At 42.0% G+C, this 144,179-nt stretch overlaps 1 protein-coding gene across 4 annotated transcripts; it reads right to left on the minus strand.

Annotated features, from left to right (window-relative positions):
• Positions 1-317: 317 nt before the first annotated feature.
• LOC148032499 (uncharacterized) lies at positions 318-72,614 on the minus strand. 4 transcript variants are annotated; one of them, XM_087683180.1, is made up of 5 exons: positions 72,347-72,614; positions 56,822-56,973; positions 37,980-38,341; positions 36,525-37,877; positions 318-506 (listed from the first exon to the last, which is right to left on the minus strand). In XM_087683180.1, exons 3-5 carry the CDS (start codon positions 38,298-38,300, stop codon positions 333-335), a joined length of 1,848 nt encoding a protein of 615 aa, XP_087539306.1. In that variant the 5' UTR covers positions 38,301-38,341; positions 56,822-56,973; positions 72,347-72,614; the 3' UTR covers positions 318-332. The 4 variants fall into 4 exon arrangements, with proteins under 4 accessions (XP_087539306.1, XP_087539305.1, XP_087539303.1 ...); XM_087683179.1 differs by adding an exon at positions 71,703-71,873 and having other exon boundaries at positions 36,525-38,341; positions 72,347-72,613; XM_087683177.1 differs by having other exon boundaries at positions 36,525-38,341; positions 72,347-72,613.
• Positions 72,615-144,179: the final 71,565 nt, after the last annotated feature.

Genomic DNA, 144,179 nt, shown 5'->3' on the forward strand with positions numbered 1-144,179 from the left:
CTTCAGTCAAGAATGATGTATCCAACATTAAAGACCATAATATAAGATGTACATAACCAGGCTCCACCTCGTATAACAGCCCAAAGAAAAAAGGGGACTAACTAATCCTGCACTAACACAAGAAATTCACCATCAAATTAGAAGAAACACACCAATAGACACTTTGAAACATTAGCATTGGCAAGGATTGTATTCCAAACATGTACAGATTAAGATGAAAAGACAGTAAAAAAGAATTCCCCAGCAAACTCATGCAATAAACTTGCCAGAGAAGTGGTAAATCCAAGAGCATAGAATGCAGTTCACCCTTCCAAAACATGTACAGGTGCAAATTACATAGTTTTCACCTGGTATTCTTGCTTGTATCCCAATGGTCTAACATGGATGGCATCCCTGTATATTATTGAAGGCCGCCTCTCCAATAATCCTGGAACCCTCAAAATAAAGCTTCCTGACCTGTCTAGCTGCATTGTCACATTCTGCATATCATATGCAGATATATCAACCTGCATCAACAGAAAATTTGTTTGAATTTTCCACATACTGCAACAGCCTATAAGGAAAAGAATCTAAACAAAAACTACGCCTCATAAAGAGCAACAAGCAGAATTCCAACTACATACTCAAAGTTCTAATTTAATAGTAAAGAAACTTGTCAACACAAAAACTACCTGTTCAAAGACTGCATCATAAAGAGCAACAAGCAGAATTCAAACTACATACTCCATTTCTTTAAATCCCAGACAGCAGTATCATCACTGAAAATTAAAGTGGAACCAATGCAAATGTACAGTAATGAGCCTCTACAAGTTCATATGAACCTTCTGCTGCTTTTTTCTGAGAACAAATGCAAAGAACAGAAACAGACTTGCATTCCACCACAGCTTTGTCACTACAAATTCGGGTAAACTGCTGCATGTTAACTCTAAGCATCAGGATTGTCCTTACAAGCTAAAGTGAAAGACTTGAAAGTCATGCAAAATTAACAGAATTAAGTCCAAATTCAGCTTTTGAGAACCAGTATAGTGCACCTGTGATGTGGCAGCATTTTCCCCAACAAAACAAACAATCTCTAGCCCAGAATGAGCCAGAACCTTCTCAAAATTGTTGGACACATGATGGACCAAAGCTATGGACATTTTCATTGTTTTCCGGGCTGTGATCATCAGTGGACACCTTCTTCATCAAAGATCGTGCCCTTAATGACGGGCAACTAAGTCTTACTAGCGAACAGGAGAGTTCTTGATCAAAGTGAACTAGAACACTTGTGGCTTGTATGAGAGAGTGCAGCAGAAGAGAAACACATACAGAGAGAGCAAGAGAGGGAGAGACTGCAAGAAGAGAAGATGAAGAAATACACTGCACTGAATCTGAAATGAATGCTGAATACAAAAGGGAGACAAGAGATTGGACTAATCAGTCCATGCATGCAGCCCACAGCATCAATGAGGACACTAGATCAGGCTGAGAATGATGATGACAGCAGCAGAGTCAACGGAGTATGCCGGAGACAGTGTGTGCTGAAGATTTGCAAAACAGAATGTGCTGCCACCTATCTGACAATGCTATAAACAGCAATAAATGCCAAAAACTGGCCGATTGCTGCCAAAAAAACTGGCCAAGTGCAATAAATGCAGTCCAACTACATTTATTGTAGTCGTAATGCTGATATGGCATGTGGAGCAGCCAATTGGCATAGATAGCTCAGACAAACACTCGCATAGGCAGCAAAACCCTAGGAAACGCACACTGATTAGTGCAAAGACAAAGGAAATGCAGACACAAGTGTCAAAGCTCCTCTATCTCCATCAGACTGTGGTAGGTTCTCACAACCAAGAGATGACAAACTAACATACAAGGAAATAGGCAAGTTAACACCCCCTCTCAAAAACTGGGACAATCTGAAGGCCCAACAACCTCATATGATGAAGCATGGAAGCCTTGGGCAAAGGCTTCATGAAGAGATCCGCTGCATTGTCTACCATGGGATAGTAAGTCACCACTAACTTGGAATCCACAATCCACTCTCATATATAGCGGTATTGAACCTCAATGTACTTCGTGCAAGCATGAAACACCAAGTTCTTCGCCAGAGCAAGGGCACTCTAGTTGTCCACATGCAGCTCTGTGGTTCTTGTCTGGGGAAAGCCAATCTCCACCAATATCCAACAAAGCCAAACCGAGTCCATAGCTGTAGAACAAAGTGCATGATACTCTGCCTTTGTGGAAGAAAGGGCCACAGTAGGCTACTTCTTAATGCTCCAAGAGATAGCTCCCGCAATTCAAGCAAGAAGGTATAACCTGTAGTGGATTGTCACATATCCACATCACATGCCCAATCAAAGTCACTCCATCCAAAAACAGTGGCCCCTCCCGTGAATCGTGTCCCCTATAAGTAGCGCAGTACCCACAAGGTATCCCTCCGATGAGCCTATGTAAGAGCCTTCATGAAAGAAGACAACAAAGCCACCACAAAAGATATGTCTGGCCGAGTGTGGATCAATCAAATCAATGAGCCAACAAGGCACCTGTAGTGGATAGTATCAGGAAGGGGATCAAATGCTATCAACACCTTAGACTCTAGGCCCATGAGGCAAGAAATAGACTAACACTCGGCCTTCGAGTCTTTGGGTCATAGAGCTGATAGCCCTTCATAGTCATATTGTCACCAACGAAGATAGGCTTCTTAGACTTAGGATCAAGTTTGCTCTCTCTTTTTTTCTTGTCCACATGGATATATACCTCGCACCCAAAGATGCGAAAGTGGAAAATTGAAGGCTTCTTCCCAAAGAAAGCCAAGTAGGGAGTCATCCTCCAATGCCAAAGTAGATGACCTGTTACAGATATGTACTGCAATAGCCGCCGTTACAAGGACATGAGATTTTTGGATGCTTTGCTTTTGCTAGAAACATTTAATTAATTTAATAATCAAATGTGCAATATTAAGATATACATGTGATGCACATGGCACATATCTCACTGTAACAAGTCAAGGACTCCAAGGAAACAATGGGTGTCAAAGGAAAAAGTTGTAACAAGTTATGCCAGTTGGATTCTAGGTGACACTTGGTGCTAGTTTGGACCTAGACAATTTATTAGCTACTAATATCAGTGATAACATTAGAGACTAGGCATTAATTATTTAGTTAATTAATGCAAGTCTAAGAGTCAATAACTACTCAGGGATACTTGGAATACAAATTGACTTAGCCAATTTAATTATTGGCTGGTGAAATTATTTTTTTGGGTTCTAAAATAATTATTAACTTAATTTTTAAAAGTAATATTCTAAAGATTAATTTAATAAGCTAAATAATGCTAGAAAATGAGATTAGAAGGCCACCACTTGGCAAAACTTACCCATACAAGTGGAAAAAACGTTTTTAGGGTCTAGTGACAAACTATTCCAACCATTGTGAGAGAGGAGAAGGCTATTAGAGAGCAAGGAGATGTTGCTGATGTGATTCGCAGCCACCAAGAACCAATCCTACAGTAGGTGACAGTAGTTTAAAGCCCTCAAGCTATAGGTGACAACAACCCAAGGTCCCTTTGGTGTAGGTGACAACATACAGGAGTGGGCAACAACCTTTCAAGTGGTCCTAAGCTATAGGTGGCATCTTCCATGGCTACTTAAGCAAGGCAGTACTAGTTTTTCAACCTTTCTGGCAATGAAACTCTAAAATTTATCTCTACAACATTCTCTCTCATCCTCCAATCATCTCTCAAGTTATCTCAACATCTTAAAATGAGCTTACAACACAGATAACAAACTGACAATGTTGGTTTAGACCCAAATGTGGATCCTTCTAGGTCTTTTAAGTTAATGACCAACAAGAAAGAGGAATTTAATAACCAATTTATTAGATGAGAACAATAGCTGAAATGTTTATGCAATTGGCAAATGATCCTCAATTCATGGGCTTTTTTAATCTCTTAAAACAAGGTAGCAAAGGCAATAAGAGAAAATCATCTTCAAGAGCTTCGGAACAGCAAGACGCACTAAAAAAAGAGCCAATACAACAGCATGGCGTTCCAAATGTAGGTAATGAGCATAAGCAAATGATGCCAATGGGGCAATTGATGCAGATGCAAGGCCAACTTGAAAGTGCTAATCCAATGTTTTTTTTGGACAATAGGGTATGTGTGCAATGATGGGGTAGCTAGGGTACTTTGGTGATGGCACTAGTTTCCATGCTATGGTGGGTTAAGAACCACATAAGGGAATGTGTGGCACAACTCCTTATGGTATGCAACAACCAATGGGTGGCGTATGAGGCCCAATGCAACAAACCATATCAATTGTTACCAAGACATATTGGATCAACAATTCCAAATTAATTTAATACTCATGTACTTTGAAAGATGATTTGTATTGTTTAAGTGTGTGAAAATATGATTAAATGTCCATCTTTCTATTTAAGGATTGCCATTTGCCACAACGCTCTATAATTATACTTAGATTGTCACTAATGAGATGCCTAAAAGAAATTAAAAGTTTGGTCGGGTGGTCAAATTGACCAAAAAGCTCAGATGACTAAGACTTTTACACTTAGTCACATTGACTAAAAACCTATATAATGAGTGATTTCAGAAAGTCAAATCAAATGCTCATGATCGAAGAAACAAACCATGAAACGATGAACTTATATAATAAGCTCTCTAGAATATAACGACTCCTAAAAACTTACTATTTTTGAAGGATGCTCAAATGGAGATTCTATTCGCGTTAAAAGACTGAAATTTCGCAAAGAACAATTTTTTCTTCAACAACTATCTCAAATTCTTAACCATTTAAGAGATTTTTAGAGTAGAAGGTTTGGAAGCTTCCTTCTCTAGAAAAGTGGCATATGACATTTACAAGAGAACATGTGTTATTTTGAAGAGACAAGTATCCTTACATTTATCATTTTCAATAAACACTTGTCATTTGTAACCTCTACTTTCCACTTTTGAGCACCCAAGCCCTGCACCTACATATTGGATATCTCTCTCTTCATTTCAAAAAAACTCTCATGCTAAAATTTCAACCGCATGCTTTGTATTCTCCTATCTGCCTCTCGTCCAAGAAGCACTTTCTATTTAGCTTGATCTAATCCAAGTACTAAAAAAGAGAACCAATTTGCTGCTTGGAGATTACAGAAATTAGGATTTCAAAACCCTAATTTTAAAAATTGCTGCAAATTAACATTTTTGTATATGATTCAAATACTTGGTGTCCGTGGTTTTGTTTCAATATATTCCTATCGAGGGGAAGGGGCCGGTTCCCCTCTCAACGTGGTGTCAAAATCTCTCTCTCTCTCTCTCTCTCTCTCTCTCTCTCTCTCTCTCTCTCTCTCTCTCTCTCTCACACATTTTTATGGTGACAATTGGTTGAGTTGGTTAAGTTTAAAGTATTGTCATTCTTATGTTCTTCCTCATGCTTACATCGGTATCAAAGCAAGGACTTCTTTTTCCAATAACTTTTTTGGGTGACGATCTTTAGGTCCAACTTTCTCACCATGTCAAAAGACAAAGAGGAGAATTTTAGCGAACAACCGGAAAACTCTTGACACTCCATATTTATATGCTTCTCTGATTATGAGAAGATACAAAGATACAAGGAGTTGGAAGCCAATCCAAAAATTCAAGCTTTGATAGAGAGAAGGACTAAAGCACGAGCTAAAGCGAAGGTCTTTGAAGATTTCCTTATCAATAAGACTCTTGAGACAAATGGTATTATGACTACAAAGGCCTATCTCAACATGAAAGTTATCGATGTTATTGATGCAACTAAGTCTATAAAACATATCAATGTTATTGATGAAACTAAGTCTATGAAAGGTAATATATCACCCATCATTCAAGGATCCACCCAAGCAGTGACTTCAAAGTCTCATCATACACAACCTGCCTCCTCTTGTCTTGAGAATCCCTCCATGGAGAAGGGCACGGAAAAGCTCAAAGAACCGGCTATTTCCATCGTAGCTGAATCTCTAAATATGCTTTTAGCAAAAGAAAACGATGCTAAAAGAGACTTTAAGCCTAGAGAGAAGAGCGTCAAGCTTTGGTAAGAGAGATTCTCAAAAAGACATGTCTTTTACTAGATAGTTTTATGCTACTTTTGGTGGTGGAGATTATACAAAAAAACCAAAAATTAGAATGGTTAAAATGCATCCAAAGGATGTCTCTTTGAATTGGTGGCTCAAAGTTGTCCAAGAGGAAAAGGAACCCCAAGTCTTGGAAAGAGTTTCAGGAGATGTTCAACAAAAAGTTTCTACCTTCATTCTTTGAAGCCGATGTGCAACAAGAATGGGATGAGCTTAAGTAAAGCCATGGAGACAATGTTGAAACATATATCAAGAGTACAGCAAGCTATTAAGATGGCAAAACCTGACACTTTGAAAGCAGCCCAATATACGGCCTTAGAAGCTGAAGGACTACATATGCCATGGATGCTTAGTAAAGCCTCAAAAGAAAAACCACGAAGAAAGAAAACCAAGATGTTTAACCAAAATAAGTCAAATAAACAAGAACCAAAGCATAAGGATAGAGGTAGACCACCTTTGCCATCCAAAAAGAAGCTAGCATATCAACAGTTAGCTGAATATAAAAGAGAATAACCATATTTCTATTGTGGAGAAAAATGACACATGGTTAATCAATGTCCTAACAGGGCAAAGAAAAAAAACCAATCCCAAAAGACACCTCAAGCAAATATTGTATCTAAGGAATCCTTGCAACAGGATGAAACTGCAACAGAGAAAAAGAAGCTTTTTATGGCTTGGGGTAAGATTGCTAATCAACTTGTTCTCATTCATTTTGATATAGGGGCTACATATCATTATATCCATCCTCGGGATGTTGAAGCTTTACATCTATCAAAGAAGAGGTTTGGAATACTAGAAATGTCAAGTGTTGCTTTTCAACGAATGGAGTCTAAAGTTATCCATTCTTCGGAAACTATGAATTGAGATAGGAGATTATGTAGATCATGAGAGTTTTCTCATGGGAGATCTTGGGCATTGTGATGTTGTACTAGTAATACCTTGACATAGAAGAATAGATCCAACCATTGATTAGAATTTAAAAACCTCTAGATTCCCTTTCAAGAATAAAGATATCTTTTAATGTGAAAATGAAAGGAAACTCTATCCCTATCTTATCCCATGTATTTGTCAAAGATTCTAACAAAGAGTTTAGAATTGATCTTCCTTCCTTCCTTCTCCCACCCTCTCCCTCTCTCTCTCTCTTTCTCTCAATGCATCTCATTACAAAAAAAGAAACAAAAGAACAAAAGAAAACACAAGAACAAAGTAAGGAGAGGCAATGTACCTACCACAAAGGCCCGAGGAAAGATCCTTCACCTCCTCTTTGCAACGTCCCTTCTTTCTCCCTTGCCCACTTCTCTCCCTTTTCCGCATATAGCAGCAGTGACAATGAGAAGCTCTCATTCTCTCTCTTCCTCTCGCTCTCCCTCTCAAGGCAACAATCTCTCTCGCTCTCTCTTGAAAATGCAATATGAAGATTGTTTTGCAGACACTTTACCTAATGATTTATCATCAGAGAGGTCAGAAAGCCATCACATTAATCTCATTCCTAAAAGCTCACCTCCAAATAGGCCACCCTATCGTGTAAATCCAACACAACAAGAGGAGATCATGAAGCAAGTGAATGAGCTCTTGGAGAAGGGTCTAATAAGTCTCAGTTCCTGACCTTTTTGCTCTCCAATCCTCTTAATACAAAAGAAAGATGGATCTTTGTGCATATTTGTGGACTATAGGACCCTCAACAAAATTATAATTTGGAATAGCTTTTCCATTTCAAGAATTCATGATATCTTGGATAGATTGGATGGATCCAAAGAATTCAGTTGGATTGACTTGAAAAGTGGCTACCATCAAATAAGGATTGCTCCTCAAGATATTCATAAACAACATTTAGAACAACTTTTGGTTTGTAAGAGTTTCTTGTGCTACCATTTAGTCTCACCAATACTCCTGCAACCTTTAATAGAATGATGGAAAGAATCTTTAGTGTACATCGGAAGTTTACAAATACTTTCTTTGATGATATTTTGGTTCAATTCAAAAGATGAAAAATAGCATAAGAAACGCTTGAAAATAGCATTGCAAGAACTCCGTAAACACAAACTTTATGTGAATGTCAAATAGAGTGAACTTTTCCTAGAAGAGATTCACTACTTGAGTCATATTGTATCCAAAGATGAGATTTTGATGGATCGAAAAAAAGTCAAGGCTATTGTAGAATGACTAGAATTGACTAGTGTTTATGAAGTTAAAAGTTTCTTGAATAGCCAATCTCACAATATTAGATATGCTAAAGTTCTATTACCATGAAGCCAACCAACAATGGAAAAAGTATTTGCCTTTGGTGGAATATGCTTATAACAACACAGTTCATATTTCTACAAGTAAAGCATCATTTAAGATCGTATATGAAAAACCACTCTTATTACCTATTCTCAAAACCAAGGAGGAAATATTTCATTCCAATGAGTTTGTGCATGATACGAATACAGCTTTCGCCCAAGTTATAATATACCAAATATTGGAGACTCAACCAACTATGGAGGAGAGAGAAACGAGAGTGAGAGTAGATAATGGAGTAGACAATGTGAGCTGAAACGATGAAGTGTACTTGCTAAACTGAAAGTGATAGAATGAAAGCACAACCTTAGGTCTAGGATAGATCAAAGCCCTAACTCAACTGAAGTTAGCTAACTCTAAAACTAACTCTAAATGTGGTGACACAACTCATTAACTTAGTTGTATTCACAATACAAACTAACTAACTAAAACATTGGACAATGCCTCGTTGAATTGGCAAATTCTAAGATCCTTGCGGTCTCCATTGGCCTTGCCTACCATCTTGAAGGAGATGGACTAACACGTGGCCACCACCTTGCCTCCACTAAAAGACATTATGCCTAGCAAGAGGAACTAAGGTCTAAGTAGGGAAGGATTTGGGCTGAATACTGCCTTTGGCCTTAGAATAACATTCATCGTTAAAATGACCTGCAATTTTGGCAAAAACAATTCTTCTTGCGTGCACTCTATGACCCTAGTTTTACGTTCAATTCCAGCTTTGATCCTCACTAGTCTTTTAGTTTTTTTTTTATTCTTCTCACTCCCTTGCTCCCCTTTTGATAGTGGAAACAATGGCCACCTCCAATGATAGCAAAGTAGCTTCCTTATAAAATTAGTCAAATAATTATGCAAAACACAACAATTGACACTCCAACTTATAGAAAAAAGGTAATTGAGACTTGAGATCATCTACAACAAGAAATTGAAATATTTAGGTGGCAACTTACTAAGAAACGAAGTCATTTGGTTATTCCCTGACTTAGGTAACCCAATCATAGGTAAATAACCAATCGCTAATATTCCAGGAGTTTGACCCTTACATCATCCCACTCAGAGATCTTGAACTCTTGGAGCTCATGGTGTAAATTAGTATACAAACCACATAGCGATCCATCAAGTTTGCCCATTAATCAAAAGCAAGGTCAAAATATTATAATTGTCACTAAAACTCAAGCACAAAACCTTGCATGAGCTCAATAATAGGTGTGACATTTTTTTAAATTCCAAGAGTGAACAACCTCATATGGAGACATCAAGCCCTTGGATGAGGTCCCATAAATCCTAGGAGTGAAAGGCATGACACATTAGATTGCACCACGTTTAATTCGATCCATTGAAAGGACTCTTTATTACTAAATGTGTTCTTAGATATAGCCAATGAATGGGAAGAAGAATGAGTCATTGTGCAACTAGGTGGATATGGATAGCTAAGTGGTTGGCCCTATGCTACATGTGGCACAAGTGCTTGGTATGGTGATTCATGGCAACTGACCCATAGAAAATGGTTAAGTCCAATAGAAGATGGATGGTTCACTAAGCATTAATGTGTGAAAATTGCATGGACACCTAGGTTATATTTGGAAATTCATACGCGTGGATGAAAATCCTTGCATTTGAGCTTCCAAGGATTCCTGGTTTAGGGGTGGAACTCCCATCACCGATCATCTCCAACACTTGGTTGAGGCATTGGGATGGAACCTAAAGAATAAGTGCCTAAGGCATAACTATCCCAGGATGCCATGAGAGTGTATGTGGTAGCAAAATAAGTAGAATTCTGTGGGATAGGTGGGTTTTGACTATTTGAGAAACATTACTAATCCTTTTATCATTTGACCCACCACTTCATTTACTAATATATTGGTATAGATTTGGATCTCCATAGTAACTTACACCAATGTCCTATACTTTGGTTGGATTAACAAAAGTGGAATCAATGGAATTTAAATCAAGCGTACCTTTGCATTGATTCTGTCAAGAGTGGATACAAAGGGCTTACCATTAAGCTCATGTTGGTACAACCCTTTTGTGCTAGGAGTTATGGATTCTCACTAGCCGTGAACAAAGACCATTGTGCAACTCCCTCTAAAATATAGACTTGGTCATTTGGATAATACGCCAAAGATATTTGTGAGAGGGGACGGCAAGATCAAAGCTCAGCACAGAAAACAATAGAAATTGCCATGAGTGGAGTGACGTGAATCATAATCACCAGCCCAATCAGAATCACAGTAAGCATGTAGCTCCAGTGGTCCCCCCTTGGCATAAAGCAATCCAAGAGATCTAGTACCCTGCAAGTAACGGAAGACACGCTTAATAGCTTGCCAATGTGACATGCGTGGCTAACGCATATATCTGCTCAAGGCTGAAACTACAAACTGCATGTCCAGCCTAGTGTTGCCTAAGTAAATAAGACATCCAACTGCTGGAGCATATGTGTATATATCAAACAAATCATTGTCATCATGTAATGACAGCTTTAGTCCAGGTTTCATTGGTGTACAGACTGGCTTGCAATCCTGTAAGTCAAACTTCTCAAGAAGTTTACCAACGTATCTTGACTGTGATAACCTAATACCTCTAGCATCATGTATGAACTGAATGCCAAGTAATAATGCAAAGACCCTAAATCTGACATGTCAAAAGTTTGCTGCAAATTTTGTTTGAATGCTGAAATCTGATCAGCATGTGTCCTTGTAAGTAAGAGATCATCAACATAAAGACAAATGATCAGCATGGATCCCCCCTCTTTACATACGTAAAGGGTAGACTCAGATGAGTTGTTTATGAATCCTTGGCTAAGTAAGAAAGCATCTATCTTTGCATACCAAGCTCTAGGAGCTTGTTTCAAACCATATAAATCTTTTTTCAGCTTGCAAACTAAGTGTTCCAAGCCCTCAACTGCAAAACCAATGGACTGCTGTACATATACTTCCTCATGAAGTTCCCCATGTAAAAATGTAGTTTTAATATCTAACGGATGCACAGTCCATCCATAATGAGCAACCAAAGCAACCATAGACCTGATGGTCGTCATGCGAAAAGTAGGAGCAAATGTCTCCTCATAGTCAATGTCTTTTTTCTATGCATAGCCTTTAGCTACAAGCCTTGCCTTGTATTTGTCAATGGATCCATATGCATTCTGTTTCAGCTTGTAGACCCATTTTGTTCCAATGGCTTTCTTCCCAAATGGCAAAGACCCATGTTTGATTCTTAGTGATAGAATCCAATTCAGCTTGCATTGCTGCCATCCAATGCACACTCTGCTGTGCATCCTCAAAAAATTCAGGCTCCTCATCATCAAGGGTGCTTGCTGCCATAACAAACTCCATGGTATGTGCAGTATCATGCATAGGAGTTTGCCTTCTAGTACAACCAGCCATGGGTGCATCCAGATGACTATCTTTCATAGTCTGTAAATACCATCCAGGCATTTGTCTTGCCTCCTGACTATGCATAAGCTCTTGCTGAATTTCAGTTTCAGCACTTTGCTGAATATTCAGATCAGCCAATGACTGCTTTTCTACATTTTCCAAAGGAGCAACTGGCTGAACATTGAGTTCACTTGCTGAAATTCCAGCTGAATCACCAAATGTAATGGGCAGCAGCCCTTCAAATACATCACGGGTAGCCTGATATGTGTCTAAACTAGCCAAGGACAATTCTGATTTTTCATCAAATAGTGCATCCCTACTGACAAACACCTTTTTAGAAACAAGATCATAGAGTCTATAGCCTTTGCCCTCACTACTATATCGCACCCAAAGGTACGAAAGTGTCCAACAGAAGGTTTCCGACTGTTCCAAGCCTCAAAAGGTGTAATTTTCTTCAAAGCTTTGGTGGGGCATTTGTTCAAAACATGGCAAGCACACATGACGGCTTTCATCCAAAAACTGTGAGGCAAGCTCTTTGTTTTCAGCATACATCTAGCCATCTCCATGAGTGACCGATTCTTCCTCTCTGCAACCCCATTCTGCTGTGGAGTATAAGCAGTAGTGTACTAATGGACAATGCCCTTTTGCTTCAAAAAAGAATTCAACATAGAAGACATGTATTCCCCCCCTCAATCCGAACAAAGAGTTTTAATTTTACAACCAGACTGGTTTTCAACAAGTGCAATAAAAGCCAAGAATGCATCATACACTACTGACTTTTTGACCAAAGAGTAGACCCAGCAAAATCGAGTAAAGTCATCAATAAAAGTCACAAAATAGTAACATCCTCCCAATGACTTTGCTTACATAGGCACACATACATCTAAATGCACTAACTGCAATTTGGCTGTTGCTCTAAAAGCAACATCACGAGGAAACGAAAAACAATGCATTTTCCCCAAAATACATCCTTCGCACAAGTACTCAGGAGCTCTCTCCAGTAGAGGTAATCCATCTAGCATCTACGTATGCTGCAAGAGCATTAGGCTGCCAAAGTTCACATGCCCCATCCTAGTATACCATAGCTCTGTCTGTATCATAGCAAGAGTAAGAGTGGATGTCAAATATGACTGATCAACTGAAAGAGCATCCAACTCGTAAAACCCATGACATAAAGTGCCTGTCAGACCAAAGTCATGTGTTCTTTGTCTCTCACCATGCATTTTTCATCATCAAATGTGACCTGGAATCCGCAACGTGCCAAAGAAGAAATAGAGAGCAAATTCTTCTTTATGCCTCACACAAGTAAAGCATCTTGTAGATGGAGAATAGAGTCATCAATGGCTGTGAGCACAATCTCCCCCATACCTCGAACAGGGTATGATATATTGTTGGCACATTGTACAGACTTGCCAACTGGAGCTGCACCAACAAAACCAAATAAATCTTTGCGAGATAAATATGCCTCGAAGTACCACTGCCAAAAAACCAAGTGCATGCATCCTCAATAGAGCTAAATGCTCGATCAGCCTAAGAAGTGTCATAACTGCATATGTAAAAGCAATAGTCTCTATCTACAACAAAGGACGCGGACTCAGTAGCAGTGAAAGGAGCATCAAAAAGAGACATTCTTGACTCTTCCTTCTTCTCCTTGGCAATGTGCTTTCTGCACTCATTGATGTAATGGCCTGGATTTTTGCAATAATGGCATTTACCCTTTTTGGCTTGCGTGCCCCCTTGTTTTTTATTTGTCTGTGATGTGCCAGAAGTCCCAAAACTCTGCGGAGCATTCTTCACTTGGCTGCCTTTGCCCTTTTGTCTAGCCATAAAAGCCTATTCAGAGGCTATAGCATCCACACCACTATTTCTTCTTGTTTGCTCCTTCTCTAGGAGCAAATTGACTAACTAAAGAAAAGTGATTGGCTGCGCAGCACTCCTCATAGAGAGGTTTAAGGCCGTATGAAAAGCCAAGTACGAAGGAGGTAATGAGTTTAAAGTGGTAGATATCATCTGTGTATCCGAATAGTACTTATCAACATTCACGAGTTGCTCTCGCAAGTCCTGAATTTTGTTCAAGTGATCCTGAATAGAATCACCTTCATCCATTTTCAAAGTCTCGAGCTCTTTCTTTAAAAAATAGATACAAGTCTCATTCTTGCCTGCAAACATCTGCTCCAAAGTTAGCCAAACTTCTCATGAAGAAGCTGTTGAACAAAAATGGGGAATGATTGACCGCCGCTTATTACCAATGCAATTAGTGACAAAGCCTGTGCATCCCGTGTATCCCATGCTTTTTAAGTTGTTGTTCTTTGGGAAAGTGACTGAAGTGGAGCAGGCTGAGGTGCTCGCTATGCACGTCCTCCTAGAGAAGGAGTAGCTGAAGCCACAACTCTAGGTCTAGCTTCTCCTCCAATGACATAATCCCAAAGATTTTTTGCCACAAGTACATTCTTCATCATGAAGGACCAAAGTGAATAGTGATTTCCATCCAATCTATCCTCCTTGGATACATCATAGTTGCCTCTGTACGTAGTACAAACGGTCCGTACGGTACAGTCCGTATAGTACGGTCCGTACAGTACTATACGGTACGGTTTCGTACAATAAAATTGGCCTATTTTGGCCACCTGGCATGTGCATGCTCTTTCCACGTTTCCTGCGCCCCCGCGTCTCACATTTCCTGCATCCCAGCGTCTCACATTTCGCGCTTTTCCTACAGGTCGTACTTTGCACTTTTTGGGGGGGTGGAAAGCCGTGGATACCTCACCCCATCCCCCTTTTCCATTTCCAGCCATCATCCATGCAAAACTTAATGCTCCTCTTTGGATTTCTTCCAGGCTCTAGCTTGCAGCTCTCTCTTTAGAGTCTAGACTTTGGATTGCTTCTCTCTTTAGACTTTGACTGTTTGAACTTTGAACTTTGACCCTTCTCTCATCTACAAAAGATGCTCCTCTCCTCCATGCTTCCACACCAATTCAGCAAGCACTTACAAGTTACCATTCTCATCTTCCTCTTTCCCGCACCCTATCGAAGCATTTGCCATTCTCAAAGAGTCAAATCTCATCTCCCATTCCCTCTATCCCATACCCTACCAAAGCATTTGCCATTCTCATTTCTCATTCCCTCTCTCTCACTCTTGCTCTTTCAACTTTACCCCAACTCTCGGGCCTCTCGAGTCTCCCTCCCTTTCAACTTTCAAGACTCAAGTTTCAACTTTCAAGAGTCGAGGGTCGAGACTCTCTCTCTCTCTCTCTCTCTTTATTCGTCATTGGCACCATGACTCATGAGAAGCACGAGGCCTTCAATTTGCATGCGATCCATGTGAAGAGGGACACAAAGAAGTCCAACTCCCACCACTGGGCATGCAAGTATTGCGGGAAGCACTATACAAGTGGTGCAACTCGGCTTCTCCAACATCTTTCCAAGACAGGGGGCAAGTTGCTCCATGCAAGGAGATCCCTCCAAACATTGTGGAGGAGATTCTCTCCAAGATGAGAGGGGGATCCACAAGAGAAGCAGGAAGTGGCTCATCTGCACCAACTCCTATACCTACTAATGAGGAAGAATCCAATGTGGGCGTATCTTCAACCGATGCAGGAGATGCCTCTACCATTGGTGGTGGGGGACTCCACATCCGCATCCGGCTCCAATAAAAGACAAAGAGTGGAGGCTCATGTGGTGCTGGAGAGACAATCGTCTCTCTCTCAAGCACCCAGTCATGTGCGTGGATCGGTTGCCTTTCTTAGAGAAAGGCAACAACTTGCGGACATTGAAATTGCACGCACGGTGATTGAGTGCAATCTTGCATTCAATGTCCTAAAGCAAGAGCAATGGAAGAAGATGGTAAAAGCCATTGCCAATGTGGGTCCATGTGAAGGATGAACCGGTGTCACATACAACGACATAAGGATGAGAAAGATTGATGAAGAGAAAGAGAGGATTGATAGAGCCCTTGATCCTATTCGGGCCGCATGGATAAAATATAGTTGCTCCATTCTCACCGACGGATGGAGTGATCGTAAGAAACGGGGCATCATCAACATACCCGTCTCATGTCCACTCGGCACTTACTTTTTGCAAGCTGTAGATACCGGCAAGAGGGGGAGAAAAATGATGGGTGCATTCATCTACCGCTACATTCGATAAGCTATCATTGAGGTATACATTGCAATTTGAGTTTTAAATTTGTTTTACTTTCTTTCATTATGATAATATCATAATTCATAATTGAAATTTGATTTATACATAACTTGTAATTTGTAAATTGTAGTTGTAGATGGGCCCCTAAAATGTAGTGCAAGTTGTTACCGACAATGCATCGAATTGTCGGTGCATATGGGCCGTTTGCTTGAGGCCGAGTTCCCTACCATTGTGTGGACTCCATGTGCAAGTCATTGTTTGGACTTGCTCATGGAGGACATTGAGAAGCTCAAGTGGGTGAAGAGGGTGGTCCGCAAAGCTATATCAATGTCACATTCTTCACGATAAAGGTAAAGGTGCTTGCGATGTATCGTGAGCATAGCACACTTGAGTTGAAGGAGCCTTCTTCAACTCGCTTTGCTTACATGTGGTTATTGCAGAAGCACCTTTATGAGGTGCGGTCCGCCTTGCGCAAACAGTGGTATCCACTCTATGGAATGAGTGGGATGAGCATGAGATAAAGGAGGCCAAAGCCATTCAGCGCTTGTACCTTAATGAGCAATTTTGGCAAAAAGTCCATACCATTGTCATTGTCGTAACTCCCTTTTATAGGGTGTTACGTATGAGTGATTGCGAGGGGTCCACCATGGGCCTTCTCATTCACTTCTTTAGAGCGGCATTGGTGGAAACACATGCTTGTACAGTGATCACAGAGACACAGTGTGCACATGCTTTAGAGATAGCAGAGAGAAGATGGGCGTGGATGCATAAGCCCATCCATGGTTTTGCCGCATTGGTACATCCAACCTACAAGTCACCGGCCGCCATGGATAATAGAGAGTTCCGTTCAAACTAGCTTGCTTGTTTGACTCGTGTGGTCCCTGTTGATGACCACAATGCAGTGCTAGAGGAGCTAGAATGCTATGCAGATCTGAGAGGGCATGTGGCTTTTGCTTCTCCCACTTGTTGGAGAAGAGAGTCACTTGTGAAGCCTTTATTTTGGTGGCAAAACTTTGGATATACACTAGAGACCCTTCAACCCTTAGCCATGAGGATCCTTGCCCAAGATTGCTCTTTGGGTGCATGTGAGAGAAACTGGAGTGCCTATTCTCTCATTCACACAAAGATTCTCAATCGGCTTAGCACACGACAATTAGAGCGGCTAGTCTATTGCCGCACTAACTTACGCATGATGAGGGCTATGATGAGCATGGATAGTCCGAAGCAAGTTTAAACACTTAACGATAACATTTAAAATTTGTTGTTTTAACTTTTAAACTTTGAACTTTGAAGTTTAAACTTTATGCTTTACAATTTAGACTTTAGCATTTAGTATTTACAATGAATCATGATCAATCTTACGTGCATCACTGCATTGATGACTGTGTAGGTGAATGTTGATACATTCAAGTTGACGGGCGACACTCTTCCGAGTGTACATAAGGAGGTGGACGAGGAGGAGATGATTTTTGCAAAGCTCTATAGAGAGCTTATAGCAACAAATACTCGTGACACTCGCGGTCAGTGTGCTCGTGGGCGAGGAGTTCAAGTAGATGGTAGCAAGGGCATGGTCATTCGACGCCCTCCATCATCGAGGAGGGGTGGTTCGAGTGGCTTGCAGACATATGTAAGGCGGGGCTCTAGTAGCTCACATCCTGTGCCTCATAATGACATCCCCCCCTTGCCTACACAACCACCATCTAGGGAGCCATCATTTGATGATGATGGTAACCTCATCAATGAGGATAAGTACGAGTCTGTCTCATCATTGGATGCCAAGGAGTCATCTTCAGACTCTCTTGATGAGCACTCAGATGGTTCTGATGATGATGATGATGATAGTGATGCCTCATCATAGATTCATCATTCATATAGCATGTCACATAGGTCTCTCTTTTTTTTTGTATCAAATGTACTAGACTATATATGTATCGCATGTTTTGCATAGCCCATGCGACTGCGATCGTCACCCTCATGTATTCATCTTATTCTGTAATGAAATGGCTATTTCCACTTTAAACATGTATTCTATGATCTATCATTTAATGATTTATGGTTTTTGTTATTTAAAATATCATCTTATTTTTTTTTCGTACTAGTATTGTACCATACCTTATAAAATCATAAGGTACCAATTAGTATCGTATTTTATCATACCGTACCATATCGTATCTTTCATACCTGACAACTATGGGATACATAGGTGAAGACATCTCCTTCCTGATTTGCCATAATTATCAATTACCAAGAAAAAGCAAAAGCGCAATGTCAAAGCAAGACCACACTGGAAATCTGAAAATTTCCAAAATTTGCAGGAAATAACTTTGTGCAATTAGTATACATAGGTGCACTCTGTCAAAACTGTCTTTTAATGCACACAATTCAATGCGCAGTTAAGTGTTCAACAATATTGTACCAAAAAAATCCCCAAAATTTCTTTACTCTACTTTGTTCAAAACAGTCTTTTTGTGACTGTAACTGCAATGTGTATGCCAATTTCCTCAGAAAACACGAAAGCCCCAAAAAATTTTATGAATATGCCCAAAAAATTTGCATCCAATGTGTCCCATACACGTTTCTGAATTTTGTGCTTGTTGCATAGGAACCCCTGCCTCCAAAATTTTGATATTGGAATTAAAAATATTTAAAAAACAAACATTTTCCAGAAAAGGTACGGGTTGATTGGCACTAAGTCGTCAGGCAGGGTACTATGGGCGCTCAAACGGGCTGTCTACGACTGACGTGGCAAGACAGTTCTAACGGGCAGCCATCTCAGGCACAAGCAGCATGACTAACGGGCGGAGCGTGCAAGAATTTGCGGGAAGTTTGAAGATTGGACATGGACGGTGCAGCAAGTGAGGGCCCAAGCGGGTTGGCAACTGTTTGACGAGACGTCTAGCGGTTGTTTAACGGCTGACGTTAACGGGCGGGGCAGATTGGACTAGCGTGGCAAATGGCGAACGGGTGGCTCGGGGCTGCGTTTGCCACAGATGCAAGTAGCTGAAGACTAGTGGGGCACTGGTGCTGGGCGTGACGAGCAAGGTACTGATGGTGCAAGCAGAGGCAACGTGACTGACATGACAACTTGCGTCTAGCTAGGCAGCTTCAAGAAGCAAGTTGAGCTGCTGCAGGTCGTGCTAAAAGAGTCAAAAGCTCCCAAAGCCTGAGCAGAGCTGAGCTAAACTAAGCTTCAACTAAACAGAGCCAATGCTTTGATACCAAATGTGAGAGGGGACGGCAGGATCAAAGCTCAGCACAGAAAACAATAGACCGTCTGAGAGTGAAGCACGACGCCCAATGCAATAGCTGAAAGAGAGTGTGATGCAAGTACAAAGTACAACCCTTAAACCTTAGGGTTATAGGGGGTGTTCACACCTGAACGCGGTAAGTGCCCGTAAGTGTCTGTCATAAGCACATACGAAATAATACTATAAGTCTAGGGAAAAAAACCTCTCCTACCGAGAGTAAAAAGTGCCCCAATGTCCTACTGATCACTGACACTCCTATGTGGGCATAGGCATAAGTGAGGCGTAAGTGAAATAGACAACAATATTTAAGGAGAAAGAAGTGGAGGGTTTCAAGGTCAAGGGATGCTTGGGTTTGCTTCTTGGTTAGAATCCCCATATCTTATCTTCATGATTACTTGAATTTAAATTAAATGTACCTATGCACTAATCTGTTGGGAGTGGATGCAAAGGACTTACCATTAAGCTTATGTCGATAAAGCCCATTTGTGCTAAGAGTGTTGAATTCTCACTAGGCATCAACACAAAGCATTGTGCATCTCCCTCCAAAACATTGACTTCATCATTGGGATGATACACTAGAGGTATTTGAGGAGTAAGATGTAGAGGGCTTCAAGGTCAAGGGTTGCTTTGGTGATGTGGGATGAGACATCTCTGAGGATGTTCTTGCACACTCTTTTGTGCCAAGCTTTGTTAATCAAGGCTCAAGTATCACCTAAACACCAGGATCCAATACTGTGTAAAGAAATACTAGGGAAAACACATAAAAACACAAGATGTACAACAATGCAATGAACACAAAGTGTAGAATGCTCAATGATGATATTGTTACACTTCCCGTGTTCCTCCTGAATTCCGGTGAGAACACCCCCTTATCTCACAGGCACTTTTTACTATCTAGCTAAAGAAAGATTTTTGTGACCTTCCAGCACTTTCCTCTCTTGCTATTCACTTGTTCACTAGAGTGTGTGTGAGTGTGCGCGTGCTATTGAACCCTAGCCTAACATCAAAGCATACCTCTTCTCAACCATCGCCGCCGCCACTATTGCCATTGAGCCTGGCGCTTGGCTATCCTCTAGTATATTGGTTGTTGTTCCAACCTATCGAATAGCACGGTTCAATCCCATCACATCTACCACCACCCTTGCACCTAGTCTGACCATTTACAACATTTTCTCCAAACCTGGTCCATCAATTTGCTACATTTTTTCGAAACCTAGTCTATCCATTTGCTAGTTGTTTGGCATATACTTTAGTGCCACAATCATGAAGACATAAATTGAAAGGCAAGGTTGTCAAATGCATCTTTATTAATTATAGTGCAAAAAGCAAGGGTAACGCTTGTACCAAACCTACACCGACAAGATTTTTGTTAGTAGAGATGTGGTATTCGCTGAGCATGCTAGTCAACCCTTCATAGACTTCAAAATCAGCCCAATGTGGGGCCTATGGACATGTTTGATAGTTTGTTGCCTTTATTTCAACAAAGGGAACCTGATTTTAGTCAACTTCAACAACCTATTGAGGGTTTACAACAGCAAACACAAACTAAACAACATCCTCATTTTCAGCCCATTGATCAAGGCATTGTTGATGACAAAGTGGCTGATGAGAGGGCTGCTATTCAAGAAGTTAAGATAGCCCCTAGATGGTTGTTAGATACATTACCAAATAGCAAACATCCCGTACTTCTTTCCAGTAGAACTAGAACAGCTACTCACCATGCATAGGGTAACCTAGTTGTGCAGGCCCTTGTAGCTACTACATGCAATGAAGAACCTATTTCTTTAGATGATGCTTTACAAAACGAACATTGGATGGCAACTATGCAATCAGAATTAAACTCTATTGATAAAAATGACACATGGGAGTTATGTGACTTGTCTGCTGCTGACAAGTGTGCTATAGGCACTAAGTGGGTTTACAAATTAAAACACAAATCTGATGGTAGCATTGATCACTACAAGGCACGTCTTGTTGCCAAAGGATATGCCCAACAGCATGGATTGACTATGATGAGACATTTGCACCCACTTCATGTATGACCACCATTTGCACTATCATTGCTTTGGCTGCTCATTATGATTAGCATGTGCATCAGTTGGATGTGAAGACCGCTTTTCTGAATGGTGATCTTCATGATAAGGTTTATGGCTTTGTACAAAAAAAATTAGAAAGCAAAGTGTGTCATTTGCATAAGGCCCTCTATGGTTTAAAGGAGGCACCTAGGGCATGGTACGAGAAAATACATGCATACTGGATTGCTCTTGGCTTCAATAATTCACACATTGAGAGCACACTTTATGTCCGTAAAGATGGGGATAGGCTCTTAATTCTCATTCTTTATGTGGATCATATGTTGTTGATTGGACCTCATAAGACACATGTTTCAGCTTTGAAAGCTAAATTGCAGCATATTTTTGATGTGGCTGATCTTGGCCACTTGCACTACTATCTTGGTATACAATTACTACTGTTCAAGGGGTCATTATTTTGCAACAATCTAAGTACATTGGGAAACTTTTTGAGCGTTTTAATATGCAAGACTACAAGCCTATATCTATTCTTCTTGAGACAAGCCATAAATTTACACTTGAGGATGCAGAAAAACCTTTCATGTTTCTCTTTATCGGCAACCACTCCCACTACAAAGGCAATGTCAAGACGTGTAGCAACCATAGCATACATCAAACTGCCAACAGCTGAAGCATATGGTATCTTAGTCATTTCAGCCTTCCCATCATCAAATGTAGGGTTGTCCTGTACACTGAGTTTCACATATGGAGGCAATGAAACCCCAATTGTTTTCTCCCCCTCCATATTGAAACGCTACAAAACCTTAGAGATATACTCTTGCTGAGATAGATAGAGTAAGCATGTTGATCTATCTCTGAGTATTCGCATGCCAAGAATGTGATTTGCATCACCAAGATCCTTCATGTCAAAGCTGCCATAAAGACTTTGCTTCAGTGAGTCCAAGGCATGAGTATCCTTGCCAACAATCAGCATGTCATCTACATACAAAACCAAGATAATCACACTGCCATCTACTATCGTCTTGGTCTACAAGCAGTGATCCACTTGACTTCTATGAAAGCCTTGAGATTGCATGAATGTATCAAACTTATAATACCATTCTCTTGGTGCTTGTTTTACATACCATCTTTTCTTTCCCTTTTTCAACAAACCCTTAAGGTTGCTACATATATATGTCTTCATGCAGATCACCATGTAAAAACACAGTCTTTACATCCATCTGTGTGAGCTCCATATCTTCAACTACAACCAAGCCCAAAATGGTTCTCAATGTAGCCATCTTGACTATAGGAGAGAGAATCTTATCAAAGTCAATTCCATGCTCCTGCTTGTACCCCTTTGCAACCAATCTTACTTTGTACTTTGGTGAGGAACCAGAAGTGGCCATCTTGTAAACCCATTTGCATGAAAGTGTTTTTTGCCTTTTAGGCAACTGCACCAAGTCCCATATGCCATTTTTCTCAAGAGATTTCATTTCTGACAACATGGCTTTATACCATTTTTTATTATCCTATCTGTCCATTACTTCCTTGAAGCAAGACGGTTCACCACAGTCTGTCAACATGACATAATCAGCCACATTGTTTGCACCAAGAACAAATCTATCATTGTCTAGTAGCCCTAGACGATCTCCTAAGCCAATGATCATTGTTTGTTGGCTATTCCTGCAAATTTCTATTTTCAGCTTGCTATCCTGACATTTCAGCCTGCAAATCAGCATTAACAGCTTGTTGTCCTGGCTGTTCCTGCACATCCAATGGCTCATCATTATGGGCAATGGCTGCCTGATCATTTCCAACACTATTTTCTGCATTTGCAGGTTCATTTACAGCAGGTATTTGCTGCTATACAACGGGCACATTTTGCTGTCCAAAAGGTATTTCTTCCCGGAATACAACCCTACGAACCTCCTCAATCTTTTTGGGTTGTTTATGCATGCGATCTTCCTAGAAGATAGCATCATTGCTGCGTACTACTTTCCTTTTCTCGGGATCCCATAATCTATACCCCATTTTACCCTTGTCACCATATCCTAGGAAAATGCATTTACAGGACTTTGGCTCAAGTTTACTGTGCTTTTCTTTACGAATGTGCACAAATGCTTCACAGCCAAACACTTTCAAGTGTGCATACGAAGATGGCTTGCCCGACCACGCTTCTTGGGGAACTCCCCCCCCCAAAAGACCTGTTGGATGACCGATTAATCAAGTGTACGGCTATCATAACAGCCTCTGCCCAAAAACCATGGGATAATGCAACCTGAGACAGCATCATACGGACCTTATCCCGTATGGTCCAATTCATGCGCTGTGCAACTCCATTTTGGGGTGGATTATGAGGGGCAGTGAGCTCCCTCTTTATCCCTTTGTTGTCACAAAGTGCCTGAAAGGCCTTGGACACATATTCCCCACCATTGTCAGAGCGAAGACACTTAAGTGTCTTATCACTTTGATTTTCAACCAATGCCAATAATTTTTTAAACTTATCAAGCACTTCGTCCTTGCCACGAATAGGGTAAACCCATACTTTCCATGTAGCATCATCGAAAATGTGACAAAATATTTATTTTCCCCTAAAGATAATCCTAGCATCTGACATGCATCGGAATGTACTAACTCTAGAGAAGAAGATTTCAACGAAAGAGACTTATTATGCGACATCTGTGCATGTTTGTCATAAATGCAATGATCACAGTGCTCAAAATCAGCATAACGAAGAGTCAAGACAAGCCAAGTAACCCAAACGAGAAAGCACTTTCATTCCTGTTTGACTCATGTGTCCCAACCGATCGTGCCACAAAGAAACACTTCGTTGCTCAGTCACGGCAACAACATGGTCACGCACACTAGATACATGAAATGGATACAAAGCATCACTCTTGCAACCTTTGGCAATCACTCTAGATCCCTTACAGATCTTCCATTTTCCATCACCAAAGGTGGTATGAAAGCCATCATCATCTAGCTACCCTGTGCTAATAAAGCTCTTCTTGAGTTGAGGTACATGCCATACATGCTAAAGTGCACATTGCCAATACCTGCAATATTACATGCATAGTTGTCCCCAAAAAGGATAACACCATGTCGACCCCCTGTATAGTCAGAGAACCACTCAGGATGAGGGGTGGCATGAAAGGAAACACCTAAATCGAGAATCCGGGTATGCATATCATCATCTATATCTGCAAGTAAAGCATGTGCACCAAAGTGTGAAGAGACAAAGAGTACGTCACTCCCATTATCACTGCCATAAGTGACTACATTCACCTCTTCAATTTTGACACAGCTCTTCTTAGGCCGATTGTCTGTCTTCTCTTCCTTGCTATCATCTGTCTTCTTGCTCTTTCCTTTCTCTTTCTTCCATTTGTAGCAATCATGTTTAAAGTAACCCTTCTTGCCACAATGATGGCATTCAACATCTTTGCCACGCGATTTACTACGTCCCTTGCTATCATATTTGCCTTTCTGCTATGATCTGCCCCTAGTATGCAAAGCACTGGAAGACTTACTGGATACATTGTTCTGCCGATCTATTTCTTCCATGAGTAGAGCACTCTCTACATCAGCATACAAAAGGATCACATTAGAATTGCTCATAGCAGTCCTGAATGTATCCCAACTCTCTGATAGATGCAAAGCAAGAAAGTAGCCTTAAATTCCTCATCAATCATGAACTTCAAGGCAACCAACTAGCTGAAAATAGAGTTAAACTCACTCAAGTGAGTAGGCATTGTTGTACCCTCTTTCATATGCAAGTCAAAAAAACTTTTTCACTCAATACACTTTGCTTGCAACACTCTTTTGTGTATACAGTTCTTCTAGTCTAGTCCATATAGCATATGCAAAATCCAAACCTTCAATGTTAAACAAAAAGGCATCAGAAATCAATAGCTCGATGGTTGAGCGTACAAGCTCATTTAACTCATCCCAATCGTCCTGTTCCATATCTGCGGGCTTTGCCCCTTGTGTTTTGATCGGCTTTGCCTGCTTCTTTTGCAATAGGATATTGTAGCATTGTTTTTGCCAAACTGCAAAGTTATGTGCTCCTTCAAGCTTCTTTATGTGCATCAAATTACTGCTGTCATTGCTGCCAGCCTTAATTCTCAGCCCAAATGTGACCAAAAAACAACAAATGCAGGCCCAAAATTGTCACCCAAGTGACCAAGGTACAAACAAGTACCAACCAGCAATAAATAACCACGTAGAAGGACAGATTTCAGATCTATAATTAAATTTTCAGAAGCACCAAGCCATGTGCTACAGCATTATCCAACTAATTACAGCTGTTCCAAGGGTCTATGCATCACATTACATGAGAAATCCCAAATTTTAGCTGCAATTTCTATTGTACATGTACCCACGGGCATAAAATTTGACACGGACGGTCAAAAGGCCCAAAATTTTGTGCTCAAAGCATCAACCACACATCTGCATTTTCTCTGTCATGCACAGGACATGTCAATTTTGCCAAAATAGAGCAAATTTTGAGCAAAACCCCCAAATTTTACCAAGTGTTGATGTCCAAATTGCATGGAATTGAACCTACATGTACATAGAATGACCAAATGCTGCACAGACTTTGCCCAAACTGCAAAAGCCCCAAATTGCATAGGGTCCAATGTGCATCAATGTCGAGAAATTGGGTAAATTTCAGCCCAATTTGTGCATATACATGAAAAGCCCCAAATGTCGGGGACAAAATGTCACAAATTCCTGCAATTTTTGAGACAAATTTGCTTGTCCTGCATCACAATCTCCAAATCCGAGAAAAGCCCCAAATTCCTGAGCCAAGATTGCACAAATTTGACCTTTTGTGCTTGCACGCGCGAACCTTGGTTAGAGGGAGAGGAATTTCAAAAGATTTTGAAGAAAAAGAAAAAAGAATGGATAATGGGTCCGTTGACCCGTCAGTCGTGCGCCGTGAGCCCCGCTGCCGGTTCCGTCCATCACGTGCCTGCCATTGCACCTATTCGTCACTTGCCTGCTGCCCGTCACATGTAATCGTTGCCCACTACCCGCTTGTGTCATCAACGTTGCAATCGTCTCCTGGTCGCATGTATCTGCTCTTGCCATCACGTCTACTACAAGTCGTCTGCCCCCTGTGAGCTATCACCCGTCACACCTGCCTAACTGCACTAATGACGTTTTGACATGCTCACTACCTAGAAATGTCGTCTGGTTCTACCTAACTGCTACTCATTTCCTTTCTGCCGATGGTCACACACACAGCAGCTGTACACGAGCTGCCTTTGACCTCGAGGAGCGTACTCTCTTCGCTTTGATACCAGTTTGTAGTGACAAGTCAGGCACGAAGATCAAGACAGTAGGTATTCGTCAGGCGCAGAGAGACAGAGAGAGTGAGAGAGAGCAATGGCAGAGAGTGAGCACGTTTGTAGGTACAATGACGAGTGTGTACATTTAGGTTTTTAGATATACATATATATATGTGTAAGTACAAGTGCTAAGGGTGTGTTCACACCCGAGCACATTTAAAGGCACGAAGGCCTTTATTCCCAACATTTACCATAAACACAATGATCACAATGCTCAAACTCAACATAACAAAGACAAGGCAAGTAACCCAAAGGAGAAAGCATTTTCATTCCAATTTGACTTATGTGTCCCAACCCGCCATGCCACAAAGAGACACTTGGCTACTCGATCACGGCAACAACATAATCACTCACACTAGATACATGGAAGGGATACAAGATATCACTTTTACAACCTCTGGCAATCACTCTAGATCCCTTACAGATCTTCCAGTTTCTATCTCCAAAGGTGGTATGTAATCCATCGTCATCTAGCTACCCTGCGCTAATCAAGCTTTTCTTGAGCTAAGATACATGCCGTACATGCTGAAGTGTGAAGAAAGAACCATGCTGAAACTGCAACTGCACACTGCCAATACCTACAATGTCACATGCATAGTTGTCCCCAAGATGGACAACACCATGTCGACCCCCTGTATAGTCAGAAAACCACTCACGATGAGCGGTGACATGAAAGGAAGCACCTAAATCTAAAATCCAAGTATGCATGTCATCATCCGTATCTGCAAGTAAAACATGTGTACTAAAGTGTGAAGAGACAAAGAGTAATTAGCAGATTAGTCAACTCATGGTTGAGTCTATACTTGTGGTACAATAGGTTGGGCACAGAGACATTTTACGCATTTTATTTGCCATTGTTTATTGAGGTTTGGGCATTATTTGCAGCCAGTCATGCTAGCCGACCAGTCATTTTTTTGCATTTATTTGCCCTATTTATTGTCAGGCTCCCTCCTCATTCACTTATTCATCAGTTGTCAGTTCCTGGAGAGAGGGAGCATGTGCCAATGCCTCCACAGCCGGTGACTCACATTGTATCTATACTGTCTCATGTCTTGGTATATGGATTCCATTTCCCGAGCATACATCTGAGTTCTCATCTGTATTGTGTTCTCTTTCTTTTCTTTTGTCTTGTGTTCAGCAGTTTATTTCAGCACATGTTTATGCTTCCACTACTGCACCACTTCTGACATGGTATCAGATTTCAAGATTTGTGTTTTCTGTTGTGTTTTATTGCTGATTTCAGGACTATTTTCCCCTTTCCTGATCAAGCGGCTGCTGCTCTAATCAGGCGACCTGTTTTGCTGTGTTTTTTGCTGACATCAGCATCCATACAGCCTATGCATCTGTTTCAGCCTGCATTTTGGTGTCTCTGCATCTCCTCCTGGCTGGATGCTTACATTATCAGGCCATTTTTGCTGTTTTTGGCAGTTTTTGACAGATTTTTTGACTTCTAACAGCAACTTTTGTCTTATTTTGATCAAATTTTGGGTTATATTGTATGTGAACTCTTGCTTTTTTGTAGTCTGTGCTCGTGGTTTGGCTGTGTTCCCTCTCCCAATTCCTTCTTTTCTCAACTTCTTTTCTAAATCCTCTCCAAATGGCTCCTCCATGCACCTCCACCGATGACAAGCATGGACGTGATTATTACACGTGGAGTGCGGTGATGAAGGCTTGGTTTATCCAGAAGCGATTATGGTATGTAGTTGGCAGGGCCATGGCACGTCCTCAACAACCTTCTCCTATTCCATCTGATTTTGATGAAGATAACCATGAGGAGGTAGTGCTTACATGGGATTCAGATGATGCCCGTGCTTATTCGGCATTACTTCGGTGTATTTCCAAAGAAGTACTACCGGCAATCACCTCCTATACGACAGCTTCCGATATATAGTCGAAGTTGCAGTTGATGTACAAGGCTCCTTCGCACATGAGGGTTATTACTCTCTATGGCAAGCTCCAACGACTAAAGTTTGAACCCAAGGATATGATCCAATCATTCCTACTTCGAGTTACCCAACTCCAGGACCAGCTTCGCACTATGCAGTCTACCCTATTAGAGACACATCTAGTTGGTACGGTACTCTACAAGCTTCCTCGGGAGTTTGATGGAGTGGCGAATGCTTTACAAGCGCAAACATCTACCACTCCTGTCAATTTTCTTCATATGTCCTCAATGCTACTTGAGCATGAGGCTACTTTGCGACTACAGGGGAGACTTCCGTCACATTATGAAGGTTCAAGTGAGGCGCTTGCAGCTTCAAAGAGGGATTCGAAGATGAAGAAGTCGAAGACCCAATGTTACCACAGTGGCAAGAAAGGTCATTTAAGACACTTAGGGAAGAAGATACTAGTTTGATTACGTGCAAGACTTTTCAGGAGTGGGTTTTACAACCCAATAAGGATCTTATGGCTATAGAATTGTAAAGAGAATTTGAAAGTCAATTTGAGCAATTGGATCTTGCAGAACAACAAGCTCTTGCAAGCCAGAAAATTAAATTGTTTCTATAGGCAACTGATCCTGAGCTTCAAGAGAAGCTTGATGATTTGCTGGAGGATCTGACTACAGAGACATGTTTGAAAACAGAGTGGAGACATGTCAAGGAAGCTGTCACTACACTTGTGAAGAAGCATAGACTGCAAAGAGTTAGCGGCTTCCAGGAAAAAAAAAGGAACAGAAGACAAAGCAGGATGCGGACTCCTCTGACGAGTCATCATCAAACTCAAATTCCGATTCTAATCCTCCAGCCAAGGCGAAGTCCAAGGTGCGGAAGGGATCCTCTTCTTCGGATCATGGGAAGGGCTTAGTGGCCCCTTCCTCAGTTGCTTTCTAGTGGTGGTGATGCGGTCATCCCTCATGACTCTCCAGTGCCAGAGAGGGAGTGTGAGAGGGTGGTGAGATGGGGCAGTCGTGACTCATCTATATTGCTATACAGATGCACAAGATCCAGAGAGGGACATCCCTGATGCATTGACCGAAGTCTGGCAGGTACAAATCCTGAAGCTAGGATTGACATCCAGGTTCATGATGGACTGGTTACTTGACAGAGAGCAGCTGGCTTTCGTCTAGAGCTCACATGAGGGGACACTTTGGCGGTCTGGCCAAAGACACAGAATCCATGGTCATTTCTACACTACGGCATTGGTGACAGGATGGTTACGTATGCTACATCAGAGGCATTGTTGACAAACATTAAGAGTTGCTATGATCTTCTTCAGGAGCTGGTACGATCAACATCAACATCAGGTTCTCTTTGAGGCACCTAGGTGGTGGCTTGCGCACCCACTACTTGGGTATCCATGGTTCTTCTATGATGGACATTGTATTGTATCAGATCATCCATGATCTGAGAGAGGATGTTAGCAGATTAGTCGGCTCATGGTTGAGTCTGTACTTGTGGTACAGCAGGCTAGGCACATAGACATTTTAGGCATTTTATTTGCCATTGTTTATTGAGGTTTGGGCATTATTTGCAACCAGTCATGCTAGCCGACCAGTCATATTTTTGGCATTTATTTGCCCTATTTATTGTCAGGCTCCCTCCTCATTCACTTATTTATCACCTGTCAATTCCTGGAGAGAGGGAGCAAGTATCAGTGCCTCCACAATCGATGACTCACATTGTATCTGTATTGTCTCATGTCTTGGTATATGGATTCCATTTCTCGAGCATACATCCGAGTTCTCATATGTATTGTGTTATCTCTTTCTTTTCTTTTGTCTTGTGTTCAACAGTTTATTTCAGCACATGTTTATACTTCCACTGTTGCACCACTTCTAACAATTCCCACTGTCACTGTCATGAGTGACTACATTCACTTCTTCAATTTTGACACTGCTCTTCTTAGGCTGACTCTCTTTCTTCTCTTCCTTGCTATCATTTGTCTTTTTGCCCTTTCCTTTCTTTTATTCCATTTGCAGCAGTCACGTTTAAAGTGACCCTTCTTGCCACAACGATGGCATTCAATATCCTTGCCACATGATTTACTGCATCCCTTGCTATTAGATTTGCCTTTTCGCTGTGATCTAACCCTAGTATGCAAAGCACTGGAAGACTTACTGGATGCATTGTTCTACCGATTCATTTCTTCCATGAGTAGAGCACTCTCTACATCAGCATATAGAACGAGCGCATTAGAATTGCTCATAGCAGTCCATAATGTATCCCAACACTCTGGTAGAGTGCAAAGCAAGAAAGTAGCCTTAAATTCCTCATCAATCATGAACTTCAACACAACCAGTTGGCTGAAAATGGAGTTGAACTCACTCAAGTGAGTAGACATTGTTGTACCCTCTTTCATACAGAAATCCATAAGCTTTTTCAGCCAATAAACTTTGCTTGCGGCACTCTTCTGTGCATAACAGTTCTTCCAGTCAAGGTCAAATAGCATAGGCAGAATCCAAACCTTCAATGTTAAACAGCAAGGCATCAAAAATCGATAGCTTGATGGTTGAGTGTGCAAGCTCATTTAACTCATCCCAATCTTCCTGTTCCATATCTGCGGGCTTTGCCCCTTTGGTCTTAATCAGCTTTGCCTGCTTCTTCTGCAACAGGATATTATAGCATTGTTTTTGCCAAACTGCAAAGTTATGTGCTCCTTCAAGCTTCTTAATGTGCATGAGATTACTGCTGTCACTGCTGCCAGCCATGATTTTCAGCCCAAATGTGACCAAAAAATTCAGCAAATGCAAGCCCAAACTGTCACACAAGTGACCAAGGTACAAACAAGTACCAACCAGCAATAAATAACCACGTAGAAGCAGAAATTTCAAATCTGAAAATAAATTTTCAAAAGCACTAAACCTTGTGCTACAGCACTCCACAACTGATTACACCTGTTCCAAGGACAAATACATCACATTACATGAGAAGTCCCAAATTTTGGCTGCAATTTCTGTTGTACATGTACCCACGGGCACAAAATTTAACACGCACTGTCAAAAGCCCCAAAATTTTTGTGCTCAAAGCATCAACCATACATCTACATTGTCTCTGACATGCATAGAATAGACCAATTTTGCCAAAATTATGCAATTTCGGCAAAACCCCCAAATTTTTCCAAGTGCTAGATGTCCAAATTGCATGGAATTAAATCCACATGTACATAAAATGACCAAATGGCGGAAAAATTTTGCCCAAACAGCAAAAGCTCTAAATTGCACGAGGTCCAATGTGCATCAATGTCGAGAAATTGGGTAAATTTCAGCCCAATTCTTGCATGTACATGAAAAGCCCCAAATGTCAGAGGCAAAATGTCACAAATCCTTGCAATTTCTAAGACAAATATCACTGTTGTGTCTTGCTCGCATCAAATCTGGACAAATCCCCAGATTTATGGGGTCTAGTGTGTGCATAAATTTCAGTGAAATTGAAAAAATTTCACTAAAATGTGAAGAATCCCAAAATTCCTGGGCAAATGTGCACCAATTTTGCAATTTTTGAGTCAAACTATCCAGTTTTGCATTAAGATCCCCAAATCCGGGAAAAGCCCCAATTTTCTGGTTCAATTTTGCACAAATCTGAGATTTGTGCCTCTAGCACATGAACTCCCGCCAACACAAGGGATAATTGAAGGAATTAAAAGAAAATTTTTGATTTTAGGAAAAACGAACGCGGGTTCGTTAACCCGCCGGCCTGTCGCGTCAGTCACATGATACGGCCAGTCGTTTGTTGCATCGTGCACCTGCAAACCTGGTCCGCCTCCAACCCCCATCTGACTTCGCATGACACAGTTTCTGCCCATCTGACAATCAACCCTCCCGTCTGCTACCCACCTACAATCTGCTACCCGTCAAGAGATCGCCTGTCACTTTCTGCTAGTCACGTCTGCCTGCTATCCAACAGCAGTTGTCGCCTTGGCAGTCGTCTTCTCACCCAACTCACTCCCGACATCGCGAGAAGCGTGCACTCCTTGCCCGCTCTGATACCAATTTGTTAAGACAAGGAGCGCAAGGATCAAGACACGCACTACTTTCACACAGCAGAGAGACAGAGAGAGTGTACAGAGTAGAGAGAAGAGTTAGCACAACTTGTGGATATAATGACAAGTGTACCTCTTTAGGTTTATATATATATGTGTGTGTGTGTGTGTGTGTGTGTGTGTGTGTAAAGTAGAGAGGAGAGTTAGCACGACTTGTGGGTACAATGATGAGTGTACCTCTTTAAGTTTTTAGATATATATATATATGAAAGTACAAATCTGCTAAGGGTGTGTTCACACCCATGCACATATAAAAGGCACAATGGCCCTTTATTCCCAACATATAGTACTTGTTAATACACTGCTAGATATTCAGTTTCGGATCTCTTGGTTGGCACGCTTTATGCACAGCCTTGGTACTATACATTAGCAAGCAATTAAGCGTGTCTTTCGTTATCTCAAAGGCACTCAAACATTAGGCCTTTTCTATCTTAAAGGCACTACTCTTTACTTACATCCATCTACACACAGTAACCGGAATGGTCGTTTTGCCACAAGGGTGTCCACTAATGGTAATTGTTTCATGCTTGGTGATTCATGCATTTCTTGGCTGAGCAAGAAGCAATCTACAATAGCCACATGTAGCTATAAAGCTGAATACAAGGCAACATTTACAGTTACATTGAAATACGTATGGCTCAAACACCTTTTAGTCAATCTTAGTGTGGGACAAAAACCACCCACTCCTATCTACACTAATAGTCAAAATGTCATGGCAATTGTGAGGAATCCAATTTTTCATGCTCGCACTAAGCACATTGAGGTGCACTATCATTATATCAAAGAGAGACTCCATGCACGGGAGATTGACTTGGTTTATATCCCCACACAGGACAACTTGGCAGATGTATTTAAAAAAGCTCTCTCCAGAGAGAAGTTCAAAGCCTTTTGCAAGACCCTCGGCTTGATAGCATTTGGGGATTGATCTACCTATTCCCTGCATACGTTTACATCATTCACTTAAGGGGAGTTTGTTACACTTCCTCCTAAGTTCTGATTCGCTTCCTTATCTCACTAACACTTTTTACCTTCTAGTTGGAGAAGGGTTTTTTCCTCGTGTAAACACTTATCAATGGGTGTGGTACTTAGTACCTTAGGGATTGTACTCAGTACCTTCTAGGGATTGTACTTAGTATCTTAGGGATTGTATTTTCTTTCATTCTCAAATAGTGGATGTTACCTTCTAGCATACTCTTCTCTCCCATTGTTCACTTATTCACATCGAGTCAAGTAGTTTTCCTTAAAGGAGGACTTTTAAGCAAATATGAGTGGCATTGTCATTGTCATCATTCCTATATACAAGATACTTCACATGACCGACATGGAGGGGTCTACTATCGGCCTTCTCTATCATCTTATGGGCAAAGGCAATAGTGAAGATACAAGCATCGACCATCCTGGATGGCAAGGCTTCTTCTTCATTACAATCTTTTTCTTTTTCTTTTTTTTATGATTCATGCTTCTTTTAATTTTTAGAATTCACATCATCTCACTTTCTCTCTTTTGACCATCCAAGAATAATCTACCCCTCTCTCTCTCTTTTTTTTTCGTAAAACCTCTCTCTCTCTCTCTCTCTCTCTCTCTCTCTCTCTCTCTCTCTCTCTAAATTTCTAAATTTCTCTCATACATTTCTAGTGACATCTTGGATACCATGTCAAAGAGAGATGATATTCTCTTTCTCACAAGAAGAGATGGGAGTGGGTGAAGCAACCCATCCATGGGTTAGTAGCACTCTTAAATCTTGCATTCGAAAAACCCTCTTTCTTTATGGATAACAATGTCCTTGCTAATTGTGATACCTTTCTTCTGAAGGCTTTGGAGGAAGAGTACCATGGTGCCTTTCTCCAAGAGCTCATAAATTATAGTGATCAAAGAGGCACTACTTTTACTTCCACAATTTGTTGGAAGAGGGATTCAATGGTGAAGCTTTATTTTTTTTGAGTCATTTAGCTACCAATTGCTCCACCTTTAAAAAGTGACTTTACACATTCTTACGCAAGTTTGGAAAAACAAAATCTCTAATCTCTTAATTCTTTTAAATTGATTTTAGTTACAAGTTTGAATTTTAAAATTTAAACTTTTTTTTTCAACAAGCTCTAGGATTGCTCGTCGGGTGCATGTGAGAGGAATTGTTCTGCCTGTTCCCTCATGCACATCAAAATTTGCAAAAAACTTAGCATATGACAGTTGAAGCAACTAATTTACTATCACTTGAATTTACACATGCTATGTCGCATGTATAAGATGTCTATGGGAAGACACGTATACCATATTTATATACTTGTTCGTTTATTTATGAAATTGAATCATATAACATGTTTAGAGATAGTTTATTCATCTAGCATGAGTTATTTATCCTTTAAATATATAGGTTATGTAGATGCGCTCAAGCTCTCTGCTAACACACCTAAAACGTGACAGGGACTTCGAGGAGAAGTAAATCTTTAGAGATTTTTATTTGGAGCTCGAGGAGATAGACCAAGACGTGCTCAAGCTCTTCGCTAACACACAAAGTGTGACTCCTGAAAGGAACTTGGAGGAGGTGCAAATCTTTGAAGATCTTTATTTGAAGCTCGAGGAGATAGACCAATGGGTCACTCGCACTCATGCACATTTGCATGTCGTTCATTCTCATGCCACTAATGGTGGAGCTTCTACTTCAACGTCAATACCAACTGCTCATGGTGATCGTGGGGCCCTTAGGTGATACATGAGGCGTGGAAGTGGCTCGAGAGACACTACTAGTGCGCCACATGAGGATATACCTATCACTATCTCCTATGTAAAGCTTAAGAGAGCCTGAGTATGATGAGAAGAGCAATGTACTTAGTGAGGGTGATTTTGTTGTGGAGGGTGATGACTCCTAAAGTACTAGCAAGGATGTTTCTAGCTCTAATGTCGAGAGTGATATGAGTACTTGAAGCCTATGAGATTGATTATCTTTGTCACATGATCAAATTTTGTATATCTTTTTGTATGAGATTGCCAAGTTGGTTCGTAATAAAGTTGTTGGTTTCATATTATACTCTTGAATCTTATTTCAACTCTCTCTACTTTTGAGTAAAGTCTCTAATTTTATGTTTTAAGTCCAAACATAAGTATAGACTTTAAATTATATATTTAAAGAAATTCATTGGACATAGGTCCAAGATTTATTAGTTTGATTAGTAGTGTACTAGTATTGGACAGTACTAATCAAATGCCATCGGACATGACAACCCTGACCAAGTACAAGTGATGTCTTTTCAAAGGCAGGACAGCAGCTTGGAATAATAGCGATCAGGCCCACCAGCACCCACCAGCTCTTGTTCAAGGTGTGGGCAGCAGATGCTCGCACCAGATGGAGGTGGAGATGGTGACTGGTTGTACTGATGGCTGAAAAAGCAAAAGAGAATGGATGCCCACAACATGTCCTTTTATAGGGGATTTTCAGGCTTTCTTTTAAAATCCAAGGGGTCAGAAAAGGCATTCATGAGCCAACATAAGAAACCATCCCTTGATCCAACACAGTATGGTCATCTTCAGTCTTACAAATGGTACTTAGTCACAAGGCAAGGTCATTCTCAAACTCCCCTATTCCAATGCTTGGTTCCTATTTCACATTCTGGGTCGCTAGACCTCAAACTACAAGGCAGCTGAATTTTGACAGATCCAATGTTACATCCAGATCATCTTCAGTCTTAGGAATGGTACTTAGTCACAAGGGAAGGTCCTCAAACTTCCCTATTCCAATTATTGGTTCCTATTTCACATTCTGAGTCACTAGACCTCAAGCTACAAGGCAGCTGAATTTGGACAGATCCAATGTTACATCCAGCCTACTTACCAGCTTTTTCAGTGTTCACTTACATACTGAAAATATGAGTCCTTGATTTGAAGCTACTTCCAATAGACAGTTAATGCAGATGGAAGATAAATAAAGGCTTACAACATAGGCAGTTATCAATGTTTGATTCTCTATGCCTTGTGACATCCACATATAAAAAGACCAGAACCATTATAAACAGCAGACAGGTACCAAACAACAACAGCCTCACTTCCAGGCAGTGTGTACCTTCCATTGAAGCTCCTCTGCATATAGCAAGGAAGAAAAGTACTCCTCGTAAGTCTCAAATGAAAGTCCACGTGAAAATATTGGCAAAGTATGGTCCTTCATCAGCATCCTTTTGATATTGGGAGGTATTGGATACTGGCCTAGAGGCTTCAAGAACTTTGGTGCAGGAGGTGGTGTCCCCCAAACAATTCTACAAAACCTCTTTGTTTTTGGTCTCCTGTACCCAGTATAAGGTTCAAATGAGACCAGTGCTCTAGTAATGTCATCTTCTGCCATCAAGGTAGCATACCTTACAACCTTTTGGTCTCCAAAATCAAACAAAATAACAGCCTTATTGTAGCCAATATCTTTAGGCGTGCAAGAGAGCTGGATCGAAAAGCAGGCACCTGGTGGAAGATTGAATGGACCCAAGAGTTGCAAGGGGTTTGAAGACTGCAACATACTTTGTCTCAATACTCCCATGCTCTGGGTTGGAATATTAGAGGGTGCTTCTAACATTAGGGCAAAAGACCCCCTCGGTTTTGCAAAGAGCAACTTTACAGCAAATAATTTCACTGCTTTGCAACCATTGTTCAACACTGAGACAATAGAAACTTCTGACTTGCCTACTTCAACTGTTTGGCTTTCTTTATCACTTGAGGGGAAGGGTTGAGACACAACAAGGTTTTCCTCCATTTCTTGAGTGGCTTTCCAGCCTTTAGGAACTTTTCCCTCCTTTTTATTCTGGGTTCTGGATCTACTGCCATCACTCACTGCCATCTTGTGAAATCCATGTGAAAGAAACTGAGAATGTACTTCACTAGGCAGGTGTTCTGACACAGAATTCTGAAACATTGGAAAGGCCTCTGATTTGTGTAGTGAATGCTCCTCAGAAGACCCTGGAAACTGTTTTTGGTCACGCCTACCGCTAATATTAACTGATGTGACCCTTGAGCTTTTCATATCATTGCTCCAAATCTTTCTGTTATTTCGGGCCCTAGAACCAGGCCTGACATTTAGTGTGGCCGGCATTGAGACAGACCCACCAAATCCTTCCTTATTAACAACTGCATACTTCACATTTATACCATTACAGACCAGACTTTTGTTTCTGTTATCCTCCTTCCTATTCATGTGGTAAGCATCATCTTTTCTGACATGCTTTTGATGTCCTGATCTTGGCAGTCTAAATGGCTTTTCTCTCTGGCCATGTTCAAGGTTAGGTGATGCATCTGAAACTGTTGCTTGATTCTTTCGAATGGCCCCACCAGCCTCTTTAAACTTTGAAGTTTGGAGAAGGTTTTGTAGAGCCACATACTGATCCACGTCATTGGAGCTCCTGGCAGATAGAGAGGGACGGATTCCTTCAGATACCTGTAGGACAACTCTATCCTCTATATAGTCAGATGCCTCAAATTCTGATCCTTTCAAATCTGAAGACCAAACTGATAAGGGAGTTAAGGGCTGAGAAATTACGTCATCTTTTCCATTCCATACAATCTCCTCCTCTGAATCTAGCTGATCAGTTCGATCAAATTGGCTGTGACATGGATGCTGCAAAGTTGATTCACAAACCCACATGATGTCTTTGCCTTTCCAGCTTTCTATGGCATGAATGCTTTTCAATGCAAGTAGCAAATAATGAGGGCTGTATGGGCACGTTGAGGGCTTTATTTGTGCCCGAAAAATGGAATAACTTAACAAAAGATCATCTTTTGTAGCCACAGGCAAATTTTGTTTCTTTAGGAAGCTGACAAACCTTCTTGCTTCCTCAACATCCATATCATATCCTGCCATTATGAATGCCCTTTGTTAAGCATTAAATATTAGATCAGTACCTGTATGCATATAGGAAAAAAATAGATCAGTCTCTGAATGTGAGGATCTGTGTGCGTGTGTGTGTGTGTGTGTGTGTGTGTGTGTGTTTGGGGGGTGGGTGCGCTGGCCCGGCTGGTGGTTTGTGGGTTTGTTGGTTGTGGGGACCTACTCTTGTGATAAGCCACACATGAACCTGCAGAATAGAAAAATATGGACTCCTATTTTAAGGACAGGCAAGTTCTACTAACAAACATGTTGCACAGTTTTTACAAGCCTGCTGGTTTTACAGTTTTGCTGTGGTCTGAAACCCTAATTTCTGCACCAGCAATTGTCAAATGGCCCAAATCAACCATTGCCAGATGAAAACAGCTCAATACAGTTGCCTGCTACCAAGATACATCCCAAATGTTGTTGCATGTTGTTCCAGGCCTTGATCATACAGCAAATAAAGTTGCCCAATTGTTCACAGCCCCAAAAATCAGTCTACATTAGGTCACCTACTATCCCAACAGCAAGGAGTACTCTCCAAAACACAGTCAATGGCAGCCATTTACCCTCAAAACACAAGCCTTTTGCCCCTTATTGGCTGTTGTACTTCTCATCATCCAAGTCATCTCATTGAAACACACCTAGCTGAGCTCAACATGCAGCAAAATAACATATCTTTCTCACCTCTTGATGGTTTACTTTTACCTTCCTAAGGCCGCTAAAGTCCAAATGCAGCAGGAATTAGAGTGCCATCCCCTCTAGGGGGCAGTCCGCATCAAAATGCAACATATTTTCTTGCTTTTTTTACAAGTTACTTGAAGAACGCACATAGCATGTGAAGATATGCTAGGGTTTGCATTGAGAAAACACAAAATGTACTATCACAACTAAAACACAATAACTCAAACAATAATGCAAAATGCAAAAAATACAAACACATACAAAGAAGAATAAGAACTCTAAAGTGAATGAATCAATGGTGCAAATGATGGAGAGAGAGTACAAGATGCTCAAAGGGAGTAGTCGAAGAATGACATCCACTAGAGACAGATTCTGAGGTCTGTGACCACCATCAGATCTGAATATGGAAGGGCAGCAGGCTGGAAACTAAAACGTAGTAGTCTAGAGAGCTGCAATTGGTAAATGCAGCAATGTGCCACCTAGAAGATGATGTCAGCTGATCATCAGCAGCATAGGAAGACTAGGAAACAATTGATAGAGATCGATCAGGTGCTAGGCGGCCTGTGCAACAGCAAAACACAGGCTGAAAACTGATGATCGGCGTGTTGGACAGTAAGGCAACCTGCTGCAACAATAAACGCAACAACCACAAGGCAGGCAGCAAGGTAAACACCAGCCAATGAAGGTTTGGCAGCAGTCACAAGGGTTGGACGGCCACTAAATGATAAGGGCTGATGGTTAAAAATTTGCAAAAGAGTGAAAACTTGCAAAAACGGGATGCGCTGAATGGTGAGTAGCTCGTCTACTTATAGATGAGTGGATCCTCCAAAAGAAGGGTTTGGTTTATGGAACACAAAAACTCTCTAGGAACGAGTTTCTTTTTTAATGAGAAATCTAGTAATTACATATATTGGGGCTATTTAATAGAGCTAATCAGTTTGTAATGCGTTTTTAGCTCAACACCCCCTATCAAGCCCTAAACTGGAACCAAAAAGGGACTATACGAAAAGCTCAAGCCCATTTTTTCCCCAAGGCATCCCACCCCAAAGCAATGAGGGCATCGGACAAAGGGTGCACGTTGGCTACCCAATGGCCTACCAAGACTACAAAGGCGATGGTTATCTTACCAAGGGAGCCCAAGTAATCACCCCAAAGAAGCCGAGGCATTGGACAAAGGGTGCCAGACTACCAAGTGGCCTACCAAGACCTAGAAAGGCAAATGGAACCATATTGAACTTTTTTTTTAATGGTGTTGAATAAGATTTTCATTCTATTAAGTAATTGCATCCCAAGAGGAGAATGAAAAGGGATGGTTAGATCCACCACATCGCAAAACAAACAAGCTATCTCAACTACCCATTGGTAAACAAGCTATCTCAACTACCCATTGGTATTAATAATGACATACGAGGCTAAAGAGGTTAAGGGTCAAGAAGTATGGATGTGTGATGGCAAGAGGATAAAAGAATCGCCAATGGAAACAACTCAAGATCTACTCAAGGATACTTTGCACAATGAGGTGCAAAGAAAAATGCTACATGATGAGAATGCGCATGCAACAAGTGTCACTTGGACAATGTCCCTTGTCGAACAATTGTTCACTAGCCCAAGCACCTTTTTTGCAAAGATGATGAGGATCGGACAATGCAAAGAGTAGGTATAACAATAAAGGGAGGCTGGTATCAAAGACAAATGCCGAAACCTATAGAATACCAAGAAAGGGTAGGAACCCCCTCTAAACCATGAATGTCGATATCGAAGGAAAAAGAGGAACCTAATGTCAAGCTTTGTGTGGTGCTAAGAACTATGAAGAAGGATATGGGTAAAGCACCCTAGCTAGAGGAGCTGGGGAGAAGCTACTATTGTGAGAGCATCAAGAGATGTCACAAGATCCACCTCGAGAGGGAAAGCCTCCATGCTAGTAGAAGAGCAAATATCCAAGGAAGATGATACCACATCAAAGGAACAATGAGCTTCCCATGTCTCTAGCCTAAGAAGGACCAGTGCAAACCTACATGTTAGTCCTTTCCAAGTCCCTAGTGTCATACACACAGACACTTATGGCTAACAAAGTGATCTAGGTCAATTTCAAACACCCGATATTGCCTAGTACTTGTCAAGTACAACTTGTTACAACTTTTGCCTTTAGCAACAACTCATATATCCAGGTCCTAGGTCCTACAGTGTGAAATAAATAACCTGCACATCACATGTGCAAGTCACATTTGCACACTTGATTAACTATTAATCAAATGCTAAGCAAAGCATTGAAATTTCACGTCCTCGTGACATTCGACCAACTTAACTTTCAAATAATCCCCTTTCTTGGTAGAAAACTCCTACAGCTTGCATCAAATTCAATCTCTCACCACATACCGGTCAAATCATTCCCATCAAAACAAGTCTTTTCCGTGAAGGCTATAAAATATTACACGGCGCAGCGAACAGAATCTGAGAAAGAGATAAAGAGTACACTACAGATAAGAGGAGAATCAGTAAATTCTTTAACTCCAAACAACTGATACAAAGATGGCTCTGTCCACCCGTGCGCTTCCACTGTGTGAAGCTTAGATGGCGATCTAGACAGAAGATAGGTGAAGAGCTTAAGACTAGCTGGAACAACAACTCTGACTGGGTGAAAGATGAGTGATGGATGGCTGTGAAGGGGTTTAGCTTTTATAGCCTGCAAAGGCCGTGAGGTTGGCCTGACCCACCTACCATATAAGCCTCCATTAGTCGGCCAGGGAATATTCCAAGAAATATTCTCTTTACCATCGGGCCGGGGACGCTGCCCCTGGACCCCCGTCAAGGGGGCCACTGGCCCCCCCGGAAACCCCCCAACCAGGGGCCGCTTCCGCGGCCCCCAAACCATACAATAGGGGCCCCTTTTAACTCCCTTAACCCGCAACTCAAAGCAATGCGCCTCGAGTTGCTACCAACTTAACCACTCCGTCTAACCCAAAGATTAGACCCACAACGGTCACCTTTTTGCCATCCGGTCACATAGACCTCATCTGATATACAAGTCAGGACTCAACCAATGTCCAGGCTCACATTTGGCTTCTCCTCATAATGGGGGCCTTACAACTTTGAGCACCATGGATCATTGGTAGCACCTAATAAGGGTGGGGCATTGATCATATCTAACAAAGGCATTCTTGGCGGTAGCAACAACAATGATAGTGTTACATCACTAAGGTAAATTACAGAAAACAGGCGTGAGGGACAACCGTCCGAGGGCCTTGGGCACCCGAACGGGGTTTAGGGGAGCCTAGAATGAAAGAGAGTCCAAGAATAGTAGGACTCACCAAGAGTTGAGGGCTGGCAATCGGATCATGAAGGGAGTTGCCAGCAACTATCTAGGCAAGGTTGGGAGGAGAAACGCATCTCGCGCCTCTATCTTCAAGTTCGACTCGTGAGACGTTCTCACAGTGTGAAGACGAATCTAACTGAGCTTGTATTCATTTCTGCCCATCGTATCACTGGTATCTGAGCAGGCGTCAGGTCCTCCTTCAGAGCCGTCGGGTCCCGCTTCCGTTTGTTTTTGCGCGAAGTTCTCTTTCCGGCACCCACTCGGCACATCATACGAATCTGGCGTGAAGACGATACCCGACATGTCACCTGTCATCCGTCTTATTGGCTGCAGTGAGTCATACAGCATAAAGTCGGTGCCCCACACACTTTACGCCCGTGTCCTAGACACGATTGACTTCGTGAGGCGCAATAAATAAAAAATGGCACTATATCGTCTAGCGCCTCGGTGACCAGCTCTGGCTGCAGGCTACCGTCTGACGACTGCAAAATACCCGTGTGACAAGTAAAGTATGGTAGGGAACGAATTCAGGGAAGGAGTCACCAGTCGGACGAAGCTAGTTGGACCAGTTTCACATATAGAAGGCATACAGATGGTTCACGTGACCATTAGGAAGGGGTGTATTTAGTCCCCTCCTTACTAGGTATTTCTGCCAATAAGCTTCATTTCCAACGTGACCGGCTCAGTTCGGGAAAGACAAATTATCCTTCACTCTTCGAGGTTGTTATTAAAAGCCTGCAACAGTTGCCCTATCACTATAACCAGGGAAGTACTTTACTTTGTACGCAAATTTCTTATATTTGCTTTTCAATTCCAGTGTATTAATGGAAGAGAAAGGGAAAGAGGGAGTAATTAAGGGTTCTAGTTCTGGGGACCACCCTATGGTAGATCCCCATGAAATGAAGATACAAGAAGAACAGTGGGAAGAATTATTTGCCACACGAGAACAATTTGATGATCTAACTACTCGTGTACAAGCATAGGGGATTCAAATGGAATTTTTAACTCAAACACTCACCGAAATAAAATCTCAATTAACTTTATTACTAGAAAGGGATAAAAATAAGATAGAAGCCTCGGATATCCCATCTTCATTGAAAGATTTGGAGGTGACTATGCGAGATCCTAAGGAACCCCACCATAAGCTGAGGGATAATCCAGTTTTAAAATATATGAAACCCCCTCAGTTTCACGGGGAGAAAAAAGATAGGAATAAAGACACTATCTTTAATTTTCTCCAAAAATTAGAGGATTTGCACAAACTTAAAAATACTCTACCACATCTCCAAGTGCTGGAGGCCAGTTTAACTTTGGGGCCAAAGGCGTATAAATGGTGGCGACTTTAAAGGAGATAAATAAAATACCTGAAACTTGGGCTCAGTTTGAATCGGTCTTTTTAAAAGAATTCCTTCCTGAAAATGAAATGGAAAGAAATTGGGAAGATTGGGATTATGTCAGACAAAAGGGAAGACCCCTGCTGACATATCTGGAGGAATATCGTGAGATATTCCTCAAATTGAAAGGAATAGATGAATTTCAAAAGATGAGAGGATTCATTAGGGGACTAGATAAGACTTGTAAAAAGGAAGTAAAAAGGAGTTTACCTAAGACACTTGAAGAGGCAATTAAATTTACATTAATCAATGAAGATAGTACGCGTCCAGGTACACACACTAGTCTCACTGATACGGAGCCCAAGACTACGGAATTGAAAACCTCAAAATTTGTAGGCAAATTTAAAAGGAAAATGTCATTTTTAAGGGCAAGAAACAACCTTTTGAAAAGAAACAATATGTAAGGCCAAAGTTAAGTCCAGATGACTTTGATAAGGCCAAAAAAGAAAAGCTGTGTTTCAATTGCTTATCCCCTAACCATGCTGCCTGGAATTGCCCTCAAAGGAAAAAGGGGAAAGATAAAGGAAAGGATAAGGACAAGGGCAAGGGAAAAGAAAAACAAATCCATGTAGTGCAGACTCTAGAATTAAAGGGGCATGAAAAGTATAAATCTTTAGAGGTTTTGCACAAGGATGTACAACACAGGTGTTGTATGTCAACTTCTATGAGGCAGCCTACTTTTGGGCCACATGATTTAGTTAGAGTACATGGATTGATAGCTGGAAAGAGGGTTAGAGTCATGATTGATAACTCTGCTACCCACAATTTCATAAATTATGCACTTGTCAAAAAATTGAAACTTCTCTAACAAAAGAGTGGGCATCAATATGTTGTTCGTATGATGCAAGGTCAGGATAATAAAATATGGGATACAATGGTATCCAATTTGGAAATTGAGATCCAAGGATATAAAGATAAACTTAATTTCCAAATTATGAATGTGGAAAGAGCCGATATTGCTTTAGGGAGGGAGTGGCTATGGGGATTGGAACCATCCTTAAAACGTAGTTATCATCATAATACACTGGAATTTGAAAGGAATTGTAAGACTTTTGTGATTCAAGGTGAACATGAAGTATCTAATAATCCTTTGTTGTGTTCCACTAAGATTCAGAAGCTGATAAAGAAGGAAGCTTGTGAGGTATATATGTTATGGTCTCTTCCTGTACAAAACACTTTTACTTTCTGTAATATAAAGCAACAATTTTCTTATGTTTGTGAGTTGAATGTAAATAATGAATTAAGTGGTTTGTTAGATGAATTTAAAGATGTGTTTCCTTTTGATTTACCAAGTGGCCTTCCACCAGATAGGGGTGATATAAATCACCCAATTGACACAAATAAGGATAGTGCTGAATACAAAGATATGCAGATATATACATGGGCGCAGTGCGCTGGACTGCGTGTTCTCCACCTCGACGATGCAACCTGCTGTTCACCTCGAAGTCCGCTGCAGCCTGCACTGTCTCCTGTCTGAAATCTGTGAACAAAGACGGAATCTGCGCATGTCACCGGTCTGTAATCTGCGAGCAAAGAAGTGTACCAGACTGCTGAAGAAGTCGGGTATAAATAGCCGAAAACGGGACAAAAAACAGGGCGCCAAAAATGCCCAGTCAGCCGCCTGCCTGCTACAGGTCGGACTGCCACGTGGCAGTCCGACTGTGCAGTCCGACTGCACTAGGCTACCTGCCTTGCTGCCCCTGATCAGGCTATGATCTGATCTCTAACACCCCCTCTCAGAGCCTGGGCAAGGCAGAAGCCTGAGGGATCTGGAATGTCTCCGAAGGAGAGCCTGAGGAAGTGCCTTCGTAAACAAATCCGCAAGATTGTCCTCCATCTTGCAGTACTCCACAGTGATGGTCTCATCCAGAAGCTTCTCGCGGATGAAGTGGTACTGGATCTCTATGTGCTTCGTCCGGGCATGAAAAACAAGGTTCCTTGCCAAGGCAATGCAACTCTCATTGTCACATCGCAGCAAAGTAGGACGAGTCTGGGGGCACCCAAGCTCCTCCAATAATCTCCGAAGCCACACACCCTCACATGTGGTGGAAGACGCGGCCCGATACTCCGCCTCAGTAGACGAAAGGGCTACCGTGGGCTGCTTCTTGCTACTCCATGAAATAAAACCTGTACCCAAGGTAAAACAGTAACCTGTAGTAGACCGCCTGTGGTCCACATCACCGGCCCAATCCGAGTCGCTCCAACCTGCAAGTACAAGATCTGACCCATCTGGCCCTGCGGGGTAATGAATCCCTAAATCAGACGTCCCCCTCAAATACCGAAGTATCCTCTGAGCAGCCTGCCAATGCACCGTCGTAGGTTCACTCATGAACCCTGCCAAGAGCCCAACAGCAAAACATAGATCAACCCGAGTGTTGAGAAGCCAAATCAAGGACCCAATCAACTGACGATAGCGGGACGCATCCGCCAAAGGAGAAGCTGAATGGGAAGTGGCCTTCCAGTTCGGATCCATAGGAGTAGATAGGGCCCGACAATCCTCCATCTCAAAAGACACCAAGAGCTCCTGTACATATCTCTGTTGAGAGATGAAGATCCCCCTCTAAGTCTGATAAATCTTATGGCCCAAAAAGAAATGGAGTAGACCCAAGTCCGTCATCTCGAACGTCCGATGTAAAGCTGACTTCGTCTCCTAGACCTGCTGTGCAACATCACCTGTGACAATCAAATCATCAACATATAAGACAAAAAGCACACAACCATCCTCGGAAGTGTGAACATACAGTTGCGGATCGGCCTTGGACCGCCGATATCCCAACTGAGATTGGAGGAACGAATCAATCTTCTCGTTCCATGCACGCGGAGCCTGCTTGAGGCCATACAAGGCCTTCTTCAACCTGTAGACTTTCCCATCTGAAGATCCAAAGCCAGGAGGCTGCTCAACATAGATCTCCTCCTTCAAATCACCATTGAGGAAGGCCGACTTCACATCCAACTGGTAAACAGGCCATCTCCTATGGCCAGCCAAAGCAAGAATAGCTCTAATGGTCGCCATACGAGCTCTGGGGGCAAAAGTATCATGACAGTCAATACCTGGGCGCTGTGCAAAACCTTTAGCAACAAGGCGAGCCTTGTGCTTATCCAAAGAACCATCGCTAAGATATTTGGTCTTGAAAACCCACTTGACTCCAATCACCTTCTTCTTCAGGGGGCGGGGCACGAGTGACCAAGTGTCATTCCTCTCAATAGCCTCCAACTCGGCTTCCATAGCTTTCTTCCATGGTGCGGACTGTAAAGCCTCCTTCACGGAGGTGGACTCTCGATCCTGCATAACACAGGTCATCAAACAATAGTTGGAGCAAACAAGCTCCGTAGAATGTGCCCTGTGCCTCCGTGACCGTCGCAAACCATCCTGCGGTCCCCACTCCTCAGGAACCCCCTCGATCCCTGAATCACGGAGTGTGTCACGGGCCCAGCGAGAAGGAGGCCGAACCTCCCCTCGTCTCTCTCCATCAGCAAAAGACTCTAAATTATCCACCGGTGGTAACTCCTCAGAGGTGTCCGGTGGAACAATAGACTCTGTGTCAGAAACAGAATCATAATCAAAAGGCATGGGCTCCAGTGGAACTATAGAAGGAGCCCAACTCTCCCCTGGATCTCCAAGAACGGGATGCTCCTCACCCGTTGAAGTAGCCGGAACCTCCACAAACCGCACATCACGGCTAGTGTACACATCCCGCTTGACGGGATCATACAGTCAGTAGCCTTGAGACTGGGAGCTGTAGCCAACAAATACTTGTTTTCGGGAAGCTACTTCAAATTTATCACGGTGAGCCTTGGGAATGTGAACATAGGCATCACACCCAAAGACCCGAAAGTAAGAAACATCTGGCTTTGTCCCAAAATAAGCCTCAAATGGGGTCATCCCTTCCACGGCCGAAGTAGCGGATCGATTACGGATGTGGACTGCAGTAGCCACAGCCTCGGCCCACAGAACCTGAGGGGTCTGTCGGTACTCCATCATGGTGCGCGCCATCTCGATCACACTGCGGTTCTTCTGTTCAAGAATACTATTTTCTTCAGGAGTGTTGGTATTGGCAAACTCCTGGTGAATTCCTCTATCTGCACAAAACCGAGCAAACTCATTAGAAACAAATTCACCTCCCTTGTCGGATCGCAAGGTCTTCAACTTCCGGCCCGATCGGTTCTCCTCAAAGAGAAGCCAATCCTTGAAGTGCGAGAAAGCTTCTGACTTTAATGCCAAAAAGTAGGCCCATGTCATCCTGCTGTAGTCATCCACGATCAGCAGGAAGTACGAGCTCCCACGCAAGGACTCGTTCCTCATAGGGCCACATAGATCCGTAGATACTAGCTCCATCGGTGAAGTAGACCGCCGCGAAGCTGTGTGGGGAATGGCATCCCTATGCTACTTCCCCCAAATGCAGGAGACCCATGGTTGCTGGCTCACCACTATATCCGGCAACCCTCGAACAAGCTGTCCACGTGACGCCCTCCGAAGATAGTCATAGTTCACGTGACCAAACCGAGCATGCCATAACTCGGACTGTGACTGAGAGGTAAGAAAAAGAGTAGAGAGGACGGTGGAAGACTTCACTTTGTAAATGCCGTTCTCCTCATATCCGGATGAGAGAACCTTCCTCAATCCACGATCAAGGACTCGCACCGTAGTACTGTCAAACTCCACCAGAAAACCAAGGGAGCAAATCTTATGAACTGAAAGGAGATGGTACCCTAAGCCTGGTACATGCAAAACCTCTGAGGTATGGGTACCACCTCGTCCATCGGGAATAAGTTGCATCTTACCCCGGCCTGCAATAGATACTGAAGAGCTGTCTCCAATGAGAATCTGCCCACGCGAGGGTCGCAACTGGGCAACACCATCTGATGAAGGAGTCATGTGCCGTGAGGCACCACTGTCAACGATCCACTCTTGAGCCTGGAGAGTTGTCATCGCAGTATCAAAAGCATTCGGTGAAGCGTCCTCAATGACAGCTAGATGAAGAAATGCAACTGATGAGGGTGCAGCCACCGCTCCAGAATCCTTGGTGTCCTTCTTCTTGGTGTCCTTCGTATCTTTGTCAGGGCAATCCTTCTTCCAATGGCCAGTCTTTCCACAAATATGGCATGTGGAGTCTTTGTCCTTGTCCTTCTCCTTCTCCTTCTTGGACTTGTTATCCCCCTTCCTCTTCTTTTGGTCCTTCCCCTTCTTCTGAGAGGCTTGACCTTTCAGCGCCTCCGACTTGGAAGCATTCTGTCCCTTTAACTGTTCCTCTTGGTCCAAGACCATAGGAACCAACTCTTCCCAACGAAGAGTAGACTCTCGCCCCAAAGCAATAAGGGCAGAGTAAAATGTACCGAATCGTGGCGGCAACTGGGACAATAGAGTGATCGCCATGTCTTCGGAGGAAATCGGCTTCCCCGCATTCTGAACCTGCATCTGAAGCTGCCTTAGCTTGTTAATGTGCTCCCACAGCGAAAAAGACTTATTTACGTACAAGGTCCGCATCTGTACCTCCAAAGAAACCCGCTTCATTAGGGTCATCCGATTGTACATCTGATCAAGCTCCAGCCATATCTCCCGAGCCACCGTCAAGTGCTCGATGTGAGCGATCACGGCTGTAGTGCATGATAGAAAGAGAAAGGATCGAATCCTGGCATTCAGTTTGTCCCAATGAGACTGGGCCTTGGCCAACTCCGCACGAGCATTGGAAGAGAGTTTGGACTCATCTCTTACCGAGGGCCGGTCAATCTCCTCCTGTACCGACTCCGCCAAATCATAGGACTCAAGGATGGCCAACATCATGACGTGCCAAATGCGGTAATTATCGCCGTCGAGCTTCTGATCTGCAGGAAGAGCCGGTAAGACCATAATCGCCTGGAACTCCAAGTCAATCTCTGTAGACATCTTCACCTGCAATGCCTTCACAAACGCAAAAGCAGCCCCCTCTGACTGGGAAAACTCAGCCTGCTAAGGCTCTTCCGCGTCCTGAACCTTCTTCACCCGCCGGAGGCGATGAAAAAGCAAAACATGCACTTGTAGGCTGAAAACTCAAACTTCCTCCGCGTCAAACAGCAGTAAACAGCAGCAAATCCACCACCTGAACTCCTTTCCTGTGCGCCCACACTCGTTTCAGCCTTGTTCCAAGGCGCAGCCCTCCTGTCTGCCCTTAAACGCCAAAAACGCAAATTTGTGTCGCGATGGAAACTCCTCTTCAGGTTGATTCTGCGCTCAGTCAGCCCTCAAACACTACTCTGATACCATGTCAGAGTGCAGCGGTGCGGAAGCGTAGGACTGAGAGAGAGAGAGAACGCAGAGAGAGAAGAGAGAGAAAAAGACAGTGGACGATGAAGATCTGCTGTATAAAGAGTGCTGAATACAAAGATATGCAGATATATACACGGGCGCAGTGCGCTGGACTACGTGTCTCCACCTCGACGATGCAACCTGCTGTTCACCTCGAAGTCCGTTGCAGTCTGCACTGTCTTCTGTCTGAAATCTGCGAACAGAGACGGAACCTGCACATGTCACCGGTCTGTAATCTGCAAGCAGAGAAGTGTACCAAACTGCTGAAGAAGTCGAGTATAAATAGCCGAAAACGGGACAAAAAACAAGGCGCCAGAAATGCCCAGTCGGCTAATGCAGCCGACTGCCTGCTGCAGGTCGGACTGCCACGCGGTATTCTGACTGTGCAGTCCGACTGCACCAGGCCACCTGCCCTGCTGCCCCCAATCAGAGGCTATGATCTGATCTCTAACAGATATCACCAAGATACAATAGCTCCATGCGAAAAATTTTACACTTAGATAGTTTTGCAAATAATTGCTCTCGTCTTAAGGGATGTGTAAGATGATCCACAAATGTTTCGCATGCTTCTCCCACGACTTACTATAAATGAAAATATCATCAAGGAAAATAACTATCCACTTTCCGAGATACAAAGAAAATAAATCATTCATTATCTATTGAAAAGTTGCAAGGACATTTGTTAATCCAAAAGATATGACCAAATTTTGATAATGTGCATATCACATTCAAATACAATTTTCGAGACATTCTCTAAGACTATTCATATCTGATGATAATCAGACCTAAGATCAATTTTGATGAAATATCATGCACCACAAAGTTGATCTATAAAAATATACCCAAAGACCTTTAAAAAATCATGCAAGTCAAATATAATTATTAACAAAATAACCATTGCAACTATTGGCATTAGCAAAACAATCTTCAATAAAACTTTAGAAGATATACCTAAAGCTTCAAGAGTAGTTTTTGAAGTCTTAGAAATAGACTTGCTCTTCTTATTCTAAGGGCACTCCTAATCGCTGCAAAAGTGACCAGTGGTGGCAAGCGAAGTAATAACCCTTCAAGCGATCCTCACTGCAAGTGACCTTATGCTTACCATTTTTCTTCTTATGCATCTCCGAAGATGGTTGACGAGTTGTTGCTAAAATAGAAGATTTATTTAACTTAAAAATAAAGGCAACTCCATGGGATCCCCTTGTCGACTAGCTATAAGTTTGTATACCTATAATATCTTTGAGTAAGTGTAACAAATAACGGAGCACCTTATCTTGGTAGTCCGAGAGCAATCCAAAAAGATATTATATATAGAGCAGTACTTAAGAATCGTCTAAGGCCTTTGTTTTATGCAACAAATCTTTAAACTCTTATGAATATACATCCATGCTCTTTTTCCCTATATCTAGCTCAAATAATTTACGAAAATTTTCATAATCCAATCATTAGTTATAAAAACGATTTTGAAAAATGGATTAAAAATCAGTCTATATCTTCGGCTTGTGGCATAGCCCCACCCACCAAGCATACACCTTCCTTGTAACATGACTTATATCTATACAATACACTAAGTGTCATTGAATTGATACAAATCAAAAATATCATCCATTTAGCCAACCATAAATTAATGTTCATCTTATGATATTTATTCTCCCCTTTAAAGGGATCAGGTTGAAACTGAAGAGGCAACATGCCCGTGGCTTCGGGCACAAACGAAAAATGAAGAATACATAGCCCTTAATTTGAGCTTGGAGAATCGCCACTAACAATGAATCTCTATCAGATTTGAAGGAAGAATACGCTTCGAGATCCTGCAAATGTGTATCTTTAGCTTCAAGAGAAGCCGGACAAGCATCCTCATGTGATGAGGTTTAGTAGAAATAGGTGCATCAAAAGATGTGAGAGAATATATAAACTGAGAGAAAGTAAGAAGATTGAGAAAGCGCACAAGAATGTCTAATCAAAATTGAGAGGGAGACAAGGCAATATAAAGAACAGGATTGTAAACAGAGTGTTTACTGCAGATTTGTTCAATCTTTTTTTCTTAATAAATAAGCGAGCAAGCAAGTGACAACTTTGTTAATATCCAAAGGCTGAAAGAAAGAAGTTTTGAAAAAGAAAAGGAAAAGAAAAAAAAGGTTATCATAGGCTTCTTTCTTCATTTACTTCCAAAAAGAAAATATATGTGACATCAATAAATTTTTCCATGATTGTGACCTGCCTGCCTTCCATGATAGAAGGCAAACCACTCCTCCCCCCTTCACTGACACTGTGCAGGTCAAACGATTGTTGGTTACCATTTTGTGCACACTGTTAGACTAGCGATGACTCTCCCTCTCTCATCTGCACAACGACCATCTCTCTCTTCTTCTCTCACTATCTGCTACTGCTTGTACAGAAAGAGAGAGAGGCCATAGAGAGATCATCTCTCTTTTTTTTCTCTCGCTCTAATCACAATTAGCAAAATGTCTTACAGTCTCTCTCCCTACTACATAAATTTTCTCTCTCCATGACTATTTCAGAAATGTCAAACTCTATCAATCTTTCACTCTCCCCAACTAATTCTCACACTCTCTCTCTCTCTCTCTCTCACACATCAAGGTAACATTGATAGTCAACTTGTTTTAACATTAGGCACAATGTTAACATTAAAATTAATGGTAACATTAACATGAAATATTAAATTGACAAATATCATTGCCAATGAAAATTTTAATGCCTATACAAACTATAAGATTTCAGCTTCCAATGGTGGTCTGCCATAGCCCTAGAGTAGCAACTCCCCGAATTCCAATTATCAAAACCAGTGAAATTTCTTGTGTAAAAGCATCACCCCAAACACAAAACCCAAGCATAAGTATCAGACAATAAACATCCTTGCCATCGTACCTGCCACCCACAACAGGTGCCCCCCGTTTATGCCCCTTCCATTAGAAATGTCCCATACAACCCTGAACAAGATAAAGGCATACTTGTCAAGTGTGAACCATCACAGTTCCATGAGCAAAAGTGGTTCTATGTGCATCATCAAATCTCACATCCAATTGTAGAATGACACTCTGATACCAATGAGATGTCTCCCTAGGATCCAACCTACACACAAGACACAACACAAGCCATATTCACAAATAAAAGGGACTGGACATCAGACTCCCCTCCCAACCATAGAGCCAAACAGACTCACCCCTAAGCCTAGGAGCTTGAAGCACTCTAGGTCACGACCATATCTCAAGGATTGGCATCCCATACCACCAACCCGTACCATCCCGGTGTACGAATGCATCAATCAAGGGGCTGAAATCAATATTCCTTCTTAAATAGGGTGGTAATTCCTGATCAAGTACTTAATTACAACAATCAGTAAATAAACATAAACTCAATTACACACTTTACCCTCATAATCCTGGACAATAGACACCCTATTGGCCCCAAAATTAGCACCCCTTTTTGTATTTCTTTAACTTCATTGACTAATGGATTGGATACAAGCTGAGATTCCACAATCTCCTTGGCTGATCCAATCCCTTGCTGTAGACACAATTGCACACAAATTGGGCAAATTGCCCCTTGAATTTCACCCAGGATTTCCTTTAATTAGACCCCAAATGGCCAAATGCTACCACAAATTCAGAATGGATGGACTAGCATTTGAAATCCCTAACAATATCACAAATTGCAGGTGCTGATTTCAATATATGATGCCTTCTACCGATGGCATAGATCCTAAGTGACTGCTAAAACTGATTTTTTGCAAAAATTTAGGGTTTAAAGGAAAATTCCCTCTATTGTCCACCAAATCTGGCTAAGATCTACTCCAAATGGTTGAGATGAACTAAGATCTGAAAATGGGCTAGAATATGTGAGAGAATGCCAAAGAGAGAGAGAGAGAGGATTCGGAGATTTGTTGTGGAGAAACCTTCCAATCTGCTCGCTACCTATTTAAACCAGCAAGAAACGCAGTCACAGCATGCAAGCACCACAATGTTGTCGCCAGTCCCTAATGGGCCTTCTCCTACTATGGCCTAATTGTTGACAACTCCAGATGGTTGTCGCCTGCTAAATCTTCTGTTTTCTGCTCAAAAAATGGACCAACAACCTTCTCTCTCTCTCCTCCTCCAACTGAAACTTATATGAATGGCTGAGACCAAGCCCCAAAAGCGTTTTTCCAGTTTGCATGGGTATTCTTGCCAAGTGGCAGCCTTTGTAAACCTATTTTTCAATATTATACAACTATTAAATTAATTTTCAGTATTAAGTAATTCTGAATATTAATTTCAATCATTCTGACCTTACACAAAATTAAATGTACCCATCCATAATTAAATCAGCTAGGCCATTGCAACCTAAAGTGGTCCCCCACCACTAACACTTATTGGCCAAACAACTATCCTAGGGTCAAAACTTACACCAACTGACCACCAAAGCCCGACTAGCATAACTTATCAAAACTTTTGCCTTTAAAGCCCCCCACATCCTCGAAGTCCTTGACATGTCACCATGAAATAACTACCATGTGCTAAACAACCTTGCACAATTGATTAATAACTTAATCAAATGTTATCAACAAAATTAAAGCATCTCAAAATTTCACGTCTCGTGTTGATAGACCTCCCCCTTGCAATCTTTGTAATCATACTCGATTGCATTGCATTGTGCCAAAAGAAAAGCATACTGCACTAGAATTTCCATAAGGCATCAAAGTCACAACATGGCCATTGTTGCCTAACCATGTCATATGCCCCAAACCTGCTGAAAATTTCCAGCCAACATAAACATCTGATAAAACTCAGAAATAGCCCAGAATTGTTACTAAAAGCCCATTGGATGTATCTGTAACTCATGTTTCTCAAATATTCTAACTTCACAACCACAGTAAAACGTATTCTTAATATAAACCATGGCTGAAAGTATCAATGGCATTCGCTAACATGTTGTTGCCCATGATTGAAAACTAGGCATAATCTTATTATAAATTGGTCACTTACTGATCTAAGAACTAATCACAAACTGATTGCAAAACTAATCAGTAATTGATGCAAAAATTATCCCAAAAGTGATCATAAATGGTCCTCAAACTAATCAAAAATTAAGCTGAAACTCGTCAAAATTTTGTCTTAGAATTAAGGCCAAAATGTATGCCAAACTGATCATAAACTAAAGCAAAAGTATAGTTTCAGTGCTCCAATGAAACTCATACTCATCTACATACATCTCACAGTGACTAGTACACTAAGTAGTAATCCCATGGCAAACATACTATCAGCACAGTACCTTGGATACACGCTAAATACATCCAAGATCGACTACATACGAGAGTTATCCACAACTGGCAGAGAGAAAGTGGTATCTTCCCCTTGAGCATCAAGTAGTGCTCCCAATCCCTGCTCTGCTAAACCTGACTGAGCCCGATCCAAAGTCGGCTCTAACTAAAAGAGCATCTAAAAAAAGTTGCAACAACTAACGACACTTTGTCAAGTCATCCTTCTCCATCCACTTTGCATCCACTAGTGAATAATTCTGAAACTTCACCAAATATCTCCTAGAAACTTTATCTTTGATCTTTCTTTCCTTATGTCCCAAATGCAACTCGAGTATCAAATTTTCATCCAAATCCTCAACCTCAAGTTAAATTTCAGCAGATCGTCCTCTTGCACATCTCCACGAAAAGGCCTCAACAAACTGGCATGAAAGGCATTGTGTATCCACCAATGTGGAGGTAATTTCAACCAATATGCAACATCGTTAATCTTCCCCAACACTTAGAAGGACCCATAGTATCTCATACTTAACTTCGAATACAACCTCTCTCTTCCTTTCATCTTTTTTAGCCTTGCCTTTTCAAAATGTAGCAATACATAATCACCCCCTGCAAACTGCAAAGCATGTCTATGGCAATCAGCTATCTTCTTTTGCTTTTTCTGTGATCTCTAAAGTGCACACTTTATTTTTATATAGATTACATCCAAGTATTGCTCATAGCGATCAATCTCAAATATCTTATCCTTAGTCTATAAGATAGCTAGTACATTCTTACCACCCTCAACCAACTTAAAAGGAGATTTACCAGTGAAGCTATGCACAGTGTTGTTCTAAGCAAACTCAACCAATGGTGAATACTACGCCCATTGTGACTTGTGGTTTGAAACATAGCATCTCAAAAGATCCAATATTGTGGAATTTGCTTCTTCAACATCACTGGAATAAAATTGACCAATTTGCTAAACTTATAATAAATGATAGTTTATATCCCATCATTTGTTATAGGTATTCTAAAGAGCTCAAAAATAAAATCCATTGCAATGCTCTACCAAGGTCTATCTCGAATAAGCAAGGGTTGCAACAAGCTCGATATTTTTTACATGTATACTTTACCTTCTAACATATGATGCATATACTAACAAACTACTCTACATCATGCCTCAAAGCTAGCCAATAAAAAAAATACTCCACTACCTTGACTATGGCATCAATATGTCTATGTCCTAGATACAAAGGAGCATGACTATCAGTGATAACTCTAGGCCTCAACTACTTTATAAGACACAATTATCCATACATCATCAAAAATCCATTTCTAAGCACAAAGTGCTCATTCCTTTGGCCATTGAAAAGTTTTTCATATACATTGGCAAAACCCAAATCCACAGCATATTATTCCTTCATGGCATCCAACTCAATGTGATAAACCATGTTGACAACTGAAATTTGCAATGTACTTGATAGTGCATCAGCCACAACATTCTTTTTAGCATCAATATGTACAATCTAAAAATGAAACATAAAGAGAAAATTTGCACATCTCATACGCTTCTTTGACAACTTTGTATACATCAGAAAGTACCTCAAAGTCTGAAAGTCTACATGTACTCCCAACAAGTAATGTTTCCACGTAGACAATGTATGAATTACAACCAAGAGCTCTTTCTCATAGACCTGTAAATTCTTCTCTACACCGTGGAGAATTTGGCTCTCATAAGCCATAACTTCATCATCCTGTATAAAAACACCCCCACTGTTGTTACCACATGCATCACATTGAACCACAAATGACTTCCTTACATCGGGCAACACAAGCATAGGATCTAAAGTCTTTTTTTTTTTCAACTTTTCGAATGCTGAAATTTCCATTGCAATCCATCTAAATGGCACATTATTCTTCTGCAAAGCATGCTTGCAATTTCAACAAACCCACATACATACTTCTTGTAGTAATAATATAAACCCAAAAAGCTACACATCTCATGTACATTATTCAAAGGTGACCCTAGCCAAATTAAATACTTCTAAAATTTAATTTCAACCTTTTTAACCCTAGCCAAAATTAAATGTATCTTCCCATCCATTATTTTGACCCTAGCCAAAATTAAATGTATCTTCCCATCCATAATTAATTTGGCAGGCCATTTGCAACCCAGCGTGGTCCCCAACATCTGTTGATAAAACCAACCTTCCTTTCGTGGATGGGTGGTAATCCCCTAATTACAACTTAGTTACAGCAATAACATTTATTACAAAACTGAGAAATGCAAATTAACTGACAATCTTGGACAATGGACACCTTGTTGGTCCCAAAGCTGGCGCCCCTTTCAATATTTATTTAACTTAATTGAAGAAGTTAATATACAATGGGGTTCTCCTAATCCCTTTCAGTATTCCAACTCCCCTTGCTATCCAAAATGGCCAGCTAGACTTCAATCTTATTTGCCCCTTGATTTGAGCAGTTAATTGGCTTTCACCCGCTTTGATGGAGATGGAAAATGCCCCAAATTCATTGATTTGCTGGTCTCTCCTCTTGAATTTGACTAAGAACAGTTTCAGCCCTATTGAATCTAAGTCTTGGAGCTTCCAATTTCTGGCACGCTTCCTGAGACTGCTGCTAAACTCTAATTTCTGCTGTAAATTAGGATTTACAGAAGAGAAATTTGCAATTTCTCAACCTCCAAGGGTCCAAATGCTAAGATCTTCAAAGCAAGGTTGTGAAATGGTTGGGAGATGAGAGAGAAAGTTGTAGAGAGAGAAAATTCAGAGTTTTGTCGCGATCAATCAAATGCAGCTGCTACCCTGCTACAACAACTTATAGATGTAAAGAACTAAAGAAAATCAATCATTTATTGTTGTTGCCTTGTCTCAACAACCTGTAGATGCTGCCACCTGCTATTGATTGGTCTTCTCCTGCCCTTGGCTACCTCAGAAGGTCCTCCGATGGCTGCAAATCAGACCAGCAATATCTCCTCCCTCTCTCTTGTAGACTGAATACACTAAAAATGCCTCTCTTCAGCCTCTAAAGACGTTTTTCAAACTTGCATCGGCATTTTTGACAAGTGACAACCTTCCCAAATGGTTTTGCCAGCAATATCTATAATTAAATATTAATTTTTAATCTTTAAATATTAAAATTAATATAATAATTATTTTAGTGTCCTAAAAAATAATCTAACTGGCCAATAATTAAATTAGCTAGGCAACTTTTATTCCCGAGTGTCTTTGCGCCATCTCTGGCCATCAGATTGGTATTAGATACCATTAAACACCACTTCTCTAATGTCACCAACTGACACTTATGACCAAATGAATGACCCAAGCCAACAACTGACACTAGATACCACCAAGTACTTATGCAGCATAGCTGCAACTTTTGCCTTTGACATCCCGTGAGTTCCTCAAGTCCTAAGCTCGTAAATTTACTCCAACCCCAATTACACCTCACATGTGCAACATTTACTTAATCATGTGATTAAAAATTAATCCACATGTTAAGTGAGGTTTCAAAAATACATGTCCTCATGACAGTTGACCCTTAGACTAGCATTAACTAATTAATTAATGCTAGTCTTTAGTGTCATCACTAACACTTATTGGCCAAAAGCAACTGTCCTAGGGTCAAGACTAACACCAACTAACCACCAAAGCCTAGCTAGCATAACTTATCACAACTTTTGCCTTTGACACCCACTACATTCTCGAGGTTTTTGGTCTATTACCATAAAATAACTACCATGTGCATCCCATGTCCTAAACAGCCTTGCACATTTGATTAATAACTTAATCAAATGTTATCAACAAGATTAAAGCATTTCAAAATTTCACATCCTCCTGACATGAGCCATGGGTCCAAGAGTAGTGATCACACAATGAATATGTACAATAGGGCTTTTGAGTCCTATAAATAGAGCTCAGGTGTCCTAATATCAAAGCACACTTAGTGCACTTGCAATGTGTCACTTTATAACCACTATGACTAATGCTACTAGTGCCCATCAGGATGTCTAGGGATGTAACAAATAGGGATACGATAAGCACATGATGGAAATCCTTGTGTGGAAATAACCAATGGAGTGTGTGAAGGGACACCATAAGTAAAAGATGGATATCCATGTATTTGAGAGACCCATGGAAAGGGTAGTGAAGGTCCAAGGGAAGAGAGTGGGATACCCATCACAACCATCCCATGATAAACATATATGCTCACTTGCAGGGGTGTGCAAAACACAATGTTAAAGGAAGGCATTTCCGCTTATGATGTACTAGACACAGAGTGGCATTCACCTATGGGTAGCTAACATGTGGTGTTCAGCCCTCCAGTAAATGCAACAGTGTACCACCTAGAAGATGACGTCAACTAATCACCAGCAGTAAAGGAAGATTGGGCGACAACTGATAGAAGTCGATCGGGTGTTGGGTGGCCTGTGCAGCAGCCATAAACATAGGCTGGAAACTGACAATCAAGGTGTTGGACAAAAGGGTGGCCTGCTGCAGCAATAAATGCAGCAACCAAAGGGCAACAGCAAGGTAAGTGCTTGCTGAAGAAGGTGAGGCAACAATCGCAAGGGCTGGACAGCCACCAAATGATAAGGGCTGATGGCTGGAAATCTACAAAAGAGTGATGACCTACAAAAACAGGATAGGTTGAATGGTGGGCAACCTATATATTAATAGATGAGTGGATCCTCCCAAATTAAGGTTTGGCTTATGGGACACACAAACTCTCAAGGAACGCTTTTCTTTTTTACATGTTTTGGGAATGGCAAACCAATATGATTAGCAAGATCGGATGGAAAAGGTCTCCCAAAGAGACCACGAGGATTGCAAAAGTGATAATAGAACATGAAGACCAATGTTTAGATTTCATCTGGTCAACCAATTCATGATCTCTTTATTCTCTCTTTTTTCCTTCACTTCCTCAGAATGTGGTATGTGCAAGACGGGTAAGAGCTTTTGCTTGTTTACTAATGTGAGTATGCAAGGTTGTGTTAGCCTGCTCTTTGTCATTCTCAGTCTGTCATCTCCTGGTTGTGAGCTCCTGTCAGAGTCTCACAGGAGACAGAGGAGCTTTGTCAGTTCGTTTAGTGGCTGTCCTTGTCAGTCTGCAGCCTTTGGGAGTCGTACAGCCCATACTGGGCTGTTATTCTGCAGTTGGCCCAGTTTCCTGGGCAGGTCGGCCAGATCTGGCCAAAGTCGGCCAGATCTGGCTGGTCGGCCAAATCTGGCCAGGTCGGCCAGATTTGGCAGGTCGGCCAGTTTACTGGCCTGAGGGCTATATATAGCAGCCCCCCCAATCATTCCAGCATTGTACTCTGCAAGTTCAGCACTGTCTCCGTCATCTCCGTCTCCGGCATTGGTGCTGCCATTGCTTCCAGTCTGTTCTGGTGCCCTCACTGACGCTCCGGGCTGCGTGCAGGGACTGCTCTGTCCATTTCAGTGTATTCAGCATTCATCTCAGTCAGTGCAGACTTTCTTCCTTCATTCTCTACTTTCTCTCTCCTCTCCTCTGTGTTCGTGTTCTTCTTCCGTTGCGCACTCTCACATGGTATCATCGCCTAATTGAGAGCACGGAGGACATACCCTCAGGAGTGAGATACCTTACTGCTGCTGCCATCTGACCAACACCTGCCAGGCGACTTCTTCTGGAGGCCTTTCAGCCTGCGTTTTCCTGTCCACGCTGTCTACAGAGGCTGCCACATCATCCAACGACGCAACAACCCTGCGTTTTCCACCAGGCTGTCCCTCCTTCTGCTGGGCGACTGATCTACAAGCTGCGTTTTGCTGTTCTGCTGGTCGCTACCACTCCAGGCAGCACATTTCCTGCTGGAGACTTCTTTCCGGGCTGTTTCCTGGTGCTGGTGGTCTCTTTTTTGGTGATCGTCATCAGTTATCTTTGCGTTTTGCAGATCCAGGTGTTTGTAGGCATTCACAGCCTGCGTCTTGGTGGTTGGTGACCACATTGCTGGTCATATTTCGACATCGGCACAACTTTCTTTGGTATTTTGCAGATTGGAAGATGTCTTACCAGTTTTCAGGCTTTGATGACTCAGAGGATGAACTTCTTTCTCATCATTCCTCTGAGCAGAGGCGGGATTATCATGAGGTTCGACATCGGGAAGAACCTCCTCGCACTCGTCCTTCTTCAATCCGTGCATCTCAGAGGGTTCCATCTACCGCGAACGTTTCTTCAGTGAAGACTGCTTCAGATGTGCGGATGCCTTCCTTGATTCCCTCTATTCAGGTGCCGATTCTCCCTTCCTTTCCGAAGGAAGATAAGTTGGATGGTTCCAACTACTCTAGTCATGCAAGGTGGCCTGCATCCTCGATACATTTGACCTTTGGGAGCTTGTTTCTTCACCCATCGACCGTCCCCCCGCGCATTCGTCCGATGGCACCTCTATGGACCGTGCAGCCTTATGGGATAGGCTCAACTCTCGAGCCCGTTCCTTTCTTTTTATGAGTCTCCATGATTCCGTTCTTGTCCATGTTCACAGGTTACAGACTGCGGCGGAAGTGTGGCGGAAGCTTGCGTCTTTATATCAGCACAAGACATTTGCCCACAAGATTTCCTTGGAGAAGAAGTTGCGGATGCTCAGTCTTGATGATTCTCCTTCTATGAAGGAGCACATCACGAAGATGGAGGATATGCGAGGCGAGTTAGCCTCTCTTGGTCGTATGATATCGTCTGAGGATATGGCGATGATTCTGTTGACTCAGCTTGCCATCACCCCGATATGATGTCTTCTATACCAGCCTCCACCTCGAGGAACCGTGAGACACTCCTATGGGAGGAGCTTTCCCCGCTTGTCTTGGAGCATGACAAGCGACTCAAAGAGGTGGGAGCCAGTGGCTCCACCAAGGCATTTACGGCCGGCACAGGTGGCGGCAAGAAGAAGAAACAAAAGAAGGAGAAGGCCAAGGACAAGAAGGAGGAGGACAAGAAGGATGCGAAGGAGAAGAAGCCCAAGTGTCCCCATTGTGGGAAGGGCACTCATCCCGAGGAGAAGTGTTAGCAAAAGTATCCCCATCTGAAGCCTAAGGAGAAGGACTCGAAAGCGGCCCCAGCCACAACAGAATCTGCGTTTGTACATGTCTTTGTTGAGGAGGATACAGCCCTAGCTTCTACCACACAGGAGAAGCCTTGGCTCGTCAACAGTGGAGCATCTTCCCATATGACCTTCCGTCACGATTGGCTTCAGGATCTTCGTTCCAGAGGGGGTACCGTCACCATTGGTGACAATTCTACAGTCCCTGTTCGAGGCGTGGGGACTTTACCTATGTTCTCTGACAGGCGGTCTTCCTCCGCCAAAGTTCTCTATGTCCCTGATTTGGGTTTTAACCTATTATCTGTGCATGGCCTTACTCAGTTAGGTACCCGAGTCATTTTTTCACAGGATACAGTCACAGTGGAGGATGCTTCTACAGGTGATGCTCTTTGGACAGGTACACAGGAGGGTGGGCTTTATACGCTCATAGCCTTGGCTGCGTGGCCTTCCCATAAGCTTGGGCTGCTTTGGCATGCTCGGTATGGTCATTTGAACCTCGATTCTCTTCGGCGGGCTTCTAGGAGGAAGATGGTGGAGGGACTTCCTGATTTCCCTCCTCTTCACACTTTGTGCCCTAGCTGCTTGAGGAGCAAGCAGCACCGGCAGCCTCACCCGCAAGTTGCTTCTAGGAGGGCTACTTCTCCGCTTGAGTTGGTTCACACCGACCTTTGCGGACCTATGGGCACGGCCTCCCTTGGGAAGGCCAAGTATTTGATGCTGATTGTGGACGACTTTAGTCGTTATGTGTGGCCTTATTTCTTGGAGTACACGAGCGAGGCGTACTCCCGTTTCTGTGAGTGGCAGGTGTTTGTGGAGACCCAAACAACTTCCAAGGTTCGTGGCGTTCGAGCTGATCACGGTGGCGAGTTCACTTCTCACCTTTTCTCTTAGTTTTGCAGGGCTCATGGTATTCGGGTGGAGTATTCCCATCCGAACACACCATCAGAGAATGGTGTGGTGAAGCGTGCGAATCGGACCATGGTGGAGATGGCCCGATCTATGCTGGAGCATAGGAGTCTTCCTCATTTCCTTTGGGGTGAGGCGGTGGCTACAGCGGTGCATATTTGCAACCGCTCTCCGACTTCGACTTTACAGGACATGACTCCTTATGAGGCTTTCTTTGGCAAGAAGCCTTCCGTGTCCCATTTTCGCATCTTTGGGTGCGATGCTTTTGTCCATGTGGACAAGAAGAAGAGGAAGACGAAGTTCGACTCTAAGTCGAGAAAGCTTATCTTCGTGGGTTATAGTACGACCACGAAAGGATATCGGCTCTACGACCCGACGACGCGGAAGGTTGAGGTGAGCAGGGATGTGATCTTTGATGAGGCTTCGGCCTCTAAGGATCCGATTGATGGTTCCGTTACAGATGCTTCTTCGTCATCGACGAACCCCCCCCCACCTTCTCTCCCTTCACTTCCTTCCAGGATACCCCTTAGCACCCCCACTATTCCTCCTCATTCGGCTTCCCTTTCCCCTTTGGTGAATGTGACTCCGTCTTCTACGAGCTCTTCCACCTCCACTTCGGAATCTTCACGGGATACACAGCCTTCTTCTGATGCGGAAGAACTACCTTTACTCGGTGAGGGGGAGTCCCTCTCCGATTTGGGTGCTTTGCAGGTTCTGGAGACCCCCCAGTCTCCCTCACAGCAGCAGGAGTCTCTCAAGATTCCTTTATGGTATCGTCGGCTCATGCAGGATTCAGGTGTTACTCACTTTCCTGCTTCTTCTACAGGTCCACGTCGATCAGCACGTTTACAGGCCCAGCGGGATAGTTCACTATGTGTGAACTATGCTCTTATGTCACAGATTCTTCAGGATTCCGAGCCTTCCACTGTGGAGGCGGCTCTTGCACAGGATATTTGGAGACAGGCTATGCAGGCCGAGCTCGATTCCGTCAAGCGAAACCATACGTGGGAGCTTGTTCCGCGTCCCGCGAAACGGAAGGTGATAGGTGTGAAATGGGTCTTTAAGACCAAGTATCTTGCAGATGGCTCCTTGGACAAGCATAAGGCTAGGCTTGTTGCCAAGGGTTTTGCACAGCGCGCAGGCTTGGACCACTTCGAGACTTTTGCTCCTACAGCCAGGATGTCCGCCATTCGAGTTCTTTTGGCTCTTGCTGCTCACCACCGTTGGCCTGTTTATCAGATGGACGTCAAGTCTGCTTTTCTGAATGGCGTTCTTGAGGAGGAGATTTATGTTTCACAGCCTCCTGGTTTTCTTGTGCAGGGAAAGGAGAATCATGTCTACAGGCTGCGGAAGGCTCTTTATGGCCTGAAGCAGGCTCCTCGTGCTTGGTACCAGCGGATTGACCGCTTCTTTCTACAGAGTGGCTTTGCGCACTCCGCTTATGATCCCAACCTCTACTTATGGGTTGTGGATTCTCTTTCTGTGTTCCTTATCTTGTATGTGGATGATCTTATCATTACAGGGAGCGACACTCAACAGGTGGAGCATACACGGTCCATTCTTCAGCAAGAGTTTGACATGACAGATCTAGGGATCCTTCACTTCTTTCTACGCCTGGAGATCTATCAGATGGCACAGGGCATTTTTATCTCGCAGCACAGGTACATCTCCGAGCTTCTTTCAGAGTTTGATATGGCTGAGTGTCGGCCTATCTCATGCCCCATGGACCCCGAGTCCAAGCTTTTGACAGCTGGAGTTCCCCTTCCAGATCCCACCCGTTACAAGTGCCTTGTCGGCTCTCTTATCTGGCTGCTTCACACTCGGCCGGATATCTCTTTTGTGGTGGCTTTATTGTCTTCTTTTATGCAGACTCCTACACAGGATCACTGGCAGGCAGCCTTACGGGTTCTTCGCTATTTACAGGGGACTCGATCCTTTGGGATCATGTATGGAGATGGGATTACCCTTTCTGGATGGAGTGATTCTAATTGGGCAGGTGATGTGGATTCGAGACAATCCACTACAGGTTATGCTTTCACCCTTGGATCCGGTGCTGTCTCTTGAAGCAGCAAGAAGCAGCCTACTGTGGCACTTTCTTCTACAGAGGCTGAGTATCCGGCCCTATGTTCGACTGCTATGGAGGCAGTTTGGCTCCGTCACTTACTAGCAGAGATTGGCTTTTCCCAGACCAGACCTACAGAGCTGCGCGTGGATAACCAGAGTGCTCTTGCTCTGGCCAAGAACCCGGTGTTTCATGCTCGCACGAAGCACATTGAGGTTCAGTATCACTATGTTCGAGAGCGGATCGTGGATTCGGAGCTGGTGGTGGTCTATTGTCCTACGGCGGCCAATGCAGTTGATCTCTTTACGAAGCCTTTGCCTCAGGCTTCTTTGCTTCATCACATGCGGTTCTTGGGTCTTCAGACCCTCCCAAGATCTGAGAGGGGGTGTTAGCCTGCTCTTTATCATTCTCAGTCTGTCATCTCCTGGTTGTGAGCTCCTGTCAGAGTCTGACAGGAGACAGAGGAGCTCTGTCAGTTCATTTAGTGGCTGTCCTTGTCAGTCTACAGCCTTTGGGAGTCATACAGCCCATACTGGGCTGTTATTCTGCAGTCGGCCCAGTTTCCTGGGCAGGTCGGCCAGATCTAGCTGGTCGGCCAAATCTGGCAAGGTCGGCCAGTTTACTGGCCTGGGGGCTATATATAGCAGCCCCCCCCCAGTCATTCCAGCATTGTACTCTGCAGGTTCAGCACTGTCTCCGTCATCTCCATCTCCGGCATTGGTGCTGCCATTGCTTCCAGTCTGTTCTGGTGCCCTCACTGACGCTCCGGGCTGCGTGCAGGGACTGCTCTGTCCATTTCAGTGTATTCAGCATTCATCTCAGTCAGTGCAGACTTTCTTCCTTCATTCTCTGCTTTCTCTCTCCTCTCCTCTGTGTTCGTGTTCTTCTTCCGTTGCGCACTCTCACAGGTTGGACAATGAGTGAGGCATCATCATAAACCTGCATTTTTTTGCATGTTGGTTTTGACTTTACTGGTTACAAAAACTAGGTTGACGCATGCAACTAGGTTTAGGTAGTGGTATTGTGTTTGTTTTTTATTATTGTGTATTCTATTAGCATAAGAAAGTATGTATGAGAGTAAGGATCCGAGATCGTCACGAGGACCGTCAAGATCAAGAGGATCAAAGCAGAGACCGTGATCATGTAGATCACAAGGATCAACACAAAGACCACAGAAATGGTAATGTTGATTGAGATGCAAGCCACGAGCAGCCATTGTGATGTCCAACATCACTTCATAACTCCCATCTTTCTTCATCATCCACATCTTCCATTCCATGGATGGCCATCATGGCACCGCAGTTGCACGTGCCCGTTTTTTTTCCAACTTTCAAAGAAAGACAAGCTCCATAGCTCAAATTGGGCCCTATGGTCATGCAAGTTTAAGTGTATCTTAGACCCTCTCATTCTTTGGGACTTTGTCACCATCCCTTAGTTGATCTAATGCACTAGTTTCGGCAAACTTGTGGGACCGGCTCAATTCTCGTCGAGCCAATTCCATAAGGCTTGCTTCCTTTTAAGAATCACGCTTTGATCTTGGTAGTTGAACACCCTCATTGACAAGTCATCATTGTCAAGTGGACCTCTAAGGTGAAGGTCCACTCAAATTATACCTCACATAAGCACAAGGTCTATTTAGAGGCCACAGGCTACATTCAATAAAGACATCAAATACACTTAGACTTAATCTTGTGGATTGGTGCTAGCTCTTGCATCACATTATAGATGCCCCAATTTACTAATATGAAAGTCAAGAGTGCCTTCTAAAATGGGGAGATTCTAGAGCAACTATTGTTAGAGCTGTACATTTCATGGGTACTGGGCGCAATTGTTGGGTTTGTTATTTGGGTGTGTTTATAGGCAGATGGGCAGCTCATTAAGTGCTCGCTCATTTGTCTCAAATCTCATCATATAGTCTATATACACTACACTCCTCCACTCTTGTTGTATTGGATCACATCCATCTAGAGAAAGGGAGGCTGGAGGTATTGCCCGTCACGGCACATGCCATCACCTTCGTAGCTTGGATGGTACATCTCGTGTTGTGTTAAGATTCCATTGCCGTTCGTTCATGCTTTAAGTTATTGTGTTCCCTCCTCCATTGTTGATTCTTCCAATGTTCAGCATGCGTGTTCTTCCGCTTTTGTTGTTCATTCTCATATGGTATCAAACAACAAGTGTTGCTGGCTTTGGTACTTTGTGCTGCTGTTACTCAGTGTGGTAGATCTGCTACAAGCTGGTCTACTGCTCCAGGGGCCGCCATCAATTTCATTTTACTTTTGACAGTCCATATCTGGTGGGCAACCCGTTTTTCAGCATGCATGTGATGCTGTTAATGATTGTGTTTTGATGTTGAACATCATCATTTCAACTGGCCGAACCTTCTTCTTGCTGGGCAAGCTCTTGTGGATATTACAGATCCCACGTTTCCAGCTGTTACACCTGTGTTTTCAGCTTAGATTGCTTCATCATCGCCTACACATTTTTTGCCTTCATCACATGTGTGTTTTTGTGGCTGGTAGTAATCTCGTTATATTTCAGCTTTAGAATGGGCTCGTGTATGTTGGTCGTCGTGTTCATGCACTAGATATTCTGCACTATTTTGTTCCCATCTCTTATATGCCTGATTGAATTGTGTGATTAATTGGTAAACCTTTTGATTATTCCACATGGTTGATGAGTACCCCAAGTGAAACATCCACTTAGAATCCAACCTACATACGAGACACGATACGGGCTATATCCATAAACATGAATGGACTATGTCAGACTCACCTCCCAACAATAGAGCCAAGCGGGCTCACCTAGAGCTTGGGAGCTAGCAACACTCTGGGTCATGACCACGTCCCAAGGACTGGTGTCCCATACCACTCACCCACACCATCTCAACGTACAAGCGCATCAACCCATGGGCCAAGAGTCCAAAAGTGATGGTCACCCAATCATGTGCACAATAGGGCCCTAAGTCCTGTAAATAGAAATCAATTGTCCTAATCCCAAAGTGCCCTTAGTGCATTCGCACTAAGTCACTTCATGACTATTGTGAAAGTGACTTAGTGACCAATGCTACTAGTGACCATCTGGATGTCCAAGGATGTAACACTTCCCCCTTATGAATGATTGTTGTCCTCAACAATATCCTCAAGAACAATGCGGAAAAAACATGTTACGAGGACGTGAAATTTTGATACTTTGATTAGCATTTGATTAACTTGCCAATCATGCGTACACATGTGAGGTGCACATGTGATGTGCAACTAGTTATTTCACAATGATGGACCAAGGACCCCAAGATGTCAATCAGTCACATTAGTCAAGCACTAAGTGGTACTTGTCACAGATGATGGCCTAGAACATTTTATTAGCCATTAAAGGCAATGGTAGCATTAGGAACTAAGCATTAATTAATTAACTAATGCTAGTTCAAGGACTAATAAATGCTCAAAAATACTTGGATGACGAATTGGCCTAGCCAATTTAATTATTGGCTTGTAAAATTATTTTTAAAGAAAGAATTATTAATTAAATTAATTTTCCAAAACATTACTAGTTTTTAAAATTTTAATTTAAATAGGCTGAAATCTGCAATTAGAAGGTTATCACTTGGCAAAACTTGCTTGTACAAAAAAACCCTGCGTACCCAAAATGATTGTTATAAAACGCATTTTGGAACCCAAACATTTTGGGGCCACGATGTTTCCATTTCGAGCAGCTATGATTACAAGCAAGGAACACATGCAAGTGGCAACAATTCTGGGACACACAAGGGCATGTGACTACATGTGGGCTCCTGTTGATAGTGGTGGACTGTGGTCAAGAAGCCATTCACAACAAGGCAACATTAAATGTCGGCCAATTTTGGCAATGAGAGACTGAAATTTCTCTCTCCAGCTTTCTCTCTATTCTCTCAATCAATTCATAGCTTCCACGAGATCTCATCCAAATTTAGTCCTATGAGGGTGCAATGAAGATTATCTATTGATAAACCCTCATCTACAAAATAAATTAGGGTTTACCAACCACCCTAGGAAGCATACTTAGAATTCAAGGCCTAGTACTTGAAATTCAGCAATTGAAATTTGGAGATTTCAAAAAGTTTCAAGAGGCCTAGCTACCAACATTAAATGTGGAGCAAAATTTGTCTTTCAAGGAGCAAATAAAAGCCTAATCCCCAAGAAAACTAAGGGGCAAATTGGTTTAAAAGCTTGTTGGTTGCTATGGACAACAAGATGTATTGAAGATTAAATGAGATCAAGCTCTCATTGTACTTCAACCTTTAGCAATACAAGTTAAAGAAATACCACAAGGGCTACCAATTTTAGGGCCAAACAAGTTTCCAATGTCCAAGATGAAGTAGTTAACATTTATAGTTTCAATTTATGTGAATTTTATTGCTTGTTGAGATGAAGTGATAGCATGTGTATTTTCAATTTATATGAATTTTATTGATTACTATAATTAGTGTTTAATCGGGTTATTCACCATTCTATCTAAGAAGAAGGCTAGTTCCATTGCTAGGATGCCATCAATCCCTTGATTTGGTGGACCCATGACACCTGATTGAAAGTCAGAAGCATTGCTCTAGTATTGAAATTGTAATCAATTGAGCATTACAACAAGACCGTGTTCATACAATGACATCAATGATGATACCTCTCAATCTTAAGATTCACAAATTGTAGGGAAAATGCAATTGCCTAATCTTGGACAAGGCACTCAACATGGCCAACAAGCTCAAAAAGTTGGGTATAGACCAAAATACACGTTCTTCTAGGCCTCTTAAAGTTGATGACCAGCAAGAGGAACAACAATTTGACAACCAATTTAAGGATTAGCTAAGGACAACAGCTAAAATGTTTGTGCAATTGGCAAATGATCCTCGATTACTTGTTGAACTTCCCAAAGAAAAGTAGCAAAGACAAGAAGAGAAAACCATCTTCAAGAGCTTTGGGACAACAACACACATCAAAGGAAGAATCAATGTGGCAACATGATGTTCCAAAGGTGGGTAATGAGCATAAGCAAATGATGCCAATGGGGCAATTGATACATATACAAGGCCAACTTGAAAGTGCCAATCCAATGCTTTTTGAATAGCAAGGCATATAGGCTAATGCAACTCACCTGGATTACTTTGGTGATAGTTCAATGTTCCAAGCAATGGCTGATAATGCTTTGGCTAAGGGAATGCAAGGACCAAATGTATTTAGTATGCAACCACCTATACATGGTGTACTTGGACAGCAAGATGTATTGAAGATTGAAGAAAATCAGGTTGGATCTCAATGTACTCCAACCTTAATGATTGTTCTTGTATGTACTATGATGAGTCGTTGTCATTGTTATTAAATTGTACCAAATTCCCCATAATGTGAGGGAGGTTGTTAGCAATGAGTATATCTCATAGGTGAGCCTTTGCAAGTATAGTGGGTTGTTTCCAATCGTAATGTGATGGCTACATTTATTGCACCAATTTATGGCCACATGGCACTTTGTTGGCTGGCTAACTAAAAAGATTTGGTGCATTATTTATGGCCGGCCTAATCGTGATTAGAGCCTATCTATAGATTGTCACTCCCTCCTAAGTGTCTTCAACATTCACTCACAAGTTCGTGCTTGGTGCAAAGAGGGAATCGGTACCCAATGCCCGTGACTCTAGAAACCTGAGTCTTGTGCTGTCTTGTGTGTTGGTATATAGATTCCATTTCCTAAGCATATCTTTTCTAAGTTCTTTTATTCTTTTGTGGTGTTCTTATTATTTGCAAGGTTTCTCTTTGTTTTTGTGTTTATATAGTCGATTACCACACATTTTCATGCTTTCAACATTGCACCCTGTCCTAACAATCTCTAGTCCTCTTACTCCATGACATGGCAATGAGGCCCAAAGCCCTCTCAAAAGAGGCAATGATACCTTCCCCAAATGTCATAGTATGTTGCAGACCTATGTATGTAGTGCTCCTCCATCTCAAGCTCTCAACCACATAATTGATATGTCATGTCCTCAGCTCAAATTTCTGTCCATCTATCTATGTCTATCCTCATCCTATGGGAGGAGGTGCAAATCTGTCCAATAGCATCCCACACACCGTGGGAGACCCATGCTGCCATACCATGACCTTAGTCTTACCGAGATTCATCTCTATCTCTGCAAAATGCATGTAGTGCATTCAAATGGCATTGCAAGCCCTCCAATGAGCCTAAAACGGGCACAACATCATTAACATATAATAGTATCAATATCAACACTCCAACTAGGCAAGCTCCAACTCCACCTCCTCTATCAATGTGGTCAGACCACTCATCCATATATAATACAGTTAGTGTGGGTAAAATCAAGCATCCCTATTTTACTCCTGTGGTGCTGTCAATTCTTACAAACATCCTTGTATTTGTCCATATACTGCCTGTCAATTTCTCATACAATGCATAGATTCCCCATTGCATACCCTTTGGATCATTGAGGGTTTGTGGCCCCTCGCTTTGAAGGATCACTTTCAATACTTGAAACAAACAGCAATCCCCAGCCCTCATACATGCCAAACCCTTCGCTCATTCACTACCATTGGAAGTAGGGCATTGCCTAGCGGTCTACAATTTGCTGTTACTGATACACGGATCTGTACAAATTGAACACAAAAGGAATGTCACCAATGTTAGAATAGTGCTACAGTCTGGCTGGTAGTTGAAAATGCAGTTCAACCGGTAGCCATCGGAATTCTGCTGCAACCTACATCAACATGCACGCTGACGAAAAGAGCTTATTCATGTTGCTTGTAAGGCACAGGACCAGCTTCTATAGGCATGAAAGGCCCAATGGAAATCAAATAATCGACAAGTCAAAAGATCAAAAGCATGTTTTCGACCCGTCGACAGAAGAATTTATTTCCTCAACAATAATTTGTGGAAAGAAGTTACTGGAGACGAACTTTGCCACATACACAAGCATGTGATGTGCTGCATGCGTCACACATACGCCCGCGCGCGCAGACACACAAACACAGAGAGAGAGACAGACAGAGAGAGAGAGAGAGAGAGAGAGAGTGTGTGTGTGTGTGTGTGTGTGTGGTTATAAATGTTGCCAAGAAAATACCTCGATAATCCTACACTGCCATCTGCCAGAGAGAAGGAGGACATCGCCGGACCTGCATGGCACCTTCCGATCTCTGCGACCCTCAAAACAACTGAGGCGCCATGACCAGCAAGAACCAGTTGTTGCTCCGCCCAACCCAGCCGGTCCTCTAACCCACCCCGTCTTCCCACTTTCCTTGAGCTATAAAGATCGCCTACCGGCCTCCTGCCTAGTAATGGGGCACTCGCCTACGAACAGAAGGGTGCGTTGAGATGCATTGGAGCTTTGCTCTTTTGTTCTTGTCTATTAGATTTTTGCTTTAGGAAAAAAGAGAAAGTGTAGGAGAAACAATTTGGCACATGGATCATGATTCATGGTTCTTGTCCATGTATGGTAAGATCAAATCTCCTCCAATTCAGATTCACTGGGAAAGGGTTTTATTTATGCCCGTTACCTGAAGCGCTTGTTGGTTTATGTCAACATCATGTATGTGTGTCCCAGTTGAGTTTAATTCATAGAAATGAACCAATCTTGATTTGCTTCACCCATATGAGGGGGTATTGGCACCTTTTAAAAAGTTTTTATTTCATGCTAATGCGCTCTAAGCAAGAGCATGATTGGATCTTGGCCTCATTGGTGGGCTACAAAGGAAACTACATATATGTCTTACCATGGTCACCCTGATTCTCTCTTGATGATACCTTGGCTCATGAATGCCTAATGCTTGCTTTGGATATCCTTTACCACGCTACCAGACCAGATGAATAGTGAGTTTGGTGCGCAAATCGGATGTCGTATGCGTACGTAGCGAGCGTCGGAAGGTCCCTAAGAACAAAGAACTCTACATTTTGCTCAAAATCCAAGAGAACAAGCTTGCACGACATGAAGCAAGAAGACCAATTGGGTACAATCTCCCCCCATGCCTTGTGTGAGTGCTCCACAAAGCATGTATTTAATATTTTATTCATCTCCAAGCTCAAATAATAGCCCAAATTTACAATTAGCATGCTTTAGCTTTTGCGTTTGCTTTTGTCCAAATAAAGAATAAAGTGGTTGGGCGCCCTAAGAGTCAGGATGTGCCTAAATACAATGACCAATAATGAATATTTAAATCGTGCGTCCATACACATACAAAATAATAAATATATGTCAAGCACTTCAATAAATAAGCGCGTCAAAATAAATATTGGCACCACGCCTAAGACATGCACCCATCAAAAATGATAATTTCTTCTAAATAACTTGAATACATGCTATCGCTCACTGCTTCTTAGTACCACCGCCACCTACTCTACACATCAACTAAAGCATTCACAATTGTTAGAAAATAATAAAATTAAACCGACAAAAGTAAATACCTAGTAGTCTTCAGCTACAAAATAAATAAATAGATTGGAACACTGTCCTAACCTTAATTTAATACGAATGCACAATCTAAACTCATAAATGTCCATTAATTTAAATATGTATTTTGCAAAATCGCCCGCTATGGAATCATCCACTTACACATTAAATTAACATGATGCCCGAAAAAGGCAGGCGTCCCCATCGACTTTTCGCACAAGGAATCCAAATTTAATACTAGTGCGCACTCTAGACTCATAAATGTCCATTAATTTAAATATGTATTTTGTGGAATCACCCACTTACACATTAAATTAACGTGACACCCGAAAAGGATATGTGTCACCATCAACTGTTTGCACAAGGAATCTACCTTGTATACGAGCCCCTGTAAATAAATATAATTTTACGGAATCCACCACAAAACCTCACGGAATCTACCATGGAATATGCCTCCTGGCATCATACCCTCGGGGTGGGATTGCAATTGTCCTCAATTGCTATTAGCTCAATGTGGAGCGAGTAGTGAGGGGTAAATACTTAGGTCATGAGCGAGCATCCATTGGACCCCTTCAACAAGATGATTTTTAAATTTTACCAAATATCTAGAATATCTATGGCTAGTTCTAATGGTCATAAAGTCAGTATCTAGAATAGTCTCAAGTTCAAGGATTTCAGTTTCTTCTTCTAACAAAGGAGGATTTTCATAGATAGTGTGAACAGGTAATTGGCCTTTGAAAGGTCGTAACAGATTAATATAAAAAGTGTTGTGGATTTTTCAATGTTGGGGTAGTTTTAATTTAAAGGCATTGTCATTGATTTTGTGAATGATTTTGAAAGGTCCATAAAATCTAGGAGTTAACTTAACAACATGGTGTTTCTCAACACTTTGTAGCCTTCGCTTTTCAATTTATAACCAAACATAATCATCAACTGTGAAATTCATAGCTTTTCTTTTCTTGTTTGCTTGTTTAGTATATGATTGCTGGGCTTTCGCAATCATATCTTTAACTTCATAATAAATAGTAACATGCATATTGGCAATATCATCAACAGCTTTAACTTTGTTCGACAATGAAGTAATAGGTGTAGACAATCTATATCCATAATAAATTTAAAAGGTGCTTTTTCATGTAGTTGTATGTGGAGTGTTATTGTATACAAACTGAAGCAAATACAAGTGTGTATCCCATGTTTGTGGTTTTGAGATTGTGTATGCATGTAAAATATCCAAGATTGTACAGTTTGTAGCTTTTATTTGTCCATTTATTTCAAGATGAAATGCAAATGAAAAATCAATCTTTGTTCTTAAGTTTGCAAACAAAGTAGTCCAAAAATTAATGCAAAATCTAGAATCACGATAAAAAATAATAACTTTTAGTAAACCATAGTTAGTGAAAACAGTTTTTAGAAACAATTTAGCAACTTGAGATGCAGTTAATATTTTCTTGCATAAAATGAAATATGCTTGTTTACTAAACTGATCTACAATAGTCCAAATCATATCGTAATTAGCTTGAGTGTTAGGCAAACCAGTAATAAAATCCACTGAAATATGTTTCCATGGTCTTTCAAGAATTGGTGAAGGCATTAACAAACCATAATGCTTACCATGGTGTCGCTTAACTCTTTGACAAATTAAACACTTAGATATAAAGTTAGAAACATCAGATTCCATCTGTGGCCAATAAAAATCTTCAATCAATATACATAAAGTGAAAATAATATCTCTATGGCCTTGATATGGGAGACAATGAATTTCGTGCAACACAAATTATCTAAATGAAACAGTTACACATAACCTTTTCTCATAAAACATAAAATCATCAGCATAAGATAATGAATCAATTGGAATCCAGTTATTGGCAATTAATTTATTCCAATCTGCTTGAAAACTGGGGACTTGATCATAGGTATCTTTTATAGGGGTAAGGGAATCAAAAGATATCACATAGATATCATGAATACTTGGTCTTCTACTCAAGGCATCGGCAACAACATTTTCTTTTTCGGGTTGATATTGGATAAGTGAATGAAAACTTTAAATAAAAGCAGCCCATTTAATATGTCGGTCAGAGATTTGTGACTGACTAAGGAGATGTTTGATATTTTGTTGGTTAGTTTTAATCATGAATTCAGTTCCCATTACATAGTGTTTCCATTAATGTAAAGCTTGTACTACATCTAGCAATTCCTTATCATAAGTAGAATACTTGAGTTCAAAGGGTTTAAGCTTGCAACTAGAGTAGGCTATGGGATGGGAATCTTGCATAAGGACAGCTCCTAGACTACTAGGAAAAATGGTCTATTAAAGTCCGGGATTTGCAATATAAGAGCATGGGTTAAAGCATGTTTTAATAAATCAAAAGACTTTTGCTGATCTTCAAACCAATGATATATAATACATTTCTTTAATAATCTTGTCAAAGATAATGCAAGCAATGAAAAATTTCTCACAAATTTTCTATAAAAGCTAGCAAGACCTAAGAAAGAACGTAATTCATACACATTTTTAGATATCAGCCAATTCAAAATTGCTTCTATCTTTTTAGGGTCAACGTTAATACCTTCAGATGAAACAATATGTCCTAAGTATTCAATTTGTGTTTGGAAAAATTCACTCTTTTCAGGATTAGCATATAATTGATTCTCTTTCAGTAATTTGAAAACCAAAGATAAATGTTCATAATGCTTGTTCTGATTCTTACTGAAAACCAATATGTTATCAAAGAAAACAATGACACAATGCTGATACTTCAAAAATATGCGATTCATCATACGACTGAATGTGGCTAGTGCATTAGTTAAACCAAAAGGTATAACAAGGAATTCATAATGTCCAAATTGAGTTCTAAATGCAATTTTGAAAATATCAAATGTGTCCAGTCGTACTTGATGGTATCCAAATTTGAGATCTATTTTGCTAAATATTGCAGCCCCTTGTAGTTTATCCATGAGGTCGTCTACCTTAGGGATTATATATCTATTCTTGACAGTGATTTTGTTTAGGGCATGATAATCAATGCACATCCTATAGGTGTTGTTTTTCTTTTTAACTAATAGGACATGTGCACCAAATGGAGAACTACTAGGCCTAATGAGTCCTCGGGTTAACAATTCTTCAACTTGAGTTTGAATTTCTTTCTGTTCAATTTGATTATATCGATAAGGTGCTTTACATGGTGATTGAGAACCTGGAATTAAGTCTATTTTATGATCTTCAGGACGTGTGGGTGGTAAACCAAGTGGTAAGTCAGCAGCAAAACAATCTTTAAATTGTGAAAGAAATTGTGCGTACCTAGGATGCATATTATTTTCCTTAACTTCAATTTCATTCACCCAGATTAAGTAGCATTTGCTACCTTTTCTTAATGCACGTTTAGCCTGTGTATGACTAAGCAATGGAAAATTATCAAAAGTATGCATACCATGTAATGTGATTTGTTTTCTATTAGAATAAATCTTCATTAAATGTGTGGAATAATCTATATCAGGATTATACTGATGACGCCAAGGCATTCCTAAGATAATGTCAGTAGATTTCATAGGCACAACTAATAAATTTTTACATTCAAATAATCACCAATTTTAATTTCTAAATCATGTACTTCTTGTGTTCCATTGTATCTAGTGCCTAAGAATGCAGCCTTGATGCGATAATGAGTAGAAATAGTATGTAAATTTAATTCTTTGACCAATTTTGCATAAATTAAATTATGTATACTCCCGTCATCATGTAAAACAGTATTTTCTTTACCATGCACAAGACATTTCATCGTTAATAAAGAATGGGGATTTGGTATACCTTGTAAAGTAACTGAAGTGGTATTGTTATTGTCATCGTCTTCCATGAAATTTGGCATTTCTTCGTGGTCTTCATCTTCAGTCGCTCCCAAATAGTTGATGTGAAGAGTTGGCTTTTTGGATTGACAATTCACTACCAGGTTGATGGCATTTATAACAGACTATGGATTTGGCTTAGAAACATTATTGGTAATAGCGAAAAGTTTAGGAATGTTGGGATTTGGTTGAAGAGATGGCTTAGGATTTAGATTAGTGTTTGATGGTAAAGTAGGGGGTGGTGTCCAAGATTTACGGAATGAAGATGGAACAAAGTGGTTTTGATTGAATCTTTGAAAGTTAGAATTGAATTTATTTGTACCGAAATTACCATTGTTTGAGAATTGTTGTGGTCGCTTCTCTCGTCCTCAAATTTTGTCTTTAGCATCATGGGCCAAGGAAATTGCAACCTCAAGAGTTGTTGGCTTGAACATGTTCACTTCCACATAGAAGTGACCAATCAAACCAAACATAAACTTGCGCTTATAGGTCACCTCATGTACATCTTTGAGCATTTAAAGTTGCAATAAAGCATTCCAAAAACACTCAGTATATTGTGAAATAGGCTCGCGATCTCTTTATTGCAGAAGATCCTACTATTTGATTGCTTTTTCGTGGAATTAAGGTGGAAGAAAATTCTACAAAATTTTCTTTTGGAAAGTCTCCCAAGTTGTAGGACAATAAAGGATTTTGAGGACAATAGTCCACCATAGGGATGCTCTGTCTACTAAATGACTAGTGACATACTTAATTTTATCTTTTTCAATATACTGTTCTTCATGAAAATAATCATCAAACTGACTGATAAAAGCAAGTATACCTTTCCATCGCGTAACCCATTGAAAGTACGAAATTTGAAATTTCTTTTACTTATCTTGGCTTCTTTTCAAATACATTGTGCTTCAAGTGTCGAAACGATCGTACATCATATAATATCTTCAGGTTGCGATCCATCTTGATTGGTAGTGGATCGTTGAAGACTGGCCAATTGAGTGTAATGAAATAAGCTAAGAGGAGAGAGAAGGAGAGTTGAGGAGAGAGAAAGTGAACAAGAAGAAGAAGGAAGAAGACTAGAAGAGGAGAGAGAAAGAGAGAAAAGAGGAGAAAAGGGAGAAGGAAGACATGGAAGCTGGAGATGAAGGTGAAAAGTGTGATCTTGATAAAAATTGGTTACCCTAATCTGGGGCTCTTACACCTTAAATACCCCGGTCAGTGTGACGGGGTGTCTAAACCCTAGTCGGTGTGTATCCCGCTTATTACAATCCATTCCCACTCGAAAGGTTTTTGCCCTTAAAAATGAGAAGAAATAGAGGGGAGTGATGGGTGGGCTAAGGAAGGGTTGCAGAGTACTACTCAAAGCCCTTGACAATGAAAAATAGGTGTAGAGAGACTACGGACAGCATGCAGTCCTAAACTGGTCTGCTGAAATAAACTGATCATAACTTTTGATAGGCTGCTCCAAATAGGGCGTACTATATGTGGAAATAGAGCTTATGATGAGTACTTTCAGCCTATGTAGAATGCACATGCATGTGATTTGAGTAAGCACAAAACTGTTCTAAAACCATGTGTAGTCTGCGGGTGAGAAGTGGGCAATTTGGGGCATGACCAGCTAGTCTTCCAGCCGTTGGGGTTCACGAAGGTAGGGAAATTCATCGAGGATGGTTGCTGGGCTCCAAGAGGCTTCTTCCAAGGGCAGGCCTTGCCATTTGATGAGGTATTCTTTGATGGATCGGAATCGTAAGTGCTTATCTCGCTGCCCAATGATTGCTTTAGGAACATATTGAGTGATGCCCTCTTCATCTAAGGGGGGAAGTTCTTCCACATAGTCCACTGAGGAGCCTACAAAGAGATTCAAGTGACTGACATGAAACACATTGTGGATTTTGGTGGTAGGGGGGAGTTCTAAGCGATAGGCCAAGTTGCCAACTCTCTTCAGGATGTGGTATGGGCCATAGAAGCGATGGGGTAGCTTGTTACTACTACCCTCTTTGAGAGTGGAGTAGCGAGACTTAGGCACTTTCAAAAGGACCAATTCCCCCTCTCGGAATTCCAAATGCTTGCGTTTTTCATCAGCATAGAGTTTCATGTGTGTTTGGGCCTTCTAAAGATTCATTTTGCATTGCTGAAGTAAAGCTTGCATGCAATCCAATTCAGCTTGACTCTGAGGATTTATCTTATCAATAAACAAGACTGTAGGAAGGGGAACCTTATACCCATATAAGGCCTCAAAAGGGGAAACTCCAATGCTAGAGTGTGTGGAGTTATTATATGTAAACTCAGCCAAGTGAAGCCACGTATCCCAACTGTGCTGTACATCATGGCAAAAGTACCTCAAATATGTCTCAAGCCATTTGTTCACTCTCTCAGTTTGGCCATCAGTCTGAGGGTTGTATGCAGTGGATGGAGCAAGCTTGGTCCCCATGGAGGTGAAAAATGTCTGCCAGAAGTTGCTTATAAACTTCGCATCCCGATCATGTATTATGACTTGTGGTAAGCCATGCAACTTGAAGACATTTTCCATAAACTGAGTGGCCACCTGAGAAGCAGTGTATTGGGCCTTAGTGGGGATAAAGTGGGCAACTTTGGTGAGGTGATCAACTATCACATAGATATTGTTCCGCCCTTTCTTAGTCACGGGAAGGCCAGTGATAAAGTCCATTGTGATGTGAGTCCATTTCCCTTCAGGGATAGGGAGAGGCTGCAAGAGTCCAACAGGCCTGAGTGTACTATCCTTGTTCCATTGGCATGGAACACATTTGGTTACAAAGTCCTTGACGTCCCTCCATAAGCCTTTCCAATGAAAGCTCTTGGCAATCCTGTCATATGTTTTGAAAACACCCAAGTGACCGGTAGTGGGGCAAGAATGCATTTCTTCCATGGTCTTCTGCGCCATGGGACCAAATAAGGCCATGCTTGAGTTGATATCGGGAGTTTTCAGCCATAACCCCATGCTGTAATTTTTGAAATATGTGGTTGAAATGATTATCTAGCAAGTAAGCCTCTTGGAGCTCTTCAACCCAATCACTGTGCAATTCTGAGATAGATGACACTCTACATGCCCACATTCGAGAGAGAGAATCGGCCACAATATTATCCTTGCCCCGCGTGTGAGAAATGTCAAAGTCATAGTTTTGTAAGGTTGCCACCCATCACCTTTGCTTAGGAGTCAAAGTAAATTGAGTCAAGGAGTATTGGAGGACTCGATGATCACTTTTCACTTGGAAGCAGCTGCCATAAAAATAGTGGTGCCATTTCTTGATGGCATGGAGGATGGCCAACATCTCTTGGTCGTATACATTCATTTGCATCTCCTTCTCATCAAGCTTGTGACTTTCGAATGCAATCACACCATGCTCTTGCAACAATACTACACCAATACCCTGGCCACTCGCATCACAATGAATGGTAAATAGCTTAGAGAAATCAGGGCAAACAAGGATGGGGGCTAAAGTAAGTGCGTCCTTTAACTGTTTGAAGCTATGATCTATAGTGGCATCCCAAAAGAATGACTCTTTTTTCAAGCGATCAGTTGAAGGTGCTGCAATGGTGGCATAGTGCTTAATGAACCATCTATAGAATGAAGAGAGACCAAGGAAGCCACACAAGGAAGTGGTGATGGAAGGAGTGGGCCAATCCTTAACACATTGCACATTTTTTGGGTCAGCCTGTATTCCATTTTTGCTCACAATGTGTCCCAAGTGCTCCATAGATGTTTGCATGAATATATATTTGCTCTCCTTAGCAAAGAGTCGATGCTCTCTCAATATGTCAAACACCCTCAGTGCTCCATAGATGACTTGCTGTAAATGAGGATGTCATCAAAGAAGACAAGCACGAACTTGAACAGAAAGGGCTGTAAGATTTTGTTCATGAGGCTTTGAAAGGTGGCAGGGGCTTTAGTCAACCCAAAAGGCATCACAAGAAAATGGTAAAGGCCACAATTAGTCCTGAAGGCCGTTTTGACCTCATCTTCTGCCCGCATGCGAATCTGATGGTAGCTAGAGCACAAGTCAATCTTAGTGAAAAAGCATGCCCCTTTTAACTCATCCAGCAAATCATCAATCCGTGGGATGGGGTAACGGTTCTTCAGTGTAATTTTGTTCAAAACTCTGTAGTCAATACACATGCGAAAGGAGCCATCTTTCTTTTTGACTAAGAGGGCAGGGGATACATAGGGGGAAGAACTTGGTTCAATGAAACCCATCTCCAATAACTCCTTGATTTGCTTTGCAACCTCTTCACGCTCACACTTGGAGAGTCTATAGGGGGTTTGTTCATTGGCTTGGAATGGGGCTCTAGGTCAAGTGGGTGGTCCACTTGTCTCTTGGGAGGGAGGGATGTAGGCATTTGAAATAAGTCATTGTATTGCAAAACAAAGATCTGTGAGCATTTCTTAAACTCCCATTTGAGTTGCTTTGCTGTAATGAGCTGAAAATCAACATGATCTCGAACTTCCTCTAGGTGGATAGGTTGTCCATGCATCATAAACTCCATGCAAAGCTGAGAGAAGTCCATAGCAAATTTTCCCAGTTGTTTCAGCCAATCACAGCCCAAGTCAACATCAATGGGGCCCATATTTAGGGCAATTAGATCAACCAATGCCACATAATTTTCAGCCAAGCATAAGGGAACTACACGACATACATGTGTGTTGATTTCTTCTTCTTCGTTTGCTACTTGGACCTTCAAGGGGTGGTGTAATGCCATAGGAGTACATTTCAACCGATCAATGGCTGATTTATTGACAAAACTGTGAGTGCTTCCGCTATCCACAAGGATAAAAACATGCTTGCCATTGATACTGCCTTGAATGCAAAGGGTACTGGGGCTGCGGGAACCGGTCCAAGCATCCAAGGAGATTGAGCAAAGGGAAGTGGGAGGTGGGTGGGATGTTAAATCAAGTATCTGCAAGGGAGCACCGCCCGGGTCAAAGGGAAACCCATCCTCCAGGTCATAGAACTGCTCATGATCAACATCCTCCATGGGCTCAGTTTGATCAATGGCCAGGTCATCCTCTTCATTGTGCCAATCTTCCATGACATACATGCTATGAACTTTGACCTTAGCTATCTTGTACAGGCATTTGGAGGCATGATCAGCAGTATACTTATCTCCACATTTAAAGCATAGGCCCTTTTCTTTCCATTCCTCCACAACATCTAGGGAGATGAACCGTTGACTATACTAGATCCATGGGAAGGTGATGCAATGGATTGTTTTTTTTTAGCATACCTATTTTCAGCAATAGAGCCCGATGCTATCCCAAAAATGCCCATTTTTCTTTCAGTATGGAAGGCGGGGTAAGTGGGTACTTTTGGGCTGCTATTAGGCATAGAAGAGCCTCGAAAACCACCTCCGTATGGGGCTACTCATGAAGAGATGCGGGGAGGTCCAACATCTTGCTGAAAATGCTCATTCTTACGGTACTTTCTTGCATATCTCTTAGCCAGTTCGATTGCATCAAACAGTGTAGTGGGTTTTTGGGCCATGACATTAGCTGATAGACTTGGTTCCAATCCATAGATGTACTTGTGCAATTTAGCATCGTCCTCACTGATGCTTTCCACATACATGGTCAAGTTCATGAACTGATTGGTGTAGTCACGTACAGTGAGGTTACGTTGGTCAAGAGTGTACCGTCATCTTGCCAACTGTTCTTTTTCCACAAGGGACACAAAAACTTGGACCATATGCATTTTGAAATCTTCCCAATCAATGAACTATTGATTCTCCTGATTGATATAGCGCCACCAAGTATGGGAAAAACCTTCCAAATGGAGAGAAGCAAAAAGTATTTTCTGATCATGAGTGTGGGGGTAGATGTTGAAGTAGGACTCCAACTTGTCCATTCTTCCAGGTCAGATGGTTAGGGGGATTGCCCATTGTACTTTGTGAGAATGACCTTGTCACGTAGATCATAGGTGCCATGCTGCCCATGAAATCCTTGCTGTCCATGCATCCCGTGGTGGCCATACATGCCCTATTGTCCATACATCCCTTGTGGTGCATTTAGCCTATGTTGTCCATTATAGCCATGCTATCCATGATTGCCAGGCTGGCCATTTGTACCATATTGTCCTTGATGGGGCTGATTCATGTGTGGTGCATGGGGGCTCCTAGGTAGAGCGGGTGAAATTCGACCCAAGGTGGGAGAAGGCCTCAAGTGAATGTTGCCGGCATGGTGGACGGGGGAATTCAATAGGGGCTCATCATGCGTATGAGAGGGTTCCCCGATCTCATAAGTAGAAGGGGAAATTCCCTTAGCACCAAGTATACCTTGTGGGCCATGCAACGGTTCCTGATGTGGAGGGCGCCTAGACTCATGTCTAGAGTCATTGGTCTTCTCTTGGGATGAAGCGGTCGCTAACTAAGCAACAAGGGTAGTGAGTTGTTCCAAGGTTTGTTGGGTCTTTGAGTTTGAGATAGCCATGTGTTCGATCGCTTCATCAAACTTGGTTATCATTTGGCGGTGGTTGGTTGGCAGAGGGTGTGATTAAGAAGCGCATACGGGTTCATTTCAGGCATTTCCTTCTGTATGTCACCATGGTAATCTTGCACTGAGCTTGGTTCCTCATTCATGGAGGTCCGGGAGTCTCTAATATCCCTCTGGAGTTCCTCTTGGGCCTTGCTTTTGCCTTTCTGGCCAGCCATCTGGGTGTAGTCCACAGGACCAGCTGTTAGTAAAAAGGGCGTAACTCTTAGTAGGAAACTCCGATTGCTGAGGTTTTGGGCTCAAGTCGAAGGGGACGACGGCCTATTCGAGATGAACTATTAACCTATATGATAGAAAATGATCAAAATTTTCTATAGGGGTTTTACAGTGCTTATCCTAGAGTGGGGTCTGCCACCTGTCCACAATGACCCTAGTGCACAAAAATGGGCATAACTTTCACATCATAACTCTGATTGGGGAGATTTTTGATTCAAACTAGAGGGGACAAAGCCCTCTTCAAGATGAGCCATAGGGTTCACCCCTAGATTTAGGAAAAAAATTTCTACAATGGGATCTTTGTGACAGTCTTGCAGGACTGTGACCAAAAACATTGCCTGTTCCTTAGTGCCAATGTCTTACATGGATAGAGCATAGATCAAGGGGCCTAATCTGCCACATCAATAGCATCTTGAGCATATTGAACATAATCCCGAGCATCATTACATACCCATCAACTTTGCCATGTATGCATAAGTACATTCATTGCCATACATCTCCATTGACTGCATGTACCTCAAGTGGCATACATGGGTGCCATTAGCATTGCGGGATATCCAAGAGGGATCATTGGGACAGGGAAGTGGGGCTTATGGAAGTACTTGTACCTGCAAACAAGTATTGGGCTCCGGATCACCAGGAGGTGGGCAAAGTTCCCCTCGAGCCGAGTTGTGCACCCCTTCAGGGTCTTAAGTGGTAAGGGAGAGTCACCTCTCTTTTGTCTTACCACCTCACCTGGCATCGGCATTTTTCCTTAGTCGGAGCATACATGGCAAATATTTTTAATTAGCAATCGGCATGAGATGCATTGGAAAGAAGACATTGGGCCTTTTCATGAGATGCAAGGAATGATGAAGGTTGGGGTAGGGGTTACCTTGGCAGTCCAGTGACTCACTGGCTGCTACTTACCCAATTTACAATGGCTAATATTCATCCAAGAGTATAAGACAAGGTAGGGGGTTAATATCAGCCATTACAATGAAATTTGGGAAGAGGTATGATGCTTGTATGCAATCTTAAATCTCTCCAACAATGGATTAAGCTCAGCAAGTGGCTACATTGAGAGATTAAGATTAGAATGTCATACCTCTTTAATGCTTGTGACGACCGTTGAAGCCCGAATCATCATGATGCCGCTTGCTCCATTGATCAAGTTTGGTTGTTGGTTGGGCATCCGTAGAAGAGTGCTTCAGTATTTGAGTGCTCTTACTGATGAAGAAGGCTTCAAAGCTTATCCCAGAGCTTGAGCTTCAAGAATGGGAAGCTTCAAGTGAAGCTTTCATGGCTTCCCACAAAGCTCCCATGCATGCTGAGCTCAATGACTTCATCCGACAAGAGTAATCCTTCACGAGCTAAAGGGGTTGTGGGGTTGAGCTCTCTAGGTTAGAGAAAGCTTCAGTTAGGAGAATGCATGGCTGCCCCAAACTGTTTCAAATAGTACCAGCTGCTGTCCACCATGGGAGTTGATTCCTGGAAGCAAAGGTGCCAAAGGGTGAAGGCCAAAGTGCTGGAATAGTGCCTTGGAGTGGTAGGGAGGGGAGGGCAGCAAGAGGAGAAGTGGTAGGAGGGTTGAGGAGGAGCACGACAGCCTTATCGCAAAATGCGCTGAAATTTGTGGGGTTGTCCTATAGGCCTCATGGATAGCAAATCCCCCCAATCCACCCCTTAATCAGGAGCTTGGGAGGTCATGGAAGAAGTCCCAAGGCTGGTTGATGTCGAGGAGCACCCTCAGGTCAGATTTCTTGGGGTTTCTTTGGGCTGGCAGCCATGGCAGCTTGCAGGAGAAGAGAGAGAAAGAGGGCTGAGGCAAAAAGTAACTGAGGTTTTGCCCTTTTCCAACTCCTGGGACTCTAAACTTGGCCTGGAAACCTTAAAATTTGCATGAAAAGAAGTCCCTGCTATTTTAGCCGTTTTACCTCCAGATATGTCTGAGTCTCCAGCCATAGCTCCTACTTGCTCCAAAAAGCTGAAGTTAACTGCAATCCTTCTTGTTGTACTTGTACATGTAAGCTGAGTAACTAGGGTTTTTAGGATTTGAAAAGGGAGAAAGGGGAAAGAGGAAAGAACCAAAACCTGAAGCTTTGATACCACTTGTAATGAAAGAAGCTGAGAGGAGAGAGAAGGAGAATTGAGGAGAGAGAAAGAGAACAAGAAGAAGAAGGAAGAAGACTAGAAGAGGAGAGAGAAAGAGAGAAAAGAGGAGAGAAGGGAGAAGGAAGCCATGGAAGCTGGAGATGAAGGTGAAGAGTGTGATCTTGATAATAACTGGTTGCCCTAATCTGGGGCTCTTACACCTTAAATACCCCGGTTACTGTGACGAGGTGTCTAAACCCTAGTTGATGTGTATCCCGCTTGTTACATTGAGCTTGCAAAGTTTGACATGCTCTTCGTTCCTCTTGAAGCTGCATCATAATTAGGTCCAGTTTTTGTTCCATTGTTGGTTCCGCTAAATCACATTCAGCCATAAAATCTTCCATATTTTGATCGGTCATCTTGCAAAATTTCAAACAACCTCACACACTCAAAATCTTGTTAGCGGGATGAGAGTAGCTCAAGGTTGGGTTTACAAGGTTTTTTTTTTTTAAAAGTGGCCTTTTAGCAATCTTCCTCCTAGCATCAAAGTTAGGTGCATTTGCAAAGTCTTTGAGCAAGGTTTTATACCTTTCTCCAATATCTCGTGGAATCTTTAAGGCAAAGAAGCATGCATGCATCTTATGGGATCGCAAAGTTGATCCTCTAGCTTTTGGAGCTTTTTGATCCACATGGACTCGAAGTCATGATGAAAGTCAAGTTCTAGAACCCATCATAATGCATTGAAAGAGGATACATAGGATGCTAATCATCTATGTGTCTCACAAAAGAATAAATTTGACATGTGATGCAAGTGTCTACTAACTATAAAACATCCTTGTACATGGCTTTTCACCAATATTTCTCTTTGATGTTCTCAAAGGTAGCCCATAGTCCCCTATGACCAGCCTATATGTTAGAAAGATGAGAGAGAGATAGGGGCAACAGAGAGCAAGTAGCTCTCAATGTTCTTCTTCTTCATTATTCATCACACTTACTCTAACCGAGTAACACAAAGTACAATGTACTACAACCTAAGTCAAGTAGTGGAAAGAGGCTTAGTCTAACTATACCAGCTAAGTCTAATCAACTTTATTACACACACATGTCATCTAGCTAATCTACTACTGGATAGAGTCGGCAAGTAGTAGGTAGAGTGAGCTTGCATATATCAACACTCCCCCTCAAGCTCAAGTCACTTCCTATATCCCAAGCAATGATCTAAAATGAGTGAACTTATCTCTACTAAGGGATTACTTAGTGTGCAGTATTCACATGAATGAGGTATATCCTACCTCTAAGCACCATTTCCCTTATGGAATGGTAATGTACCTCTATGTGCTTTGACCTGGCATAATAAATTGGATTGCTTGCCAGGAGCGCATTGATCATATTATCACATTACACCTTGACTGGTTTATCCACACAAATCCCCAAGTCATCCATCAACTTAACCACCCATGTAGCCTCACATGAAACCAATGTTGCACCCTTATATTCTCCTTCTATACTTGAGAGAGCCACAATAGGTTGTTTTTTACTACTCCAACTGACCATGTTGCTTCCAAGACCAAACGCATATTCATTGGTTGATCTCTTGTCATACATACAGCCAACCCAATCTACATCACAACAACCTGTAAGCTCAACAAGCTTACAATGCTCATAGAACAGCCCATAAGACAATGTACCATTCACATATCTTAAAATCCTCCTTACAACATCTAGGTGAGGTTTCCTTGGCTGCTACATAAACTGGCTTATCAAACCAATGGCATAACTCAAGTTCTGTTTATTGATAGTGAGATAGATCAAACTACCAACCATCTGTCTATACATAGTCACATTCTTTATCACATTTCCTGTATCAACAACCAGCTTTACATTTTGCTCTAGTGGTGTATCCATGGGTTTGCATTCCAGTATGCCATACTTTTCCAACATTTTCTATGCATATTATTTTTGTATCATCCATATCCCATGAGGTGTACACATAACTTCAATGCCTAAGAAAATTTTCAGCTCTCCCAAGTCTACGATCTAAAATTCATTCTACAACATAGCTTTTATGTCATCAATGCCTTATATATCATCACATGTGATTACCAAATCATCTACATGGAGAACCAAAATCACATATCGTATCTTTGTTTTCTTGATAAATAGGATGTGATATTCTTTGCCTAGCTAAAACCCAAGTGTTTGCAAGTAGGAAGTAATCTAGCATTCTAGGCTTGCGAGGTTTGCTTTAAGCCATACAATGCTTTCTTCAATCTGCATACATACGACAAATAGTTGGTATGCACATAGCCCTTTAGTTGATCCATATAAATCTCTTCTTCCAAATCACCATTTAAGAAGGCATTTTTAATGTCCATTGAGTATCCACTATATCTCTACAACGGAGGTGAACTGTTAAAGATGCGGGATCTAGAGCATGGCAAACTGTGGAAGCTATGAAGGATGGAAGATGAAGAGAGAACTCATGATGACATTGACAAAGAAGACAAATGTTATTACACAAGTGAATTAGGTTCCAAGATTGAGACTTGGACTCATAAAGACATTCTTGTGTAGTACTGACAATGACACAGACACTTGATAAAAAGAGTCAAGTACTATTGCATTATCATCATATTAAAGTGATAATCAAGTATACCATTTTATAGGATTGCTTGGTAGCACACTACATCCACTGTGCCTATGGGATTTGTCTCTCTTCCTAGAATGAACTGCATCTCCCTAGCCTGGCTGTTCCATACAAAGGGGCATACATAGGGTGTGATTGGCAGATTCTCAACACCCCTCCGCAATCATGACCTGAAGTACAAAGTGTATAGAGGCTTTAGTGAGAGCAACACCTGCAAAGTGTGGGCATACCACAAATATGGCAAAACACCAGAGGCTGTCGGCAGAAAATGCTAAGTGTGGGTACCATAAACATGCTGGACATCCAAAGGCTATGACAGGGGCCTCACAAAGTGTACAGAGGCTGTAGTACAAGGCTACATGAGGAGTTTTTACAAGCTTATGAAAGGAACATTAAGGCAGGTACAATGCTTTTAAAACAAAATATAAGAGACAAGGACCGATAGGCCCTTGTGGTCTTTTTCAGCATATGCTATTTCTTTGTCAGCATGGAAAATCTTCTTGTCTTTCTTCTCTTCTTCATGATCTTCTTGGTCTGCTCCTTTATTGACTTTGCTTGCATCATTTTTGAGTTTTCTCTTCCAATTGTCCCCCTCAAGCAAAGTGGTAGACATGTATTCAAAATCTTCAAATGGATTCATTGATTTCTCTTTGGTGTAGGCAGCTCCATTTCCTTCTACAGGTAGAGTAAGAACATCTTCTATGTCATGTAAATAAGCAACACAAGTCATGTTACTCTTCATGAAGTGTATCCACATAGAAATCTTCTTGATTGTCATTGATTTGACCAAGAATCAACTTCAAATCTGAGATAGAGCAGTAAGAGTGTTGTACTTAAGTGTATCAAAGGATACAAGAAGAATAGTGTCAAATAACACTTGATAAGTATCAATAGATACTGTTCTTGATGAGCCTAATGTTGACGTTGGATCTTCTTGAACCTTCTTCTTGTTGATTTTGATGTTTTGATTTCTTGCTGAAGATTGAGTTTTGGAGCAGATCAAGGTAGAAAAACCTTCAGTTGAGTGAGAAGAGTGAGAAGGATGAGTTGGAAGAGGAGCTTGATGTGGTTGTTGCTTGAGCTGCTTGATTTGTTTAACTCTTTCAAATCTTCCAAGCACAAATCTCCCCTCCTTGATGTGATTTGATGAGCAATCCTTGTTAGAATCTTCAGTGTTCAGCTAGATTTGAGTGGCAGCGGATCCTTGAGCCAAAAAATGAAGTAGAGATGAAGCTTTGATGTTGCGGCTATGGCTTCTTCTTTAGGGTTCAGAGACAGGCGATTGTGTTTTCGGCTTGCAGCAGCACACACGCTTGATCATTTGGTCGGATATTTGAGTGGAAGGAGGCTTGAACACTACTCTTCAATTGCCATATGGCCGCAGGTTTAATTGCGGACAGTACAACGCGAACGAGGTGTACGACCAGCAGGCAGCTAGATCTGGACAGCGACAAGCTAATTGCATAATGCTGGGAGGTAGGTGCAGCAATCCCATGCTGTGATGTGACAGAGAGGAGCGCCTCGAGTTGAAGAAGATTCCCCCCAGAAGGAATCATGAAGAGATATGGTCTCTATGAGGAGATATGATTGCTCAAAGCAGGGTATGTGCTGTGTAGCTATGGCTACCAAGCAAGGTAGTGAGAAGAAAGAGTAGGAGATGAGGTCCTAGACTTGGCCTGAGCTGGACTGAGCTCAAATTGAGCTAGATGAGAGTGAACTGGAGCTGGAGGAGCAGTGCCATGCCTGTCTGGGCTCTGATACCATGTTAAAGATGCGGGATCTAGAGCATGGCAAATTGCGAAAGCTATGGAGGATGAAAGATGAAGAGAGAACTCATGATGTCATTGACAATGAAGATGACTTCCAGCTCTTCTAGTCATGTAGACATTCTTCTTGATGAGCCTATTCTTTCTTATGAGAGTTCCCCTGATTCTTTGAGCTCCTTGGACGTATTTGGACATCCCTACTCATGCTATTATAGAGCAGTTGTCCTTTTCTACAGGTTTTACAGGTTCTGTTTGCTTTCATTGTGGAAAGACAAAGCATGTGAAGCGTGAATGCTTCAAGTGGATTAGAGAGCAGAAAAGATTGCGCCACACTAGATATGAGAGCAGAGTTAGTGATACAGTAAGTGAGACCACTGTTGATAGTGGTATGGTGCGTGTAGTTACCCATGATGATGCAGCTGAGCCTAGACTCCTCGCATCGTGTTATCCTGCAGATTACTTGCTCAGTTATATATATATGAATAAAGAATGTGGGCGGTCACTGTACACGAGTAGGCCCAAGGGCCTTTTACTCCAACACATTGTTTATGTTGTAGTAGTTACTGTTGAGATTGCAAACACATATTAAAATTCTAAATCAACTGCTTCATCTCATTACCTACTCTTGTAGAGGAACTCGAACTTGATGCATCACCCATCATACACCCTTCTAATGGCCTTCATGTTAGGTCCACTAGATGTCGGCCAATGAATATTAAGTTAAAGGCCTTAACCACAAGGGTTTAAGAGAGAAGGATGCAAAGAATATGACTTGCAAAGAATAAGAAAACAGAAGAATAAATCAATTTGAGTATAGTGAAACTCCGATTGAAGTTGTCACAAAACCCTTTTATTCATATGCTACACAACAAAGCAAGCCTAATACATGCACTCAATGTACAAGTGCAATACCTTGTGTCAGGATAATTACCCTAAAGCTTCATGATATGGACCAAAAATCATTTGGCATCCACCCCCTCCAAACCTACACATCCTTTGGCATGTGCCATACTATCATTCTTCTATAGATTCAAAGCCTTCTTCATCTACCTCGATGCCATCCTCATCATCCTTCTCAATATTTTCTTGGGAAGTACATGTATCCCATGTCTCTACCTCATATGCATTAGACTCATGTATCTTGAAAACTTTGATTTTCTTCCTTGAAATTGGAATCCTCAATGTTATCCCATCTAACTCATTGAGAGAATAGGTAGCATTACCATGTGCATGTCTCACCACATATAGACCAAACCACCATTTTGAGACCTTTTGAATAGTGCTATGTTGATTATCTAAATATTTCCATAAACCAACACCCAATCTCCTTCCTGTATTGCCCTTGGCTTGAGTCTATGCTTCCTGTCCAATCTTTTCTTATTGTGAAGCCTTGCTACTCTCAATCTTGTAGCTAGTGTCTCAATGTCTTTTGGTCTCCTCTCTAATTGTTGAATACATAGAGCAAGCTATTCTTCTCTACTCAACCCTTCCTCCCAAGGTCACACACTCCATGTGGTAGCCACCTGTTCAATAGGCATAATAGGCTTTTGTCCATACATTCATTTAGCAGGCATATATCCATATGGTAATAACCATGGCCACTCCTTTACTTTTCTTGTACATGATTTAGCTAGCACTTTGATGATAAGTGGATGGCCCGTTTCACTCTTCTCGTTACCCTCTGGATTATATGTTAAAGTTAATGCAAGCTTAATTCTCAATTGAGAGAAGAACACACAAGTCTCATTTGCATCCAATTCCCCTATATTAGTAGTAATCTTGGCTACACAACCATAGTGGCAAAAGACCTCTTCCAACAGAAATTTGCATACAGTGTGTGTTGTCTTAGTGCATAGAGATCTCCCTTCCAGCTAATTAGTCAAAGCCTCACGTGCAAGCATGAGGTATCTCATCTACCAAAGTCCTATAGACATGATGACCAAATCTACCACCCATTTATAACCTTGGGAACACTTAGATTCTACTATCCATCCACGCATCCTGAGTGCTAACCCATTATCTCAACACATAGTGCACATTGCACACTTGCACATAGACTAGCACATGGCACACGACGCATGGTACACACACACACACACACACACAACACATCTAGATCCACCTACCTATTACATACCACCTAGGCTAACCTAGGAAAGCCTTAGAACATGATCACACATTGAATATTACATGCAATCACTTAGGTCCATCTAGTGCATGTGCACATACATATGCATAGTACACAATGCAAATGTGCACAATACGCATACATCCAATGCATGCATATTGACCATTCGCACATGCACATTGTCACATTGCCTTGCACACATTCCATCTGCATACCCGGAGCACACTCACACTTTGCAGAATTGCACAAATGTTAGACTCATGTATGGTAGTACATGCACTAATTTAGTGATCTTTCCATTCACCATGCACATAACCTATGGCAATTAAACTAATGTATACCTCCACAAACACATGAATTTCAGAATAAGTATATATTGCACGAAAATGATGCATAGAATTGCACAATGAGAACATGCCCACATTCAGTCAAGAAACCACATAACCAACCAATTAGACAATACAAACCAAATGAAAAACTAAACAAATGCAAGACAACTAAAAAAGGGCAATATATGACAAACAAGGAATAAATTTTGAATAGGAATTGGAGATATAAAACTAAACTTGGAAAACTAAACTTGGACACAAGAAATTAATCAACTGATGGTGTGAGTTCTAAACACACCACTACACATTGTTTTGGAAAGATTTTTTGTTCATAGTGCACCAAAATTTTCAAATGAGAAGATATTGCTTTCTAGTAATTCAAGACTTTGTTAAAACCAAATGAGTAGGATAAGCCAAATAGTGTAAACATTGAAGCTGAACCAAAACAAGAAAACCTAAATCCTGTAACTATGATGTAGGTGCATGCACTTGCATAGTAGATGTGATCTCCCAACCCCCACAATTGGTTGAGACCCTAGTCCTATCTGCTCTCTTGATATAGAAAACACATCTATCTTTGACTTGATTAACCATATAATTCAACTAGTTAATTGAGAGACCATGGGGACTGTACCAAGCATAATGGAGAAAGCTAGAATGTTGAGAGAAGCCTCACACCATTTTCAACACGATTTCCAAGCTACCATCAATAGCTGCCAATAGGCTTCTCACTTTGACATTTCAAACACGACCTCTAAAGCAATGTGATTGAAAGTTATGGAACTCCAAGGGCAAGGAATTGACACTCTAAACTAGTTCCTTGATATTGATAATGATACTATCTAGCAGCTTGCAACTATACAAGTAGAAATGGATAGCATTTGAAGATTGTTATTGAACATTAGATCTGCAAAATCCTTGTAAGATCCTCTATCGACAACATTGATATGGTACTAGTAGGCACCCAAATAGCCCAGACACTCTTAACATGAATGGGCAATGCATATAGAAGTAAAGACCAAGGTAAAATCCTTTTAGTGGTCAAATAACTAGATAAATATTGAGTTGGGGATGACCCTTACTACATCATTGAAATATTGGTCAAACAACTAGATAACTATTGAGTTGGGGATGACCCTTACTACTTCATTGAAATTTTGAGAAAGTTTGCGAGCCAAGTTCCCTCATGAGAAACATGAAAAAACTCCAAGCTTTATTATTGTATCTTGGAGAGAAGGGAAGAACTTGATTCAAGGGTTGGATGCCAAAAAGAAGTTCTCCTACTCGAAGACCTCTTTATCAAATTATTTGCAAGGCTATGGTGATAATCTCATTGTCCATCTAATGAACATTGAATAGCAAGAGGACAAGAGTATACAAGACTATGTCTAGAAAGCAAGAAGCCTCTTTAAATGCATAATAGTCGTTGTTGAGAGACCCACTACCAAGGTTGTAGCTAAACCATTCATCAAAGGAATCCAAGATGATAAGATTTATGAAACCGTGGTAGATAACTCGTGTCTCAGCCACTCTAGTATCAATGATGTGGTTGATGAAGAAATCCATGTTGATGACCGGCATGGGGAGAGAAGTAGAGATAAGAATGTTGTAGATAATTGTTAGGACCCTTAGCCAACCATGGCAAGGTGGGGCAAGGCTGAGGCAAATGGCACACAAGATCTTATGTGGCTGATGTGAAGAAATGACTAATGGATTTTCCAAAATATGGTTGGAAGACATAATTCATGAATCGCTGGAAGGTAGCTGGGGCATTTGTTAATCCAAATGGCATTACTTTGTAAGCAAAACAACCCCAAGGTGTAATGAAGGTGATCTTCTGTTGATCCTCCTCAGCTATTCGGATCTGGAAATAACCTGAATACCCATCACAAACAGTGTATCTCTTATGCCCGGCCACCTCGTTGAGTATTTCATCTTGAAAGGGAAGAGGAAAGTGATCTCTCTTAGTTGCAGCATTTAGCGGCTTGTAATCCACACAAATCCTCCATTTTCCATTCTTCTTGGGTATCACCACCACAGGTGAAACCCCTTTTGAGTCCCCTATTGGATAGATGAAGCCTGCCTTTAAAAGTCGTTGCACCTCAGTGAGTAGAGCGTTTTGTTGAACTACTCCCAATCGTCGTAGTCGCTGCACCACTGGCCGTGCTCCCTCTTTTAGATTAATGTGATGTTGTACTGCTGTCACACCTGTGATGTGCTCATAATCAGAAATAAAAAGTGCAGAGTGTTTTATCACCACTTCCATGTAGGCTGCCTTCTCCTCAACTGATAGATCCTTAGCCAACATTTTTTCTAACCCCTCCTTCTCGACCTTTGGAAGCTGCTGTGGAATTTCACTACTAGAAGGCCCTTTTAATGTAATCCCCATCACTTCTAGAGAGCTTTCTTCCTCCTCATTAGAAGACTCTCCCTCTGTCATAGATGACCAACCCTCGCTAGAACTCCATTCATCAGCGGTGGTCTCTAACACAAGATCCTCCTGTCAGCCCTCCTTCATGTTGTAGATAGTGCTCTTCCATTTTTTATGCAGCCCCTTTTGTGGCCTTAGCTCTAAAGCCCCTGTCTCCCAATCTTGTCTGGCTTTCATTCCCATTAGCCATGGTCGCCCAAGAATGAGCGGATAGCTGTCCCCCTTCATTGACATCACATACATGTCAAGCTCCAATTGCACTCCACACACCTTTACCTTGACTTTCTTTATAACTCCCAAACAATTTACTGCTACATTGTTGGCCATTTTAGCCCCAAATTTAGTAGTTTCATTTACCTCTAATCCCAAACGATGCATCAACTTTTTCGTCATGACACAAATCTCTGCACCTCCATCCACAAGGGGTGTGCAGAAGAAGAGAAGAATGAGAGTCTAAATGAGCAGGGATGCAGATACTTTGTGGTTGATCATATTGCAGCTTGTGAAAAGATTTTGGCCAGGTTAGAAGAAGTGAACTTGACACTATCAGGGCAGAAATCTATTTTTGGAGTAAATGAGGTTGTCATTGTTGGACATATGTGTGGGTATTATGGTAGGAAACCTTCACCTGCGAAGGTGGATGCTATAGGAAAGATCACATAGTATTGTTCTACCACCTTAGAGGTACGGAGATTCATTGGAGCCTGTGTGTTTTACATGATTTGGATACCCCATTTTGCACACATAGTAGATTGTTTATATCAGCTGCTTCGAAAGGGGCATAAATTTTATTGGGATGAGAGCCACACTAGAGCCATCCGAAAATTGAAGAAGTTATTGCAGACTGCTCCTACTCTCAGGAAATCGGATTATAATTACGGAAAGCCTATTGTATTGACAGTTGACACTAGTCCAATTGGCATAGGTTGGATTGTGGGTCAAGATGATGCAGATGGAAACATATACGCTATTTGGTTTGGGGAAAAAGTCCTAAATGAGAGACAGAGGAGGTATCTGCAAATCAAGAGGGAATTACTGGGGGTTGTTATGGCTCTTAAATGTGACAATGAGTATTTTATTGTAGCCCTAGTTGTGGTAGAGATAGATTGCTTGCCATTGTAGGTATGATTACGAGTTGCTCTACTCCGGACATAGCTATGTTGAGATGGATCGCATACATCAAGTCATTAAATCTAGAATTTAAACACATAGCAGGGAGGGATAATCCAGTGGTGGATGTGCTGTCTAGAGCCAGATATGATGATGAGGAGACACTACTTGCGGAAGAGGATGATGCAAAAATTTCAACCGCTATGGTTGATCATGTTTGCCATGTCTATGATATTGTGGCTTTCATAGAAGAACTCTATGCTAGAGATTGGTTGCAGATTGGCAAGTACCTTAGTACACTAAGCAAAAGAGATGAATGGACAGATGAAGAGTTCAAGAAGATCAGGAGAAAAGCCTATGGTTATTTTCTCAAGGACGGATCTCTTTGGAAGCACCTGAAGAAAAGAGGTGGATTACCCTTGCGGGTTGTTTGCGATAAAGAGACCTAGTTACAAGTGATGAGAGACTTTCATGAGAGTCCTTGGGCTGGTCATAGAGGAGTGTGGGATACTTATGAGAAAATCAAAGAAAAATATTAGTGGAAAGGCATGTACTATGTTGATGGGTCTATGGCAGATGAGATATATTGTATTGGCTAGAGAGGATCTTACCAATCATGTTGAGGGCAGACCTTTGAGAACGAAGACCACTAGTGTAGTGTGTAAGTTCTTATTGGAAGAAATTTTTTGTAGGTATGGCTGTGTGGATAAGATCACTGCAGATCGTGGTGAATTAGATGCAAATGAAGGTAGGGAGTTTTTCTCTCAACTAGGAATCAAGTTGGCTCTAACCACAGCATACAATCCAGAGGGAAATGGAAAGAGTGAAAGAGGGCATCCGCCGATAGTGAAAGCATTAGCCAAAGCATGTAGAGGACGGATTGGAGAATGGTCGAGACTTCTACCATTTTCTTTGTGGGCTAATCGTACGATTCATAGTGTTACCACAAGATATATGCCCACAGAGTTGATGTATGGCTAGAAACCGGTTATGCTGACTGAGACTTGTGCTTTGATTTGGTCAGTTTTACCTTGGCAGGAGGATTTGACAAGAGAGGAGCTCTTAGCTCTTCAGATCCGGAAGTTGGAGAGAAGACTAGAGGATATTTAGTTAGCTATTGACAGGTTGAAGGTTGCTAGACTTAGAAATAAGGACAGGTTTGACAGCAAGCATCGCTTGTGGCCTAGAGCAATAGAAGAGGGAGATTGGGTATTAGTCTTTGATAGCAGCCTTGAAAATCAGCATACTGCACTTCGGAAGATGGTGAAAAGATGGTTTGGGCCGTACATAGTCAGACATGTCTTTGATAATGCAACATATGAGCTGACAGAATTGGATGGGACAGTGCTTAGAGTGCCCATTGCAGGAAAAAGAATCAAGATTTTCAAGAAAAGAGATGAGGAGGATTATGCATTGGAAAAATTTGCAAGAGAAGAGCAACGAGAAGAAACTCCAGTAGAAGAGATAGATGATATGTCAGATAACCTTGCTGATATACTAGAAATAGACGACGAAGAGATTGATCTATTCGTGGATCTTGACGACAATGATCGTGGGTAGTTGGCCCATTTGGAGGATGCACAGGATCAGAGGGGGTGGATGTCGTGCTGCTGCACATCCGAGGTGTGGAATCCACCAAAAAGTTTGTGTGTGTGACATTCATGTTTCGTGATACCTAATCATTGTGTTTGCATTTTGTTCTGCATGTGGCTTGCGTGTTTGTGTGTGTATAAACCCTAGCTTTCCCCGTAAGTGTGTTTCCAGTTATCGTCTCAAACCCGTGTGTGTGCTGGGACTTCGTTCCATTGTAAATAATATTATCTGTGTGCATTTATCTCTGCGTGTGTGTGAATGAATGCTTGTGCATGTGTGCGTGTCAAAAATATTGAAAAACCCAATGCCAGGATGCTTGAATAAAACTACCAAGGAGTGTTGAATAAGCCGCCAAGGATAAAGAAATCCACAGGAGAACTCGAATTCCAAAGACGAGACACATTACGTGTGGCCGAGATTAAAAACCATTCTTGGAGAACTCTTAAGGTGTGAAAGACTACTTACAATAACTAGATCATGGAGTGCAAATGTGAAAGAGAATAAACGCCAAAAACTACAAGCTCCCTAAAAGCAACCAGGCTGAAAATCTTGGTGACAGGATGGAGGTGAAAGCGGGCGCCATTAAATTTGAATGCTTAGTGAAAACTAAGAAAAAGCTTAGCTATGTAAAGCTTTCGGGCGAAAGGCATCAAATCAGGCCATCAGAGGGCAATAAGGAGGTCACCGGTGAAGCTCCATAGTAGGTATGCAGGGAGAACGAGAAGACAACGGATTGCTAGCTCTATTGATGATGAAGTCAAAGAGAAATGAAGCAGTGACGATGATAGAGGAGAAGACTAGAAGGCTATGACGAATCCGAAGTTGAAGTGACAAAGATGAGGACGGAGCAGAAGTCGATGTCAAAGCGGATGAAGTTGATGTAAACAGGGAAGCGACGATAGATGGAGTGGACAATAGAGTCAAAGATGAAGAGGCGATTGAAGTTGAAGAAAAGCCGATGAAGCCAAAGATGTTGTAGTAAACTGCAACAAGATGAAGCTGAGAATGAAGCTGAAAACTGTTTGACACATCAAGTTCAATTTGACGGCATCAACGAAAACGTAGTGTCAAAGAGTGGATGCTACTTCATCTTGATTAAAGAATGATGTGGTGCCAAAGGTAATTAGAGGAGGGAGTCGACAACTACATTGTCGATTGGTGGATAGGTTTGCTACTCACCACCTTCCATAGGCGGCGCCATGTTGGTCTACCAGGATCTGCTCTCAAGGAACAATTTCTGTTTAAGCCTTATTTTTATTTGATCAGAGCCTTAATATGCGGTCACAACTAGTTCTGCTCACCTATTATGCACTATTTTGCATCGTTGTTTGATGTCTAGGAGATGAATTTTTGTCAGATTCCTTCTCTTACAAGAATATCTTGAATGGAATTATTTGAGAAGTAGAAGACAAGTGGATTGTTAAAGGTGCTCTGAACAGAGACGCAGAGTCTGAACTACATCACATTGATGAAGAAAAGACTGAAGAAAACTATATATGGGTGGCCTAAGCCCAAATGCCGCTCGAGCTTCTTCTTCTTGTACCTTGTATTTGTTATTGGCAGAAATAAAACAGAGTCTTGGCATCATTTTCTTGTCTTGCTTATTCATTTGATTGATCTTCTATCTTGAAATTTGTCAAGGTCCTTTGTGGACACGACTTTGCTTTCGAAAACCCTTTGACAACGTCTTAGATAATTGGAAGAACATACCGGAGGGGAGCAAGGACTACATAGTAGCATCCTTGCATGAGGAGTTTCCGGTTCCGGCCTCAGTAGATAGATTTTCTACGGGCTGGATAATGGATTGCATGCGTGCATATATGCCACATAGACGATCGGACACACACAAGGTACTAGAGAGTGGGGCTGCAAAGGCCGAGTGGTCAGACATGGACGAGTGGCGCCGACTGAGGGAGGAGGCTATAGATTCTCCAGGACCTTGGAGTCAGCAGCGCGAGGCGGTGAGGGCACGAACTGAGGCCGGAGTGGTCCATCATCTTAGGAGTGGTAGCCACCAGACATATTTAATGGACTTTGTAAGTTTTTCTTTTGTTTTGCTTGTTTATTTTTTTGCAATATGCTTTGTACTGACAATCATGTTTTTAATAGTTAGTATTTTGTTTTCTTTGCAGCACTCCATTACAAATCGTGATCCAACTGGCCTTGAGACTCGATATGCAGAGAGGCACGGTCTCACTGTATTGATCGACCGATTGTATAGATGCGGTGGCCCTGTAAGTCACTCATCTTTCTTGTCTGTAGTTACCATGTTTAATTAGAATGCATTATTGTATGGTGGACTGATGTGTTGTTGTTTCTTTTTTTGCAGAGTCCATTCGATGCTCCTTTGCGGTGGGACGAGCTTTCGGATGGTGAGGATGTAATATTTCTGTGATAATATTTCTAAACCCCATGATACTCACGCAAGGGAATACCGGCATTGTGGTCACGGATAGTACGGTCTCCACGGGCCAATTGACTTAGGACTATGGGTTAAATAAAAACCCGTGCTCTTCATAAGAACCTCCTCTTAGGAGGCCAAAAGTTTAATTTTTTTGAATAATGGCAATTTTTTAAAAAAATTATCCCTCTCTCCCCCAGCCGACGGTCGTGCTGGAGGAGAGGGAGGGGAGGCAGGATGACTGAGCATCCTCGTTGGAGCTCATGGGAAGGTGAAATCCATGCGTAAGGCCGCGTGGGGGAGGGAGGTCCTCCTCCCTTCACCCTATAAAACCCCCCTGTGGGGAGGGCAAGGAAGGAGGAAAAAAAATAAGGCCGTCACACTGTAGTTGAGGAGGGGAGAGGGTCATGAGGATTCTGCGTTGCTGCCGCCGTTGAAGGAGAGAAGAGAGCTACCAATTGCTGCAACAACGCCATCGAAGCCATCATCTTGACCCTGGCCGCCAGCAAGCCGTCTTCAAAACATCTTTCTTCTCCTCTACGTGTTGTATGCACGCTTGCAGAAGCTTCCAAGAAGCTTCTTGGAAGCTTCTAAGGGGAGAAGCTAAGCCCCCCTTCCTATGGCTTCCTTAAAGCCTTCCTCTAGAAGGTTTTTTTAAAACCCCTTTCCCCCCCCTTTTTTCTACCAAGTCCATGTTAATAACCCCCCATCCCCCGGGATCCAAAGCTCCTTCCCGTGGGCCTTTCCTATTGCCCTTTTAAGTAGGGTTTAATAACCTTTCCCCCCACAAAATTCCTTAAAAGTCATTAAAGCCCCCTTTCTATGAGGCTTTCATAAAGCCCTTTCCTTGTATTTTGTTTACATATAACCCCCAAGAATTAAGCCTTTTGTCCCCCTTTTTATTCCATTAGCCAGGTTTTTAAGCCCCCTTTCCATGGACCCTTTTTTCTTTACCCCTACAAGCGGGTTTTACAAACCAGGGACTGAAGCATCCTTTTACCTTGCATCCTCAGAAATTGAGAACTTTCCCTTAGCATTTCCACAAAGTCATTCTTGATGGATTGTAAGGTCCTAATCGTGAAATCCCTACTTCAAGAAGGAAACCTATAAGGCCTTCTAAAGCTGATTCTGAAAGACGGTGCAAATGGTCACAAAGGGCGTTTCGCATTCAAAGGAGACGGGCCAAGATCATAAGTTTGCGACCAAGGTGAGAAGGTCAAAGTCTCGATGGCTCCTAAGAAGGCACAAGGTGCAACGGCAGGAGGATCATCTCCTAACATCCATGTGGACATTTCACCACAAGTCCAGGTTTTTCTTCCTAAATTTGATTAACGTCGTAATATTTTGATTGTGCATGGATCATTTATAAAATTAGGATGCACTTCTTAGATTGAAATACTTTGGATAAATTAAAAGAAAATAGCTTACGATCAAGGAAATTGGTCATTTGTATTTTTCCAATGGAAGGAATGAAAGGACATAAGACGTCTATGCATTCTTAGCAATTTGTTATATGCATTACAAATAATAAATTTAGATCAATTAAAGACCATATTTATAAAGTTGAAATTATGATAGTACACTTCGATTATGCATGGAAGGAATAAATCGCATGTCGCATTATTGAACATCTTTTCTTCAAAATGATTCTTTAAAGAACATTGCTAGAAACCATAGGAATTTGCTAGGGCTATAATCCCAGTTTATGCTGTTTTAGGGGAATGGAATCGGGCTATGCCTTATGGCAGAGAGATCGAGCCTTACATCCCTCACGTTTCCCATTCTCCTTGAACCAAGTGCAACATGAATCCGCTTCGGCCCTGGCATTTTTGTGTAAAGTAGTTCGCTTGGGGTTCAACGCTAGTTGCCGTTTAGGAAATGACCATTAGGAAAAAACCCTGATTCAGGTTGGTCCTAAGTGGGAACGGCCAAAATACTTCCATTACGTGGCAAACACGGAAAGTCCTAGATCGTAAACCCCGTGACATTCCATGGGTGTGCCGGGCGGAACTTTCTAGACATTCATTCCGATGGACTGCTAAAATGTGTCCTGAAGATTACAAGCGGATACATTACAGAGGATATGTAGCTCGCCCTTGGATCCACAAAGCTCACACACATTTTTTTTTGTCGCCTGATTTGTGTAGACATTTTCTATGTATTAGTGATATCTTGTCATGATTGTACCATTTGCTTTCATTATGCAATCATGTATTTATTTCATGTATCAGTGTTATGATTTCATTATACATTGTTTTTGTTTGCGCGAGCATTGTACACAGTGCAAAAACTATTTTCTATGGCCCAAATAAAGCACACAGTGCTATATGTGGCACCCTCCCACAAATTGTTTTTCCATGTTACCGTTGCTATTAGAGTCACAAATTTACTGCTTGCATTGTTATTGGTATCGTTATTATCATCGCAGACTGTCGGTATTAGCGTCGTTATTGGCGTCGGTATTTGCGACATTGATATCGACTCCAATAACGACGCTGATACCGACTGTTCTATGGAGTAGCCAATAATGACACTTTTTGCGATGACAGGGGAAAATTTTGTTATTTACATTTTCGTCTCTTTTAACATCGGTATAAGACCTATATCTTGTAGTGTAAGAAAAATTAGATGCATCCTAGGCACACACAATTTCTTTCGAAATTTAAAGACTATTTTGCTGGTGACTTACCACCTGGTTTACCACCCACACGTCCTAAAGATCATAAAATAGACTTAATTCTAGGTTCTCACCCACCATGTAAAGCACCTTATCAACATAATCAAATTGAATAGAAAGAAATTCAAACTCAAGTTGAAGAATTGTTAACCCGAGGACTTATTAGGCCCAGTAGTTCTCCATTTGGTGCACATATCCTATTAGCTAAAAAGAAAAACAACACCTATAGGATGTGCATTGATTATCGTGCCCTAAATAAAATCATTGTAGAAAATAGATATTCGATCTCTAGGGTAGACGATCTTATGGACAAACTACTAGGGGCTGCAATATTTAGCAAAATAGATCTTAAATCTGGATACCATCAAGTACGACTAGACACATTTGACATTTTCAAAACTACATTTAGAACTCAATTTGGACATTATGAATTCCTTGTTATGCCTTTTGGATTAACTAATGCATTAGCTACATTCAATCGTATGATGAATTGCATATTTTTGCAGCATCAGCATTGTGTCATTGTTTTCTTTGATGACGTATTGGTTTTCACTAAGAATGAGAACGAGCATTATGAACATTTATATTTGGTTTTTAATTTACTAAAAGAGAATCAATTATATGCTAATCCTAAAAATAGTGAATTTTTCCAAACACAAATTGAACATTTAGGACATATTGTTTCATCTGAAGGTATTAAGGTTGACCCTAAAAAGATAGAAGCAATTTGAAGTGGCCGATACTTAAAAATGTATCCTTATGAAAGATTCCCATCCCATAGCCTACTCCAACTACAAGCTTAAACCCTCTGAACTCAAGTATTCTACCTACAATAAAGAATTACTAGTTGTAGTACAAGCTTTACATAAGTGGAAACACTATTTAATGGGATCTGAATTCATGATTAAAACTGACCAACAAAGTATCAAACATCTCCTTAGTCCGATATCTGACCAACACATTAAATGGGCTGCCTTTATTCAAAGTTTTCATCCACTTATCCAATATTAAACCGGAAAAGAAAATGTTGTTGCTGATGCCTTGAGTAGAAGACAAACTATTCATAATATCTCTGTGATATCTTTTGATTCTCTTATCCCTATGAAAGATACATATGATAAAGACCCCAGTTTTCAAGCTGATTGGAATAAATTAATTGCAAATAACTGGATTCTAATTGATTCTTTGTCTTATGGTGACGGATTTATGTTTAATGAGAAAAGGTTATGTGTAATTGTTCCCTTTAGATCATTTGTGTTGCACGAAATTCATAGTCCCCCATATCAAGGCCATAGAGGTATTATTTTCACTTTACATACTTTGATTGAAGATTTTTATTGGCCACAAATGGAATCTGATGTTTCTAACTTTGTATTTGAGTGTTTAATTTGTCAAAGAGTTAAACGACACCATGGTAAGTAGTATGGTTTGTTAATGCCTTTACCAATCCCTAAAAGACCATGGGAGCATATTTCAATGGATTTTATTATTGGTTTTCCTAACACTCAAGCTAATCATGATATGATTTGGACTATTGTACATCGATGTAGCAAACATGCACATTTTATTCCATACAAGAAAACATGCTGATTGTCAAAGTCTCCCAAATTCGTCGATCAGCTACCTTTTTAACAAGGTAGTACCATATAATTTTGAATGTTAGCTTTCCTCTCTCGACTGCGTGGCCTTCAAGTAGGTCCTCTCATCTGTATCGCTATTTGTGAGAGGGAAAAGTAGGCAACTCCATCAATAGAGATGACCGCAATGGATGAGGAGCACATGCTGGGAGGGATGACAAGAGAAGCCCATGCCGTCGAAAGGGCTGAGGGTTAAGTGTTCGTCGAGGTATCAACCCAGCACGACAACATGAGTGGAGGAGATGAGGATACGTTAATGACCTTGGCAGAGCATGCGTTGATTGTAATGGTGTCGCTCGTCTTGAGCGGGGTGGTGTAGCAATTGCTACGAAGTCAATGATGATGGTGATGGCTCAGACCTCCATCTTGGATTGCAACAATATGTTGGTGAGCTATCGGTAGCGGCATAGGTGGTACTCGACGGAGATGCAATCAACAGTGGAGTCGATGATGGAGTCTTACTATCTGCAACTTCATGATAACTTTGTCAATGCTCCTTCAACTCTCTTGTCATCACAGCAAGTTCTTCTAAGCTTATCAACTTCAGTGCCTCCTTAGTCGTCTTCGCGTTCTGCCAGACATGTTCGTTCATCGGCTCTCTACCTCCCGTCGTAGTCGTCTTCACGTTCCTGTAGTTGGAGCACTCTAGTTGTCATCACATGCCATCTTTCACCTTTGTCTTTGACTTCTTCCTCTACTACTTCTTTGTCACTGTCCTCTGCTCTGTCATTCTCCTTCCGTCTTCACCAGATGTCGCAGCAGCAGTTGCCAAAGATCTCTCTTTGTCTCCTCTGAGCTCCCTCCTCCTTGTCCACTTCTTCAGCTGCATCGTGGCCTCATCCTTGTCTTCTGCATCTCCTTTAGCTAACGGCTTTGTCTGCCACCTCATCCATGTCTTCATCCTCAGCTGCAACTTCTTCTTCGTCACCATGCGTAGCTTTTTTTTTAAATGCTGACTTAAAAGTTCAAAATCTTGGCAGAAAATTCCGCCCTCAAGTTTGCAGTGGTAGACACGCAGCGTCATTACACCACAAGTTGCCTTTCACTACTTCCAACACTTCTTATTACTAGGATGGGATACATACCTTCTCACTACACCCACTGCAAAGGCAATGTTTAAGGGAGTGGTGATCATAGCATACATGAGAATTCATACACATGACAAATATGGAACCTTGTCTTAGCTCTCCTCCTCATTAGATTTGAGATAATCATCAACACTAAGTTTCACATATGGAGGCGAGTATTACTGCATTTCCTTCCTCTTTATTGGAACATTACAACTCTTTGCTAAGAGAATCCTTTTGGGATAGATAGAGAAATCTCTTTATCCTATCCCTAATTATAAGCATGCCACGAGTGTGATTTTCATATCCCAAATCCTTCATTTCAAAGGTTTCCACTAACCTTTCCTTCAAGGAATTGATCTCATACTTGTGTTTCCCAACTATCAGTATATCATCCACAAAGGATCAATAGTATCAAGCTTCAGCTTTAGCCTTTCTAGTGTACAAATAGTGATATATCTTACTTCTCTTGTAGCCCTGAGACTACATAAAGGCATCAAAGATATTGCTCCATTCCCATGGGCTTGCTTTAATCCATAAATACTCTTTGCAGACAAGCTTTTATTTTGCCATATTACTCCAATAAGTCCTCTAGCTATGTATGTAGATCTCATCACGAAGGTCACCATGTAGAAATGCTATCTTGACATCCAATCGTACAAGGTCCATGGTTATCTTTAGCCACCTAGGCAAGCATAGTGAAAAGAGTAGTCAATTTTACTACAAGTGAAAATATCTCATCAATTTCCACACCTTTTTCTTGCTTAGAATATTTGGTGTAATATCTCGAAGGCACGCGTGAACTGCCTCAATAAAAATGAAATTGGATAAATGAATTTTTTTTTGGATAGCCTTCAGGCGTATTATGGACAAGCTTATGGGCGAAACTCCTTGTATTTCAAAGATAAAATGATGAAATGTTAAAAAAGAACTTGCTTGATATTGTTTTTCTATGTCACGTGATAAGATTACGTGAAGGAACCAGTGCTTAACAGGATTGATTAAAGAAGCTGATTGTTATATGTCAAATTAATGTGTTAGATAATTACATAACTAAAACAAACCGAGGAAAGTGCGGAGGATGGACCATGGGTCCGTCCTACGGTTGGGTGGTCCCAGTTAGCCGGGAACTTTTCTCAAAAATCCCAAAGAACAGCAGATGATCATCAAAATGAATAACGAGAGCGATGACCTAGAGTTACGTCTGAACCGATTTACGACGTTTTAGGGGAATGGAATGGGACTATGCCTTATGGCAGAGAGGTTGAGCCTCGCATCCCTCTCGTTTCCCATTCTCCTTGAACCAAGTGCAATGTGAATCCGCTTCGGACCTGGCGTTTCTGCATAAAGTAGTTCGCTCGGGTCTGATGCTAGTTGTTGTTACCCTTTGCGGCCAATTACAAGAGTTCGTGGACATGCGATGGATGGATTGCAGAAGCCAATCCACCACTTGCAAGGCCCATCTATACCGTCAATGCCAGAGGAGACAGACAACCTTCCCGACCTACCTACAATCTTGGATCCTGAGATGGAGGCAATGATCGATGCATTGATTCCCATGGATGTTGAGACATCTGACCCGCTTAGAGAGGAAGCATCCATACCATTATATGATGGGTGCCGAGTATCTCGGTTGAAGACATTGCTTGCACTCTTAAGTTTGCAAGCAAAATACGGTTGGAGCGATATAAGTGTGACCGAGTTATTCAGGTACCTTCCACATAGGCTTCATTGATTTTTTTTCAAATAGTATTATTGCAAACATTTGTGCTTTTTCAAGGTGTTTTATGATTTTTTTCAGGTTATTGAAATATCATATATTACCACCTGCAAATACCATGCCTGAGTCTCGTGATGATGTGCGACATGTTTTACGGAAGCTTGGCATGGACTACAATAACATCCATGCATGTATCAACGACTGCATACTATTTCGAGATGAATACGAGACTATGGAGACTTCTCCAAAGTGTGGTGCTCACAGATATCGACAAAACTTGCAAGGGCAAACCATCCCGCAAAAAGTTCTCAGACACTTTCCGCTCATCCTCCGCATAAACCACATGTTTCGCACATCTGGCATGGCAAGCTTGACAATGTGGCATGTGCAGAATAGGTCCACGGATGGAGTTCAACGAATATCAGCGGATTCATGCGCATGGAGCCACATTGACTCTACCTTCCCAGGCTTTGCGTGAGAGCCAAGGAATCTTCGGCTCGGTCTTGCCATGGATGATGTGAACCCATTCGGTCTGCGCTCGACTTCTTACAGTGTGTGGCCTATAGTGCTTATCAACTACAACATCCCTCCATGGCTTTCTATGAAGAAATGACATCTCATCCTTAGCTTGCTCGTCTCGGGCCGCTACAAAGTAAAAAATATGGATGTGTATCTTCATCCATTAGTCGATGAGCTTAAGATTTTGTGGGAGGAGGGGGTCACCGTGCAAGATATGAGCAAGCGTGATGGTCGGCGGTCAGCCAACATTCGAGCCATTCTCATGTGGGCAATGCATGACTTTCCGGGATTGGGAGAGTGCTCAGGTGAGCAGACCTCCATTCTCGCTGGTAATATCTATATTTTATTTCATTCAATCAAGTATTCACTAGGTCGCGGCTTGCCTTACAAGTCTGGTTACCTCAGGTTATCATGCATGTCCATTGTGTGGGCCACAGTTAGACTCCCGAAGGTCACGAACCATAAAGAAGATGGTATATCAAGGACACACTGCTTTCTTGCCGGAGGATCATGAACTCAGGGAAGGTTTTCTTGGACGACCTCCAACACGTATGAACGCTCCAAGCTGGTACGAGCTGAAAATGGTAAACCCAGAATCACATCCAAATGGAATGCGACGGTTCTGAGTTTTCTACGTGTTGCCATATTGGACCCACTTACAGGTCAACCACTTATTGGATCCCATGCATATTTTCAAGAATGTGGGCAGCTTGCTATGGGACCACATCATAGGAAAGAGAGACACTATAGGGTCACGAATGGATTTAAAGAAGGTAGGTAAGATGGAGGCGCTTTGGCCGCAGTCGAGTGCTGAAGGAGGATTGCAGCTTCCTCGCGCTCCTTGGGTTTTGTCCACCAAAGAAGAGCACATTGTGAAGCAAGTAATCAAGTCTATCTGCACTCCGACGGGTATGATGCATTCTCTGAGGTCCGCATTTTCTAAAGATGACCAATTGTCGGGGCTAAAATCCCATGATTGGCATAAGATATGTCAGGTCTGTGAACAGAATGGATTGTAATTAGCGTGGGCATCTTGCAATTTGAAAAGTGGCCATTATTCATAATGCTTTCTCATTTGTGGTAGTTTGTCCTACCGATCGCGATCGCAGGATGCCTTACTCCAGAAATTCACGGGGCCATTTACAAGCTGTCCACTTTGGTGCAATGGATCTCACAGAAAGAGATTAAGACGTCCTCTATTGAGTCCGTGAGACGGGGAGCAGTGGAGACGGTCTGTCTCTTTGAGAAATACATGCCCACTAGCATGCTCACAATACAAGTTCACCTTCTTGTGCATCTTGTGGATGAAGTGGAGATTGCTGGACCTATCCATACACGATGGATGTTCTTCCTAGAGCACTTCATGAGAACCCTGAAAGGCTTTGTGCGACAATGAGCTCATCCAGAAGGTAGCATGGTGGAAGGTTGGTTGGTGTCAGAGGCGTTAGTGCATATCTCACAATGGCTACCAACGATGGAACCAGACAATGAAATGCTATGGACGCTGAAGGACGATGATAGACTGACTGGAGATGTAGTGGTTGGAAATGGGGTAGAAAAAAGAATGGATGCTTCAATGGAAGAGAAGGTGAATCGCTTTTGTATGTTGCACCATGCCTCCATGGAGATGTGGCTCACCAAGTACTAGATTGCAAGGCAAGATCCAGAGGAAGCGCGAGCTGAATTCCGACACAGTATGCGTCATCGACCGATTTGATATCCCGAAGGCATGGAGGAGATGCCGTTGTTTATGTCAACACGATGGTTGCATGGAGCCTTGACTGCAGCGTCCAGCGAAGGGACAGAGGTCTCAATGGAGGAGTGGGAGTTCTCGAGGGGATGTAGTCCAAAGGTGATGAGGGGTTTAGAATATGACGTATCTAAATTTTATATGAGACATCTAATTTGAGTGTTTCAATGTATAGTACAAAATATATAGTGCAGTGTGGATGCGCAGACGGCATTTTCGCGTGGAGCGTATTGACAAAATACGCTCCACAATGGACTGTGGTGTCATGGCAAGGTTTGAGTAAGAGAGCCGGCAACGAGCAACGGATCCGAACATGGTTGTGGATGAGATGGAGTATTTTGGGAACTTGCAAAGTATTATTACAGCGGATTACTGTAGCTTCTCCATGACACTATTCGATGTGCAGTGGTTCAAAGTGGTACTTGCAGGAGCTGGAGCAACAGTTCGACGAGGTCCATTTGGATTTCTCGAAATAGATTCCAAAAAAAATGGACTGATTTGCACGACACGTTTGTGTTGCCGGCCCATTGTGAACAGGTACATAGAGTCATTTGCTTGCTAACTGTAATACGACATGGTTTATGTCACAATGGTTTGAACTCGCTTTGTATGTATTTGTGAACAGGTAATCTTCTATCCAAACCCCCGACAACCTCGATGGTGGTAAGTTATATCTTCAACTCCTCGAAGTGCGAGAGTATATGATCAAAGCGATGTTCCAAGCATAGATGAAGATAATATGCAAATAGAGGGGTCAATATTACAAGGGGTGGAGGCCACCACAAGCTTGGAGCCCGCATCGGCTAACGATGATGGAAATACAAGAGTCCAAGAATTTTTTGAGAACAAGGCAGACTCATTCTTTTGTGGTGACATGTCTATCGACCTTCTAGTGTATGCAGAGTTGTGTCAGGAGATTAACATGGGACCATAGGATACTTCATTCTTGGAGAATTGTATTTTTTTAATTTGTTGTTTATATCTTCCATAAAGGTACATAAGATATGCATTTTAAGAGGGATTTTTCAAAAATGATTTATATTACTGTGCTTTGTATAGTTTAAATTGATTATTCTAACACCATTTTTTATATGTGCAGGTGACATTTTCAGGATGAGTCGAGGGATGAGCGATGAGTTTCAGGACATGATGGCACGCATGTCTCCAGACTAGCTCGCGAGATTCAGAGAGATGGCAGACCAGGAGCTGTCTCGTTCTTCGTTAGGGCACTCTGCTAGATCTGCTTCAGCACGATCAGATGCTTCAGCTTCGAGCAGACGATCTCGATGCTCACGACTTGGGCCAGAAGGAGGGACTGCATCGAGATCAGGGGGATGCTGCTGTGGAGACACGGATGTGGTGTCTCCGTCTCTCGTTCAGCTGGAGCTGCGTCACCTCCAGAATTTCCTGTGGGGACGTCTACTCCAATTACTCCGGCTTTTGCGTAGCCGTCAGCAGGTGGCACCCCTTTGAGTGCCACTCGGAGAGAGGTTACCCCTGTCCGTACCCCAGATGTAGAGGGGTCTCCTAGATATGCCCAGGAGCGTGGACGGAGATAGGAGAGGACCCATCTTAGGCAGACTCCTAGGGGTTATGGATACCTGATTGATAGTAGGTCAGGAGCCATCATCATGAATGATGAGGGGAGGAGGGTGATGGCTCGCATGAGAGAGTTGTGCCAACAAGCTTTTTGGCACAACGTCCTAGATCATTGGAAGAACATACCGGAGGGGAGTAAGGACTACATAGTAGCACCCTTGCACGAGGAGTTTCCGGTGCCAGCCGCAGTAGATAGATTCTCTACGGGCTGGATGATGGATTGCATGCGTGCATACATGTCACATAGACGATCCGACGTACGCAAGGCAATCAAGAGTGCGGTTGCAAAGCCCGAGTGGTTAGATGCAGACGATTGGCACCGACTGAGAGAAGAGGGACAGAGAAGGAGAGAGAGGGAGAGAAAGAGAAAGAGAAAGAGAAATAGAGGGCGAGGGAGAGGGAGAGGGAGGGGGAGAAAATGAGAGAGGGAGAGAAAGAGAAAGAGAGGGAGAGGGAGGGAGAGTGCATTCTCTTTCTCCCTCTCCCTTTTCCTTGTTTAATGTTTAAATCCCTTTATTTTTTGCTTGTTTAGGAGACGAAATGAGAGAGAAAGAGAGGGAGAGAAAAAGAGAGGGGAAGGAAATGAGAGAGGGAGAGAAAGAGAAAGAGAGGGAGAGGGAGAGGGAGAGGGAGAGGGAGAGGGAGAGGGAGTGCATTGTCTCTCTCCCTCTCCCTTTTGCTTGTTTAATGTTTAAATAACTTTTTTTTTCTTGTTTAGAAAATGAGAGAGAAAGAGAGAAAGAGAGGGAGAGAAAGGGAGGGAGAGGGAGAGGGAGAGAGAGGGAGAGAAAGAGAAAGAGAGGGAGAGGGAGGGGAAGGAAATGAGAGAGGGAGAGAAAGAGTGTTAAGATATATTGTGAGAGGGAGAGGAAATACGAGAGAAAGAGAAAGAGAGGGAGGGAGAGGGAGAGAAAGAGAAAGATAACATATATTGGAATGATAGCATATCCATGATTATGGTAATGGTATCCACTTTACTTTTTTTATGGGTACCATTACATCGACTCCTTAAGGGGGCTAAAAATTAGTCATATCGTTCATAAAGTCTAATTAGGAGATTTAAGATGCACCATAATATACTTATCAATAATGGTATGCAATGTGCTTTGCCATGGGCCACGTACATTGGTGACTCTTTAAGATGGCTTAAAATTGGTCATGTCCTTCATAATGTCCAAGTAGGGGATCTAATTGTGATATGCATAATTCATAGTTTTTGTATTAACTTTATAGGCATAACAAATTAGAAATCATGCTAACTAGTCAATGGAAGGACTAAAAGAAGATGATACCCTAGCTAATGGTCATTACGGTACTTCATCAAAGTGAACCCAAAAGTATTGTTATAGAAGAAGAGTCCCTTAAATTGAGTATAGGATATTTTCCCTCAGGTCTTATGACTATGAGTATAATTGATTGAAATAAATTTTATTACTATAGTTGATAAATTTCATAGATGGCATTAATTTTAATACGCGATCCTAGGACAAAGAAACCACATTTCTAAGATGCTTTTTGTTGAGACTGATTTATTATTAGACTAAGAGATCCTCAATGATGCTCATAAATGGATTACTTATACTCAAAGCCCTCTAGTGCAGTTTTTTACAATAACGAATAATTATCTACCGGGACAAACAAATCCTTGATCATGATACAAGGCTGCGATATAACATTAATAAATCTCTCAACTACTATGTACAATGCAAGATTTATGGTCAACTTGCAACTTGACGTACATCTCCATAAAGCTATCCATTTAAGCCTCGTTTGCTGTAATGTAGATGAGATGGAAAACAAAGAAGCTCTTATTGTTCAAGATCGCAAGACGTATCTTAATCAGCGTGTCCCATGTCCTTGCTCTCAATGCAAGTTGGTAATTAGACAAAAATGCCGATTGTCTGTAGAACACATATGACGATTTGGCGAGTTTCAATCTGAGATCATTGATCAGGCGATTGCGGATTTTCAACAAATGGTAATTTGAAGTTAATATTAATCATGCATTGTACTCACAAGCTAATTGAAAACCATACACAATAAGATTGGGTCTTGTTGGCAAATTTTCTATCCAGGGGGGTGATGTCTCGACCCAAGGGGGAGTGCAGAATATTTCAAAAAAACAAACAAGTAAAACAAAAGAGAAACTTACAAAGTCCTCCAAATATGTCCTGTGGCCGCCACTCCCAAGATGATGGACCACTCCGACCTCGAGTCATGCCCTCGCTGCCTCCCACTGCTGCTGACTCCAATGTCCTGGCGAATCTGTAGCCTCCTCTCTCAGTTGGCGCCAATCGTCTGCATCTAACCACTCGGGCTTTGCAACCCCAATCTTGATTTCCTTGCGTATGTCGGATCGTCTATCTGACATGTATACACGCATGCAATCCATCATCCAGCCCGTAGAGAATCTATCTACTGCAGCTGGCACCGGAAACTCCTCGTGCAAGGGTGCTACTATGTAGTCCTTGCTCCCCTCCGGTATGTTCTTCCAATGATCTAGGACGTTGTGCCAAAAAACTTGTTGGCAGAACTCTCTCATGCGAGCCATCACTCTCCTCCCCTCATCATTCATGATGATGGCTCCTGACCTACTATCAATCAGGTATCCATAACCCCTAGGAGTCTGCCTAAGATGGGTCCTCTCCCATCTCCGTCCACGCTCTTGGGCATATCCAGGAGACCCCTCTACATCTGGTGTACGGATGGGGGTAACCTCTCTCGGAATGGCACTCAAAGGGGTGCCACTACTGACGGCTACACAAAAGCCGGAGTAATTGGAGTAGACGTCCCCACAGGTGTGACAAATCCTGGAGGTCACGCAGCTCCAGCTGAACGACGAGATGGAGACACTACATCCGTGTCTCCACAGCAGCATCCCCCTAATCTCGATGCAGTCCCTCCTTCTGGCCCAAGTTGTGAGCGTCGAGATCGTCTGCTCGAAGCTGAAGCATCTGATCGTGCTGAAGCAGATCTATCAGAGTGCCCTAACGAAGAACGAGACAGCTCCTGGTCTGCCATCTCTCTGAATCTCGCGAGCTAGTCTGGAGACATGCGTGCCATCATGTCTTGAAACTCCTCATCGCTCATCCCTCGACTCATCCTGAAAATGTCACCTGCAAAGATAAAAAATGGTGTTAGAATAATCAATTTAAACTATACAAAGCACATTAATATAAATCATTTTTGAAAAATCCCTCTTAAAATGCATATCTTATGTACCTTTATGGAAGATCTAAACAACGAATTAAAAAAATACAATTCTCCAAGAATGAAGTATCGTATGGTCCCATGTTAATCTCCTGACACAACTCTGCATACACTAGAAGGTCGATAGACATGTCACCACAAAAGAATGAGTCTGCCTTGTTCTCAAAAAATTCTTGGACTCTTGTATTTCCATCATCGTTAGCCGATGCGGGCTCCAAGCTTGTGGTGGGCTCCACCCCTTGTAATATTGACCCCTCTATTTGCATATTATCTTCATCTATGCTTGGAACATCGCTTTGATCATATACTCTCGCACTTCGAGGAGTTGAAGATATAACATACCACCATCGAGGTTGTCGGGGGTTTGGATAGAAGATTACCTGTTCACAAATACATACAAAGCGAGTTCAAACCATTGTGACATAAACCATGTCGTATTACACTTAGCAAGCAAATGACTCTATGCACCTGTTCATAATGGGCCGGCAACACAAACGTGTCGTGCAAATCCGTCCATTTTTTTTTGGAATCTATTTCGAGAAATCCAGATGGACCTCGTCGAACTGTTGCTCCAGCTCTTGCAAGTACCACTTTGAACCACTGCACATCGAATAGTATCATGGAGAAGCTACAGTAATCCACCGTAATAATACTTTGCAAGTTCCCAAAATACTCCATCTCATCCATAACCATGTTCGGATCCGTTGCTCGTCGCCGGCTCTCTTACTCAAACCTTGCCATGACACCACAGTCCATTGTGGAGCGTATTTTGTCAATACGCTCCAAGCGAAAATGCCGTCTGCGCAACCACGCTGCACTATATATTTTATACTATACATTGAAACACTCAAATTAGATGTCTCATATAAAATTTAGATACGACATATTCTAAACCCCTCATCACCTTTGGACTACATCCCCTCGAGAACTCCCACTCCTCCATTGAGACCTCCGTCCCTTTGCTGGACGCTGCGGTCAAGGCTCCATGCAACCATCGTGTTGACATAAACAATGGCATCTCCTCCATGCCTTCGGGATATCAAATCGGTCGATGACGCATACTGCGTCGGAATTCAGCTCGCGCTTTCTCTGGATCTTGCCTTGCAATTTGGTACTTGGTGAGCCACATCTCCATGGAGGCATGGTGCAACATACAAAAGCGATTCACTTTCTCTTCCATTGAAGCATCCATTCTTTTTTCTACCCCATTTCCAACCACTACATCTCCAGTCAGTCTATCATCGTCCTTCAGTGTCCATAGCATTTCATTGTCTGGTTCCATCGTTGGTAGCCATTGTGAGATATGCACTAACGCCTCTGACACCAACCAACCTTCCACCATGCTACCTTCTAGACGAGCTCATTGTCGCACAAAGCCTTTCAGGGTTTTCATGAAGCACTCCAGGAAGAACATCCATCGTGTATGGACAGGTCCAGCAATCTCCACTTCATCCACAAGATGCACAAGAAGGTGAACTTGTATTGTGAGCATGCTAGTGGGCACGTATTTCTCAAAGAGACAGACCGTCTCCACTGCTCCCCGTCTCGCGGACTCAATAGAGGACGTCTTAATCTCTTTCTGTGAGATCCATTGCACCAAAGTGGACAACTTGTAAATGGCCCCGTGAATTTCTGGAGTAAGGCATCCTGCGATCGCGATCAGTAGGACAAACTACCACAAATGAGAAAGCATTATGAATAATGGAAACTTTTCAAATTGCAAGATGCCCACGCTAATTACAATCCATTCTATTCACAAACCTGGCATATCTTATGCCAATCATGGGATTTTAGCCCCGACAATTGGTCATCTTTAGAAAATGCGGACCTGAGAGAATGCATCATACCCGTGGGAGTGCAGATAGACTTGATTACTTGCTTCACAATGCGCTCTTCTTTGATGGACAAAACCCAAGGAGCGCAAGGAAGCTACACTCCCCCTTCAGCACTCGACTGTGGCCAAAGCGCTTGCATCTTACCTACCTCCTTCAAATCCATCCGTGACCCTATAGTGTCTCTCTTTCCTATGATGTGGTCCCATAGCAAGCTGCCCACATTCTTGAAAATATGCATGGGATCCAATAAGTAGTTGACGTGTAAGTGGGTCCAATATGGCAACTCGTAGAAAACTCAGAACCGTCGCATTCCATTTGGATGTGATTCTGGGTTTACCATTTTCAGCTCGTACCAGCTTGCAGCGTTCATACGTGTTGGAGATCGTCCAAGAAAACCTTCCCTGAGTTCATGATCCTCCGGCAAGAAAGCGGTGTGTCCTTGATATACCATCTTCTTTATGGTTCGTGACCTTCGGGAGTCTAACTGTGGCCCACACAATGGACATGCATGATAGCCTGAGGTAACCAGACTTGTAAGGCAAGCCACGACCTAGTGAATACTTGATTGAATGAAATAAAATATAGATATTACCAGTGAGAATGGAGGTCTGCTCACCTGAGCACTCTCCCAATCCCGGAAAGTCATGCATTGTCCACATGAGAATGGCTCGAATGTTGGCTGACCGCCGACCATCACGCTTGCTCATATCTTGCACGGTGACCCCCTCCTCCCACAAAATATTAAGCTCATCGATTAATTAGCTTGTGAGTACAATGCATGATTAATATTAACTTCAAATTACCATTTGCTGAAAATCCGCAATCGCTTGATCAATGATCTCAGATTGAAACTCGCCAAATCGTCGTATGTGTTCTATAGACAATCGGCATTTTTGTGTAATTGCCAACTTGCATTGAGAGCAAGGACATGGGACACGCTGATTAAGATACGTCTTGCGATCTTGAACAATAAGAGCTTCTTTGTTTTCCATCTTATCTACATTACAGCAAACGAGGCTTAAATGGATAGCTTTATGGAGATGTACGTCAAGTTGCAAGTTGACCATAAATCTTGCATTGTACATAGTAGTTGAGAGATTTATTGATGTTATATCGCGGCCTTGTATCATGATCAAGGATTTGTTTGTCCCGGTAGATAATTATTCGTTATTGTAAAAAACTGCACTAGAGGGCTTTGAGTATAAGTAATCCATTTATGAGCATCATTGAGGATCTCTTAGTCTAATAATAAATCAGTCTCAACAAAAAGCATCTTAGAAATGTGGTTTCTTTGTCCTAGGATCTTGTATTAAAATTAATGCCATCTATGAAATTTATCAACTATAGTAATAAAATTTATTTCAATCAATTATACTCATAGTCATAAGACCTGAGGGAAAATATCCTATACTCAATTTAAGGGACTCTTCTTCTATAACAATACTTTTGGGTTCACTTTGATGAAGTACCGTAATGACCATTAGCTAGAATATCATCTTCTTTTAGTCCTTCCGTTGACTAGTTAGCATGATTTCTAATTTGTTATGCCTATAAAGTTAATACAAAAACTATGAGTTATGCATATCACAATTAGATCCCCTACTTGAACATTATGAAGGACATGACCAATTTTAAGCCATCTTAAAGAGTCACCAATGTACGTGGCCCATGGCAAAGCACATTGCATACCATTATTGATAAGTATATTATGGTGCATCTTAAATCTCCTAATTAAACTTTGTAAACGATATGACTAATTTTTAGCCCCCTTAAGGAGTCGATGTAATGGTACCCATAAAAAAAGTAAAGTGGATACCATTACCATAATCATGGATATGCTATCATTCCAATATATGTTATCTTTCTCTTTCTCTCCCTCTCCCTCCCTCTCTTTCTCTTTCTCTCGTATTTCCTCTCCCTCTCACAATATATCTTAACACTCTTTCTCTCCCTCTCTCATTTCCTTCCCCTCCCTCTCCCTCTCTTTCTCTTTCTCTCCCTCTCTCTCCCTCTCCCTCTCCCTCTCTTTCTCTCCCTCTCTTTCTCTCTTTCTCTCTCATTTCCTAAACAAGAAAAAAAAAGTTATTTAAACATTAAACAAGCAAAAGGGAGAGGAAGAGAGACAATGCACTCTCCCTCTCTCTCCCTCTCCCTCTCCCTCTCCCTCTCTTTCTCTTTCTCTCCCTCTCTCATTTCCTTCCCCTCTCTCTCCCTCTCCCTCTCTTTCTCTCTCTCTCTTTCTCTCTCATTTCGTCTCCTAAACAAGCAAAAAATAAAGGGATTTAAACATTAAACAAGCAAAAGGGAGAGGGAGAGAGAGAATGCACTCTCCCTCCCTCTCCCTCTCTTTCTCTTTCTCTCCCTCTCTCATTTTCTCCCCCTCCCTCTCCCTCTCCCTCGCCCTCTATTTCTCTTTCTCTTTCTCTTTCTCTCCCTCTCTCTCCCTCTTCTCTCAGTCGGTGCCAATCGTCTGCATCTAACCACTCGGGCTTTGCAACCCCACTCTTGATTGCCTTGCGTACGTCCGATCGTCTATGTGACATGTATGCACGCATGCAATCCATCATCCAGCCTGTAGAGAATCTATCTACTGTGGCTGGCACCGGAAACTCCTCGTGCAAGGGTGCTACTATGTAGTCCTTGCTCCCCTCCGGTATGTTCTTCCAATGATCTAGGACGTTGTGCCAGAAAACTTGTTGGCACAACTCTCTCATGCGAGCCATCACCCTCCTCCCCTCATCATTCATGATGATGGCTCCTGACCTACTATCAATCAGGTATCCATAACCCCTAGGAGTCTGCCTAAGATGGGTTCTCTCCCATCTCCGTCCACGCTCCTGGGCATATCTAGGAGACCCCTCTACATCTGCGGTACACACGGGGTAACCTCTCTCGGAATGGCACTCAAAGGGGTGCCACCTGCTGACGGCTACGGAAAAGCCGGAGTAATTGGAGTAGACGTCCCCATAGGTGTGACAAATCCTGGAGGTGACGCAGCTCCAGCTGAACGACGAGATGGAGACACCACATCCGTGTCTCCACAGCAGCATCCCCCTGATCTCAAGGCAGTCCCTCCTTCTGGCCCAAGTCGTGAGCGTCGAGATCGTCTGCTCGAAGCTGAAGCATCTGATCGTGCTGAAGCAGATCTAGCAGAGTGCCCTAACGAAGAAGGAGACAGCTCATGGTCTGCCATCTCTCTGAATCTCGCGAGCTAGTCTGGAGACATGCGTGCCATCATGTCTTGAAGCTCCTCATCGCTGATCACTCGACTCATCCTGAAAATGTCACCTGCACATATAAAAAGTGGTGTTAGAAAAATCAATTTAAACTATACAAAGCACAGTAATATAAATCATTTTTGAAAAATCCCTCTTAAAATGCATATATTATGTACTTTATGGAAGATCTAAACAACGAATTAAAAAAATACAATTCTCCAAGAATGAAGTATCCTATGGTCCCATGTTAATCTCCTGACACAACTCTGCATACACTAGAAGGTCGATAGACATGTCACCACAAAAGAATGAGTCTGCCTCGTTCTCAAAAAATTCTTGGACTCTTGTGTTTCCATCATCGTTAGCCAATGCGGGCTCCAAGCTTGCGGTGGCCTCCACCCCTTGTAATATTGACCCCTCTATTTGCATATTATCTTCATCTATGCCCGGAACATCGCTTTGATCATATACTCTCGCACTTCAAGGAGTTGAAGATATTACATACCACCATTGAGGTTGTCGGGGGTTTGGATAGAAGATTACCTGTTCACAAATACATACAAAGCGAGTTCAAACCATTGTGACATAAACCATGTCGTATTACAGTTAGCAAGCAAATGACTCTATGCACCTGTTCACAATGGGCCGGCAACACAAACGTGTCGCGCAAATCCGTCCATTTTTTTTTGGAATCTATTTCGAGAAATCCAGATGGACCTCATCGAACTGTTGCTCCAGCTCTTGAAAGTACCACTTTGAACCACTGCACATCGAATAGTGTCATGGAGAAGCTACAGTAATCCACTGTAATAATACTTTGCAAGTTCCCAAAATACTCCATCTCATCCACAACCATGTTCGGATCCGTTGCTCGTCGCCGGCTCTCTTACTCAAACCTTGCCATGACACCACAGTCCATTGTGGAGCGTATTTTGTCAATACGCTCAACGCGAAAATGCCGTCTGCGCAACGACGCTGCACTATATATTTTGTACTGTACTTTGAAACACTCAAATTAGATGTCTCATATAAAATTTAGATACGACATATTCTAAACCCCTCATCACCTTTGGACTACATCCGCTCGAGAACTCCCGCTCCTCCATTGAGACCTCTGTCCCTTCGCTGGACGCTGCGGTCAAGGCTCCATGCAACCATCGTGTTGACATAAACAACGGCATCTCCTCCATGCCTTCGGGATATCAAATCGGTCGATGACACATACTGCGTCGGAATTCAGCTCGCGCTTCCTCTGGATCTTGCCTTGCAATCTGGTACTTGGTGAGCCACATCTCCATGGAGGCATGGTGCAACATACAAAAGCGATTCACCTTCTCTACCATTGAAGCATCCATTCTTTTCTCTACCCCATTTCCAACCACTACATCTCCAGTCAGTCTATCATCATCCTTCAGCGTCCATAGCATTTCATTGTCTGGTTCCATCGTTGGTAGCCATTGTGAGATATGCACTAACGCCTCTGACACCAACCAACCTTCCACCATGCTACCTTCTGGATGAGCTCATTGTCGCACAAAGCCTTTCAGGGTTTTTATGAAGCGCTCCAGGAAGAACATCCATCGTGTATGGACAGGTCCAACAATCTCCACTTCATCCACAAGATGCACAAGAAGGTGAACTTGTATTGTGAGCATGCTAGTGGGCATGTATTTCTCAAAGAGACAGACCGTCTCCACTGCTCCCCGTCTCACGGACTCAGTAGAGGACGTCTTAATCTCTTTCTGTGAGATCCATTGCACCAAAGTGGACAGCTTGTAAATGGCCCCGTGAATTTCTGGAGTAAGGCATCCTGTGATCGCGATCGGTAGGACAAACTACCACAAATGAGAAAGCATTATGAATAATGGCCACTTTTCAAATTGCAAGATGCCCACGCTAATTACAATCCATTCTGTTCACAGACCTGACATATCTTATGCCAATCATGGGATTTTAGCCCCGACAATTGGTCATCTTTAGAAAATGCGGACCTGAGAGAATGCATCATACCCGTGGGAGTGCAGATAGACTTGATTACTTGCTTCACAATGCGCTCTTCTTTGATGGACAAAACCCAAGGAGCGCGAGGAAGCTGCACTCCTCCTTCAGCACTCGACTGCGGCCAAAGCGCCTCCATCTTACCTACCTTCTTCAAATCCATTCGTGACCCTATAGTGTCTCTCTTTCCTATGATGTGGTCCCATAGCAAGCTACCCACATTCTTGAAAATATGCATGGGATCCAACAAGTGGTTGACCTGTAAGTGGGTCCAATATGGCAACACGTAGAAAACTCAGAACCGTCGCATTCCATTTGGATGTGATTCTGGGTTTACCATTTTCAGCTCGTACCAGCTTGGAGCGTTCATACGTGTTGGAGGTCGTCCAAGAAAACCTTCCCTGAGTTCATGATCTTCCGGCAAGAAAGCGGTGTGTCCTTGATATACCATCTTCTTTATGGTTCATGACCTTCGGGAGTCTAACTGTGGCCCACACAATGGACATGCATGATAACCTGAGGTAACCAGACTTGTAAGGCAAGCCGCGACCTAGTGAATACTTGATTGAATGAAATAAAATATAGATATTACCAGCGAGAATGGAGGTCTGCTCACCTGAGCACTCTCCCAATCCCAAAAAGTCATGCATTGTCCACATGAGAATGGCTCGAATGTTGGCTGACCGTCGACCATCACGCTTGCTCATATCTTGCACGGTGACCCCCTCCTCCCACAAAATCTTAAGCTCATCGACTAATGGATGAAGATACACATTCATATTTTTTACTTTGTAGCGGCCCGGGACGAGCAAGCTAAGGATGAGATGTCATTTCTTCGTAGAAAGCCATGGAGGGATGTTGTAGTTGATAAGCACTATAGGCCACACACTGTAAGAAGTCGAGCGCAGACCGAATGGGTTCACATCATCCATGGCAAGACCGAGCCGAAGATTCCTTGGCTGTCGCGCAAAGCCTGGGAAGGTAGAGTCAATGTGGCTCCATGCGCATGAATCCGCTGATATTCGTTGAACTCCATCCGTGGACCTATTCTGCACATGCCACATTGTCAAGCTTGCCATGCGAGACATGCGAAACATGTGGTTTATGCGGGGGATGAGCGGAAAGTGTCTGAGAACTTTTTCAGGGATGGTTTGCCCTTGCAAGTTCTGTCGATATCTGTGAGCACCACACTTTGGACAAGTCTCCATAGTCTCGTATTCATCTCGAAATAGTATGCAGTCGTTGATACATGCATGGATGTTACTGTAGTCCATGCCAAGCTTCCGTAAAACATGTCGCGCATCATCACGAGACTCAGACATGGTATTTGCAGGTGGTAATATATGATATTTCAATAACCTGAAAAAATCATAAAACACCTTGAAAAAGCACAAATGTTTGCAATAATACTATTTGAAAAAAAATCAATGAAGCCTATGTGGAAGGTACCTGAATAACTCGGTCACACTTGTATCGCTCCAACCGTATTTTGCTTGCAAACTTAAGAGTGCAAGCAATGTCTTCAACCGAGATACTCGGCACCCATCATATAATGGTATGGATGCTTCCTCTCTAAGCGGGTCAGATGTCTCAACATCCATGGGAATCAATGCATCGATCATTGCCTCCATCTCAGGCTCCAAGATTGTAGGTAGGTCGGGAAGGTTGTCTGTCTCCTCTGGCATTGACGGTATAGATGGGCCTTGCAAGTGGTGGATTGGCTTCTGCAATCCATCCATCGCATGTCCACGAACTCTTGTAATTGGCCGCAAAGGGTAACAACAACTAGCATCAGACCCGAGCGAACTACTTTATGCAGAAACGCCAGGTCCGAAGCGGATTCACGTTGCACTTGGTTCAAGGAGAATGGGAAACGAGAGGGATGCGAGGCTCAACCTCTCTGCCATAAGGCATAGTCCCATTCCATTCCCCTAAAACGTCGTAAATCGGTTCAGACGTAACTCTAGGTCATGGCTCTCGTTATTCATTTTGATGATCATCTGCTGTTCTTTGGGATTTTTGAGAAAAGTTCCCGGCTAACTGGGACCACCCAACCGTAGGACGGACCCATGGTCTATCCTCCGCACTTTCCTCGGTTTGTTTTAGTTATGTAATTATCTAACACATTAATTTGACATATAACAATCAGCTTCTTTAATCAATCCTGTTAAGCACTGGTTCCTTCACGTAATCTTATCACGTGACATAGAAAAACAATATCAAGCAAGTTCTTTTTTAACATTTCATCATTTTATCTTTGAAATACAAGGAGTTTCGCCCGTAAGCTTGTCCATAATACGCCTGAAGGCTATCCAAAAAAAAATTCATTTATCCAATTTCATTTTTATTGAGGCAGTTCATGCGTGCCTTCGGGATATTACACCAAATATTCTAAGCAAGAAAAAGGTGTGGAAATTGATGAGATATTTTCACTTGTAGTAAAATTGACTACTCTTTTCACTATGCTTGCCTAGGTGGCTAAAGATAACCATGGACCTTGTACGATTGGATGTCAAGATAGCATTTCTACATGGTGACCTTCGTGATGAGATCTACATACATAGCTAGAGGACTTATTGGAGTAATATGGCAAAATAAAAGCTTGTCTGCAAAGAGTATTTATGGATTAAAGCAAGCCCATGGGAATGGAGCAATATCTTTGATGCCTTTATGTAGTCTCAGGGCTACAAGAGAAGTAAGATATATCACTATTTGTACACTAGAAAGGCTAAAGCTGAAGCTTGATACTATTGATCCTTTGTGGATGATATACTGATAGTTGGGAAACACAAGTATGAGATCAATTCCTTGAAGGAAAGGTTAGTGGAAACCTTTGAAATGAAGGATTTGGGATATGAAAATCACACTCGTGGCATGCTTATAATTAGGGATAGGATAAAGAGATTTCTCTATCTATCCCAAAAGGATTCTCTTAGCAAAGAGTTGTAATGTTCCAATAAAGAGGAAGGAAATGCAGTAATACTCGCCTCCATATGTGAAACTTAGTGTTGATGATTATCTCAAATCTAATGAGGAGGAGAGCTAAGACAAGGCTCCATATTCGTCATGTGTATGAATTCTCATGTATGCTATGATCACCACTCCCTTAAACATTGCCTTTGCAGTGGGTGTAGTGAGAAGGTATGTATCCCATCCTAGTAATAAGAAGTGTTGGAAGTAGTGAAAGGCAACTTGTGGTGTAATGACGCTGCGTGTCTACCACTGCAAACTTGAGGGCGGAATTTTCTGCCAAGATTTTGAACTTTTAAGTCAGCATTTAAAAAAAAAGCTACGCATGGTGACGAAGAAGAAGTTGCAGCTGAGGATGAAGACATGGATGAGGTGGCAGACAAAGCCGTTAGCTAGAGGAGATGCAGAAGACAAGGATGAGGCCACGATGCAGCTGAAGAAGTGGACAAGGAGGAGGGAGCTCAGAGGAGACAAAGAGAGATCTTTGGCAACTGCTGCTGTGACATCTGGTGAAGACGGAAGGAGAATGACAGAGCAGAGGACAGTGACAAAGAAGTAGTAGAGGAAGAAGTCAAAGACAAAGGTGAAAGATGGCATGTGATGACAACTAGAGTGCTCCAACTACAGGAACGTGAAGACGACTACGACGGGAGGTAGAGAGCCGATGAACGAACATGTCTGGCAGAACGCGAAGACGACTAAGGAGGCACTGAAGTTGATAAGCTTAGAAGAACTTGCTGTGATGACAAGAGAGTTGAAGGAGCATTGACAAAATTATCATGAAGTTGCAGATAGTAAGACTCCATCATCGACTCCACCGTTGATTGCATCTCCGTCAAGTACCACCTATGCCGCTACCGATAGCTCACCAACATATTGTTGCAATCCACGATGGAGGTCTGAGCCATCACCATCATCATTGACTTCGTAGCAATTGCTACACCACCCCGCTCAAGACGAGCGACACCATTACAATCAACGCATGCTCTGCCAAGGTCATTAACGTATCCTCATCTCCTCCACTCATGTTGTCGTGCTGGGTTGATACCTCGACGAACACTTAACCCTCAGCCCTTTCGACGGCATGGGCTTCTCTTGTCATCCCTCCCAGCATGTGCTCCTCATCCATTGCGGCCATCTCTATTGATGGAGTTGCCTACTTTTCCCTCTCACAAATAGCGATACAGATGAGAGGACCTACTTGAAGGCCACGCAGTCGAGAGAGGAAAGCTAACATTCAAAATTATATGGTACTACCTTGTTAAAAATGCATATATTATGTACTTTATGGAAGATCTAAACAACGAATTAAAAAAATACAATTATCCAAGAATGAAGTATCCTATGGTCCCATGTTAATCTCCTGACACAACTCTGCATACACTAGAAGGTCGATAGACATGTCACCACAAAAGAATGAGTCTGCCTCGTTCTCAAAAAATTCTTGGACTCTTGTATTTCCATCATCGTTAGCCAATGCGGGCTCCAAGCTTGCGGTGGCCTCCACCCCTTGTAATATTGACCCCTCTATTTGCATATTATCTTCATCTATGCCCGGAACATCGCTTTGATCATATACTCTCGCACTTCAAGGAGTTGAAGATATTACATACCACCATTGAGGTTGTCAGGGGTTTGGATAGAAGATTACCTGTTCACAAATACATACAAAGCGAGTTCAAACCATTGTGACATAAACCATGTCGTATTACAGTTAGCAAGCAAGTGACTCTATGCACCTGTTCACAATGGGCCGGCAACACAAACGTGTCGCGCACATCCGTCCATTTTTTTTTGGAATCTATTTCGAGAAATCCAGATGGACCTCGTCGAACTGTTGCTCCAGCTCTTGAAAGTACCACTTTGAACCACTGCACATCGAATAGTGTCATGGAGAAGCTACAGTAATCCACTGTAATAATACTTTGCAAGTTCCCAAAATACTCCATCTCATCCACAACCATGTTCGGATCTGTTGCTCGTCGCCGGCTCTCTTACTCAAACCTTGCCATGACACCACAGTCCATTGTGGAGCGTATTTTGTCAATACGCTCAACGCAAAAATGCCGTCTGCGCAACGACGCTGCACTATATATTTTATACTGTACATTGAAACACTCAAATTAGATGTCTCATATAAAATTTAGATACGACATATTCTAAACCCCTCATCACCTTTGGACTACATCCGCTCGAGAACTCCCGCTCCTCCATTGAGACCTCTGTCCCTTCGCTTTACGCTGCGGTCAAGGCTCCATGCAACCATCGTGTTGACATAAACAACGGCATCTCCTCCATGCCTTCGGGATATCAAATCGGTCGATGACGCATACTGCGTCGGAATTCAGCTCGAGCTTCCTCTGGATCTTGCCTTGCAATCTGGTACTTGGTGAGCCACATCTCCATGGAGGCATGGTGCAACATACAAAAGCGATTCACCTTCTCTTCCATTGAAGCATCCATTCTTTTTTCTACCCCATTTCCAACCACTACATCTCCAGTCAGTCTATCATCATCCTTCAGCGTCCATAGCATTTCATTGTCTGGTTCCATCGTTGGTAGCCATTGTGAGATATGCACTAACGCCTCTGACACCAACCAACCTTCCACCATGCTACCTTCTGGATGAGCTCATTGTCGCACAAAGCCTTTCAGGGTTTTTATGAAGCGCTCCAGGAAGAACATCCATCGTGTATGGACAGGTCCAGCAATCTCCACTTCATCCACAAGATGCACAAGAAGGTGAACTTGTATTGTGAGCATGCTAGTGGGCATGTATTTCTCAAAGAGACAGACCGTCTCCACTGCTCCCCGTCTCACGGACTCAGTAGAGGACGTCTTAATCTCTTTCTGTGAGATCCATTGCACCAAAGTGGACAGCTTGTAAATGGCCCCGTGAATTTCTGGAGTAAGGCATCCTGTGATCGCGATCGGTAGGACAAACTACCACAAATGAGAAATCATTATGAATAATGGCCACTTTTCAAATTGCAAGATGCCCACGCTAATTACAATCCATTCTGTTCACAAACCTGACATATCTTATGCCAATCATGGGATTTTAGCCCCGACAATTGGTCATCTTTAGAAAATGCGGACCTGAGAGAATGCATCATACCCGTGGGAGTGCAGATAGACTTGATTACTTGCTTCACAATGTGCTCTTCTTTGGTGGACAAAACCCAAGGAGCGCGAGGAAGTTGCACTCCTCCTTCAGCACTCGACTGCGGCCAAAGCGCCTCCATCTTACCTACCTTCTTCAAATCCATTCGTGACCCTATAGTGTCTCTCTTTCCTATGATGTGGTCCCATAGCAAGCTGCCCACATTCTTGAAAATATGCATGGGATCCAACAAGTGGTTGACCTGTAAGTGGGTCCAATATGGCAACACGTAGAAAACTCAGAACCGTCGCATTCCATTTGGATGTGATTCTGGGTTTACCATTTTCAGCTCGTACCAGCTTGGAGCGTTCATACGTGTTGGAGGTCGTCCAAGAAAACCTTCCCTGAGTTCATGATCTTCCGGCAAGAAAGCGGTGTGTCCTTGATATACCATCTTCTTTATGGTTCATGACCTTCGGGAGTCTAACTGTGGCCCACACAATGGACATGCATGATAACCTGAGGTAACCAGACTTGTAAGGCAAGCCGCGACCTAGTGAATACTTGATTGAATGAAATAAAATATAGATATTACCAGCGAGAATGGAGGTCTGCTCACCTGAGCACTCTCCCAATCCCAAAAAGTCATGCATTGTCCACATGAGAATGGCTCGAATGTTGGCTGACCGTCGACCATCACGCTTGCTCATATCTTGCACGGTGACCCCCTCCTCCCACAAAATCTTAAGCTCATCGACTAATGGATGAAGATACACATCCATATTTTTTACTTTGTAGCGGCCCGGGACGAGGAAGCTAAGGATGAGATGTCATTTCTTCGTAGAAAGCCATGGAGGGATGTTGTAGTTGATAAGCACTATAGGCCACACACTGTAAGAAGTCGAGCGCAGACCGAATGGGTTCACATCATCCATGGCAAGACCGAGCCGAAGATTCCTTGGCTGTCGCGCAAAGCCTGGGAAGGTAGAGTCAATGTGGCTCCATGCGCATGAATCCGCTGATATTCGTTGAACTCCATCCGTGGACCTATTCTGCACATGCCACATTGTCAAGCTTGCCATGCCAGATGTGCGAAACATGTGGTTTATGCGGGGGATGAGCGGAAAGTGTCTGAGAACTTTTTGCGGGATGGTTTGCCCTTGCAAGTTTTGTCGATATCTGTGAGCACCACACTTTGGAGAAGTCTCCATAGTCTCGTATTCATCTCGAAATAGTATGCAGTCGTTGATACATGCATGGATGTTATTGTAGTCCATGCTAAGCTTCCGTAAAACATGTCGCACATCATCACGAGACTCAGGCATGGTATTTGCAGGTGGTAATATATGATATTTCAATAACCTGAAAAAAATCATAAAACACCTTGAAAAAGCACAAATGTTTGCAATAATACTATTTGAAAAAAAATCAATGAAGCCTATGTGGAAGGTACCTGAATAACTCGGTCACACTTGTATCGCTCCAACCGTATTTTGCTTGCAAACTTAAGAGTGCAAGCAATGTCTTCAACCGAGATACTCGGCACCCATCATATAATGGTATGGATGCTTCCTCTCTAAGCGGGTCAGATGTCTCAACATCCATGGGAATCAATGCATCGATCATTGCCTCCATCTCAGGATCCAAGATTGTAGGTAGGTCGGGAAGGTTGTCTGTCTCCTCTGGCATTGACGGTATAGATGGGCCTTGCAAGTGGTGGATTGGCTTCTGCAATCCATCCATCGCATGTCCACGAACTCTTGTAATTGGCCGCAAAGGGTAACAACAACTAGCATCAGACCCGAGCGAACTACTTTATGCAGAAACGCCAGGTCCGAAGCGGATTCACGTTGCACTTGGTTCAAGGAGAATGGGAAACGAGAGGGATGCGAGGCTCAACCTCTCTGCCATAAGGCATAGTCCCATTCCATTCCCCTAAAACGTCGTAAATCGGTTCAGACGTAACTCTAGGTCATGGCTCTCGTTATTCATTTTGATGATCATCTGCTGTTCTTTGGGATTTTTGAGAAAAGTTCCCGGCTAACTGGGACCACCCAACCGTAGGACGGACCCATGGTCCATCCTCCGCACTTTCCTCGGTTTGTTTTAGTTATGTAATTATCTAACACATTAATTTGACATATAACAATCAGCTTCTTTAATCAATCCTGTTAAGCACTAGTTCCTTCACGTAATCTTATCACGTGACATAGAAAAACAATATCAAGCAAGTTCTTTTTTAACATTTCATCATTTTATCTTTGAAATACAAGGAGTTTCGCCCGTAAGCTTGTCCATAATACGGCTGAAGACTATCCAAAAAAAAATTCATTTATCCAATTTCATTTTTATTGAGGCAGTTCACGCGTGCCTTCGGGATATTACACCAAATATTCTAAGCAAGAAAAAGGTGTGGAAATTGATGAGATATTTTCACTTGTAGTAAAATTGACTACTCTTTTCACTATGCTTGCCTAGGTGGCTAAAGATAACCATGGACCTTGTACGATTGGATGTCAAGATAGCATTTCTACATGGTGACCTTCGTGATGAGATCTACATACATAGCTAGAGGACTTATTGGAGTAATATGGCAAAATAAAAGCTTGTCTGCAAAGAGTATTTATGGATTAAAGCAAGCCCATGGGAATGGAGCAATATCTTTGATGCCTTTATGTAGTCTCAGGGCTACAAGAGAAGTAAGATATATCACTATTTGTACACTAGAAAGGCTAAAGCTAAAGCTTGATACTATTGATCCTTTGTGGATGATATACTGATAGTTGGGAAACACAAGTATGAGATCAATTCCTTGAAGGAAAGGTTAGTGGAAACCTTTGAAATGAAGGATTTGGGATATGAAAATCACACTCGTGGCATGCTTATAATTAGGGATAGGATAAAGAGATTTCTCTATCTATCCCAAAAGGATTCTCTTAGCAAAGAGTTGTAATGTTCCAATAAAGAGGAAGGAAATGCAGTAATACTCGCCTCCATATGTGAAACTTAGTGTTGATGATTATCTCAAATCTAATGAGGAGGAGAGCTAAGACAAGGCTCCATATTCGTCATGTGTATGAATTCTCATGTATGCTATGATCACCACTCCCTTAAACATTGCCTTTGCAGTGGGTGTAGTGAGAAGGTATGTATCCCATCCTAGTAATAAGAAGTGTTGGAAGTAGTGAAAGGCAACTTGTGGTGTAATGACGCTGCGTGTCTACCACTGCAAACTTGAGGGCGGAATTTTCTGCCAAGATTTTGAACTTTTAAGTCAGCATTTAAAAAAAAAGCTACGCATGGTGACGAAGAAGAAGTTGCAGCTGAGGATGAAGACATGGATGAGGTGGCAGACAAAGCCGTTAGCTAGAGGAGATGCAGAAGACAAGGATGAGGCCACGATGCAGCTGAAGAAGTGGACAAGGAGGAGGGAGCTCAGAGGAGACAAAGAGAGATCTTTGGCAACTGCTGCTGCGACATCTGGTGAAGACGGAAGGAGAATGACAGAGCAGAGGACAGTGACAAAGAAGTAGTAGAGGAAGAAGTCAAAGACAAAGGTGAAAGATGGCATGTGATGACAACTAGAGTGCTCCAATTACAGGAACGTGAAGACGACTACGACGGGAGGTAGAGAGCCGATGAACGAACATGTCTGGCAGAACGCGAAGACGACTAAGGAGGCACTGAAGTTGATAAGCTTAGAAGAACTTGCTGTGATGACAAGAGAGTTGAAGGAGCATTGACAAAATTATCATGAAGTTGCAGATAGTAAGACTCCATCATCGACTCCACCGTTGATTGCATCTCCGTCGAGTACCACCTATGCCGCTACCGATAGCTCACCAACATATTGTTGCAATCCACGATGGAGGTCTGAGCCATCACCATCATCATTGACTTCGTAGCAATTGCTACACCACCCCGCTCAAAACGAGCGACACCATTACAATCAACGCATGCTCTGCCAAGGTCATTAACGTATCCTCATCTCCTCCACTCATGTTGTCGTGCTGGGTTGATACCTCGACGAACACTTAACCCTCAGCCCTTTCGATGGCATGGGCTTCTCTTGTCATCCCTCCCAGCATGTGCTCCTCATCCATTGCGGCCATCTCTATTGATGGAGTTGCCTACTTTTCCCTCTCACAAATAGCGATACAGATGAGAGGACCTACTTGAAGGCCACGCAGTCGAGAGAGGAAAGCTAACATTCAAAATTATATGGTACTACCTTGTTAAAAATGCATATATTATGTACTTTATGGAAGATCTAAACAACGAATTAAAAAAATACAATTATCCAAGAATGAAGTATCCTATGGTCCCATGTTAATCTCCTGACACAACTCTGCATACACTAGAAGGTCGATAGACATGTCACCACAAAAGAATGAGTCTGCCTCGTTCTCAAAAAATTCTTGGACTCTTGTATTTCCATCATCGTTAGCCAATGCGGGCTCCAAGCTTGCGGTGGCCTCCACCCCTTGTAATATTGACCCCTCTATTTGCATATTATCTTCATCTATGCCCGGAACATCGCTTTGATCATATACTCTCGCACTTCAAGGAGTTGAAGATATTACATACCACCATTGAGGTTGTCAGGGGTTTGGATAGAAGATTACCTGTTCACAAATACATACAAAGCGAGTTCAAACCATTGTGACATAAACCATGTCGTATTACAGTTAGCAAGCAAATGACTCTATGCACCTGTTCACTATGGGCCGGCAACACAAACGTGTCGCGCACATCCGTCCATTTTTTTTTGGAATCTATTTCGAGAAATCCAGATGGACCTCGTCGAACTGTTGCTCCAGCTCTTGAAAGTACCACTTTGAACCACTGCACATCGAATAGTGTCATGGAGAAGCTACAGTAATCCACTGTAATAATACTTTGCAAGTTCCCAAAATACTCCATCTCATCCACAACCATGTTCGGATCTGTTGCTCGTCGCCGGCTCTCTTACTCAAACCTTGCCATGACACCACAGTCCATTGTGGAGCGTATTTTGTCAATACGCTCAACGCAAAAATGCCGTCTGCGCAACGACGCTGCACTATATATTTTGTACTGTACATTGAAACACTCAAATTAGATGTCTCATATAAAATTTAGATACGACATATTCTAAACCCCTCATCACCTTTGGACTACATCCGCTCGAGAACTCCCGCTCCTCCATTGAGACCTCTGTCCCTTCGCTTTACGCTGCGGTCAAGGCTCCATGCAACCATCGTGTTGACATAAACAACGGCATCTCCTCCATGCCTTCGGGATATCAAATCGGTCGATGACGCATACTGCGTCGGAATTCAGCTCGCGCTTCCTCTGGATCTTGCCTTGCAATCTGGTACTTGGTGAGCCACATCTCCATGGAGGCATGGTGCAACATACAAAAGCGATTCACCTTCTCTTCCATTGAAGCATCCATTCTTTTTTCTACCCCATTTCCAACCACTACATCTCCAGTCAGTCTATCATCATCCTTCAGCGTCCATAGCATTTCATTGTCTGGTTCCATCGTTGGTAGCCATTGTGAGATATGCACTAACGCCTCTGACACCAACCAACCTTCCACCATGCTACCTTCTGGATGAGCTCATTGTCGCACAAAGCCTTTCAGGGTTTTTATGAAGCGCTCCAGGAAGAACATCCATCGTGTATGGACAGGTCCAGCAATCTCCACTTCATCCACAAGATGCACAAGAAGGTGAACTTGTATTGTGAGCATGCTAGTGGGCATGTATTTCTCAAAGAGACAGACCGTCTCCACTGCTCCCCGTCTCACGGACTCAGTAGAGGACGTCTTAATCTCTTTCTGTGAGATCCATTGCACCAAAGTGGACAGCTTGTAAATGGCCCCGTGAATTTCTGGAGTAAGGCATCCTGTGATCGCGATCGGTAGGACAAACTACCACAAATGAGAAAGCATTATGAATAATGGCCACTTTTCAAATTGCAAGATGCCCACGCTAATTACAATCCATTCTGTTCACAGACCTGACATATCTTATGCCAATCATGGGATTTTAGCCCCGACAATTGGTCATCTTTAGAAAATGCGGACCTGAGAGAATGCATCATACCCGTGGGAGTGCAGATAGACTTGATTACTTGCTTCACAATGTGCTCTTCTTTGGTGGACAAAACCCAAGGAGCGCGAGGAAGCTGCACTCCTCCTTCAGCACTCGACTGCGGCCAAAGTGCCTCCATCTTACCTACCTTCTTCAAATCCATTCGTGACCCTATAGTGTCTCTCTTTCCTATGATGTGGTCCCATAGCAAGCTGCCCACATTCTTGAAAATATGCATGGGATCCAACAAGTGGTTGACCTGTAAGTGGGTCCAATATGGCAACACGTAGAAAACTCAGAACCGTCGCATTCCATTTGGATGTGATTCTGGGTTTACCATTTTCAGCTTGTACCAGCTTGCAGCGTTCATACGTATTGGAGGTCGTCCAAGAAAACCTTCCCTGAGTTCATGATCCTCCGGCAAGAAAGCGGTGTGTCCTTGATATACCATCTTCTTTATGGTTCATGACCTTCGGGAGTCTAACTGTGGCCCACACAATGGACATGCATGATAACCTGAGGTAACCAGACTTGTAAGGCAAGCCGCGACCTAGTGAATACTTGATTGAATGAAATAAAATATAGATATTACCAGCGAGAATGGAGGTCTGCTCACCTGAGCACTCTCCCAATCCCAAAAAGTCATGCATTGTCCACATGAGAATGGCTCGAATGTTGGCTGACCGTCGACCATCACGCTTGCTCATATCTTGCACGGTGACCCCCTCCTCCCACAAAATCTTAAGCTCATCGACTAATGGATGAAGATACACATCCATATTTTTTACTTTGTAGCGGCCCGGGACGAGGAAGCTAAGGATGAGATGTCATTTCTTCGTAGAAAGCCATGGAGGGATGTTGTAGTTGATAAGCACTATAGGCCACACACTGTAAGAAGTCGAGCGCAGACCGAATGGGTTCACATCATCCATGGCAAGATCGAGCCGAAGATTCCTTGGCTGTCGCGCAAAGCCTGGGAAGGTAGAGTCAATGTGGCTCCATGCGCATAAATCCGCTGATATTCGTTGAACTCCATCCGTGGACCTATTCTGCACATGCCACATTGTCAAGCTTGCCATGCGAGACATGCGAAACATGTGGTTTATGCGGGGGATGAGCGGAAAGTGTCTGAGAACTTTTTCAGGGATGGTTTGCCCTTGCAAGTTTTGTCGATATCTGTGAGCACCACACTTTGGACAAGTCTCCATAGTCTCGTATTCATCTCGAAATAGTATGCAGTCGTTGATACATGCATGGATGTTATTGTAGTCCATGCCAAGCTTCCGTAAAACATGTCGCGCATCATCACGAGACTCAGACATGGTATTTGCAGGTGGTAATATATGATATTTCAATAACCTGAAAAAATCATAAAACACCTTGAAAAAGCACAAATGTTTGCAATAATACTAGTTGAAAAAAAATCAATGAAGCCTATGTGGAAGGTACCTGAATAACTCGGTCACACTTGTATCGCTCCAACCGTATTTTGCTTGCAAACTTAAGAGTGCAAGCAATGTCTTCAACCGAGATACTCGGCACCCATCATATAATGGTATGGATGCTTCCTCTCTAAGCGGGTCAGATGTCTCAACATCCATGGGAATCAATGCATCGATCATTGCCTCCATCTCAGGCTCCAAGATTGTAGGTAGGTCGGGAAGGTTGTCTGTCTCCTCTGGCAATGACGGTATAGATGGGCCTTGCAAGTGGTGGATTGGCTTCTGCAATCCATCCATCGCATGTCCACGAACTCTTGTAATTGGCCGCAAAGGGTGCACTCCCCCTTGGGTCGAGACATCACCCCCCTGGATAGAAAATTTGCCAACAAGACCCAATCTTATTGTGTATGGTTTTCAATTAGCTTGTGAGTACAATGCATGATTAATATTAACTTCAAATTACCATTTGCTGAAAATCCGCAATCGCCTGATCAATGATCTCAGATTGAAACTCGCCAAATCGTCATATGTGTTCTACAGACAATCGGCATTTTTGTCTAATTGCCAACTTGCATTGAGAGCAAGGACAGGGGACACGCTGATTAAGATACGTCTTGCGATCTTGAACAATAAGAGCTTCTTTGTTTTCCATCTTATCTACATTACAGCAAACGAGGCTTAAATGGATAGCTTTATGGAGATGTACGTCAAGTTGCAAGTTGACCATAAATCTTGCATTGTACATAGTAGTTGAGAGAATTATTGATGTTATATCGCGGCCTTGTATCATGATCAAGGATTTGTTTGTCCTGGTAGATAGTTATTCGTTATTGTAAAAAACTGCACTAGAGGGCTTTGAGTATAAGTAATCCATTTATGAGCATCATTGAGGATCTCTTAGTCTAATAATAAATCAGTCTCAACAAAAAGCATCTTAGAAATGTGGTTTCTTTGTCCTAGGATCGCGTATTAAAATTAATGCCATCTATGAAATTTATCAACTATAGTAATAAAATTTATTTCAATCAATTATACTCATAGTCATAAGACCTGAGGGAAAATATCCTATACTCAATTTAAGGGATTCTTCTTCTATAACAATACTTTTGGGTTCACTTTGATGAAGTACCGTAATGACCATTAGCTAGGGTATCATCTTCTTTTAGTCCTTCCGTTGACTAGTTAGCATGATTTCTAATTTGTTATGCCTATAAAGTTAATACAAAAACTATGAATTATGCATATCACAATTAGATCCCCTACTTGGACATTATGAAGGACATGACCAATTTTAAGCCATCTTAAAGAGTCACCAATGTACGTGGCCCATGGCAAAGCACATTGCATACCATTATTGATAAGTATATTATGGTGCATCTTAAATCTCCTAATTAGACTTTATAAACGATATGACTAATTTTTAGCCCCCTTAAGGAGTCGATGTAATGGTACCCATAAAAAAGGTAAAGTGGATACCATTACCATAATCATGGATATGCTATCATTCCAATATATGTTATCTTTCTCTTTCTCTCCCTCTCCCTCCCTCTTTTTCTCTTTCTCTCGTATTTCCTCTCCCTCTCACAATATATCTTAACACTCTTTCTCTCTCTCTCTCATTTCCTTCCCCTCCCTCTCCCTCTCTTTCTCTTTCTCTCCCTCTTTCTCCGTCTCCCTCTTCCTCTCTTTCTCTCCCTCTCTTTCTCTCTTTCTCTCTCATTTCCTAAACGAGAAAAAAAAAGTTATTTAAACATTAAACAAGCAAAAGGGAGAGGGAGAGATACAATGCACTCTCCCTCCCTCTCCCTCTCCCTCTCCCTCTCTTTCTCTTTCTCTCCCTCTCTCATTTCCTTCCCCTCCCTCTCTTTCTCTCCCTCTCTTTCTCTCTCATTTCGTCTCCTAAACAAGCAAAAAATAAAGGGATTTAAACATTAAACAAGCAAAAGGGAGAGGGAGAGAGAGAATGCACTCTCCCTCCCTCTCCCTCTCTTTCTCTTTCTCTCCCTCTCTCATTTTCTCCCCCTCTCTCTCCCTCTCCCTCGCCCTCTATTTCTCTTTCTCTTTCTCTTTCTCTCCCTCTCTCTCCCTCTCCCTCTCTCCCTCTTTCTCTCTTACTCTCTCATTTCCTCTCCTAAACAAGTAAAAAAGAAAGTGATTTAAACATTAAACAAGCAAAAGGGAGAGGGAGAGAGAGAATGCACTCTCTCTCTCCCTCCCTCTCCCTCTCTTTCTCTTTCTCTCCCTCTCTCATTTCCTCCCCCTCCCTCTCCCTCTCCCTCTCCCTCTCCCTCTCCCTCTCCCTCTCCCTCTCCCTCTCCGTCTCCCTCTCTTTCTCTTTCTCTCTCTCCCTCTCCCTCTCCCTCTCTTTCTCTCTCATTTCCTCTCCTAAACAAGCAAAAGAGAAAGTGATTTAAACCTTAAACAAGCAAAAGAAAGAGAGAGGGAGACTCACCGATGAGATATGGCGAGCGTGGGGCGGCTCCTCTTTGCGATGAAGGCTCCTCCTCTCCTTCGCGAACAACGGCGGCGGTGGCGGTGGCAAGTCTTTTTCCTCTCCTTCTCTCATGACGGTCGCTCTCTCCCTCGCTCTCGCTCTCAAAACTCACAAGCCACAAATGCGAAATGAAAACTGCGCTTGGTTTCGGTCGCTTGTTTTCCCTGTGAAGCGTCGCTATTTGCGTCGCTACCGACGCCAATAGCGACGCCGCTATCCGCTGTCGCTAATCGGCGTCGCTACTAGCTCAAATCCTTGTAGTGCTTCAAGCTCAAACAATAGCCCAAATTACAAAATAGCGAGCTTTTAGCTTTTGAGTTTGCTTTAGCACGAAATAGGAATAAATCTAATGGACGGTGCCCAAAGAGTCTAGCATGCCCAATACAATGTCCAAGTAGAAATAACATAATGGTGCGCCCATGCACATACGAAATAATAATAAATATCCAATGCCTCAATAAATAGGTGTGACAAAATATAGGCGTGGCACCCATCAAAATATAAATGATAAATCGAATACTCTCTATCCTCCAATGCTTTCCTCCACCACTATTGCTATCTCTACACATCAACTAAAGCATTCACAATCATTAGTAAAATAATACAATTAAACCGACAAAAGTGAATACCTAGCAGTCTTCAGCAACATAAATAAATCAATTGGTTAAAAATAAATCCTAACCTTAATTTATTATGAGTGCGCACTCTAAACTCATAAACGTTTATTAATTTAATATGCATTTTGCGGAATCACCCGCTATGGAATCACCCATGTACAAACTAAATTAATGAAACACCCGAATTAAAGGACAGGCGTCCCCCATCAACTTCTCGCACAAAGAATCCACTTTGTGTATGAGCCCCGGTCATCAAAGTTTACGGAATCCACCGTGAAATATGCCTCCTGGCATCATACCCCCGGGGTGGGATAGCAATTGACCTCAATTGCTATTAGCTCAATGTGGAGCTAACATAGTGGGGAAAGCATTTAAGTCTCTAGCGTGCATCCATTGTGCTTCCTCTACATGATGGTTCTTAAATTTAACTAGATATCTGAAATATCTTCGGCCAGTTCTAGTGGTCAGAAAGTCAGTGTCTTTGATAGCTTCAGGTTCAAGTATTTCAGTCTCTTCCTCTAACAAAGGTTGGTTTTCATAAATAGGGTGTACAAGTAATTGGCCTCTAAAGAGTCTTAATAAACTAATGTGAAATGTGTTGTGAATTTTCCAGTGAGGTGGTAATTCTAACTTGAATGGATTATCATTAATTTTATGAATGATCCTAAATGGTCCATAAAATCTAGGAGCTAATTTCACAACTGGGTGTCTATCTACACTTTGTAGTCTACGTTTTTCTATTCTTAACCAAACATAGTCATCAACTTTGAAATTCATTGCTTGTCTTTTCTTATTCGCTTGTTTGGTATATGATTGCTGGGCTTTGGCAATCATGGTTTTAACCTCATCAAAAATAGTATTATGCATACTAGCAATATCATCAGCACTCTGAATTCCATTTGACAAAGATGCAATAGGTGTAGATAATCTATAACCATAAATCACTTCAAATGGTGCTTTCTTTGTAGATGTGTGTGGTGTATTGTTATATGCAAACTGTAATAAATGCAAATGTGTATCCCATGTCTGAGGTTTAGAAATAGTATAAGCACGTAAAAGATCTAGAATAGTGCTATTAGTGGCTTCTGTTTGTCCATTAGTTTCAGGATGAAAGATAGATGAGAAATCAATCTTTGTACCAAGGTTAGCAAACAGAGTAATCCAAAAGTTGTTACAAAATCTAGAATCATGGTCAGAAATAATGACTTTTGGTAATCCATGGTTAGTGAAAGCAGTTTTCAAAAACAATTATGCTGCCTGTGATGCTGTTAAAGTTTTCTTACATGGAATGAAATATGCTTGTTTACTAAACCTATCTACTACTGTCCAAATCATATCATGGTTAGATTTAGTATTAGGTAAACCAGTAATAAAGTCCATAGAAATTTGTTCCCATGGTCTAGACGGAATAGACAAAGGCATAAGTAATCCATACTGTTTACCATGATGTCTCTTAACTCTTTGACAAATCAAACATTCATAAACAAAGTTAGATACATCAGTGTCCATATGCGGCCAATAAAAATCTTCAATTAATGTACGTAAAAGAGATATGATACCTCTATGAACTTGATATGGAGGACAATGAATCTCATTCAAAACAAAAGATCTGAATGGAACTGTAACACACAATCTCTTTTCATAAAACATAAATCCATCATTTTAAGATAATGAATCAATAGGAATCAAGTTATTTTGAACTAATTTATTCCAATCAGCATGAAAAGTAATATCCTGATGATAAGTATCTTTCATAGCAATCAAAGAATCAAATGATATAACAGAAATATTATGAATGGCAGGTCTTCTACTTAATGCATCAGCCACTACATTTTCTTTACCGGGTTGATATTGAATGATAGGATGAAAACTCTGAATAAAAGATGCCCATTTGATATGTCGGTCAGATATTTGGGGTTGGCTAAGTAAGTGTCTAATACTTTGCTGATCGGTCTTAATCATAAATTCTCAACCCATTAAGTAGTGTTTCCACTGTCTTAATGCTTATACAACAGCTAATAGTTCTTTGTCATATGTGGAATATTTCAGTTCAGAGGGTTTCAGCTTACAACTAGAATAGGCTATAGGATGATTATCCTGCATAAGTACAGCTCCTATTCCTGATCCACTAGCATCGGTTACTACTAAAAAGAATGGTCTATTAAAATTAGGCAACTGTAAAACAGGGGCATGGGTTAATGCATGTTTCAATAAGTCAAAGGATTTCTGTTGATTATCGGACCAATGATAAACAATACCTTTCTTCAGAAGTTTAGTCAGTGGTAAAGTAAGTAATGAAAAATTACTCACAAACTTCCTATAGAAACTAGCAAGACCAAGGAAAGATCATAGCTCATGCACATTTTTAGGTACAGGCTAATTCAATATTGCATCTATTTTCTTAGGATCAACTTTAACTCCATTAGATGATACTATATGACCTAAATACTCAATTTTTGTTTTAAAGAATTCACTCTTTTCAGGATTTGCATACAGTTGATTATCTTTTAATAACTGGAAAACCAATGATAAATGCTCATAATGTTCTTTCTCATTTTGACTAAACACCAAAATATCATCAAAGAAGACAATTACACAATACTGATATTTCAAAAATATATGATTCATCATTCTACTAAATGTAGCAGGTGCATTAGTTAGTCCGAAAGGCATCACTAAAAATTCATAATGAACAAACTGTCCTAAATGTAGTCTTGAATATGTCTGACTTATCTAGTCTCACCTGATGATAACCAGACTTAAGGTCTATTTTACTAAATATAGATCCTTGCAGTTTGTCCATAAGGTCATCAACTCTAGGAATTGGATACATATTCTTTACAGTGATCTTATTTAAAGCTTGATAGTCAATGCACATACGATAGGTATTATTCTTTTTCTTTACTAACAGAACAGGTGCACCAAATGGAGAACTACAAGGTCTAATCAATCCTCTATTTAGTAATTCCTCAACTTGACTTTGAATTTCTTTTTGCTCTATCTGGTTATGCCTATATGGTGCTTTGCAAGGTGGTTGTGTGCCAAGAATCAAATCTATTTTATGGTCTTCTAGACGTGAAGGAGGTAAACCAGGTGGTAGATCTTCAGCAAAACAGTCTTTAAAATGTGCAATAAATTCTTTATGCCTAGGATGCATATGATTTTCTTTAACTTGCAGTTCATTCACCCGAATGAGATAAGATTTACTACTCTTGCGTAATGCACGTTTAGCTTGAGTATGGGAAAGCAGTGGAAAAACATTAGATGCATGCATACCATACAATGTAAGATGTTTTCCTTGAAATTTAATATTAATTGAATGCATGGAATAATCTATATCTGGGTTATGTTGATGACGCCAAGGCATACCTAAAATAATGTCACTCGACTGTAATGGAACAACTAGAAAATTTCTTCTTTCAGTGTATTGACCAATTTGAATTTCTAAATCATGCACTTCCTATGTACCATTATACCTAGTGCCTAAGAATGCTGCTTTAATGCGATAATGCATAGGTACAGTCTGTAACATCAATTCCTTTACTAACTTTGTAGAAATAAACTCATGAGTATTACCGTCATCATGAAAAATAATCTTTTCCTTTCCATGCGCTAAACATTTTATAGTCAATAAAGAATGTGGAGTTGGCATACTTGGTAAAGTATCCGAAGGAGTAGTAATGTCGTCCTCATCTTCTGTGAAATCAGGCATATCTTCATGTTCGTCTTCTTCCATTGCTCCAAGGTAGTTGATATGGGCAGGTGGCTTCTTCGAATGGAAATTTGCTGCTAGATGTCCAAGCTGGTGGCATTTATAGCATACTATAGGTTTGGCTTTGGTTGCATTGTTTGCAATGGCGGGAAGTCTAGGGATATTGGGATTTGGCTGTGGAATAGGCTTAGGATTTTGATTGACATTGGATGGTAAAGCAGGTGGTTTTGCCCAATTCTTACGGAAAGCTGATGAAGTGAAACGACCTTGATTAAATCTTCTAAAGTTTGAGTTGAATTGCTTAGATCCATAGTTACCATTGGCTTGGAGTTGCTGTGGACGTCTGTCTCTACCTCGCAGCTTGTCTTCAGTGTCCTGAGCTAATGAAATGGCGTCTACAAGAGTAGTAGGCTTGAACATGTTAACTTCAGCGTAGTAATGCCCAAGGAGTCCAGACATATACTTGCGCTTATGTGTCGCTTCAGATATATCTTCAAGCATGTGTAACTGGAGTAGTGCATTCCAAAAACGCTTTGTGTACTGAGGAATAGGTTTATGATCCCGTTGTTGAAGAAGATCCCATTGCTTTATGGCTTTCTCATGAAATTGTGGAGGAAGGAAATTTTGCATAAACTTCTTCTTGAAATTCTCCCAGGTAGTGGGACAATCTATACTTTTACGAATCACTGTCCACCAAAGAGATGCTCTATCCACTAAATGATTAGTGACACACTTGATTTTATATTTTTCTGCATAGGTTTCCTAATGAAAGTAGTCGTCAAACTGACTAATGAATGCAAGAACAGTTTTTCCCTCTCGAGTCCATTGAAAGTACGGAATTTGAAATTTCTTTTACTTATCTTTGATTCCTTGCGGATGGTTTGAGCTTCGAGAGTTGCGTCGATGGTACGTCAGATAAGATCTTCAGATTGAGGTTCTTCTTTGTCGGTAGTCGATATTTGTAAATTTGCCAATTGAACTTGCAATGCTTGCCTAGCTCGTCGTTCTTCATCCAATTGCGTCATAATTAAGTCCAGCTTTTGCTCCATCGTAGGTTCAGATAGGTCGCCTTCAGCCATTAAATCATCCATATGTGGTTCCGTCATACTCTTGTCCCAGACGTGACGATTTGGTCCAATTAAGCTCTTTAAGCTTAGACCAAGCTTATTAAGCTTATTAGGCATTAAAACTTTTGAGATTAAGAGAGAGCTTATCTCTGTTCTTGACGACATGATGTAGGAAAGATGGGACTGGTCCTTCCCCTCTGCAGACCAGTCCTTCGCAATCCGATGATGGAAACATGGGTTCTTGATCGCCAAGAATCTACCTGTATCGATCGTTCGCGACAAGATTGACCGTAGAGCCCGATCATTCCAGGAGCTCCACCTTTGCACAAGATAGGTAGTGATTGGAAGCTCTTGATCTCAGCTTCGCTCTGATACCACTGGTGTGTAGATCGGATGCTGTACGCTTGCGTAGTGAATGCCGGAAGGTCCCCAAGAACAATGGAACTCTACTTTTTGCACAAATTATAAGGTAAAAAGCATGAACGACATGAACAAGAGACCAATTGGGTGCAATCTCCCCCCATGCCTTGTGTGAGCACTCCACAAAGCATGTATTTTATGTATTATTCATCTTCAAGCTCAAATAATAGCCCAAATTACAAAATAGCAAGCTTTTAGCTTTTGAGTTTGCTTTAGCACAAAATAGGAATAAAGCTAATGGATGGTGCCCAAAGAGTCTGGCATGCCCAATACAATGTCCAAATAGAAATAACATAATCGTGCACCCATGCGTATATAAAATAATAATAAATATCCAACACCTCA

Source organism: Lygodium microphyllum, chromosome 8 (assembly GCF_053477565.2).
Source record: "Lygodium microphyllum isolate KBCC chromosome 8, Lygodium_microphyllum_v1.1.10, whole genome shotgun sequence".
Lineage (NCBI taxonomy): Eukaryota > Viridiplantae > Streptophyta > Polypodiopsida > Schizaeales > Lygodiaceae > Lygodium > Lygodium microphyllum.

Excerpts from the sequence above, each read along its gene's own strand:
- LOC148032499 (XM_087683178.1), bottom strand. The coding sequence starts at position 38,300 with ATGGCAGGATATGATATGGATGTTGAGGAAGCAAGAAGGTTTGTCAGC. Across the intron at positions 507-36,524 it reads CAGAGGAGCTTCAATGGAAG|GTTGATATATCTGCATATGA; the intron begins GTACACACTGCC and ends CTGTTGATGCAG.